This window comes from Theropithecus gelada, chromosome 5, assembly GCF_003255815.1.
Source record: "Theropithecus gelada isolate Dixy chromosome 5, Tgel_1.0, whole genome shotgun sequence".
NCBI lineage: Eukaryota > Metazoa > Chordata > Mammalia > Primates > Cercopithecidae > Theropithecus > Theropithecus gelada.
In genome coordinates, this window is record NC_037672.1 from 59,356,932 (window position 1) to 59,501,110 (window position 144,179).

General features: G+C 42.3%; 2 protein-coding genes and 3 pseudogenes across 4 annotated transcripts in view; 4 read left to right on the forward strand and 1 right to left on the reverse strand.

Moving 5' to 3' along the window:
• The window catches only part of LOC112625245, a 1,454-nt pseudogene extending 1,126 nt beyond the window's left edge, over nucleotides 1-328 (forward strand).
• Nucleotides 329-17,813: 17,485 nt separating this feature from the next.
• TMEM150C (transmembrane protein 150C) lies at nucleotides 17,814-107,032 on the forward strand. Of its 2 annotated transcripts, none has more exons than XM_025385195.1 (8): nucleotides 17,814-18,228; nucleotides 84,322-84,411; nucleotides 85,558-85,611; nucleotides 85,746-85,778; nucleotides 85,879-85,946; nucleotides 93,423-93,550; nucleotides 99,662-99,839; nucleotides 104,480-107,032. In XM_025385195.1, exons 1-8 carry the CDS (start codon nucleotides 18,149-18,151, stop codon nucleotides 104,686-104,688), a joined length of 840 nt encoding a protein of 279 aa, XP_025240980.1. In that variant the 5' UTR covers nucleotides 17,814-18,148; the 3' UTR covers nucleotides 104,689-107,032. The 2 variants fall into 2 exon arrangements, with proteins under 2 accessions (XP_025240980.1, XP_025240981.1); XM_025385196.1 differs by having other exon boundaries at nucleotides 18,177-18,496.
• Nucleotides 93,727-95,120, forward strand: LOC112625148 (annotated as a pseudogene).
• On the forward strand, nucleotides 98,225-99,065 carry LOC112625149 (annotated as a pseudogene).
• A 22,688-nt stretch (nucleotides 107,033-129,720) lies between the features above and the next one.
• ENOPH1 (enolase-phosphatase 1) overlaps nucleotides 129,721-144,179 on the reverse strand; it is a 35,984-nt gene continuing 21,525 nt past the window's right edge. Inside the window, exons 3-6 of one of the 2 annotated variants that reach the window (XM_025385194.1) lie at nucleotides 143,157-143,359; nucleotides 139,299-139,431; nucleotides 136,725-136,848; nucleotides 129,721-130,815 (exon numbers count right to left, since the gene is read on the reverse strand). In XM_025385194.1, the coding sequence (XP_025240979.1) occupies nucleotides 130,676-130,815; nucleotides 136,725-136,848; nucleotides 139,299-139,431; nucleotides 143,157-143,281 (522 nt within the window). In that variant the 5' untranslated portion in view covers nucleotides 143,282-143,359 and the 3' untranslated portion in view covers nucleotides 129,721-130,675. The remainder of the gene's footprint in view (nucleotides 130,816-136,724; nucleotides 136,849-139,298; nucleotides 139,432-143,156; nucleotides 143,360-144,179) is intronic. The other variant, XM_025385193.1, reaches the window with a different exon arrangement.

Sequence of the window (144,179 nt, forward strand, 5' to 3'; positions counted from 1 at the left end):
AAGTATTCTCTAGCAGACCAGACGAGTGGAGACCAGAACCCCCTCCTGTCTTGTACTCCAATGCCACCCTGTGCAGAAATGAGAGAAGACAGGGCTAGAATCTATGAAAACGTGGGCCTGATGCAACAGCAGAAAAGTTTCAGATGAGAAAACCTACCAAAACTTCAGCACAGAAATAGATGTGGACTTTCACCCTCTCCCTAGAAAGATCAAGAACAGACAGAAGAAAGTTGATGTGAAGACAGAATTTGGATTTGGAAGGCTTGCATTGTGGTTGACTACTTTTTGATAAGCAAAATTTGAAACCATTTAAAGACCACTGTATTTTAACTCAACAATACCTGCTTCCCAATTACTCATTTCCTCAGATAAGAAGAAATCATCTCCACAATGTAGACAACATTGTATTTTATAGAATTTCATTTTAAATTGAGGAAGCAGTTAAATTGTGCACTATATTTTGCAGATTATGGGGATTCAAATTCTAGTTATAGGCTTTTTTTTCTTTTTATAACCTTAACCAGTTTAATTTTTTTTCCTCATTGTGGGGGATGATAAGAGGAAGAAAAGATTTGGGAAAATTAAGTATCAACATCCTAGAAAAGTGAGAACAATCTCATTTACCATCATGTATCCAGCAGTTGATAATTCATTTTGATGGCTTCTCTTTTTGGCCAAATGAGAATTAGGCCAGTGCCTGAGATTGTCAGAAGCTGACTGTTCTACCTTTGCATTGGCATTAAATAGTCATAGAAAAAGAATCACAGATATTTATGAATTAAGAGGTGTAGCTTTTTTTTTTCCCCAGCCGATAGTTTAGCTGTTGACTGAGAAGGTTGTGGTGGGAAAACGTTTGCCATATTTTCTTTGCATTTGAGTAATTGTCTTGTACTTAGAAAAAAGGCATCTATGAATGACCAGTGTTTTTGGTTGTCAAATGTTGCCAACAAGCTTACCCCAAAACTTTATTGGCTTAAAAAAATGCCCCACCCCCAACTGTTCTTCAGGCTGAGCTAGGCTCAGCTGGGCTGTTCTTCTACCAACCTGCAGGTGGCCACTCATGTGGTCAGCAGGTCGGTGGAGAGACTGGGGTGGCTGGGCTTCTCTCTCTGCCTGCACTCCTGCATCTGTCCTTCTCTGTGTAATCTCTCTCAGTGGCCTTGCTGGCAGGGTAGCTAGACCTCTCACATGCAGCTCAGAGCTCCCAAGAGCTTGAAAGAAGTGGCCAGGCCTTCTGAAGGCTTAAGTCCAGAATTGTCACAGCATCCTTTCTACTGCCCTCTATTGATGATGATGATGATGATGATGATGATGATGATGATGATTTTTTCTAATCAGAAGAGAGCTGGAGTATTACCTCTACTTACTAAACAAGTTATAAGCCCAGCCCAGATTCAAGAAAAGGGCGTGAAGTGGAGGTGCAGTTAATGGGGGGGCCACTAGTCTAACAGACGGTCACAACCCCTGCCATGGAAAACCAAGGATATTAGCAAAAGTAGAAGTTGCTAGTGACCTTGGGAAGCTGAAGCTGTTTACAGTAGCTGGGACAAGTTGAAAGTCAGACTGAGAAATAAAGAGAGGGCCTTCAAGAAGCTTCCTGAATGATTTCTGCCAGCCCTGAGCCTATTTTTAGAACCAGCATTTGGGGAAACTGATCTTGTGAGGATGGATATGTTTAGGGACACGGATTTTGAAAGCAGCACCACCCGACTGGGGCACCCCCAGACTTGGGAAATGTGACTCTTTTAATGCCACTGGCTTTTAGTCAGGCCACAGTGAGAAGGAACAGCCCTAACAGGCCTCCAGTTGGGTTGAATGAACTCATTTTTGTTTTAGCCAACCGGTAAGATTTACTAATGTTCTACCTTAAGAGCCTTCTCCAAAAACATCCCTCTTTGTCTCATGTGTTGAAACATCATTCAGTGTGGATATTTCAATGAAAATATCATTGGTTGACTTTTGTAATGGTAACAGTAATAAAATCTTTGCCGTGAAGTTAGGGTCTCTTTGGATTCTTCTGACTTTGGCTGCTGAAAGGAAGGCCGAGATCCAGCCCTGATAGTATTTCCTTTCTGAGGTCTCTCAGTCCCTTGAGACCCTGAGGTAGTTTGGCTGCCATTCTCACAGAAAAAATGTATATTAGACCCCACCCCCACCCCCAATATTCATTGAACATTGAATTGCTTCAGAACACAGATTGACCTGAAGGTATTGCCTTATTAGGGAAGTGTCATGACTGCTGTCTTCTAGTCAAATTTGTAAAGAAAAAGATTCCAGTTCAGTATTTGTAGCAAGAAGCTTGAATCCTGTTCTTTTTATTGCATTGTGACATTGACTCATTCTCCATTTTGCTTTGGTTTTGTCTTGACTTGACTTTGCGGGTAAAGTCTTTCACCAGCACACAAGAGTTTGATTGTACAAATATATCTCCTGCATTAACATCTCTGCCTGTTGCTTAAGATCAATTGTTTTTATACTCAGAATGGAAATACCTGATCTTGGCTAGCTTTGTTTGTTACATTGATTTCATTTAGATTTCCCTCCACAAGGTCAGCAAACTATCACGTTCTTGTGTAAACTCAGGCCAAGGCCAGAGTTATCATAGTCCCTAGGCTGCTAAGGCTTATCGTGTGTTTGGTAAAAGGTGATTGCAGGTTCTCAGATGAGGTTACTTTAAATGGGATAGAATCAGGCAGAGTGACTGGGATGATGGAGAAAGCTCAAGCTGCAGGTTTTAAAAAAAGTTGTAGAAATGAAAAGTTCCAAAGACGTGGTTTCTGAGGAAGTCAGAGAACCGAGGGCCAGAGCAGTCCTTAATGGGTGAATCAGGTTATTTGGAAAGTCGGTGTGACAGACACATGGATGCCATCTACTTCTAGGTTGCTAGTAGGTATTAAATATGCACAATATTCCACAGCTCACTGAGAATTTTAAAATTATAAGCAAAGGATTTTATATTTTGGGGTGAAAGAGTTATCTGGCACGTGGTATTGGGGTTTTTTTAAAAAGCTACATTTCACAGTGGTAATAACTTTTTTAAAAAAATAACTAAAAGGCACTTCATGTCTAGTGTGTGGCCTTTCTGAAACTTATGGTCATCTCTCCCACTGAAATCAAGGTCTTTTCAAATGTGGCTAAATGGGGATGAGAAAACATGGGTAGGACTTTCTTGGTGTGTGTGCATTCTTTAAAGAGCCCAGTTGCTTCAGGGAAACAGCTAAGAAAATGGTCAAGATTATTTTTAGAGGTTATTTTATTGGGGATTTTAAGAACTAATGACATCTTGAGTTATTTTTAGTTCAGGGGGATGTGGAAAGGCTTGCAATTATGAAGCGTTTTGTTGTAACCTAGTATCCATAAGGGAAACTTAAGACTGTAGACATAACTACAAAGCCAGTGCAGCTTTTGGTTTCTGTATGTGGTTGGGGGAATCAAGTTTTACATTTGGCAAGCACATGGCCTCCCTGATGTCACGATGCCTTGGTTAGGATCTGTATTTGCTCTCAATTTTGTTGAAATCTTTTTTCCTTCTTCCTCTTGAAAAGTTCCAAAATACAGTTTATTGGATCATTCATCACTAAAAATGTGTTCCTTTTTCACTACAGGCAGTTCACACAAGGCAAAAACTATTAAACAGTTGGTTTTAGTGTGTCGTATAACTTTGCTGTATATTAAACTAATTTTGACAGGTTTTCATCCTAAGCCTCAAATCGTGTAATTAATAATTTGCCTGTTTACTTATGACCTAATTGTGATTCTTTTATTAATAAAAGCTAATGGGAAAAGGATCCCTGATTAATAAATAAATAAATAATAAATAAATAAACCACACATACGTAAGAGTGTGTGTGTGTATATATATGTATATACTATACATTGTTACATTGTTAATAGTGGCAAAAAACGGAAACAGGTATTTACCAGTAGGGCTATGGCTAAATAAATTGTGACACAACCAAATTATGGAATATTATTCAGCTGGTAGAAATGACTGCTCAGCTCATTTTTTGAGGCCCCGATACCAAAACCAGACAGAAACATCAGAAAAAAAGAAAACTACAGACTGGTATGTCTTAGGAATATAGATAAAAAAATCTTCAACAACATGTTAGCAATCCAAGTCCAACAGTGTATTGAAAAGATTATACATCATGACCAACCAGAATTTATTCCAGGAATGCAAAATTGATTTAACATCTGAAAATCAATCCATGTAACACATGAAATTAACCCATTTATGCCTGAAGTTGCAATTTTTTAAATTTTTGCAATCAGACCTTGGCAATGACCTTAAGCAGTAGGATATAAATAACTCCCACATGCTTAGGGTTCCAATAATGGAACACTAGGCATCAGTAGGCTAATAGAATTAAGGACAAAAGTATGATCATCTCAATAAACACAGAAGAAAGAATTGACAAAATCCAACACTGCTTCATGAAAAAAGCACTCAACAACTAGACTAGAAGAGTATTTGTGAAACTTGATAAAGGCCACCTACAAAAATCCCCACGGCTAACATAATATTCAATGATGAAAGGCTGAATGCTTTCCCCCAAGATCAGGAACAAAATAAAGATGTCCATTCTTGTCACTTCTATTCAACATTGTGCTGGAGGTTCTAGCCAGGGCAGTTAGGCAAGAAAAAGAAGTATCAGCATCCAAATAGAAAAAGGAAGGTGTAAAACTATCTCTATTTGCAGATGACATAATCCTGAATATAGGAAATCTTAGGGAATGCACGCGCACACACACAATACCAGAACTAACGAATAAGTTTAGCAAAATTGCAGGTTGCAAGATCAACATACAAAATCAATTGTGTTTCTGGCCAGGCACAGTGCCTCACGCCTGCAATCCCAGCACTTTGAGAGGCTGAGGTAGGCGGATCACTTGAGGTCAGGAGTTCGAGACCAGCCTGGCCAACATGGCAGAACCCTGTCTCTACTAAAAATACAAAAATTAGCCAGGCGTGGTGGTACACACCTGTAGTCCCAACTACTGAGGCAGGAGAATCTCTTGAACCTGAGAGGTGGAGGTTGCAGTGAGCCGAGATTGTGCCACTGCACTCTACCTTGGGTGACAGAGTGAATAAGACTCTGTCTCAAAGAAAAAAAAAATTCAATTGTGTTTCTATACACTAGCAACAAACAATCTGAAAACAAAATTATAAAAAACGATGTACTTATAATAGCATCAAAAATAATAAAATACTTAGGAATAAATTTAACAAAACAAATGCAAAACTTATATCTGAAAACTTCAAAACATTGTTGAAAGAAATTAAAGAAGACTTAGATAAACGGAAAAAAATTTCATGTTCATGAATTGGAAGACAAATATTGTTAAGATGGCAATATTCAATACAATCCCTTGCAAAACAACAGCTAGCTCCTTTGCCAAAACTGACAAGTTGATTTAATAATTCATATGTAAATGGGAGGGACACAGAATAATCAAAGTAATTTTGAAAGAGAATAAAGTCAGAGAATGTCTTAGTCTGTTTTGTGCTGCTATAACAGGATAGCACATGCTGGGTATTCTGTGAACAGAAATTTATTGGCTCACTGTTCAGGAGGCTAGGAAGCCCAAGATCAAGGAGCCAGCATCTGACAAGGGCCTTCTTGCTGCATCATCCCATGGCAGAAGGGCAAAGAGAGGGCAAGAGGGGCAAAAAGATGAGACAGAAAAAGAGTACAAAAGCGAGCAAGAGAGAAAGAGTGCATGTGAGCAGGAGAGCAAGAGGGGCAGAGCCCTCTTAGCCTAATCACCTACCATTAGGCCCTACCTCCCAACAATGCTGGGTTGGGGATTGAGTTTCTAATACATGCTCTTTCAGGGACACATTCAAACCATGGTGGAGGACTCAGACCTCCGAATTTTAAAACTTACCACATTAATCAAGGCAGTGTGGTGCTGGCATAAGGTAAACAGATAAATCACAGAATCGAATTGAGAGTCCAGACACAAACCCTCACATTTATGGTCAATTGATTGTCAACAAGGGTGCCAAGACAGTCCAATGGGGAAAGGAAAATCTTTTCAACAAATGGTGCTGAGCCAAGTGGATAACTTCATGCAAAAGAATAAAGTTGGACCCTTTCCTCATGTCCTACACAAAAAATAACTCAAAATGGATCAAAGGCCTAAACGTAAGAGTTAAAACTATAAAACTCTTGGAAGAAAGTATAGGAGTAAATCTGGCGGCCTTGGGTTAGGCAAAGTCTTCTTAGATATGACACCAAAGACATTAGCAACAAAAGAAAAAATGTAGCTAATTTGGACTTCATCAAAATAAAAAACTTCTGTACTTCAAAGGATATCATTACAAAAGTGAAAAGACAACCAGAATAATAGGTTGTCATACATACATACATACTTATTTATTTATTTATTTATTTATTTATTTATTTTGAGTCAGCGTCTCACTCTGTCACCCAGGCTGGAGTGCAGTGGCGCAATCTCGGCTCACTGCAATCTCCGCCTCCCGGGTTCAAGTGATTCTCCTGCCTCAGCCTCCCGAGTAGCTGGGACTACAGGCGCCCGCCACCATGCCCGGCTAATTTTTTTGTATTTTGAGTAGAGACGGGGTTTCACCTTGTGAGCCAGGATGGTCTCGATCTCCTGATCTCGTGATCCGCCTACCTCGGCCTCCTAAAGTGCCGGGATTACAGGCGTGAGCCACCTCGCCTAGACAGGTTGTCATATATTTAGTAAGAGACTTGTATGAAGAACCATCACAACTCAATAGTCAAAAGATAACTCAATTAAAAATGGGCAAAAAATCTGAGTAAATATTTCTTCAAAGAAGATATATGAATGGCCAGTAAGCGCATGAAAAGGTGTTGAATATCATAGCCCTCAGGAAAATGCAAATCAAAACCACAATGAGACACCACTTCACTCATTAGTATGGCTATAATTTAAAAAAGACTTAATGGACAATCACAATTGTTGGCAACTATACGGAGAAATAGAAATTCTCATACACTGCTGATGTTAATGTAAAATGGAGCCTCCAGGACAGTGAGCCAATACATTTCTGTTCACAGAATACTCAGTCTGTGCTATTCTGTTAGAGCAGCACAAAACGGACTAAGACATTCTCTGACTTTGGCAATTCTTCAAAAGGTTAAACATAGGGTTATTGAATGACCCAAAAATTTCACTACTATATATATAACCAAAAGAAATGAAAATGTATATCCACATGAAAACATGTACATGAATGTTCACAGCAGCATTATTTCTAATAGTCAAATGAAGGAAACAAGTCACATGTCTACCAACAGATGAATGGATAAACAAAATGTGGTCCATTCTTTCAATAGACTCTACTATTTGGCAAGAAAGCAATTAAGTACTGATGCATGCTGCAATGTGCATGAATAAGTTAAAGAATCCAGAAACAAAAGATCATATATCATACAATTCTATTTATATGAAATATTAAGAATGGGAAAAATCCATGGATACAAAAATTAGTTTAGTGGTTGTCCCTTGCAACCTTAATCTACTTTGGGGGGAAGTGGGAAATAATGGGTATAGAATAATAGGACTGATAATAGGTATAGAATTTCTTTTTGAGGCAATGAAAATGTTCTAAAATTGATAGGGGTCATAATTGCCCAGTTGTGTACATATACTAAATATCATTGACTATACCATTAAATGGTATATTGTATGGTATATGAATTATATCTTAATAAAGCTGTGATTTTTAAAAAATAAATGAGTTAAATTTCTATGTATTGACTTGGAGGGATGTCCATGGTATACTTTTAAGTCAGAAAAGAGAGTTCTATAGTAATATACATACAGTAATCCCACTTTTTGTTTTAAAATGTGAATACATATATGTACATGAACAAATTTTCAAAGGATGCATACCAGACTGTTTGTTCACACTGGAAGTAGGAAGGAAGGGGGTGGCAGCAAGGGGAGATTATTAACTTTTTATTAGACATATTTGGATTTTTTTCACTTTTTTTTTTGAGACAGAGTCTTACTCTGTCACCCGAGTCATCTTGGCTTGCTGCAAACTCCACTTCCTGGGTTCAAGTGAATCTCATGCCTCAGCCTCCTGGGTAGCTGGGATTACAGGCACGTGCCACCACGCCCAGCTTATTTTTGTAGTTTTTAGTAAAGAAGGTGTTTCACCATGTTGGTCAGGCTGGTCTCGAACTCCTGACCTCAAGTGATCCACCTGCCTCGGCCTTCCAAAGTGCTGGGATTACAGGTGTAAGCCACCGCACCTGGCCTTTTCACTTTTTTTTTTAGAAAAAAACTTTAGGGAGTTGATTAATTTATAAAAGTTTTGGTATACTTGTTGAAAATAAATGCCTTTGACCAAAGATATTTAAAACCCAAGAAAGGATCCACCAGCATTCATGTAAGATTGTAACAACCGGATTTCTCCCTGTGAATGGCATTCATACAAGGTAACTCTGTTGCTTCCTACAGTTGCAAACACTAATGGATCTCCTTTTTTACTGTGCCAGTTAAACTGAACTCCAAACAATGGTTGGTTATGATGTTCCTCGAGATTGTTTATACATTTGAAAGAATATTTGCATTTCTTTGACTTCCATTTTCCCTTTCCCCAGCTTTTCCTTTCAGTTGCCTTTGGTGTGTTTGTAGGTGGATCAGGGCATTTAGTGTTTGTTAACACTTTCTATACTGACGGCGTCATCATTCTCATCTCCAAAGAGGTCCAGGTTGCTGCTCCCATCACTGCTTAGCTTCTCAGTTTCACTTTTTAATTGGGCATGTAGGATATGTATTTTTTTAAAGTGAAATAAAGAAAGAAAATCAAATCATTGAAAAAGAGAGTGGGGACAGAAAGAAAGGGAGATTGGAGCAGGGGAGAGAGTGGAGGCTGAGGGAAGGAAGTAGGGCAATTAAGCATACTAAAGGTGACCAGGACTTGCCCTAAAAGAGTAGAAATAAAAAGCAGACAGACTCCCAGGATGCTGTAAAAGTACGATTAAGAAATAGGACTTAATTCCTGAGTGAAGATGAGATGGTTTGAAGAGAAAAGGAGTTGTTGCTAACTCCCAGATTTCAGGCTGGTCTATGAATAAGGAGGCTTCCTAGAGTGTGGTTTTGAATTGGAGGTACTGGCTGGCTGATCACATAAAGACACAGGATGGATGAGTGGTTTGCAAAGAGATACCATTAGACAGAGGGAGAGACCAATGGTAGAAGAGACAGGACCACGCGTAGGATGTTGAGGACCACGTCTGCACAAGAGGAGCTTCCTGTGAAGGAATATGTGAGAAGCAGTCAGAGAGGAAGAAGGAAATCCAGGAGATTGCAATGACATCCCAGGAACAAAATGATGGGTGAGTTTCGAGGAGGACAACCAGGAGTCTGCAGCAGTTAGTGGAACTTGTGACCAAAGGGTCATTCACTGTAAAGCTACAAGGAGCATTTTTGACAGAGGAGGTGTGGAATTGAAAGACTAGTGGGGGCTGAAAGTAAAGCAAGGACTGAAAGTAAAGGGGAGGTAGCAAGTGAAAACTATACTTTTGAGAATGTTCTCATTGAAGGGAAGGGAAGTGATGAAATTGGAGCTTGATTAAAAAGGCAGAATCTACGGAAGGTGTTTTTAGGATGGAGGAAATACCCATATGTTTGTAGGCTAAGTGGAATGACCACTTGAGAGGGAGGGATCAGGTACCAAAAGAGAGAGTATTAGGAGAGGACAGAATGAAGAATAACAGCTGATAGAGTTTGGCTTGGGAATAAACGCTTCTTCTTTATTCTTCTAAGAGGGTGGAGAGAGAAAGATGAAAAAAAGATACTTTTTGGTGGAGAGAAGTTGAGAATATTTTCCAAGAGCCCCCAATCAGGGATGATATTTAAAATATGTAACAACCAGTGCAGAAAAGACACCAGCCTGTCAGACACTGGCTGCCCACCTCAGCAGATCCAGGAGGCCTCCTTCTCCATTTGCCGTTAACTCTTTAGTTGCCGGATCATAGCAAGGTCTCAGGGTAAAGACTGGGCAGTTGAGTGGCAGACAGCAGAGTGGGACAATAAAACAATCAGGCTGAAGCAAGAGCACTTGCTTAGAACTTTAAAAAACTGAATAAGAATTACTAGAAGTCCTCCAAAAAGGATATCATACTGCAAAATAATTAGTAATCAGCTCTCTAATTTAGGAGGTTTTTTTAAATCAATAGAGAATGGATGACTTCCATAAGCTTAATGCATGTTGGCAAAAAGTCCAAAGAGGGGACTGATTAAAATCAAAATTGCTTGCTCTTTTGGCTTATTCTCTTGTAGCAGACAAGAATCTCCTAGCTAAAATAGGGAAAATGGAGTAAAATAGGGAAAATTTCAGAACACAGGGTCTGGTTTTCATTTGCAGCTCTCCCTCTGAACACCAGTCGCAGATGGCTTTGCAACTCTGTTTCTCACCGAAGGAGGATGGCAGGAGTGATACAGGAATTCAGAGAATAAAGGAAAATGCTCCGGAATTCCCAGATCACAATTGCCAAGTGCATAATATGGAAACTGCCACCAAGGTAACATGTCACCTCCAAAGGAAGGCATCACTGTGCTTGTCAGTACCTCATTTTGGAAATACTTCTTCCTTATCATTCCAAACCACTGCAGCGATCTCACGCCAGATATGCTGGTCTGACGGCTGCTCACCTGTGGAACAGTCTGAAAACTTTGTCCTTGATCTGTGGTGTGCTGTAGCCTTTCCAGATAGAATTTTCTTACGGAAAGAGGCCTTGACAATCATCTTATCCAGGCCCTTTAGAGATGAGGAAACTACAGCAGATGCTTATTTAATAGAAGGTTAAGCAACATTTAGATTCCTGACTCTTTTAATCCAGTATCCTTATTTCTAACTTAGTTGTTGGAAAGCTTAAACTATAATTTATATACATACAAAGGGAATTTCTTGACATATATGACATGCTAATAATTCAGGTAAGATGCCAGAATGAGACATCCTCAGAGGTTTTAAGATATAATATGGAGTGCATTGTATTTGAATGAATAGCTGATATGCTGACCCAGCTGGGCTCGTGGGTACAGTCAGAATGCAGCTGTATTCTCTTCCATTACATCTGCTCTATGGGGCCTGTTTTCCTGTCCCTCAGATGACTGAATACACAGGCCCTGTGACATTTTAGGCTACTCTCAAATAATTAAAAGACCTCTGATTACTTTTAGCCAAAAATATACTCTCATTTCAGTAATTAATATGCATAGTACAGGTCGAGCGTGGTGGCTCATGCCTGTAATCCCAACACTTTGGGAGGTCAAAGTATGCGGATCACTTGAAGTCAGGAGTTTGAGACCAGCCTGGCCAACATGGTGAAACCTCATCTCTACCAAAAATATTAAAAATTCACTGGGCATGATGGCACACACCTGTGATCCCAGCTATTTGGGAGGCTGAGGTGGGAGGATCACTTGAACCGGGAGGCAGAGGTTGTGGTCAACAGAGATTGCGCCACTGCACTCCAGCCTGGGTGATAGAGTGAGACTCCGTCTCAAAAACAAGAAAAAAAAAAGGTTGTTAAAAGAGATAAGATACAGGCATACCTTGGAGATATTATAGGTTCGATTCCAAACTACTGTAATAAGGAGAATATTTCAATAAAGCAAGTGTCTCTCTCTCTCTCTCACACACGCACAAATATATATGCATAGTACAATTTTAGCCAGAAATTCATTTTTAGGTATGTACCCAAAGGAATATAAATCATTCTACCATAAAAACACATGGACCTGTATGTTCATTGCAGCACTATTCACAATAGCAAAGTCAGGGAATCAACCTAAATGCCCATCAACAGTAGACTGGGATGGGCATGGCAGCTCAAGCCTATAATCCCGGCATTTTGGGAGGCCGAGGCAAGTGGATCACTTGAGCTCAGGAGTTTGAGACCAGCCCGGCCAACGTGGCGAAACCCTGTCTCTACTAACAGCACAGAAAATTAGCTGGGCATGGTGGTGCATGCCTGTAATCCCAGCAACACAACAGGCTGAGGCAGTGCTTGAACCCAGGAGGCGGAGGTAGCGGTGAGCCAAGATTGTGCCACTGCACTCCAGCCTGGGCGACAGAGTGAAACTGTCTCAAAAAAAAAAAAAAAAAAAAAAGAAAAGAGAAGAAAAAGAAAAAAAAATAGACTGGATAAAGAAAATACAGTACATATACACCATGGAATATTATGCAGCCATAAAAAAGAATAAGATCATGTCCTTTGCAGCAACATAGGTGGAGCTGGAGGCCATAATCCTAAACAAATTAACGCAAGAACAGAAAACCAGACACCGCATATTCTCGCTTAGAAGTGTAAGCTAGCCGGGCGCGGTGGCTCAAGCCTGTAATCCCAGCACTTTGGGAGGCCGAGGCGGGCGGATCACGAGGTCAGGAGATCGAGACCATCCTGGCTAACATGGTGAAACCCCGTCTCTACTAAAAATACAAAAAACTAGCCGGGCGTGGTGGCGGGCGCCTGTAGTCCCAGCTACTCGGAGGCTGAGGCAGGAGAATGGCCTGAACCTGGGAGGCGGAGCTTGCAGTGAGCCGAGATCGCGCCACTGCACTCCAGCCTGGGTGACACAGCGCGAGACTCCGTCTCAAAAAAAAAAAAAAAAATTTTAGGAAAAATATTGATTGATGACAGGACATTTCATGTTTGAAATGATACATTTTTTAGCTCTTGAATGAGTATGTGGTATATTGGCATAGGTAACCTGTACTCTTTGCACCAGAGTCACAGCCTCTTTATTCAACGTTGTCTTCATCCAAGATCAGGCCCTTTTTGTAGAAATCTGGCTAGTTAGTTCTGTTTTTTATATTGTTGTTTTCTTTCATTTTTGTCTAGTAGGCCAGAAAAAGAAGTAACAACGTTACTTGGAATAAGCATTAGACTTGCAGATGTAATATCAGCATTCAAGTCCTGGCCTAATCACCTGCTATATTGGCTGTGTGTTTGGATAAGTTATTTATTTAAGCTTAGATTTCCATTTTTCAGCAGTAAAATGTGGATATACTTGTCTTTCTGGCTCTCTAAACTGTATGTGGTTGAAAGTAGGGATCANAAAAAAAAAAAAAAAAAAAAAAAAAAAAAAAAAAAAAAAAAAAGAAGTGTAAGCTAAACATTGAATACACATAGACAGAAAGAAGTGAACAACAGACATGGAGCCTACTTGAGTGTGGCAGGTGCGAGGAGGGACAGGATTGAAAAACTCCCTATTGAATACTATGCTTTTACCTGGGTGACAAAATAATCTGTACATCAAACCCCTGTGACACGCCGTTTACCTATATAACAAACCTGCACATGTACCCCTGAACCTAGAAGTGTTTTTAAAAATGTGTGGTACAGTAAAATAATCTTAAAAATTCCACACTTCAGTGGGAAAAGGTGAGTAATGGTAGGCTTCCTGTGTTTTCCTTCCAGCCTAGTGCTTCCACCTCTTTCTACTCTCACTGGCTACCCCGTTCCTCCAGGATGGAAGAGGGGAAGAAAGAGCTGAGGAGTTGGAAAGGTGTTGGATGGCTCTGGCTACCATGGCTACCTCTGGCCATGGCAGATGTTTCCAGCTGATGCTTTCTCTTATGAGCCCTGTGGTGGGTTTGTTGGACATCACTTACCACAGCCACCCTGCTGGGGAGCTTCTTACCACCCATTCATCCCCTTGGCATGAGCAGGTTCATTTTGCCTTTGCTTCGTTGCTTTAGAGTTTTACCCTGGACCCTGAACATTTGGAGGCAAACCTCTGGCCTCTTTCTGCAGAGACCCCTGCCTTTCCAAGCAATCCTCTTGGGTACAATCAAGGCCAATCCTGCCCTGTGTCACTCTCTTAGACTTGTCTTCTGTGAGAGTAAATTACTTCCCCAACCACAGTCTCTACCTGATATTCAGGCCACTTTTGCTAACTCTGGTCCTTTAGGTTTCTCAGGCATGAGCCAGGCACCAGTCCGTGGTACTCCCCAAACTGCAGGGGACATCCACGGAGCTCTCCAAGAGGTCTTCCTGAAGTCTTTCTCACCAGACTTAAGGTGAGAGAAAAACCCCATTCCCCTCCTTGTGGTAAGTGCAGAGAAAGGGCCTCTTAGAACGCCTATGACAGGGTAAACGAGAAATTCAGGAACACTCCTTTGGAAATCCTACATAGTAGTCCAGAACTTTGTTTGGAATGTGAGTGTGGTTGACAACTATTATCTGAGCCCTCTCTCAAAATGGGACTAAAATAAAAGCTTCCATTTAACATCCTGTGACCAGATGTATTCTCACGATCATTCCAATTGCTCTTACAAGGTTTTGTGTAATAGACAGTTTTGATAACAATAAAATGCCATTCCAATGAGACGGAGTCTCACTCTGTCCCCAGGTTGGAGTACAGTGGTGTGATCTCGGCCCACTGCAACCTCCCACTCCCTGGTTCAAGCGATTCTCCTGCCTCAGCCTCCTGAGTAGCTGGGATTACAGGCATGCACCATCGCACCCAGCTAATTTTTTGTATTTTTAGTGGAGACAGGGTTTCACCATGTTGGCCATGATGGTCTCGATCTTCTGACCTCGTGATCCGCCTGCCTCAGCCTCCCAAAGTGCTGGGATTACAGGCGTGAGCCACTGCACCCGGCTGACTTTATTGTTTATCAGAGACTACTTGGATTACCAGTTATTGGATAAGGTTTGACAATAACTTTGTTATACAGAGATTTTTATTATAATGAGAGTCATTGCAATTGGACCAGCAGCAGGGATTTACAGAATCCCTGAGAGCGTTATTTATGAGCTGTGCTTCTCAATTCTGTTTTTTCAAATGAATTAGGGAAGTGATTTGAATCATAAAACAACAAAAACAAATTGACTGCCCAAGACAAAGAAAATGAGCAAGAATATAAAATTTCTTTGTAATTCTAAATGTTGTGTAGTGGTTTCAGTTAGATGATAAATTCATTTATACCAGGAAAAACTACTCCCCTCCCCCCAACTCAGATAGATGGATGTTTGTGGTGTTCACCACAGTTAGGACATCAACCTTGTAGAACAACACGGTGTCGAAATCAGGATGCCTCATTGTGGTTCTGTAGAATGTTGATGTCTCTGAGTGTGAATCTCCATTTGACACAAAATTTTACAAAGTTTGTGGCTGGCAACTCTTTCTGGGCCTTATACTCTATTTCTTTCATGCCCCAGTCTCTAACTCTGTGCTTGGCTCTTTCCTCACAGCCTGAATCATTTTGGAACATATCAACAGATTATTTAAAGGTACAAAATGAACATTTGTATGTATTTTTTAAAAAGACAGCCAGTTGTGATCAAACTCCTTACCATCGGTAGGACACACACGAGAGTTCTGAGATCAGAGGAAGAGAGTTCACATATGAGAAGGCAGAACCAAGCTCAGTGGTGTAGGGGTTCTTGGGAACAGGGGGAGTGCTGCAGGTGTTAGACAGAGAACCTAAATCCTTCACCACCAATAGCTATTCCAGAGACGGTCTTTGAATTGGAGGCAGAAGTGGACAGAACCTTTATTCAATGTCACATTTTACAATGGATCAATGTGACAACCTCCCAAGTGATGCCAAGGAACAGCACATCCTCCGAGAGCTAGCTTCCTATAAAAAGGAGTAAGAAGAGGATGTAGGAAGATCCTCACAAATATGTGCTTACCTCATCAACACAACAATTCCTAACTCTCACTCCCCAAATACTCAGGACCAAGCTGCCTTGGGGCCTTTACTGGTCTTTGTGAGGTAGAAGCAAGTGCTGGCTGGAAGCCTTCAGAGATTCATTTAAAATTCATCCCCCCCAAAAAATACTCAAAAGAAAAAAGAGATAACCAGTTCTGGAAAAGTATTTCAGTCTTACACCCATATGTGATTTAAAATATCCAAGGTCATATTGAGTACATGGTGGACAACAAATTTTAACAGATGGAATACCAAGAAAAAGGCACAGAGAAACCCGTGTTTTGCTTGTACTCTCGAAGCTTCACTCGAACTCTCATGACATTCACAGAATCTGCTTATAGCAACCAACTCTCCTTCATGGCCAGCATTTTAACATACAATTTCAGCTGGTAATATCACTGTCAGGAATGTAATTCATTCCTGACTTTTTGGGTTTATTTGGAGATGAAGGCGGCGGTGATTTAGTGGTGCTGAGGAATGGCACTGAGCCTGCGATCCTCACAAACTCAAGTTGGTTTTTTTTAGGAAACACAGGCCTGGCTCTAAATGAAAATGAAAATGTTGAAATAAATTAAACCTGGTGCAAAGGCTCTCAATCCTTCCACAAAAAAATGAGGGAGGGGAAAGTAAGGGCATTTTACAAATTGGGAGCCCTATTCCCAAGAAAGGCAGTGACATGGCATGGCCATGTCAGAATCACCTACAGTTCTTTGTCAGAATACCTATGTTCTGGTTTCCCCCACTATCACCTCCAATCAGGTTTTGACTCTGGGTCTGAGGTGAACCCAGGCATCTCTATTTTTTCTAAAGCCTCCACTGGTGATTCTGATGTAAAAACAGAATACCGCTTCTGTGTTTGAGGGACAGCTAATTATTTGGCTGGATCTAGTTCCGAAAGAATGAATTGGAAGGTCTAGCTAGAGGACTCTTTCCATTATTGCAGAGAGAAATGAATGGCATGGGGACAGGGAGTAGACATATTATCAGAGGTGGGGTTCATGGATGGGCCTCAAGCAATTCTTAACTTTGGGGGAGTCAGACCACTTTGAGGGTCTGATTCATGTGTAGTTACTCTCCTCAGAAAAATACTCATAAGCTAATCCCCCAAAAATAATAAATTCATTTATATCAGGAAAAACCACCCCCCACCCTCCAACTCAAATAGATGGATGTTTGTGCTGTTCACACAAACTGTTCCCACAAAATTGAGCATATACTTTCAAGAGAGTCTAGACTCTCTTGAAGTTTTTGCTTTTGTTGTTTTAATTGAATGGATAACTGTCTCACTCATTAAAATAAGGAAAACAAGAGAAGGCAAGATCCCTGGTCTCAGGAAGCTTACAGTCTAGTAACCAGGAGAAAACAAGAAATCAATATACAGAAAAAACAACAACAACAAAAATCAATATACACATAGTAGACGATAATCACAAGAATTGTGGGAAAGGGAGAGTTCTGGAACCGAACATTAATTGCAGAATTTGAACATGCCGAATTGGAGAAGATTCTTAGAAACACCTGGTTGGGCCTGGCGCGGTGGCTCACTCCTGTAATCCCAGCACTTTGGGAGGCTGAGGCGGGCAGAGCACTTGAGGCCAGGAGTTTTGAGACCAGCCTGGCCAACGTGGCGAAACCCCGCCTCTACTGAAAATACAAAAATTAATCGGGCATGGTGGCGGTCGCCTGTAATCCCAACTACTCAGGAGGCTGAGGCGACAGAATCGCTTGAACCCGAGAGGCAGAGGTTACAGTGAGCCGACATTGCGCCACTACTCCAGCCTGGGCGACAGAGCAAGACTCCGTCAAAAAAAAAAAAAAAAAAAAAAAAAAGGAAAAAGGAAAAAAAAGGAATGCCTGCTTGGAGAGACAGCAGTTTAAAGGAGACAGGTGTGGTACGGAAGCCGCCAGAAGAATGGAGGGCAGACTGACAAAGGCGGGTTGATAAAGGAGAGCCCCCTGTGGGAGGCCAGAGAGGCTGTGTTTGGAACCTAGGCTCATCATGAGCCTGAGATAAAAGTGGCATTGATCCATGCTGCTGCAAGAGATCACTGACATGGTGCCATGGGGTCCCATGGTAGGTTGGGGGTCTGGGGTGGGGGAAGCTGTCAAAACGCTGATGAACATAGTTTATGACGGACTCAGACGAGACCCGGGGAGGAAAGCTGCAAGCTGGCGCTGGGAGGGCGGCCTTGGTGTCTGCTGTTCATTGCCAGGGTCAGAAGTTGGCTCTGTGTTTGTTCAACAGGATGGTAAAACAAAAACAAAACAAACAAACAAACAAACAAACGCGGGACAGCGCTGAGTGGAGGAGAACTACATTCAGCCAATGGGCATGAAAACGAATTTTAGCTGCTTTGTGCAAAAACCCTAGGTGTGCGGACGAAAGGGAGCCAGGCAGAAGGTTACAACAGGTCAGGAATAAATAACCACCAGGCGGAGGATCCCAGATTCCGTCCTTCCTTTTGTTGGATGAGGAGTGCCAGGCAAACGCGTCCACAAAGGCTTCGGAAGGAAGCGGCTCGCCTGTCCACACCCGGCTCCTGCCCCGGGTGACTATTAGGGGCCCCCGGGGGTGGCATAAGCCCGAGACCCAGGGGATCAACTCTCCCCGAAGGCCTAGCAGCGGGGACCCCAGAATAAGTCGGGGGCGGGCCCCGGCGCGGCAGGAGGGGGCCGGGCGGGCGGGCGAGCAGATCCCACCCCTTCCTGAAGGAAGCGCCCTCCCCGCCGCGACTGCTGCCGCCGCCGCCACCGCCACCGCCACCGCCGCAGGTCACAGCCCCTCGAGGCGATAGCGGCCCCGCCGCACCAGAGCAGGTAGGCGCGGCGCCCCCTCCCCTGCCCGGGCCAGTCGCGCAGCCAGGGGGCGTCCGGCCCGGCCCAGCGCGCAGCCGGCAGGCGGAGACCGGGGACGGCGGGGGCTGCAGCGCGGCTGGGGCGGCTGGGTCTGCCCGACTGCGGGGCCCTGCTCGGCTGCGGCCCCCTCCCATAGCGTCCTGGGCGCGGGGCCTCGCGCTCCAGCCCTCCGCGGGCGCACGCTTCCCGGCGAGTCCCGGAGTCTGTGCCGGCTCTGCCCCGCGCGCTGCGAACGCCCGAGCCGGCGCGCCTTGGTCCCAGCAGCCGCAGTGCCGCCAGCCCGCTCGCCCGCTCGCCCGCTCGCCCGCTGCGGCCCCGGCCCCGGCCCCGTCCTTTGACAGGTGTCCCCACCCCATCATCTCGTTATTGGGTGGAGTCGGGTGAGAAGCGACCCCAAGTTTGACCTCCCAGTCCCTGCACTTTGCCGTTAGCCAGGTCAGGCTGGCTCGGAAAGCAGGGGATCCGGGAAGGAGGCACTAACTTGCTTTGCCCTGTGTACCGCCCTCCACTCTAAATGCACAGTCTTCTTTCCTTTCCTGGGTGCACACTTGGGAAGAAATGGGAGTTTTGATTTTTCGGCGGGAGGCCGTGGTAGGTGGGTTACCTAGGCTCTTTGGTAATCCGCTGCAATGAAAAGTGATTAGCTTTGGGTTCTGGAGAGAGTCCTTGAGTGGTTTTCCCCTCCTTAAATGAATCAAATGGAGAATGAGAGGGTTTTCCCATTTTAAATTCATACTCCTTTTCTCTCTACTCATTCCTTTCCTCCACCCCTACCCCTGCAGCACTTTATGATGTCCCAAACATTTCACTGATCCTTTTGGTCAGATTTATTCCGGCCACACTGCCTTTCACGGTCGGGCCAGGATTGTGACTGCATGTGGGAACATAGGTAGAATGGAAGTCCATCTTCCCGAGTGAACCCATTCCGATGTCCTACATGCGAGGTCCTATTGGGGAACCAGATATACTAATGCCATGTTGAAAAATAAAACCAAACAGTTATTGGATCTAAAACAATAACAAAGCCTAAATGGCAGGATCAGTTTCTGCTTCTTTCTCTGCTTGAACCAAAGACATTTTAATAGTGCAGGGCTTTACCTCCATTCTGGGCAGCAGTTCATCGAAAGGATAGTTGAGTGTGGATGTATAAACTCCATCGTAGCAGTCATTAAACTGACCTGCTTAAAGTTTTCTATCAAGGAAGAATTGTTAGGCTCATATATGTGACCTATCAAAGAATTTTAGTCTCAGCTCTCATGTATCAAATCCCAAACTTTTTCTTGTATGTGTTCTAGAGACTCCATATTTCCAGGATTAACTATAGTTGTCATCTATTAATGAGCTAGAAATGTGAGTTTAATCTTCAAGGCATAAGCATAGGAATTTTAATGGTGCGTTCTTTATACATTATTTAATAAATGTTGCAAGTCCTCCAAGTTGGAAGCTTACAAACTGGACATGGTAAATAAAAAGGTAAAGAAGTTTTGCTAACAATAATGACTAGTTGATAGATGTTATGACATTCGCAAATATATTAACGTATTTGAAAAACACTTTAATGCATGTTTATTATAATCTGCCATTAGCTGAATGCAATCTGTTTGGATTATTTAAATCGGCATTTAAGTCTTCAGAGCAATTGCTTAATTCATGCATTTCTCACAAATGCCTTTTCCCTGTTGCTTTGTGGGGGAATAATTTGCTCTATGGAGTAATTTTTTGTTGTTGTTGCATGAACACAATAATGCGTTATATTTAGCCTTTGTTGTAGATCTACCACAATCATGTTCACAATGACCTTGCAGGGGTTTTTGTGCTCACCTTACCTGCTTTGCAGTTGTCAAGAGGGAAGGCCCTTTGCTTTACACTATCTTCCTGCGTTGTCTCCCTTGTGACCCACACCTCTTTAGTACAGTGGGTCAGATTAGCAAGGCAGCCTGGAGTCATGAGAGAGGAAAAACTAGCTGGCCCCTGCAATCTCAGCCATTTGGTTTCACTGTAATCTGGCCATTTGGGATCAGTTCAGTAACCAATTAAGCAAAACAAACACTGACAAGATAATGTATTACTTCTCAGTCATCCGCTTTCACAGAAGAATCGGTAGCGCTCAGAATCAGCACTACAGTGTGATTAGGTTCTGGTTAGGGTCAAATGATATGTATGCTGAAGTTCCCAAAACATTGTACAAAGTCCAAGTGTTATTGAATCTGGATCTAAGTTCATGAAAAGAGTAGGACTAGACACAGGTGTGTAATAAGTGTGTCCCTACTTTTTTGTTTGTTTTTGAGACAGAGTCTCACTCTCTCACCCAGGCTGGAGTGCAGTGGCACAATCTCAGCTCACTGCAACTTCTGCCTCCCGGGTTCAAGTGATTCTCCTGCCTCAGTCTCCCAAGTAGCTGGGATTACAGGCGTCCGCCACCATGCCTGACTTTTTTTGTTTGTTTGTTCTTCTTTTTTTTTGTTTGTTTGTTTGTTCTTCTTTTTTTTTTTTTTTTGTATTTTTAGTAGAGATGGAGTTTCACCATGTTGGTCAGGCTGGTCTTGAATTCCTGACCTCAATGGAACCACCCACCCTGGCCCCCCAAAGTGCTGGGAATACAGCCATGAGCCACCGTGCCCAGCCCCTGTCACACACGTCCCTGTGAAGAGAGTCCACCAACAGGCTTTGTGTGAGCAACAAGGCTGTTTATTTCACCTGGGTGCAGATGGGCTGAGTCCGAAAAAGGAGTCAGCAAAGGGTGGTGGGATTGTCATTAGTTCTTACAGGTTTTGGGATAGGTGGTGGAGTTAGGAGCAATGTTTTGTGGGCAGGGGGTGTATCTCACAAAGTACATTCTCAAGGGTGGGGAGAATTACAAAGAACCTTCTTAAGAGTGGGGGAGTGCAAAGAACCTTCTTAAGGGTGGGGGAGATTGCAAAGTACATTGATCAGTTAGGGTGGGGCAAAAATAAATCACAATGGTGGAATGTCATCAGTTAAGGCTATTTTCACTTCTTTTGTGGATCTTCAGTTGCTTCAGGCCATCTGGATGTATACGTGCAGGTCACAGGGGATAAGATGGCTTAGCTTGGACTCAGAGGCCTGACAGCCCTTACTTATTTTAACTATAAATTTTTACTCCTGGAGCTGATGGTGCCATGTATCCTTATATTTTTTCATAGTTGTTTAACTATTTTCGAACTTATTCATAAATTATTGGAACTTTAAGTTATTGTTATCACCAAATATCATTTCCTGGTATGTTTAAATTTTTTTTTTTTTCTGGTGTGTTTAGATTTTGAAAGACAACTTGTGGCAATGGAAAATCAATCATCATGCAAAGAGATTTTAGATCAGCTATTTGGAATATTTTGAGATAATTGTGAAATCTTTGGCAGTAGCCTTCAAATTCAGCCCCAAACTGTTCTGAGTCAACCCAGCTCTGGTAGGTAGGGCTTGAAGCTCTTTTACCAAGTGAGAAATGAATATTTTCCTTTTTGGCATCTATAAACAGCCTGTTCCAGATCAGTGCTGTCCAAAAGAACTTTCTGCACTGATGGATGTGTTCTATAATCTGTCCAGTATGATAGCCATGAGCCACATGTGGCTATTGAACACCTGAAACGTGGGCTAGTGTAATTGAGGAACTGAATTTTAAATTTTATTTAGCTTTAATTAATTTAAATAGCCACATGGGGCTAGTGGCTACCATATTGGACAGTATCGTTCTAAATTTTCTCCCCACATTTCCTAGAGAGATAGCACTTAAGGGCAATTATCTTTTAATTAGAAAAAAATAGTGGCAGTTGGCATTGATAATACCAGAATTGAGATTTGACTTCATAATCCTATTGCTATGAAAAACCACTTGTGAGGCCACATGCAGTGTCTCACGCTTGTAATCCCAGCACTTCGGGAGGCTGAGGCGGGTGGATCATGAGGTCAGGAGTTCGAGACCAGCCTGTCCAATACAGTAAAACCCGTCTCTACCAAAGATACAAAAAAAATTAGCTGGGCATGATGGCAGGCACCTGTAATCCAAGCTACTTGGGAGGGTGAGACAGGAGAATGCTTGGACCCGGGAGGCGGAGGTTGCAGTGAGCCAAGATCATGCCACTGCACTCCAGCCTGGGTGACAGAGCTAGACTCCATATCAAAAAAAAAAAAAAAAAAAAAAAAGAAGAGGAAGAAGAAAAGAAAAACCACTTGCACTTGCTCTGAAGAAGATATTTTGTGGTGAAGTTCAACTCTACTCTAAAAACAGTTTCTCTTTTTAATTTCTATATGTCTGCTAGCCCCAATAATAAGCATCACCCAGAGTTGTTTAGATGCTTGGCCCCTCATGTTAATGTTCATGAACTGGAGCTTATTTGCTCTTTTGCACATTATAGATCATGTATTCTTAGAGTCAGTTTCTTTACGTTTCAATTTTTCAAGGGAGAGGAGATTCAGGGAAAGGTAGGAAGTAGGTAGTGATGCACATCTCTCGCGTTCTTCCCTTGATTACAATCACAGAGACCCTGTGAAAAGTCTGACAAATGGGTACTCCTGGCTCCAGGAGCAGCTGAAGTCTCTGCCTCTGTTGGGCCCTTCTTGTCTGGTTTTTTCCTCTTGGGTTTCAAACCCAGATCCTCTTGCTCAAGTCCAGCCTGTGGAGATTACCAAATCCACTTAAGGTATAACCTACCATTATTTTTATGGGATTTGATTTAGCATCAACCATGTTGTTTCCATTTTTAAACTAATTTGCTCTGATTAAAGCCATTATTTTGATCATGGAGAGGGACATGTTGTTAATTAGACTGTTTTACAAGACGCTGCCTCTCATGTTTCTTGGGTGAGTGATGCCCCTCACCCAGCATAGGTATCTAGGGTACTTCTCTCCAGGCCAGAGCTCAGGGTCCTGGGGGTTCCCCTCCTCTGGAAGGGACTCTCCCTCAATCAACTATTTAAACATTTATTGACTGTGTTTGTGTCAACTAAAGTATAGATTGAAATAACCCCCAGATTTTCCCTGTCTTGAAGGTATTAACACCCCGTGATAACATTTCCCAGATTAGTGTCCATCCCATAGGGTGATGGGGATGCTTGAATAAATGCTCCATGTATTCTTTTTTATTTATTTATTTTGGAGATTTACAATGCACAATAGCATGGTAAAGCCTCTGAGATGAGATACATATACTTATTTAACTTTTTATTGTTAGTGTTTTCTGTTCTTTTCTTTCCTCTTTTAGTAGAGACAGAGCCAGGCCAGGTGCGGTGGCTCACGCCTATAATCCCAGCACTTTGGGAGGCCGAGGCGGGTGGATCACAAGGTCAGGAGATTGAGACCATCCTGGTGAACATGGTGAAACCCCGTCTCTACTAAAAGTACAAAAAAATTAGCCATGCGTGGTGGTGGGTGCCTGTAGTCCGAGCTACTCGGGAGACTGAGGCAGGAGAATGGCATGAACCCGGGGGGCGGAGCTTGCAGTGAGCGGAGATCGCGCCACTGCACTCCAGCCTGGGCGACAGAGTGAGACTCTGTCTCAAAAAAAAACAAATAGAGACAGAGTCTCACTCTGTCACCCAGGCTACAGTGCTGTGATATGATCATATCTCACTGCATTCTTGAACTCCTGGCCTCAAGGGATCCTCCCACCTCAGTCCCCCAACAGCCCCCCAAGTAGCTGGGATCACAGGCGTGTGCCACCATGCCTGGCTGTTAGTGTTTTCAAAACAATTTTTCTTACAACACTTACTGTAGTATTTTTCAAATTACGTTTCTTGGGTCATAAAATCAATTGAACAGGTTAGGATCAGCATTTTTCTTGATGAAATAAAATGTGTAATAGAAGTGGTCACTGTGCATCCTTCTTAGTGAGGGTTACTAGTGTTTGATGAAACTTTGGCTCCTCCATGTATAACAAGTACCAGGCCACAAGGCAGTGGAGAGTAGTGGTTAAGAGCACTAGAGAGGCCAGGCACATTGGCTCACGCCTTAATCCCAACACTTTGGGAGGCTGAGGCAGGTGGATCACTTGAGGTCAGGAGTTCAAGACCAGCCTGGCCAACATGGCAAAATCCCATCTCTACTAAAAATACAATATTTGCCAGGCGTGGTGATGTGTGCCTGTTATCCCTCCTCCAAGGAAAAAAACAAAAAAAACAAAAAAACAAAACACTAGAAAAACAGGGCCCCGAACCCTTAGGTTCAAATCCTAACTCTGCGTCACTCAGTCCATGTGTAATAAGCAGCATATATGCATATTTATTATTTGCATTATTATTACTTAAGTGTATATGTGTATACTGGTTCATGATGTAAAATATTGCCTATGAAACTAGGCTTGGGATCCACTTCAGGAAACACTGACCTAAGACAAAAATAATAGCTAACAGTGAGTAACATTATTGCGTGCTTACCAAGTCCTCCATGCTGAATGCTTTGCGTCTGTTATCTTGTCTCTCACAACAGTCCTTTGATGTAGGTATTGCCATTATCCTGCAGTACCTACATCCCAGTAAGTAGTGAAGGCAAAATAGGAACCCAGGCAGTCTGGTGACGGCCCAAGCGTTCAACCACCTCACCTCCCATCTTACCATGTGATAGTGATACATAGATGGACATCTACAAAACTGTGAGGTTCAAAAATTGTAGAGCATTGTACAAGTACAGAAATAAGCTGATGCCAGTTATTTTCTGTATAAGAGGAGGCCTGATGGGTGACAGGGGAGTCACTTGCACATTTAGGCAGGAAGAGACCTCACTGCTGCCTGCCTGTGGTCTCTGAAGGTTAATGTCCTTGAAAAAGCAGCCGTATGCCCAAAGAAATGTGCTTGTCCCAGAGACTGACTACAGATTGTGTCTCCAGAGCTGTCTTCCTTCCCTCCTAACCACTTCCTAACTTCTGCACACATTTGTTTGTACAAATAGGACAAATGGTCTAAATAGATACGTCCATCTTATAAATCTACTACTATTTACTATATCCTAAGTTGTCTTTTCAAAATCACCTCCTGCCCACAAGTGCCTCGTGACATAGTGTTCATAAAATAAATAGAAAACAATGTTGTTTTAAGAATTTCACATGACAAGAGAAGTCTTGAAAGTGAGGCTGGAAATATTTTTTCTCCAGTGCAATCTAGAAAGTAAAACTGATTTCATTTTGGAAGTAGATTTCAGTTTTCCTTAAAGGTCAAACTTAATGTAATTGGATCACTTGAAGTCCATAAACTTTGTCAGGTAGACTAGAAGAGGCAACAGCTTGCCATTATGCTTACTTTCCTTTAAAAAGCACAGAAGCTGTGTCTAACATGTGAAAAATTCTAAAGCTATTCAGATTTTGTTCAAGGCTGTAGAATCGTCCATCTCTGAGGACAGTGATCCAGACTCTATCTGTGGAATACAAAGGAGCAAGATGAACTGCCTTTGAGAAAACATTGAGAGTTAGGTAATACTTTTAGACAAGTGTAGACAAAGCTTAAGAAGTAACTGTGCTTAACTATGGCAGTATAGGAAATTAGCCCATTGTTTAAATGATGTTATTTAACTCTGAAGCAATTATAATGAATTATAATGACAATCAACTGAATATAAACATAAAAATCTCCAAAAATAGCATAGCTTTACTATTCATCAAACATTTCATTTATTAACAAAGTAGATTTCTTACTCTTTTTTTACACTTATGATGACTTGAATGCCAAAGAAATATTTAAATGGCAATAAGTGGAAGTTTTAAAGCATAAATTAAAACTATGTAGCTAAAATTAACATTATGTATTTTTTAAACTGTGCTGGTTGATAAAATAGTCTTTCAAGTTATTTTCATTCTGTTGATTCATGAGTGAATAGTGTTAATTAAGAAATGTTGATACCATTGTAATGCAATCCAAATAGAAATAGTATTTTTTTTTTACTGAACTTGGAGTATTTGCAAGTTAAAATTAGAATTCTGTAATATAATCATCCTGGAATTTCTAATGGAAATATATCTCCTGGAATTTCTCCTGGAATTTCTAAACTCTAGTTTGCACTAAAACTTAAAGTATATTTATATAGAAACACTGATAACTAAAATATACCTATATGTAGTAGCAGGAATATTAACTTGTGGGTGACATTTTTTTCTGCCTTTGTGGTAGTATGTTCCCACATACCATAGACTTCAAATGTATGGCATTTTGAAACATTTTCCAGTCTTGTCATTGACAGCACAGTGTTCACAAAAACCATATTTATCTCCTGTATTTTTAGCAGCTAATAGAATTGTTCTTGAGAAAGCTGATTATCTTTTCTATGACATTTTGATTGGTGTTTCCCCATTTTAATTTCAGCTTACATGTGGCATAAAATTGATTTATATGAAAAGGAGTGGCTTGCCATTTTATAACAAAATTTTCATTGTATATGTATGCACATAAAAATAAAGACGAAAATTCTCCATTAACTGATTCGCAGAACGATATAGTTATGATCAAATAGTGGCACATCGTGATCTTTTAAGATCAAGCCACTGACCCAAATCACTTACAGAGCCATAAATGTAGCAATTCAGAAATGTTGCTTTTTATTAGCTATCGGACAATATTTGTGAATTCCCTAGCACAGACTCTGGCTCAAAGTAACTTTTTTTTTCACTCTTCTTTCTTGTTCATAACACAGGTTCTAACTTATTTTATCACATGGGAAATTAAAGAGGATTGTTCTGGATGATAACTGCTCCCCTGTTCAGTGTCTCAGAGCTAGAAAATGCCTTTGGAAGGCACGCAATTTATTTCTTAGAGTCTTGGCTTGACCACAGCCATCACGGAAGGATGAGACTCCATTCCACTTTGGCCTATGAATGTTTTATATTAGTTCTCGACATAATGTTTGCCCAGGCCAACTTAACATGACTCTGATGTTGTACCTTAAGGCTTACTTTAGTTTCATCTGGCTTCTAGTTTGCTTGCTTGTTGCAATATTTACCTTGCCTTTCCAAATAAATCATTATCTCTTTGTGTTTAGAAATTTTATTAAGTAAATGTTTTTGTCTTAGGGCATTTGATGGTTTTTCGATAGGAGTCAGCTATTTTGTAAATAAAGTCCAATTGGAACACAGCCATACCCATTGTTTACATGTTACCTGTGATTGCCACTACATGGACACTGAAGAGTTGAGTAACTGGAACAGAGATCATGTGACCCATAAAGGTGACAATACACTGGCTAGCCTGTTATTGACTGAATTTTTAATTTTGATTTATTCAAATTTTAATAGCCTCTGTGGCTACTGGACAGCAGTTTCAGATGGAACACAAAGGTGTGCTTTCCTCCAGGCCAGTTAACTATGTGATTTGGCTTCTTGTGCTGCCCTAAGATGCAGCACGCTTCCACTGGGTTCTTCAGACAGACCATTGACCTTTGCCCATGGCTGGCCTGGGCAGACCCTGGAGTGAAGAAGTTCTTGATGAGGTGCTGCCTTGGACAGCACCACAAACCCGGAAGAGATGGCAAGCGAGGCAGGGGGCAGAGGTTCTCAACCATGGCTACACAGTAAAATCATCTGAAGAACTCTACAATTCCAGCTGCGCCCCAAATCTATTAAACCAGAATCTCTGGGTGGGTCAGGGAGCTCAGACACCAAATTTTTTTTTTAAAGCTTCCCAAGTGGTTTCATTGTGCTCTACTGGCTGGGCAACATCACAGGTGAGCAAGGTAGCCCGTGTACGTCAGAATTCCACCATATCATCACAGGCATGCGTATGGGCAGATGGGCAGGGAAATGGACACATGAAGGCCAGTGGACCCCTAGCTTAGCTTAACAGGAAGGCTGTGGTGGGGACTGAGCTGTTTTCCCACCTGGTTTCTCTAGCACCAGGGCCTATTTGCTCAGTAGGGCCAAAGTGTAGATTTGTGTGTGACAGGGGTGAGCTTCAAAGAAGGAAAAATGTAGGATCTTCCAACTCACACATCCAGTGCTTTCCACTTATATATTCAAAAACATTTATAGAACATGTTTTAATCCATTTTTGTGTTGCTATAAAGGAATACCCGAGGCTGGGTAATTTATAAAGAAAAGAGGTTTATTTGGCTCCTAGTTCTGCAGGCTGTACGAGAAGCATGGCGCCAGTATCTGGTTCTGGTGCGGGCTTCAGGCTGTTTCCACTCATGGTGGAAGGTGTGGGGGAGCCAGTATGTGCAGAAATCACATACCGAGAGAGGAGGCAACCAGAGAGAAGGAAAGGAGGGGCCAGGCTCTTTTTAACAGCCAGCTTTCTTGGGAACTCGTAGAGTGAAAACTTACTACTGTGAGGATGCTACCAAGACATTTATGAAGGATCAGCCCCCATTACCTAAACCCCTCCCATTAGTCCCCACCACTAACATTGGGTATCAAATTTCAACATGAGGTTTGGAGGGATCAAATATCCAAACTATACCAGAGTGCCTACTGCATGTTTAAGATATGCCACACTTATTCAGTCTAGTGGGGTGACCGCTATGTAAACATTTACCATACAGTGGAGTAAGCATGCTAATTGAGAGGCATCCTAGGGTACCATGAGAACACGAGGGGCAGCCGCCCTGGATAAAGGGAGAGACATCATGTCATGCTTTCCAGAGGTGGTGACACCCAAGCTGAGTCTTTTAGGATCAAAAAGAGTGGTCACGTGAAAAGGGGAAAATAAAAAGCAGATGCACACTGAGATGAGGCCGTGGCTGACTTTTCTGTCCCTCTAAGTCTGAACACTATAAGATAGCTCCTTCCTAAGGAAGACTCTCCCTGCTATTTTAGCAAACCTCATGGAGTGTCCTTATTTTAACTGGCCTTTACGATTTACTCATTCATTCATTCATTCAAATATGATTTACTGAAGCATTGATATGTGTAGACATAATCTAGGTATTGGTGGTAGAGCGCTGAACAAAATGGACATTTCTGTCCTCGGGGAGCTTTATATTATAGTGGAGAAGACAGACCGTAGAAAAATAAATAGTATAGTGTATGCTGTATGTGCTATGGAGAAAATAAGTCATGGTAAAGAATTTAGGGTTGCTGGAGAATGTACTCTAAGTCTCATTGCTGAATGAGGCAACCCCCTTCCACCCTTTCTCATCCCAACTCTTCATTCAGCTCCCAGTCACTCCTGTTTATTTCTTAAAGAACTGACGATCTGGCTCCATGTCTTCCTGTACCTCCCTTTCTCCCCCAACTCTTGCAGTAACCTATGGCAATGACATCATCCTAGAGGGTCTGACCGATGAATTCAGCCTCAAACTCCATTGGACCTTCTTAGCATCTTCACCCCCACTAAACCATACCTACTCACTCTCAACCCTCCACCCAAACTCTTGTCTGGCTGCTATTTTTTTCACCTCAGAAATCTTAACCCCACTATCCCATTCTCTGAACATAACTGTGCATCCTTCCAGCTCTTTCATACCCTACTTCCTCAATCTCTTTTTTCATTGAGACGTCTAGTCTCTTGACTTCCCTCAGCTGCCCAAACTCTTTCTTATATATTCATCTGTATCTCTGTTTTCACAGGCTATAAAGAACTGCCCAACAGTGGGTAATTTATCAAGGAAAGAGATTTCTTTGACTCATAGTTCTGCTTGGCTGGGGAGGCCTCAGTAAACTTAAAATCATGGCAGAAGGGGAAGCAGGCACGTCTTACATGGTGGCAGGTGAGAGAGCGAGAGAGTTTATGAGAGAGAGCATGTGAAGGTGGAACTGTTAAACACATATAAAACCATCAGATATTGTGAGAACTCACTCACTACCATGAGAACAGCATGGGGGAACTGCGCTCTTGATCTAATCACCTCCCACCAGGCCCCTCCCCCAACACATGGGGATTATGGGGATTACAACTCTAGATGAGATTTGGGTGGGGACACAGAGCTAAACCATATCAGCCTCCTTTCCTCAGAGGATATGATATCCATTTTTCTTTGTGTTGAAGACCAGTGCATCACCTGAACCTCTAATACCATATCCTCTCACCTCCTTTGGGTCCGGGGCTTTTGCTCTATTATTATATTCCTCTCTTCTGTGGTCCTGTACCTCTCTCTGCTCTTTGCTAGCTCCTTCCCATCAGACAAGCATTTGCAAGTTTCTTGCATTCTAAAAAATAATTCTCCTGGGTTAAATAAATTAAGGTAGATCTCTACAATAGAATACTATACAGTCATCTGAAGTATTGACGGAGTTGTATGTATCTACAATAAAGAGACGATTACAAAAAGAAGTGAAAAAGTTTAAAGAGCTTTGTTAAGTGATTTCCTTTTTAAATTTTATTTACTTACATGTTTAATCCTTACTTGTAGTAAAATCCACATAACAGAATTGACCACCTTCACTATTTTCAAGTGTACAGTTCAGTAGTCCTAAGTATATTAACATTGCTATACATCCAATCTCCAAAACTTCTTTCGTCTTATAGAACTGAAACTCTATACCCATTAAACAACTCCCTATATCCTTCTACCCCTAGCCCCTGGCAACCATTGTTCTACTTTTCTCTATGAATTTAATTTCTCTAGATACCTCATGTAAGTGGAATCATAAGGTATAGTATTTGTCTTTTTGTGGCTGGCTTATTTCACCTAGCATAATGTCCTCATGATTCATCCATGTTATAGTATGTGTCATAATTTCTTTCATTTTTTAAGGCTGAATAATATTCCATAGTATATATACCACATTTTAAATCATTTTATTTTTGAAGAAAAATATGTTTGTTAGTATATGTAAATGTATATATTCATATGAATATATTACATGCAAACATGCACACATATATATTTGTGCAAAGGATTGCACATCAAATGTAACAGTGGTTATCTCTAAATTGGGGATTGTTTTTTAGTACTTCCCATCTTCTTCTTTATCACCATCTCTACCTTGTGAAGTATTTCCAATGAACACATTTTCCTGTAGTGAAAGCCAAATGAGACTACCCCTCCATGGGTCTTCATTGGCTGCAACGCCATTACCCCCGGGATGGGTCACTTGCCCACCTCTCTAGCTCACCTGTCACCACTCTCTGCCTTACTCATGATTCCCTGAGCGTCACAAACTCTGTTTCCTGCACACACAAGTGGTTGGGTGCCTTGTAGCCCTGCCCATGCCCTGGTATCTGCATGCAGTGCTTCCTTACCAGCTTAAAGCCTTCACATCCCTGAAGATCCAGCCCAGGGCCATTGCCTCCTCGCTTGCCCACCACCTGCCCCAGTGCTGGGTTAGTTTCCTCTCTTTGGAGCTCCCTGGTTTCCTGTACCAATTTCCAGCTGCTGCACTTGTTTCCTAATTAATTATCTATGAGTTGCATGGGAGTGGGACTGTGTCTTCGTATTCACACCATCTAGCACAGAGCCCAGCCAACAAGCTCAGCAATTTGGGGAGCCACTTTTGGTTGAGAGGGACTGAATTGCAGCATGCTCAGAAAGGCAGCTGGGAAAGGAGACGGAAGACTTGCTCTGGGGCCCTTCATTCCACAACACCCTGCTGCCCCTTGCATGAACAATGTAAATATTTTAAAATGTATTACATTTTATTAAAAATAAATGAGATGTTATTGAAAATAAATTTGATATTTAAATGATTGAAAAACTACGTTTTAATTTTTTAAGTAATTTCAGCTGTTTAGGAGGTACATGTCCAAGTTTGTTACCTAAATATATTGCATGATACTGAAGTTTGGGATACAATTGTTCTCATCATCCAGTTAGTAAGCATAGTACCCAATAGTTAGTTTTTCAGTCCTTGCTATCCTCCCTCCCCTCTCTGGCAGTCCTCATGTTTATGTCCATGAGTACCCATTGTTTAGCTCCCACTTATGAGAATATATGGTATTTGTTTTTCTGTTTCTTCATTAATTCACTGAGGATAATGGCCTCCAGCTGCATCCATGTTGTTGCAAAGGACATGATTTCATTCTTTTTTATGACTGTATAGTATTCCATGGGGTATATGTACCACATTTTCTTTAACCAGTTCCCCACTGATGGGTACCTAGGTTGATTCCATGTCTTTGCTATTGTGAATAGTGCTGTGATGAACATGAGTGCATGTGTCTTTTTGGTAGAAAGATATATTTTCTTTTGGCTATATATCCAATAAGAGGACTGCTGGGTTGAATGGCAGTTCTGTTTCAAGTTCTTTGAGAAATCTCCAAACTGCTTTCCACTGTGACTGGACTAATTTATATTCCCACCAACAGTTCCTAAGCATTCCCTTTTTTCTGCAGCCTTGCCAACATTTGTTGTTTTTGGACATTTTGGTAATAGCCATTCTGACTGGTGGGAGATGGTATCACATCGTGGTTTTGATTTGCATTTCTCTGATAATTAAACCTTTTTTTTTTTTTAATTTATTTTTTGAGACAGAGTCTCGCTGCAACGCCCAGGCTGGAGTGAAATGGCACAATCTCAGCTCCCTGTAACCTCTGCCTCCCTGGTTCAAGCTATTCTCCTGCCCCAGTCTCCCAAGTAGCTGGGACTACAGGCACGTGCCACCATGTCCAGCTGATTTTAGTATTTTTAGTAGAGATGGGGTTTCACCATATTGGCCAGACTGGTCTTGAACTCCTGACCTCAAGTGATCCACCCACCTTGGCCTCCCAAAGTGCTGGTATTACAGGCATGAGCCACTGCACACAACTGATTAAACCTTTTTTCTTTTTCTCATGTTTGTTGGCTGCTTGTATGTCTTTTTTTGAGAAGTGTCTGTTCCTGTCGTTTGCTCATTTTTTATTTGGGTTATTGTTTTTTGCTTGCTTGTTTCTTATAAATTCTGGATATTAGACCTTAGTTGCATGCATAGTTTACCAACATTTTCTTCTTCCATTCTGTAGGTTGTCTGTTTACTTTGTTGATAGTTCCTTTGCTGTGCAGAAACTCTTTAGCTTAATTAGGTCCCACTTGTCAATTTTTGTTTTTGTTGCAATTGCTTTTGAGAACTAAGTCATAAATTCTTTTCCAAGGTGTTCCTGAATGGTGTTTCCTAGGTTTTCTTCTAGGATTCTTGTAGTTTGAAATCTTACATTTAAATATTTAATCCATCTTGGTTAATTTTTGTATATGGTAAAAGGTAGAAGTCCATTTTTATTTTATTTTATTTATTTATTTATTTATTTTTGAGACGGAGTCTTACTCTGTTGCCCAGGCTGGAGTGCAGTGATGCAATCTTGGCTCACTGCAACCTCCACCTCCCGGGTTCACACTTGGGAGGCTTCCAAGTAGCTGGGACAACAGGCACCCGCCAGCACGCCTGGCTAATTTTTTGTATTTTTAGTATAGACGAGATTTCATTGTGTTAGCCAGGATGATCTCGATCTCCTGACCTCATAATCTGCCCGCCTCAGCCTCCCAAAGTGCTGAGATTACAGACTTGAGCCACTGCACCTGGCCCCAGTTTTATAGTTTTATTTTTCTGCATATGGCTAGCCAGCCATCCCAACACCATTTACTGAGTAGGGAGTCCTTTCCCCATTGCTTATTTTTTGTCAATTTTGTCAAAGATCAGATGGCTGCTGGTGTGTGGCATTAATTCTGGGTTTATTCTGTTCCACTAGTCTGTCTGTTTTTTTACTAGTATTATGCTGTTTTGGTTACTGTAATCTTATAGTATAGTCCGAAGTTGGGTAATGTGATACCTCTGGTTTTGTTCTTTATGCTTAGGATTGCTTTGACTATTCCAGCTCTTGTTTGGCTCCATGTGAATTTTAGAATAGGTTTTTTTCTAGTTCTGTGGGAAATGACATTGGTAGTTTAATAGGAATAGTGTTGAATTTGTAGATTGTTTTAGGAAGAACAGCCATTTTAATAATATTGATTCTTCCAATCTGTGAGCATAGAATGTTTCCATTCGGTTGTGTCATTTGTAATTTCTTTCAGCAGTATTTTGTAGTTCTCCTTGCAGAGATCTTTCACTTCCTTGGTTAGATATATTCCTAGATTTTTTTGTTTTGTTTTGTTTTTTTGCAGCTGTTGCAAATGGGATTGTGTTCTTGATTTGGCTCTTAGCTTTTTTTTTCTTTTTTTCTTTTTTTGAGACAGAGTCTTGCTCTGTCATCCAGGCTGGAGTGCAATGGCACAATCTCAGCTCACTGCAACCTCCGCCTCCTGGGTTCAAGCAATTCCCATGCCTCAACCCCCCAAGTAGCTGGGAGGTGTGTACCACCATGCCCAGCTAATTTTTGTACTTTTAGTAGAGATAGGGTTTTGCCATGTTGGCCAGGCCGTTCTCAAACTCCTGGCCTTAAGTGATCTGCCAGCCTCAGCCTCCCAATGTACTGGGATTACAGGCATTAGCCACTGTACCTGGCCAAGTTTATAGGATTTTCTAAGTATAGATTCATACCATCCACAAAGAGAGATAGTTTGACTTTTTCTTTTCCTATTTATTATTTTCTTTCCCTTGCCTGATTACTGTGGCAAAGATTTCCAGTACTGTGTCAAATGGGAGTGGTGAGAGTGGGCATCCTTGTCTTGCTGCAGTTCTCAAGGGGAACGCTCCCAGGTTTTGCCCATTCAGTATAATGTTGGCTGTAGGTTTATCCTAGATGGCTCTTATTATTTTGAGGTATGTTCCTTCAATGCCTAGCTTCTTGATTTTTATCATGAAAGAATGTTGGATTGTATTGAAAGCTTTTTCCACATCTGTTGAGATGATCATATGGTTTTTGTTTTTAATTCTGTTTATGTTGTGAATCACATTTACTGATTTGCATATGTTGAACCAGCCTTGCATTCCAGAAGTGAAGCCTACGCGATCATGGGGAGTTAACTTTTTGATGTGCTGCTGGATTCGATTTGCTGGTATTTTGTTGAGGACTTTTGTGTCTGTGTTCATCAGGGATATTGGCCTGTAGTTTTCTTTTTTTGTGGCATCTTTACCAGATTTTGTTATCAAGGTGATGCTGGCTTCATAGAATGAGTGAGGGAGGAGTCCCTCCTCCTTGATTTTTTGACTAGTTCCAGTAGAATTGGTACCAGCTCTTTCTTGTACATCTGGTAGAATTTGGCTGTGAATACATCTGGTCTGGGGCTTTTTTGATCGGTAGATTTTTTTTTTTAATTACTGCTTCAATTTCAGAACTTGATATTGGTCTCTCCAGAGTTTCACTTCCTGATTCAATCTTGGAAGCCTGAAAAAAAACACTACATTTCAATCTTTTTTTTTTTTTTTTTTTGAGGCATAGTCTTACTCTGTCACCCAGACTGGAGTACAGTGGTACAAACATGGCTCACTGCAGCCTCGACCTGCCTTGCTCAAGCCATCATCCCACCTCAGTCTCCCAAGTAGCTGGGACCACAGGTGTTCACCTTCACACTTGGCTAATTTTTGTATATTTTTGTAGAGTTGAGGTTTTGCCATGTTGCCCAGGCTGGTCTCAAACCCCTGGGCTCAAGGAATCCACCTGCCTGGGCCTCCCAAAGTGCTGGGATTACAGGCATAAGCCACTGTGCTCGGCCCTACATTTCAATCTTAATGATACTGGTCAATTCTGGTGCTTATGCTGGGTCGGGTGGGCAGGGCCTTCTATTGTGTTGGGCCCATCAGGTGTGTTCAATAAATATCTGTTAACTTCCTTAATAACCCTGCTAGTTCCCTATGATCAAACTTCTCTTCCTTAAATTCATCCACTTTGACAGGCTGGGACAAGAAGTATTTAAGGGCAAAGGAGGCCTCTATTATCATCCTCCAAGTCATGCGATAGTGACTAGCTGCTCACACTTACATGTATGTTTGACCTCGAACAGGACCTTTATGGGAAATAAAAAGAAATCAAAAGATCTGCTACTGACATGGCACCTACAGTGTTTAAGCACCTTAGTAAGTGAAAACTTAATGAATATTTGCTGCACTTGATGTTGCCAGCTACGTCTGGTGAGGGGCAGTTAATATCCAATCGTTCGTAATAGTGGTTCACACTGACAAACTCAGAAAGGCCATCAAAATTTGATAAAACAAATCTTGCAAGATGGTGTAGTTAGGTAGTTTGAGAACATTTTCTGATGTATCAAAGGAAGATCTGTAGGCCTCCCTTAAGGGGCATTGAAGGGATAGAAGGAAAAATAGAAAACAGTTTTAATTACTGTAGAAGTGAACTGACTGGAGTGGTCTTCAGCTTCTCAGCCCACAAGGGTTTCTCTTGATTTTCCTTGAAAGAAGTGGCCCTATGTGAATGATTTACCTAGAGCATCTGAAATAATTTTAGGAAAAAGGCCGGGCGCGGTGGCTCAAGCCTGTAATCCCAGCACTTTGGGAGGCCGAGGCGGGCGGATCACGAGGTCAGGAGATCGAGACCATCCTGGCTAACATGGTGAAACCCCGTCTCTACTAAAAATACAAAAAACTAGCCGGGCGTGGTGGCGGGCGCCTGTAGTCCCAGCTACTCGGAGGCTGAGGCAGGAGAATGGCCTGAACCTGGGAGGCGGAGCTTGCAGTGAGCCGAGATCGCGCCACTGCACTCCAGCCTGGGTGACACAGCGCGAGACTCCGTCTCAAAAAAAAAAAAAAAAATTTTAGGAAAAATATTGATTGATGACAGGACATTTCATGTTTGAAATGATACATTTTTTAGCTCTTGAATGAGTATGTGGTATATTGGCATAGGTAACCTGTACTCTTTGCACCAGAGTCACAGCCTCTTTATTCAACGTTGTCTTCATCCAAGATCAGGCCCTTTTTGTAGAAATCTGGCTAGTTAGTTCTGTTTTTTATATTGTTGTTTTCTTTCATTTTTGTCTAGTAGGCCAGAAAAAGAAGTAACAACGTTACTTGGAATAAGCATTAGACTTGCAGATGTAATATCAGCATTCAAGTCCTGGCCTAATCACCTGCTATATTGGCTGTGTGTTTGGATAAGTTATTTATTTAAGCTTAGATTTCCATTTTTCAGCAGTAAAATGTGGATATACTTGTCTTTCTGGCTCTCTAAACTGTATGTGGTTGAAAGTAGGGATCATGGCTCATCCACCATTGGAAACTCAATATATGGGATAGATCCTTGCAAGTAAGAACTCTGTAAATATTTGTTGAACAAGTAAGATTGATCTTAACTACTTTACCGGTTGTTTTGAAGAGGAAGTAGAATGAGAAATAGCAGAGTGTAGTGTTAAGAGCACAGGTCCTGGAGTTAGACCCCCTGGGCCCAATTCTGGTTCCAGCATTGCCAGCAATGTGATGTTGGACAGGTTATTACTTTTGTGCATCTGTAAAAGTGGATCCTAGTACCTACCTCCTAGGGTTGTTGTATTAGTTGTGCCTGGCACATAGTAAGTGATATATATATAACAGTCATTAATATAGTGCATGAAACGTTTTGCAAAGTGCTATTCACATAAAGGTAATATTTATTCCATGTGGTCTTGCCACTACTGGACACACCGTGAAGTACTTTCAGTACTGTGTCTTTCCCAGTCTTAACTAGTGGTAATTCCTTTCAGTTTCACATTTTCTTCAGTCCAGCTAGTGTGTCTTTCACCTGGATCCATTTAATGACACTGATGATCACCTTGATGCAAAGTATGAGGTTCCAAGAAGGACTGAGCTTGAACTGACCTGCCTGAAACTTCTACCTACTCTCTTCTTCCACCACTTGCTATTTAGAAATAAGTCTGATAATGCCATGCATTACAAATGTTTAAGACAATGTTAAATAACCATGGTTTGATGTGTGAAAACCCTGCAGTAGTTTCCACACTGGTTTCCCTACCGCCTGTCTTTTGGCCACTGGAGCCTCGTGCGTAGGTCCTGCTTACCTCATCTTCCCTAAACTTCACTTTCACAAGGTCTCCCTGCATCCGGGAGCCCTCTTGAGTGACTACTTGTTTACAGGACCAAATCCAAGCTACAGGGATTGGCATTCAGGGCCACGTATAATCTGAACCCATTTTATTTGACCACATTTTTCTTCCAGTTCCTCGCTTATATAGACTTTTACTGCCCACTGATGTGAACCATGTCCTGTCTTCTTCTGTTTTCATGGTTCCCACATTGAAATGCCCTCCCTGGCCCATTCTATTTATTTACATTTGTCCACAGCTTTAAGGCCCACTTATTCCATAAACCTTACCTTTTCCTAAACATTGACTGGCTTCCTCCTATATTTTTGCATTTGGTTATATTTAAGAGCTTTATTAGATGCCATTTTGTATTAATATCTTCTTGTTAAAGACTCAAACCAAGTTGATAATATTAAAATTATTATAAGCTTTCCAGTTAGGCATTTAGGAAAACTGTCCTTGTTTTGTATGTGTAAGTAAAAAAATAAATGAATAACATTTTTCTCTTGGCAGCTGTATTTCCACCTCACTGCGTGTTAAGTATAGCCCTAGAGTCCAGACCATATGCGGTAAAACAAAATAATATTATAGAGCAAGGCAGGGCTGTTACTATTATGGGAACCATAAGTATATATTTCTTGACTTTTTATGGGACCCATAAGTATATATTTCTTGACTTTTTAGAATACATGAGACTTGGGCTGTTTTAATATATCAACATTTCATCACTATTAAACCATGGATAGACTGTTGAATTAAGAGCCAGAACCCCACCGTCATTTAAGTACATAGTGGGAATTCAGTATTTAAATACATAGTGGGAATTCAGTAAATGTGTACAGATTGAGTTGTGGCTTGTTTTGGGCTCCTCCCTGATTTAGTCCGATTTGTACATTTCAAGTCATTTCTTTGTACTAATTTAGAATATCATCTAATACTGAGGTTTTATTAAATTTAAGAAATAATGAAATAAAATGTTGTTGCTAGAGTACAAACATATACATCCATCATTATAATCAACATCCTTTTCCTTTTCTTTCCCCCTCTCTGTTCCTTCTTTTTCTTCAGTTTTTTCACATCGATGGTTATTTGAAATGAGGACAGCAATGAACTAGGAGCTGTGTAGATATGTAGATGAATGAAACATTGCCTCCTCTCTCTAAGAAATTACAGCTGAGCATAGCAGACATACATGTGAACAACTATGATCTACCCATATTATAAGATTGAATCAAATCAGGGTTAAATATTTACATAAGAAAACTTTGGGGAAATACAGAGAAAGGAATAGAAGGTTAGAAAGTATATAACTTATAATAAATCATCCTTACTAAGCTTCTAGTATGTGCCAAACCCTGCACTAGATAATAATTATGTGACTGCATCCCCATAGCAAATATTTGAGGTAGGTACATTAATCTGCTTTTCAAAAATAAATAAATTGGAATGCACTGTGATTAAATAAATTGCTTAAATTCAAACAGCTAGTAGAGACAGAGCTGGGATTCAAATCAACCTGTCTTAGAAGAATAAGTTCACAAGATCTATTGTACATCACGGTGACTAGAGCTAATGACAATATATCGTATACTTGAGCATTGCTAAGAGAGTAGATTTTAAGTGTTCTCACCACAGAAAAATAAGTATGTGAGATAATGCATATATTAATTAGTTTGATTTATCCATTCCACAGTGCATACATATATCAAAACATCATGTTGTACACCATAAATATACGTAACTTTTATTTGTCAATTAAAAAACAGCACACAACAATAAATCAACCTGTCTTTATGTCAGGATAAAAATATAGTAATTATGTAAATAAAAATGTTTCAATGGGTGCTTCTTTTAAATAACCACAGAGCTTTGCAAGGGTTTGCATTTCCCTAGAAGGACTTAGGATAAAAAGGAATAAGATGCAAAATATTAATATAAATAATAATAATGCTTAGAGGGAAAAAAGCAAAACCTTTTTAAGAAAACACCCTTCAGTTCTGAAGCTTCCCAGGTAGTGAAACACTAATTAAAAGAATAGGTAATAGCCAGGCGTGGTTGTTCACACTGTATTCCTAGCACGTTAGGAGGCTGAGGTGTGGGGAGGATTGCTTGAACTCAGGAGTTTGAGACCAATCTGGGCCACATAGTGAGACCCCATCTCAACAAAAACATCAATAAATTAGCCAGGCAAGGTGGCATGCACCTGTAGTTCCAGCTACTCAGGAGACTGAAATGGGAGGATTACTTGAGCCCAGAAGGTTAAGGCTGCAGTGAGCCATGATCACATCACCACACTTCAGCCTGGGCAACAGAGCAAGACCTTGTTTCCCCAAAAAAAAAAAAAAAAAAAAAAAAAGAGGTAGAAACATTGAATGACTATGACTTATTTGGGCTTAGACACCAATTTTATGTGCAGGTGTTTGCCTCAACAATTCCTTCTTCCAGATGAACATTAGAAACATTGTCAAATTCCAAATTAATCTCCTTAAGTTTTTCTGTTGGATTCTCTGATATCTCTAAATTTGGCAAGAGAGTTTTCTTCACAGTATTCTATTAATAATTTACCTTCCGGCCGGGCGCAGTGGCTCAAGCCTGTAATCCCAGCACTTTGGGAGGCCGAGACGGGCGGATCACGAGGTCAGGAGATTGAGACCATCCTGGCTAACCCGGTGAAACCCCGTCTCTACAAAAAAATACAAAAAATTAGCCAGGCGAGGTGGCGGGCGCCTGTAGTCCCAGCTACTGGGGAGGCTGAGACAGGAGAATGGCGTGAACCCGGGAGGCGGAGCTTGCAGTGAGCTGAGATCCGGCCACTGCACTCCAGCCGGGGCGACAGAGCGAGACTCCGTCTCAAAAAAAAATAATAATAATAATAATAAAAATAATAATAATAATTACCTTCCAGGAACATTTATTCAAGTTTTTGTGTCTCTTAGTAGTTTTGTGGGGTTTGTTCATGTACATTTCTTATAGGTAGTCCTCAATATTTTGTGGGTTTTGTTGATACTGTAAATCTGTTTCCATTTTTTTCTGTATATTTAAAAGTTGTTTGAATTTTTATCCTTTATCCAATTCATTATATGAACAGTCATTAATTCCAATAATATTTTAATCAATTCTCTGGTCTTGCTATTGCAGATAATAATTCTATGTTATTGTAATTAGACCCCTTATTTTTGTTTCTCATCTTACTGAATTGGTAAAAATTGCCAGAATAGTGTTAATGATCATGGTAATAGTATTCATTCATCCTAATTTTGTTTAATAGGAAAGCTCCCCTTTCACCCCAAAGAATGATACTGGATGATAGTTTGAAAAAGAGAGATACTCGGCCGGCTGCAGTGGCTCACGCCTGTAATCCCAGCACTTTGGGAGGCCAAGGAGGGTGGATCACGAGGTCAGGAGATGGAGACCAGCCTGGCTAACACGGTGAAACCCCATCTCTACTAAAAATACAAAAAAAATATTAGCCGGGCATGGTGGCAGGCGCCTGTAGTCCCAGCTACTGGGGAGGCTGAGGCAGGAGAATGGCGTGAACCCAGGAGGCAGAGCTTGCAGTGAGCCGAGATCGCACCACTGCACTCCAGCCTGGGCGACAGATCGAGACTCCGTCTCAAAAAAGGAAAAAAAAGAAAAAGAGAGATACTCATTATAGAATCTTTCTATTCCTCGTTTTCTTAGCTATTTTGTAAGGAATGATCACTGAATTTTATCAAATGTCTTTTGTGTTTGTTTGTTTGAGATAGGGTCTAGCTCTGTTCCCCAGGCTGGAGTGCAGTGGCGTGATCTCAGCTCATTGCAGCTTTGACCTCCCAGGCTCAAGTGATCCTCCCACCTTAGCCTTCTGAGTAGCTAGGACTACAGGTGTGCAACACCACACCTGGCTAATTTTTGTATAATATTTTTTGTAAGGTTGAGGTTTCACCATGTTGCCCAGGGTGGTCTCAAATTCCTGAGCTCAAGTAATCTGCCCATCTCAGCCTCCCAAAGTGCTGGGATTGCAGGCGTGAGCCACTGCACCTGGCCCCTCAAATGTCTTTTTAACATCCTTTGAGTTGATTCTAAGGCTTTGACTCATTAATATATTATATGTTCATAATAACAACTATAAATTTTCTGGGATAAACTCTCCTGGGTCATGGTTTGTTTTTCTTCTAGTATATTGTTGACATATGCTATTTTCTATTTCAGATTTTTTTTTTTACACATCTTATTTATCAGGGCAATAAGAATATATCATATGTAATTACATTTGAGGATCACATTGTACATCCACTTTTATATCCTGAATTTTCTGCACATATAAACATTTTCCTATGGCATTAGAAATTCTTCAAAAACATATTTGAATGGCTGCGAATTAATTATAGGTACATTATAACTTACTCCTTCCTCTGTTTTTCATTGCTTCAAGTTTTTTTCTAACTTTCTGCTGTTATAAAATAATGCATAGGCCAGGTGCGGTGGCTCATGCCTGTAATCCCAGTGCTTTGGGAGGCTGAGGTGGGTGGATCATTTGACGTCAGGAGTTTGAGATCAGCCTGGCCAACATGGTGAAACCCTGCCTCTATTAAAAACACAAAAATTAGCCAGGTGTGGTGGTGGGTGCCTGTAGTGCCAGCTACTCAGGAGGCTGAAGCAGGAGAATCGCTTGAACATGGGAGGCAGAGGTTTCAGTGAGCCAAGATTACGCTACTGCACACCAACCTGGGTGACAGAGTGAGACTCTGTCTCAAATAAAATAAAATAAAATAAAAATAATGCAGAGATGAACATCTTTATATATAAACCTTTGTTCACATCTTGGATTGTTTCCTTAGTGTATTAGTTTCCAAGGGCTGCCACAACAAATTACCACAGACTTTGTGGCTTAAAACAACAGAAATTTACTCTCTCACAGTCCTGGAGGCCAGAAATCCAAAACCAAGTTGTCAGCAGCGCCTTGCTCCTATTGAAGGTTCTAGGGGAGGATCCTTCCTTGCCTCTTCCGGCTTCTGATGGCTCCTGGCCTTCCCTGGCAGCATTATTCCAATCTCTGCCTCTGTCTTCATGTGTGCTCCTTCCCTGTGTGTGTCTGTTTCCTCTCCTCTTTTGTATAAGGACATCAGTCATTGGACTTAGGACCCACCCTAAATCCAGGAAGCTCGCTTCTGAAGATCCTTAACTAATTGCACCTGCAAAGCCTCTATTTCCAAAGAAGGTGACGCTCATGGGTAATGGGGATTAGGCTTGGACACATCTTGTGGAGGGACATGATTCAGTCCAGTACACTTACTGTGAATTTGTGTGAGCAGAAATACGAAGTCAAGGATGGGAGCATTTTTAAGCCTCCTGATACTTATTACCCAGTTGTTTTCCAAAGTGTGTAAAAGCACCTGCTCATTTATCATCAATAGTATGGAGAATACCCATTTGTCTACCTCTTTACCTGCATTAAGTATTACCATTTAAAAACAATATCTTTTCTTCTTGGTTAGAGTTAAAAATGGAAATTCATTATTTTAAAATGTCTTTAATAATTGGTGAAGTTGAACAAAATTTTTGTGTACTATGAACATTTGTAGTTCTTCTGTAAAATCTTTGTTTACATCTCTTGCCCATTTTTCTTTTGATGCATTAGTGCTCTTCTTACGGATACTACCATTATATATGAAGAATATTAGCCAGTTCTTTGTCATATTGCTTATAAGTATTTTTCTGGTTTGTCATTTACTGTTTAATTTTGCAGAATTTTAGCCTTCTGTGGTCAAACATATCAATATTTCATTGTTTTTTTTAATGGGGTCTTGCTATGTTGCTCAGGCTGGTCTCCAGCTCCTGGGCTTAAGCGATCCTCCCACCTCTGCCTCCTGAGGAGCTGGGACTACAGGCATGCATCATCATGCTTAGCTATTCTTTCTTTGTTTTTTAACCTAGAAAATGCTTCCCTGTCCAGACATTAGCTAAATATTTACCTAAGTTTTCTAGCCATGTTATAGTTTTACACTTTGACTCTTTATTTCACCTATAATGTGAAATCATAATTTCACATGAGGTGAAATAATTTCACCTGTAATGTGTGTGATATGAGTATCTAAATAGGTGGGTCATTTTTTCCCCCATTTAAAAATTGATTTTCCCAGTACATTTATTAAATAATTCTTTTTTTTTTTTTTTTTTAAGATGGAGTCTCGCTCTGTTGCCAGGCTGGAGTGCAGTGGCGCTATTTCAGCTCACTGCAACCTCTGCCTACCAGGTTCAAGCGATTCTCCTGCCTCAGCCTCCTGAGTAGCTGGGATTATAGACGCATGCCACCACACCCAGCTAATTTTTGTATTTTTAGTAGAGATGGGGTTTCACCATGTTGGCCAGATGGTCTCGATCTCTTGACCTCGTGATCTGCCTGCCTCGGCCTCCCAGAATGCTGGGATTACAGGCGTGAGCCACCACGCCCAGCCTAAATAATTCCTACATTCCTCACTGATTCCTTTAAAGCAGTTGTTTTCAACCAGAGGTGATTTTTGCCCCTCCCCACAACACTCCCAACCCTGCCCGGAACATTTGACAATGTCAGGAGATATTTTTGGTTGTTGCAGCAGGGATGGGGGTGCTACAAACATCTAATGTGTAGAGGCAGGTATGGTGCTAAACACCTTAGGGTAAACAAGTCAGCCCCCACAATGAGGGATTATTCAGCTAAAAATGTTAATAGCTCCTCCTCTGAGAAACCTTATTTTAAAGATTAACTTACACTAGCAACCTTCCCCATATTAGATGTTCTTTAATACTCAAACCACTGTTGCTACCCTACTACAAAGAGTTGCTCATGTGAGAAACAACACAATCGCAGGTTAATGCCTACCTTTCCTTGAGTGTTCCCTTTTTTCTTCCAACTTAAAGGCCCTGTTAGATGTTTTATTACATATTTATACATATGGACCACACATCCTGACTGCAAATTGCACGGTTTCTCCTTGTCACTGTACCTCTGAGGTGTACCTGTGGCCTCCCCACCTGAATTGCTTCTATACCATTGCTACAGTTTGAATCTCCCCTCCAAATCTCATGCCAAAACTTAATTGCCATTGTGATTGTTTTGAAAGGTAGGACCTTTAAGAATGATTAGGTCATGAGAGCTTCACCCTAATAAATGGATTAATGCTGTTATTGAGAGAGTGGGTTAGTTGTCACGGGAGTTCAGCCCTGTTTTTTTCCATCTTGTGCTTGCCCTTCCCCACCATTTGACGCCTTCTGCTGTATTCCGTCCCAGCAAGAAAGCCCTCACAAGATGCAGCCCCTTGATCATGGACTTCTCAGCCTCCAGGACTATGAGCCAAATCAACTCCTATTCTTTATAAATTACCCAGTTTGTGGTATGCTGTTATAGCAACAGAAAATGGACTAAAACAACCATGTAGCATCAGATTCATCCAAACAAACCCTCCAAACTGAGTGAAAAAGATGCAGCAGTTCTCTGGTGGATGCAGGAATTGACACAAAAACAATTTTACTTCTGTAACTTAATGTAGGAGTCTGTCTTGGTGCTGTTTATTCAGTTCTGTTGATTTGTTTGCTGGTTTTTTTTACAAAACCACATTATCTTTATTACTAAAGTTTATGATATACTTCCTTTAAATGCTTTGTGTTTAAGTGTATTATACACTTTAACATATGTTAGGCCAGCCCCCTTCATGGCTCTCATTCTAGACGAAGTTGGAATGTTCGTGGAATTTTATGAAACCTACATAAAGCTGTGGTTTCTAAATTTTAATGTGTATTACAATCACTTGGGGAGCATGTTACGAAGACAAGTTTCTTGAAAGCTTACCCTCCCTCTGCTCCAATTCTGTAAGCTGGGCATCTGTAAACCAGAAATCTGCATTCTAATCAGCATCTGAGGTGATTTTTGAGGCAGTAATCCTTGGACCCCATTTAGAGGTACACTGCTGTAAAGTAATCTGCACCAGAATTGGTAACTTTTTACTGTCTCTCCATTTATTTGGGATGTCTTTTTATCTTTTAGCAAAGTTTTCCCTTTATAGGTTACATCTTGCACATTGTACAGGCTTTTGTCTATTATATCTTGTAATTATTTTTGCGAGTACACAGAAAAACTTGATTTTTAGATGTTTATGTTGTATTCAGTCACTTTGCTAAGCTCTATTGTTAAATGTAATAGTTTTTCAGTTAAATCTTTTGCAGGGGTGAGGTGAGGGGCTTGGTCGGTAAATAAGCCTATCACGTGGAAACAAATTATTTTTGCCTCCTCCTTTAGAGAATTATACCTAGTATTTCTAGCTGTTCACATTGTCCAAGCTTCCAGAACATTGCAAAATAAACGCTAATAAAATCCACCCATAATTTGTTCCCAATTTTTTTTTTTTTTTTTTTTTTTGAGACGGAGTCTCGCTCTGTCGCCCGGGCTGGAGTGCAGTGGCCGGATCTCAGCTGACTGCAAGCTCCGCCTCCCGGGTTCACGCCATTCTCCGGCCTCAGCCTCCTGAGTAGCTGGGACTACAGGCGCCCGCCACCTCGCCCGGCTAGTTTTTTGTATTTCTTAATAGAGACGGGGTTTCACCATGTTAGCCAGGATGGTCTCGATCTCCTGACCTCGTGATCCGCCCGTCTCGGCCTCCCAAAGTGCTGGGATTACAGGCTTGAGCCACCGCGCCTGGCCTTGTTCCCAATTTTAAAGGGAATGCCTCTATTATGGTTTCATAGTTAAGAATGGTGCTATTTTAGATAGGACTTTTAAAAAATTACATCAAGGAAGTAGCCTTCTAGACCCAATCTTCTTAAAGCTGCTTTTAAAAAAAGAGTATGTATATACTCTTACTCAATGCCCTCAATGCCTTTTTAGTATATGTGACATTTTCCTTTTTTTTGTTGTTGTTGAGATGGAGTCTCGCCCTGTCCCCCAGGCTGGAGTGCAGTGGCACAATCTCGGCTCACTGCAACCTCCGCCTCCTGGGTTCAAGTGATTCTCCTGTCTCAGCCTCCTGGGTAGCTGGGACGCCCAGCCAATTTTTGTATTTTTAGTAGAGATGGGATTTCACTATGTTGGCCAGGATGGTCTCCATCTCCTGACCTCGTGATCTGCCTGCCTTGGCCTCCCAAAGTGCTGAGATTACAGGCGTGAGCCACCGTACCCAGCCTGACATTTTTCTTTCTTTAAAAAATGCATGTATTAATAAAATTCCTAACCCATCCTCACCCTTATGAAATAACTTATAGTAAGTTGTGGTGGCTTACTCTTGTTGTATATTCTTTTTTTTTTTTTTTTTGAGACGGAGTCTTGCTCTGCCGCCCAGGCTGGAGTGCAGTGGCGCTATCTTGGCTCACTGCAAGCTCTGCCTCCCGTGTTCACGCCATTCTCCTGCCTCAGACTCCTGAGGAGCTGGGACTACAGGCGACCGCCACCACGCCCAGCTGATTTTTTGTAGTTTTTAGTGAGACGGGGTTTCACCGTGTTAACCAGGATGGTCTCGATCTCCTGACCTCGTGATCCACCCGCCTCAGCCTCCCAAAGTGCTGGGATTAGTTGCATGAGCCACCGCGCCCGGCCTACTCTTTTTATATATTCTAAGTTTTATTTTCTAGAATAGCAATTTCTCACCAACTGTGAGAGGTTTTGTTCTAAAATGTAGCTTGCCTGGCAGAACTCCAGTTACCAAACCAAGATTTCAAAGGGGATTAGGGATAAAGCATCAACTTTGGTTTTGAATATGCAACTAAATTCAGTAATGTGAAAGTTCTAGATGGTAACCTCTTCTAAAACAAACCAAATTTGTTAGTATTGAAACCTGGGCTGATAGGTAACTTTTTTCCTGATTTACACTCTTTCATTGTGCAGATAACATTTCTGTGGCTTTATATTTTATTGAGAGGCTGATGCTTTGGACTTAGTCTTCCTTATTTGTTTCTACAAATCTAACTAACTACTCTTTGAACTATGGTCATTTAAAAAATTATCAAAGTACTTACTGGCATGTTTGGGAAAGCTGCCTGACAATCCATGTATTGGAAAGATGGAGTTAAAAGAGATCTTTCTGAAGTACCAATTGATAAAACTGCTTACAAGATCTAAGGACAGTAATAATTGATGTCTTTTTTGTCTGTTTAAGACATAAACAGTGGATATGTAAAAAAATTGATAAGTAATTGTAAAACTGCATCAGCTCAAAACTGTGAGAGTTGATATATTTTACTCAGAAATAAAATTGGCCTGTAGTTTTCTTTTGTTGGAGATATGCTTATCAGTTTTTTGGCATTGGAAATAGTCTATAAAAAAGTTTGAGTAGCTTTCCATAATTTTCCATATTCGAGCATAATTGATTTAGCATTAAAATTAGCTTTTCCCTAAAAGTTTGCAACTGTTAAAGGATAGCTGTCAGAAAAAGATAAATTCATGGCTCTCATACAAATATATAAATGAACGCATTACTTTATGGTGAACGTTAATCAGTGAGGGAATCAGGCAGATGTTATAACCAGTTCAAAAGAGAATTCAGAAAGTGGACACATCTATGGACCACCAACATTGATTCATAAACAAATATTGAAATAAATGTGCAAATGGAAGCAAAAGTGGTTGTTTTGTGGGAGGGTGGGAGAAAGAAGAGTCAATTAAATGTTTACTTGACAGAACAGAATTTGCATGTCTATAGACAAGAATTATTTTGCATTGCTGTTACCTATAACTTAAAGTTCTATGTATATACAATTATAGATGTATGTATATACATACATATATACACACACATACCCCTATCAGTAGAAATATATATTATAGATACTTTATAACACTACTTTGGATATCTTGCTTTTTAAGACACTTGATGTGTCAATTTTCTGTGGTGGAGATAGTGGTTTTAGAAGCAGCTCTAGGATTTCTTCATGTTAATTTTGCTGTCTGAAAAATCTCATTGATTATTGCTTTTACTTTGTTATTGTCACCCTCGTGGTTTCCTTATGTGTTTCTTTCTAAATTCATGAAGAGGGTGCATCTTTTTCTCTTCCTTCCCTCCTTTCTTTCTCTACTATAATGAAAATATCTAAGACTACAAATTTATCCCTGAATATAACCTGGGCTGTATCTTCCTACATATTTGACAAATCTAGAAATATTTGCATATCAATTTTTATTCTCACCAGCATTGTCCTTTTAATTAAAAGTTTGCTAACTTGATAAGCAAACATGTTATCTTGTCTTCTTCCTACTCTCTTTTCAGTTCTCCACTGGCTTCCTTTTATCAGCCTGTACAAATTCTCAGTACTAATGTGCTGTTTTACTGTAGCTCCCTCAAAAAAAAAAAAAAAAAAAAAAATCTTTCTTTGATCCTGACTGATCTTTGAACTATTGCTCCATCTGTTTGTTTACAGCCAAAGTTCCTCCCATCCCTTTCTCAACTTAATTATAACCTGGTTTCTGACCCAGTGCCCTACTAAAACCTTTCATGCCAATGTCACCAGTGACCTCTGAATCCAGCAGACTCCTCTCAGTGCTAGTCCCGATTGAACTCTAAGGACATTTGACATTGTTGACCACCTCTTTGTCTTGCACCTTTCTTTCCTTGGCTTTCATGACAACATTCTTTCCTCATTTTCTTCTATTTCCATGACTTTTTTTTTTTTTTTTTTTGAGACAGAGTCTCGGCTCACTGCAACCTCCACCTCCCGGGTTTAAGCAATTCTCCTGCCTCAGCCTCCCACATAGCTGGGATTGCAGATGCATGACACCACACCCAGCTAATTTTTTGTATTTTAATAGAGATGGGGTTTCACCATATTGGCCAGGCTGGTCTCGAACTCCTGACCTCAGGTGATCCACCATGCCTGCCCCTTCCATGACCATTTTTTCAGCCTCCAGTCTTCCATTGCCCCCTAAACATGAGTGTTCTTGGCTCCATCATTTCTTCTCATTCTACATAGTCCACCTGGGTTATTGCAACAGTGACCTTTACTTGAATCAGCACCTCTGTGCAGCTGACTTCCAAACCTCTGTCTTTAACCTCTTCTGAACTACAGGTTCTATTTCTATCCTTGTACTTCTCTCCTAAATGTCTCGAAGGCATCTCAGTGCAGCTCAACCAGACTCGGGTTTCCTCGGGCATCTTATTTTTCTTCTTGTTATTCCCATCTTAGTTATAGAGCTTTACTCTTTACTAAGTCTCCATCTCTGCTTCGTTTTATTTTGCTTTATCTGCCCTGCCTTGGCTCCATTAGCCATTGATATGGTTTGGATCTGTGTCCCCACCCAAATCTCATGTCAAAATGTATCCCCAGTGTTGGAGATGAGGCCTGGTGGGAGGTGATTGGATGATAGGCGTTGTTTCTAATGGTTTAGCACCATCTCCCTAGTGCTGTCTCATGATAGAGTTATCATGAGATCTGGTTATTTAAAAGTGTGCGTTACCTCCCCCTTCACTCTCTCTTGCTCTGGCCGTGTAAGATGTGCTTGCTTCCCCTTCACCTTCCACCATGATGGTAAGTTTCCCGAGGCCTCCCCAGAAGCTACTATGCTTCCTGTACAGCCTGCAGAACTGTGAGCCAGTAAAACCTCTTTTCTTTATAAATTACCCAGCCTCTGGTATTTCTTTATAGCAGTGTGAGAATGGATTCGTACAACCATCTACCTTTTATGCCATTGTGTATTGGCTGCCGAGCACTGCTGGAGAAAAATTCTGTGGAGACAAACTTAGAAACTCCAGGCAAATTTAGGCCTTCAGTGTGGAATAGGATTTTTTTTTTTTTTTGAGATGGAGTCTCACTCTGTCGCCCAGGCTAGAGTGCAGTGGTGTGATCTCGGCTCACTGCAAGCTCTGCCTTCCAGGTTCATGCCATTCTCCTGCCTCAGCCTCCCGAGTAGCTAGGACTACAGGTGCCCGCCACCACATCTGGCTATTTTTTTTGTATTTTTAGTAGAGACGGGTTTCACCATGTTAGCCAGGCTAGTCTCAATCTCCTGACTCCGTGATCTGCCTGCCTCGGTCTCCCAAAGTGCTGGGATTACAGGCGTGAGCCACCGCTCCTGGCCCCTGTACAGGATGTTTTTTATAAGTCTGTTCACCCTCCTCACACCTCAGTGATTACTCCAAACTCATATCTCTTCACTCCCCAGTATCTCTCACTACCTGCTGTCTCCCTTGCTTCCTCCATCCCTCCTTTGCCCTCCCTCTGACTCCTCCTCTCTCTCAAGAGAGAGAGTTATCTTTGCGTTTTACTTTCATGGAGGAAATGGAGATTATCAGGCATGATCCAAGCCTTTCACTTTCCTGTGTCTCAGCCCTCCCCTCCTGGGCTGAGAGCCACTCTTCTGAATTCTCCTGCAGCACATGGAGCCCTGAGCATTCCCTCCCTCTCTCCATACTTTCAACCTCTACTTCTTTCCTATTGACCATAAAATATGCTCAAATCTCTATTTTTTGAAAAGCAGATTTCTCTCTTAATTTTTAGGTAGGTCTCCCTTTACTCATGCCTGCACATCTTTCCTTTCTTTCACAGCCAAGCTTCTCTTGAAAGTAACCCACTTTCACTTTCTCTACTTCCCCACCTCCCTTTCATGTTAAATCATTGCAGTGGGACGTCTGTCTCCACAGTCCTGCTGAAACTGCTCTGATAAAGGCCATCAGTGATCTACTCACTAGCCAATCCCTTGGCCTCTCTTCAGCCCTCACCTGTGGCATTTGAGACATTTGACCTCCATAACAAAACTCTCATAGGTGGGCATGGTGGCTCATACCTATAATCCCAGCACTTGGGGAGGGCAAGGCAGGAAAATCGCTTGAGCCCAGGAATTTGAGACAGCCTGGGCAACATAGTGAGACCCCATCTCTAGAAAATGTCAAAAAAATTAGCCAAGCATGGTGGCATGTGCCTGTGGTCCCAGCTATGTGGGAGGCTGAGATTGTAGGATCTCTTGAGCCCAGGAAGTTGAGGCTGGAGTGAGCTGTGATTGTGTCACTGCACTCCAGCCTGGCCAACTGAGCAAGACTCTGTATCAAAAAAAAGAAGAAGGAAGGAAGGAAGGGTGGGAGAGAGGTGGGGAGGGAGACAAAAACAACTCTCTCTTGTGCTTCTGCTGTCTTTCTGATCGTTCCCACTCCCCTTCCTCGGCAGCATCGCCTTTGTCCTCCCACTGCTGGTGCTTCTCTGTCTTTGGCTCTCCTGTGCTCTGTGCTCCTCTCCCCTGCCCTCCTCCTGGCTCCTCTCTCCCTTCACACACACTCTGTGTGTGCTGACTGCCCTCTGCTTTCATGCTCCCTCTATTACCACTCTGTGTAGACTCCCAAATCAACATGTCCAGCCTGACCACTTACCTGAACTCGAGACCCCGGTTATCTCCTGCCTTCTGTACATCTCCACTTTTGTGCCCCAAAGACACCATAAAACTTGATCCATCCAAGACGGTAGGTAAAGAGGACAAGGACACTTTGGGAGGCCAAGGCGGGCAGGTCACGAGATCAGGAGTTCAAGACCAGCCTGGCCAATATGGTGAAACCTCATCTCTACTAAAAATACAAAAATTAACCAGGCTTGGTGGCACACGCCTGTGGGCCCAGCTACTCAGGAGGCTGAGGTAGGAGAATCACTTGAACCCAGGAGGCAGAGGTTGCGGTGAGCCAAGATCACACCACTGCACTCCAGCCTGGGTGATAGAGTGAGACAATGTCTTAAAAAAAAAAAAAAGGACAAGGAAAAGTAACTAGAAATAGTAAGAGAGAAAGGAGAACGAGAGAGGGGGCTGTGGGCAGGGGAAATACATTTCCAATGAATTTTTATGGCTGTCTCCATTTGCCCCTGCTCTGTTTGGAACACGTGCCATCTTCATCCCCACGTTTCTTTACTAGAGCTGTGGTTCTCAAAGTGTGGTCCCCAGGCCAGGAGCACATCTGCATCATCTGGGAGCTACAAATTCTCAGGTCCCACCTGGGGCCTACTGAGCCAGAACTTCAGAGGTGGGGCCCAGCAATTTCTGTTGAAACAGCCCATGCAGGTGATTTTGATGCCTGCTAAAGTTTGAGAGCCGCTGCACTGGTGAATGGCTCATTCTTCATGGCCCAGCATCAGTGCTGCTTCACCTGCAGAGCCTTCCCTGGTCCTGTCAGAACTGACGTTCTCCTCCATGTTCCTTTAGTACTTTATTCATACCAATTATATAGCACTTATTCTATTATAGTTAGCTCTTTAAGAGTCCTCCTCCCCTATAGATTATGAGGTCTAAGGTTAATATTAATCTTTGTATTTCTAGCACCAGGCCTGGTGCCTGTGAAGTGAACATATATTACATTATCACAAATTACTTTTGTTTTTCCTGCTCCTATGACCTCTTTTCACTCTCTCCTTGCCTTTTCTTCCTTTCTTCTTTCCTTGAACCTGACTTCTGGATACAAATAAATTACCAGAATGAGACCTTACCATGCAAAGGCAATGTTTTTATTGGATTCAAGCTTTCAACCCCTTTATATCTATCTGTGTCAGGGTTCAAAGAGAAGCCAAACCATGATGGATACACACATAGTTTACAGAGATTTGAGCTTACTTAATTGTAGAGCTGGTTAAACTGTGTGAAGCTGTTTTCTTCACTTCTGCTGCTGGAGCTAGAAGTCCACTGGGCAGAGTTGGGAAGGGAAAGATGGATGGGAAGGAGGCATGGCGGGAGAGCACAGGGAAGCCACCTGCCACAAGCTCAGCTAGAACTCATGAGCATCAACCCAGACCCACAAGGACACTGGAACCCGGTCAGCCCTCATCAACCTTGATGGTGTGAGTGTCCTGCAGAAAAAGGGTACCTTTTGTCATGGAGCTAAACACAGTCCTGACCCAGCAGAGAAGCCCAAGAAGCATCTAGAGGAAGGGGGAGCAGTGGCAGGCCCAGCAGATGCCCCACACCAAGTGGGGGAGCCGCAGAAAACAAGTTCGTGTTTGAGCCACAAAAGCACCTGGCCTGATCCTCAGAGCATAAGAACAGAATGGCACTGAACATCTAAAATTATTCCACAATAAAATGGGAGCATTTTTTAAAAATGGCTGCTGCTTCACTTTCACCTCCAAATTACGTGTGAAAATGTCTCTCGTGCTCATTCTAACCAGAAACACACAGGTTAGGTGAGCCAAGGTGACACAGTACAAAGCCACCACAATATCTCATGACTGAAGCTGAAATACCTGAGGTTTACTCTCTGAAGTAAAATAGGAGATATGGGCAATTATTTGCAAAAAAAAAAAAAAAAAAAAAAAAAAGACCCAGTATGGTCTAGGTGATGAGGGAAACCTTTCCTAGATTGGCTGACAGTGGAATCAGTTCTGGAAAGATGGGTAAGAATTACATGGGGAAGACATCCCGGGAGACAAAATCATGATTCTTCACTGAAGACCCTCGGTCACCAGTGAAAGGCATAATTATGCTCAGTATGTAGTCTTTACTGAGGTAGGATAGACTTTAGAAAGACTATCAGTAAGGATCGAAAGCAAGGCCATCGAGTTTTAATTAATTAGAAGACCATCTAAGCATTATAATTAATGGAGAGGTTTTTGTAAGTGGCGAGTGTCATAAGGGATAATAAAGTTTAGTTGTAGTGATAGTAGCCGAGGAGCTTGGATTCAACTGCTTACTAGCTGTGTCACCCTGAGCAAGATATTAAACCTCTGTAGGCCTTTATACATTTGTATACAATTATACATTTGTAAGTTGGCAGTAAAAATAGTCTCCACCTTACAGAGTTGCTGTAAGGGATTAATAAGAGAATCCATGTAAAGTACTTGGCAGAATGTTAGGCACAGGGCATATGAACTGCTGCCAATATCCTGTCATCATCATTGTCATCATCATTATTATTGTCATTATTATTATTTCCCAAGGAAATACTTGTTTAGGCAGGGTGATTCCAAAGGCCAAATGATATGTTTGACCATTCAAAGTACCTGGCCAATTGAGCAGATAGGATCTAGCGCTGATTGCCAGAAGAAATGTGTTCTACTTGTTCTTATTGCTTACTTGGATTCAAATATAGTTGTCCTCGTCTCCTCATCCACAACCCCAAAATGTTTTTCTGTACTTTCCTATCAAAGTTTTTTATCTTGGGCGGGCACAGTGGCTCACACCTGTGATCCCAGCACTTTGGGAGGCCACGGTGGGAGAATTGCCTGAGCCCAGGAGTTCGAGACCAGCCTGGGCTAAATGGTAAAACCCCATCTCTACTAAAAATACAAAAATTAGCCAGGTGTGGTGGAGTACACCTGTAGTCCCAGCTACTATGGAGGCTGAGGTGGGAGGATTACATGAGCCCAGGAAGTGGAGGCTGCTGTGAGCCATGATCATGCCACCGCAGTCCAGCCTGCATGACAGAGCAAAACACTGCCTGAAAAGCAAAAAACAAAAGAAAAGGTTCTTTTTCTTTTGCCTAAGAAATAGGCTTTGCAGCCTTTTTCCACTACCTGCTTTTATCAGGCCCTGGGCAAGGACAGTTTTACAATCCAGGGAGCAAACCACAGCCACCCTGCCGATTCAGGAGGCTGTGTGCATGTGATCATATGGTCTCCCTGTGGCAGAATTTAGGGACTTGTCTTGTGGGGGCTTGGAAAAACGGACTAATGTCCATCCACAGTCGTGGGTGTCATTTTGTAACCATATTCAGAAGCTGTGAAGCATTTTTCTGTCAGAGAGAAAGGGCTGGATATCTTTTCATCTTTGTTAAACAATGAAAAACAAAGAATGGAATGTTATCTTTTAATTAAAGAGCTATTCTACCCCCCTTTCTTTATCCTGATTATCGAGTTTTCATAAATCTTTATCTCCTGTAAATCTTCAGCCTCAGCCCTCCCACCTCCCATCGTTAATTAGACTTTCTGGTTTGTAGCCACTTGAAGTGGAGAAAAATCACTGAACTAGACTGGAAAGAATACAGTTCTGGTTTTATTACTCGATTTCAGCATTGATCGGATCCTCAGAAAGTACTTTCATTTACATGTCTACCTTTTAAAACAAAATCTACAGATCCTATCAATGCAACAATTTTTTTTCTCCTTTACCAAGCCCCAACTGACTTTATTCCAAACACATAAATTCACTAGCAGAGTACATTTTAAAGTTTCTATTCATTGAAAGTTGCGTACTGCCGGTCCTGTCTCAGCTGGGTTTGCAAGAATGAAATGCCTCAAGCATTCTTTCTGTTGTTGCCTCCTACTTCCAAAATATTTCTTGAATTCATTGATTTCGCAACGTGTGATTCAGTATACAATGTTCTCTCTCTGAGAACATTGCGATAGGTTCCTCCTCCCCCAGTACTATAGCCATGCTGTAATCCTCCTCATCAGTAAAAATCCTTCTCATTTGGTTTGTAATCACACCACGTTTCTGTGGCTTTGTTTGAGCGGTATCTAGCTTTATCTACTTGGTGAATTCCTTCCAGACCATCTTAATGTCACCTCCTCTAATTCATCTGTCCCAGTTTCCTCTGGTGGGATTATGCTTGCCTTACTCTGGGCTTTGTAGAACTGGTTTGCATTATCAAAGTTGCTACATTTGCATTCATGATTATGTAATTGTGTCTGTCTCCTCCTCTAGATGCTTTCAGGTCAGAGTCTGCCTTTTTCATAATTGTACCTTCCCACTGTAGCAGGACGAGCCACAGACAAAACTCCTCAGACAACGAGTTAACGAAGGACGGGGTTTATTCAGCTGGGGGCATAGACAAGACTCCTGTCTCAAGAGCCGAGCTCCCGGAGTGGGCAATTCCTGTCCCTTTTAAGGGCTCACAACTCTAAGGGGGTGCGCGTGAGAGGGTTGTGATCGATTGAGCAAGCAGGGGGTACGTGACTGAGGGCTTAGGCACCGGTAATTAGGTTGGAACAAAACAGGACAGGGATTTTCACAGTGCTTTTCTATACAATGTCTGTAATCTATAGATAATATAACCAATTAGGTCAGGGGTCGATCTTTAACTACCAGGCCCAGGGTGTGGCACCGGGCTGTCTGCTTGTGGATTTCATTTCTGCCTTTTAGTTTTTACTTTTTCTTTCTTTGGAGGCAGAAATTGGGCATCAGACAATGTGAGGGGTGGTCTCCTCCCTTACCACTACCCAACACAATACCTGACCCAGGGAAGGCAATGGGTAAATACTTGTCAAGTGAATGAAAATCTCCTTCTTCAGTGGTTATATAAATAAGAAGGAAAGACATAATAAAGACAATTACTTGAGTAATTTTCTGCCGAGACTAAAGAAAGCTGCAAGTAATTTGTTTGTGATTTAAAAGAATTGGGTTGTCATTCACAGCTAAATAATGAAGCGTGGGGGTCCCAAGACACATGTCTCTCTTTTTAGAAACGTCTACCTAAATGTACAATGAATGTTTTTGGAAAAAGAAAAAACAGATTTTGTTTTCAACACAAAAATCAAAAACTAAAATACTTCTGAAATAAACTTAGATTCTGTAACCTAATTTTGAATTACGGTCACGTTTTAGTTGTTGTGTTTTTTTGTTTTGTTTTGTTTTTTGCATGATCTTGGCTCACAGAAAGCGCCACCTCCTGGGTTCACGCCATTCTCCTGCCTTAGCCTCCTGAGTAGCTGGAACCACAGGCATTCACCACCATGCCCAGCTAACCTTTTTTTTTTTTTTTTTTTGTATTTTTAGTAGAGACAGGGTTTCACCGTGTTTGCCAGGATGGTCTCGATCTCCTGACCTCTCGTGATCTGCCCGCCTCAGCCTCCCAAAGTTGTTGTGTTTTAATAAAGTAGGTTATTTGAGGCCAGGTGTGGTGGCTCACGCCTATAATCCCAACACTTTGGGAGACCGGAGTGGGCGGATTACCTGAGGTCAGGAATTCGAGACCAGCCTGGCCAACATAGTGAAACTCCCATCTCCACTAAAAGTACAAAAATTAGCCAGGTGTGGTGGCAGGAGCCTGTAATTCCAACTACTCAGTAGACTCAGGCAGGAGAATCACTTGAACCCAGGAGGTGAAGGTTGCAGTGAGCTGAGATCACATCACTGTATTCCAGCCTGAGTTATTTTTTTAAAAAAGGTTATTTGTGTTGTAGGAGTTATTAAGAAATTATTTTAGGCAAATAGAGAGGAAAAGGGGTCTATGGGAAGTTTTCATTTTTTAAAGCATTTCCGTAAAAGTTTCTTGTAAGGCCCCGGCTCTTAGAGCCAGGCTGGCAACCTTTGATATACAAATTCTGGCCATTAGTAACTGGATCCACCCAAAATGGTGATTCCTGCAGCCTTCTGGCCCTTGCCTTACATGTTCCTGGCAACATGGCCGCTCCCACATATCTCCACGTGTGTAGAGCATCATGGCACAATGTATTTGCATATTAAAAGTGAGAGGGCCAGCTTTTTCCGCAGGGCTATGTAAATGACATGCCTCGTCAAACCAATCCTCTGAGCCCTATGCAAATCAAACACGGCCTCCTCCAGCCTCTGTATATATACCTGACTAGTATCTGAGACAGGTGGGGACTTTCTTTTTTGGTTTTGGAGCACCGACCCCCATCCCTCTGGCTCTGTACTGGGGAGCCTCTTCCTTCTGCCTTTCTCTTTTCTTTCTTGCCTATTAAACTCCTTAAAACCACTCCAAGTATGTCCGTGTCGTTTTATCTAAACTAGCATGAGGACCAAGAACCCTGGTGTTCCTCCACTCATCAAAGCCGTATCATTTGGACCCTACGCTCTGACAAAGATTCTTCGTGTGACTAAACTTTAGTCAGGGCTCCTGAACCTTCTACTGGGCCCACCTGTGAATGCCTTGTAAAATCCAGTTTTAGCAAAAAAATCCCAGCCTTCGATACCTGATCATTCTCCATGTCAGGTTTCTATTCTCCACCATCCCCTAGGTGCCATCTGATCACCCTGGTGTCTTCGGCAAGAATCCCGTTAGGTTGGTTTAGCCAGAATCCCCTCTTACCCCTGATATTTCCTCTTAGTAATTTTCTGTCCACTGCCCGCCCCCCCCCGCCCCAGCTTCTTGCCTATAGATTCCCACTTGTCCGTGCTGTATTTGGAGTTGAGCTCAGTCTCTCTTCCTAACTGCAAATCTCATTGCAGATGTCCCTGTACCTGTCTCCATGGTCCTGAAGAAAGTCAACCTTACTGAGCTTTAACAAGTCTTATTAAATGTTTTTTTCTGTAATATCTGTCTTTCCTTTCATTCTTTTATCATTATGCAGAACCTAAAGACCATACACCATGCTATCTGATGCCTCTCAGGGAAGTATACATTTTGATTTCATGCATTAAGCTGCTGAACTTCCTTTGTACCCAAATAAACCTACAAGCATCTCTTTGCCTTTGTAATTTTAGCATTTAACTCAGCAGGAAATAAAATTGCCAGGGCTATTGCCGGCTAACTGATTGCCAGAATGTGTTCTGCAGCGTCTTATTGGAGCTTACTCCCATCTTGTCGAAGCCATTTCAAAAGTGTCCAGTGTTTTTGTCTCTCCACATTGTTTCACTTTCGTTGCTTGTGGATTTTGGCGAGATAACCAGGATTGGCCACACTCAGTCTTACCATTTCAGACCAGAGGACTCCCAAGGCAGGGAGCTGTGGTTAGAATATGGGGGTGGTAGTTCTTCCTGTAGCCTCCTAACCTGTTTCTACTTCCCATGTTTTTATGGTTTTGAAGAATACCATAAACAAAGAGCAAACAAAGAGCAATTTTTTTTTTTTTAAATAAAGGTCTCGCTGTGTTGTCCAGGCCTGGAGTACAGTGGTGCAATCATGGCTCACTGCAGCCTCGACCTTCCAGACTCAAGCAATTCTCCCACCTCAGCCTCCCAAAATGCTGGTATTACAGGCGTGAGCCACTGCACCCAGCCCAAAGAGCAAATTTAATCCTCCAAGCATCACCTTCACCTTATCACTAACAAGTCAGTGCTGCCCATTGCCCAAGCATGGCCCCCTTCAGTCCCCCTCCTGAGCATTCTGTCCTGGCCCCACACCGTCTGATTGGGGATGCCTCACTAACCTCACCTCCCATGTACATCTCCTGAACCAGTTACCTGTGTGTCATCCCCTCTGCATCACCGAGTCTCCTCCACAAACATTTTGCATTTCCTGTTCACCAAGATACTCTTGCTGATAGCCTTCCATTCCCTTTCAGTATCTTACAATTCTGTTTATCATGCAAGCGCCAGCTTGAAAGCTACCCTCTCCGTGGACCCTGTTCTAATCCCATGGGCAGAATTAATCACGCGTACTGTGTAGACGTAAGAATTCATCTTCTATGTGTGTATGGCAATTTTCAGGCTGTCCCACATGCTATAGTTACTTGTTTACGTTTCTGTTCCCTTAGCCAAGGCTTCTGCTTTTGTTTTGCTTTTTTCAATCTTGTATTTCCCATTTTGTAGCACGGTGCCTTTCATTTATTCTTCACCAGATACTTATTGAGCACTGCTATGGGTGAGATCTTGTTTTAGAGACTGGGGAAAAACAAAGAGCAAAAGGTAAAAATCCCTACCCTCGTGGAACTTGCAATTAGTGAAAGAAGAAAGTCTGGGATTAAAGTAGATAAAATGTAATATTAGGTGCTATGGAGAAAAATATAGCAGGGTGACACAGGGAATTCTAGGGGTGAGGGGATTTTCAATGGGATGCTCAGGGAAGGCCTCGCCAAGAAGGTACCATTTTGGCCAAGACTTGTGGTGAGGGAGCAGCCATGTGCCTTTCTGGCGAGACAAGGGACAGTACACCATATGTGTGGCCTGTACAGGGAGGTGTCTGATGTGTTCAAGTAATGCAAGGAGACCGGAATGGCTGGAGCCAGGGGTGAGTAGTGGGTAAAGTCAGAGAGGAAGGGACAGGTGCTCTGATGTAGGGGCTTAGCCAGTTTTTGTGTGTGTTTTGTTTGTTTATTTTTAGAGACAGGGTCTCACTTTGTCACCCAGGCTGGAGTGCAGTGGTATGATCATAGTGCTTATTGTATCCTCAGTTTCCTGGACTCAGGGCTCTGCCTTCTGAGTAGCTAAGACTGCAGGCACCTGCCACCACACCTGGGTAATTTTTAAATTTTTTCGTACAAACGGAGTCTCGCTATGTTGCCTAGGCTGGTGTTGAACTCTTACCTCAAACAATCCACCCACCTCTGTGCTGGTATGACAGGTGTGAACCACTGCGCCCAGCCTTAGCAGGGTATTGAGCTAAAGGATGACATGATCTGATCAGTGCTGTCATAGTATCTTCCTGGCTGCTGTACCAAGGAGTGGTTCAGTTCAAACTCTTATTTTGGCTCAGGATTTTGGACGCATTGAATGTGGGTTGTGGGAGAAATTGAGGTGTCTAAGATTATCTCAAGGCTTTTGGCCTGAGAAAGAGGAAGGATGGAGCCACCATTCATGGAGCAAGACAGACTGCGGACAAAGCAGGTTTGGGGAGCAAGATCGGGAGGATACCTGTGGGTGCTGACATAGAAAGGTATCCACATTGAGGTGTCCACATTGCATGGTTAAGTAAAAAATTTCACACTTGCACATATGTGGGGGAGAACCTGGGAGGATGTATATTGAACCATTAACAGTTAACTGTTTCGGGCATGGCACTACTGGGTGTTTTTACTTTCCAATTATGAATTGCATGTCTATATAATTCACCAGTCCAGATAATATAAAGGTAACAAAAATGCCTAAGACCAGTCTGCCCAGGTCCACTGGCAGGTTAGCCCTCAGAGTGACAGGTTTCTTTCATCATTCACTAGAAGGTGCACAAACTGCAGACCACCTCACAATGACAAATTTATAAGACTTTTCTAAACCAGAATAGAAATGTACAGTAGACCCCTTTATCAGCAGTTTCACTTTCCACAGTTTCAGTTACTCATAGTCAACTGAGGTCCAAAAATATGAAGATATTTTGAAATAGATGGGGAGGAGTACATTCACATAGCTTTTATTACAGCATATTATTATAGTTGTTCTATTTTATTATTGTTGTTACTCTCTTACTCTGCCTAATTTATAAATTAAACTTTATCATATGCATGTATGTATAGAAAAAACATCGTGGCCAGACTCGGTGGCTCATGCCTGTAATCCCAGCACTTTGGGAGGCTGAGGGGGGTGGATCACTTGAGGTCAGGAGGTCAAGACCAACCTGGCCAACATGGTAAAACCCCATCTCTACTAAAATTACAAAAATTAGCTGGGCATAGTGGTGCGTGCCTGTAATCCCAGCTACTTGGGGAGGCTGAGGCAGGAGAATAGCTTGATCCTGGGAAGCAGGGGTTGCAGTGAGCCAATTTTTGGCCACTGCACTGTATCCTGGGCAACAGAGTGAGACCCCATCTCGAAAGGAAAAGAAAAGAAAAGAAAGAAAAAACATCGTATATATAGAGTTTGTTACTATCCAAGATTTCAGGCATCTCTTGGGGGTCATGGCATGTGTGTGTCCCTTGTGGATAAGGGGCTACTACAGCATTCACCATGGGGCTAAAGCAACAGTAGTCATTTGCTTAGGAAAATCCTTTCTGGTGAGTAACTCTGTTCGGAAAACCATATTGTAGGCCAAAAGGTGATGTGATAAATATAGATTTACAACAAAAGAAGTGAGGCTATTTCTGTCGAGCAGGTTTGGCAGATTACTGTTCTTTACCGTCAGGTTGTTTCTTTCCAGAAGACTAACACTCGTCCTCTGAATCAAAGCAACTTTCTCCCCCATACGGCACTGTTCAGACACACTGAGAATGCTAATGGTTCAACTTCTTCAGTCAATGAATCTGCCCTTAATTCATCCCAGGCGACGAACAATTCAAGATATTGGGGGGAGTATAACTGATTTGAGAATCCAAATAATATGCTTTAAATAGTTTTCTAAGGAAGAGAACAGATTATCTAATAACTGATGAGCTACTTCTAAAAGAAGAATATTCTCTCAGTCCATTCTTTGTACTCTACCAAGTACCGTAGAGCTGCTTTAAAGGTGAATTAGTCAGGTTCCATTGCTGGGAAGGAAGTGGTGCAGGCAGGTGGCAAGTCCGGAAAGGTACAGCAGTGCCCATTGTCTAGAAACTGGGCAGCCAAACCCCAGTAGGGAGGAGCCTGCTGGTCTAGGAATGGTAAAGGGAACAAAAGGAGAAACCCCTTGTATGTCACAAAGGATGATTCCCCCAACCTCCGCCCTGCCCTACCCTCCCACCTAGGAGAGGAAAATGGTGTCAACATATGATCCGCTTCATAGGGAAGTAGAGGCGGCTGAAGAAGGCAGCTGGCATAAAAAGCTGTAAAGGGACAGCCAGGAGAGGACTGCCCTGTAGAGGTAACCCAGGACCAAAGCCCAGTGCATCCTGGGTCTGGTAAGCAACACTGGAGCCTTTGGAGAGCCGCTGAGGGGCACGGTGGCCAGGGGCCAGGGCATGGAGCAGCTCATGCTGGTCACTACTTTCTTTTTGTTTTTTGAGATGGAGTCTCACTCTGTCATCCAGGCAGGAGTGCAGTTGCGTGATCTCAGTCCACTGCAAGCTCCACCTCCCGGGTTCAAGCAATTCTCCTGCCTCAGTCTCCCCAGGAGCTGGGATTACAGGTGCCCACCAATACACCTGCCTAAGTTTTGTAGTTTTAGTAGAGATAGAGTTTCACCATGTTGGCCAGGTTGGTCTCCAACTCCTGACCTCAGATGATTCACCCGCCTCGGCCTCCCAAAGTGCTGGGATTATGGACATGAGCTACCACGCCCAGCCCAGTCACTACTTTCTGAGAATATTTGCTAGTCTCTGTAAGGAGAGTTGGGAAACATGTCAGTCCTCTTAGCAGTGCACTTGCAAGTTGTTGTTAGAATGTTATTGCTGTACATGCTTCATTTTCTTGGTTGCTTCATTTTCTTGGTTAACTATGGAGCCACTTTTGCTGATGACTGTATAGTCAGAGTTTTCCAGAGAAACAGAACCAATAGGATATATGGAGATATTTAAAAGGAGATTTATTATGAGAATTGGCTTAGGCAATTATGGAGGTCAGAAGTCCTATGATGTGCCATCTGCAAGCTGGAGACCCCATAAAGCTGGTGTTACAATCCAGTCCAAGTCTGAAGGCCTGAGAGCAAGGGGAGCCGATGATGTAACTGTCAGTCCGACGCTGAAGGCCTCAGAGCCTGGGAGATGTGCAGGTATGTGTCTGCGGTCCCAAGGCAGAGACTGGAGTTCTGATGTCCAAAGGCAGTAGAAGATGGGTGTTCCAGCGCAAGAAAAGAGAGAATTCATCCCTCCTCTGCCTGTTTGTTCTATTGGGGCCCTCAATGGATTGGGTGATGCCTTCCCACGTTGATAAGGGTGAGTTTTCTTTACTCAATCTACTGATTCAAATGCTGATTTCTTCCAGAAACGTCCTGACAAGCACGCGCAGGAATAATGTTTTACCAGATACCTGGGCATTCTTTAGCCCAATCAAGCTGACACTTAAAATTAACCATCACAATGATCTTCCTGATTTTGCTCCTGTTTCTGAGGATACACTCTTATTCATATCCTGTAACCTTTTAAGTGCTTAAAATAAACATGAAATGTTATCATTGGTGGGAAATGAGAGAGGATTTGAGGAAGATAGGGAAGGTTGATCATTTACAAGGTCTGTTCCAGGTCGGTTTTTGTACAGAGTACTGTATGAAGTGAGAAACTTCATTGAGTCACCTTTCACGAGGTGTGTGGAACACCAACAGGCTTTGGAAGGACAGGCATCAGGCAGTTAACTGCATTTTACAAGTCCCTGGTCTCACTGTTTTTCATTCTGGTGATGTAGTGGTCCTAAGTGTTCTGGGGAGTTCGGGTTCTGAGTTGTTGATTAGTTCTTCTGGCCATAGGAAGAATGCAGGATGATGTACAACCTTCCCCATCATCGGTGTGAACTCCAACAAGAAACCTATGATCTGGTATATTTCACGTGTGTTTTGTCCTTCCAAAGAAGTCATCGGTGTAAAGTAATTTCTAAGAGACTGTTTGAAGGATTTGTTCCTTCTGCTTCACCTAGAGGACATTAAAAGCATATTCTACATGCTCTGTCAGGTTTCTCACTGAGTTCCTAACCAGTCATTTTTCAGCTGGACTAGATCTGCAGTTTTACCTTCTTTTCCTGGACCACAAGTGGGATGGGCATCAGTGGTACTGAGACAACCATTTATAACAATAATAGCTTCCAATTATTGAATGCTTGCCATGTGCTTATCAAATAGCCTCATGTATGTTCACTCCCTTAATCTTCACCGCGGCCCTAGGAAATAGGTACTTTTATGATCCCCATTTTATAGATGAAAAAATTGAGGCTTAAAGAAGTTTAAGCAGTTTGTGCAGCATCATCCAGCTACTAAGTGGCAGAGCCTGGATTTGAAACCAGAGATTTTGGATCCAGGCTGTGTGCTCATGGTTCCTGCTCTGTTCTGAATTCCCATTAGAATGGAGCATGGAAGAATTATCATTTTGACTATCACCCTGGTGTAACACATCCACTGAGCAGCTGCCAGTTTGTTTGAGGAGGAGGTCCGAGTTTAGTGTTTGGGGCTTGATGGTCAAATGCATTCGCCTGGCATTTCTCAGTCTTTGTGTTCTACCATTAGCCACATAAGATTCAACCTGAATTTGCCTCTCAGGTTCCCATCTCTTGAGCTTTCTGGGCCTGTCTGTCCTCTGGGGATCTGGGTGGTGCATTTCTTGTTGTGCTCTGGTTTGCTTCATGTTTGGTTGTTTCTCTTCACTGAACCAGGCCTGAGGTGTTGATGTCAGAGCCTAGCAAGGAGAGCCAGCATTGTGAAGGCTCACTGTTTGTTTTGGCACTTGGAGCTGTGACTATGGGCCAGAAAGAGGGTTGCTGTGATGCTATTTCAAAGCTGTAGACCAGGGGCTTCCAGGCACAAGGATCTCATTTTCAGTTAGCTTGTGGTCAGGCTGCCTTACAGATTTGGTTTTTTGGTTTGTTTGTTTTTGCCTTAGGGATAGGAAAGCACATGAAATCACTGCATATGGCTGAAGGACTAGAAGAGATTCTTTTTTTTTTCTTTTGAGACAGAGTCTCGCTCTGTTTCCCAGGCTGGAGTGCAGTGGCACGATCTCAGCTCACTGCATCCTCCGCCTCCTGGGTTCAAGCGATTCTTCCGCCTCAGCCTCCCAAGTAGCTGGGATTACAGGTACCTGCCACCACACCCAGCTACTTTTTTATATTTTTAGTAGAGACGGGGTTTCACCATGTTAGCCAGGCTGGTCTCCATCTCCTGACCTTGTGATCTGCCCACCTCGGCCTCCCAAAGTACTGGGATTACAAGCGTGAGCCACTGCACCCGGCCAAGAGATTTCTTTAGAACTGCTGAGTCAGTCATACTGGGAGTAATCACCTCACTGTCATCTATAAAATGAAATTAGTCATGTTACCTATACATTCCTATACTTCTCAGGGGACTGTGCTGAGTAAAATACAGTGAAATATTTAAGGAAAATGTATGTGTGCATATTTATAAAACCTTTCTAAAAATTGTATATGTCAAAGATGGGCTACTGCTAAGTGAGGAACCCATTCCCTGGCCTTACTTCCTCCCTGTGGTGAGGGGAACCACCCAGTCACTTGGAACTCCTGGGAATCAGTGGATTCACCAGAGTAGGGTTCTGTTAAGTTAGTGTCACCTCAGAATCAATATACCTCTCAAGTAGCTGATGAACAGAGTGACTTTGTCCTTTTTATAGAGAATAGGGTGAAACATCACGTAAGGTGTTTGGGCTTCAATTAACAGAGTATCTGAATATATTAGCTAGAGTGAAAGATTCAGCTGCTATAACAACAATAAGGCAACAATAATGTGGCTTAAAAATGAATTTTTTTTTTCACATAACAGTCCATGGTGGCTATTTCATATCACTGAGGGGAGAAGGGGCTCATGATAGCCAGGCTATCTGCAGCATAGCTCCTGTCTTTTGGTCATTATGTCCCAGTTCATAGGAAATGAGTATGTGCCAGGCAGGCTGACATTCCATTGGCAAGAATTAATTCAGTGGCTACTTCACAGTGCAGAGGAAAATGGGGAGAGTCATGTAGCCAGGCAGCCATGTGCCTAGCTATTCTTCTGACACAGTGGAAGAAGCGAAGAATGGGTGTTCATAGTCAGCTGGCCCTCTTTGCTGGAATCAGTGCCTCTGACCACCAAGAATTAGTGAACGCCCCAATTTCTACACACAGAACACACTTGCTTCATCCCAAGGGAGACAAACCAAAGCCCCATCCAGTGAATGCACTGCCTGAAAGTCCATGGTCACTGGGTAACATATGAATCATTTCTATTACGTTCCAGCATGGTTCCTGATGGTCTTGCAACCTGGGAACTAAAAAGCAAGTTATCGGCCAGGCACGGTGGCTCAAGCCTGTAATCCCAGCACTTTGGGAAGCCAAGACGGGCGGATCACGAGGTCAGGAGATCGAGACCATCCTGGCTAACACAGTGAAACCCCGTCTCTACTAAAAAATACAAAAAACTACCCGGGCGAGGTGGCGGGTGCCTGTAGTTCCAGCTACTCCGGAGGCTGAGGCAGGAGAATGGCGTAAACCCGGGAGGCGGAGCTTGCAGTGAGCCGAGATCGAGCCACTGCACTTCAGCCTGGGCGACAGAGCAAGACTCCGTCTCAAAATAAATAAATACATAAATAAAATAAAAAGCAAGTTATCTCCCCACTTCTGCACTCATACTCACACTCAATAAACCACGGTAGAACAGGGAGCAGAGAAAACACAATTAAAACTCCCGCTGGAAAAAGAGGAGGAGGAAATGCACACAGCAGCCCCTGGTCCATAGCAGGGCTGGGATCCTGCGGCAGGCAATGGGAAGGCCCCTGCCCCGGCGGAAGAGGAGATGCCCTGACTAGATTCTGGTACTGCTCTTCAGGAGAGCCCTTGCTCATGCTCTTGGTGTCCCTTGGCCTTGCCCTTGGGGAAGGGGCTTCTCTGTGTTCAGTTTCCTCCTTCACCAAATCTAAAGTGGGTGCTGGGGTTATCCCCTCTTGGTGGCTGTTCAGCTTTTGCAGCCCACTGCCTGCTGGTGCCAATTTGGAAGTTTGAGAGTGCAACAGTCGTTTTAGTGGCTTGGCTATGGTCCCTTTGCTAATGCAGTTCAGGTACTCAGAACTTCCAGCCAGTTCACATGCCAGCCTTCTCTCCCAACCTTCTTTCCAAGACTTGGGCTCTCTGCCTGCTTTTTTCTTTGCTTCCTTGCCCTCCATGTTTTCCTCTCACAATGTAGCGGCAGCTATATGGAGCGCTCTGAGACAGCAGACTTGGGAGGGAAGGCAGAACCCTTATTTTCATCTCCAATCTCTTGCTGTTTGAGGTATAGAAGTTATTGGCTTTTCCAACCCTTCAAGACACCAAATTTCTAAACTCTTCCTCTTCTTTTGTATCTCTCTTTGCAAATCAGTCTGGGTAGAGGCTCAATAGAAATGTAGCCTGCTTTCCAAGTTAGGTCAGGTGACAGGTTTTTTTTTTTTAAGGTCAACAGATTTTGTTGGTACACACCAGATTTTAGTCACACATTTTCCTTATGACTGTCTTTTTTTTAAACTGTGGTAAATTATCATGACATTAAATTTATGATGTTTAAGCGTGCAGTTCAGTGCAAAACTGAAACTCCATACCCATTAAACAGTAACTCCTCATTCCCACTTTTCCCCCATCCCCTGACAGCCAACATTCCGCTTTTGCTTCTGTGAATTTCACTGCTAATTCTGTGAATTTCACTACTTTTGTGTCTGGCTTATTTCACTTGACACAATGACTTCAAAGTTAATCCATAATTCAGCATGTATCGGAATTTCCTTCCTTTGTAAGTCTGAATAATATTCCATTGTATGTCTAGACCACATTTTATTCACCCCTTCATCAGTTGATGAACACTTGTTTTCCACCTTTTAGCTATTGTGAATAATGGTGCTATAAACATGGGTATGCAAATATCTGTTCAAGTCCCTGCTTCCAATTTGTATGGTTATATACACAGAAGTAAAATTTATGGATCACTTGGTCATTCCATTTTTAATTTTTTGAGGAACTGCCATACCATTTTCCAGCAGCTGTAACATTTTGCATTCCCAGCCACAATGCACAAGGGTTCTAATCTCTCCACATCCTTGCCAACACTTGTTACTTTTTTTTCCTTTCTTTTTTTTAATTATACTTTAAGTTCTGGGGTACATGTGCAGAACGTTCAGGTTTGTTACATAGGTATACACGTGTTATGGTGGTTTGCTGCACCCATCAACCCGTCATCTACATTAGGTATTTCTCCTAATGCTTCCTCCTAGCCCCCCACCCCTTGAAAGGCCCCAGTGTGTGATGTTCCCCTCGAGGTGTCCATGTGTTCTCATTGTTCAAATCCCACTTATAAGTGAGAACATGTGGTGTTTGGTTTTCTGTTCCTGTGTTAGTTTGCTGAGAATAACGGTTTCCAGCTTCATCCATGTCCCTGCAAAGGACTTGAACTCATCCTTTTTTATAGCTGCATAGTATTCCATGGTGTATATGTGCCACATTTTCTTTATCCAGTCTATCATTGATGGGCATTTGGGTTGGTTCCAAGATTTTGCTATTGTGAATAGTGCTACAACAAACATATGTGTGCATTTGTCTTTCTAGTAGAATGATTTATAATCCTCTGGGTATATACCCAGTGATAAGACTGCTGGGTCAAATGGTATTTCTGGTTCTAGATCCTTGAGGAATCATCACACTGTCTTCCACAATGGTTGAACTAATTTACACTCCCACCAGCAGTGTAAAAGCATTCCTATTTCTCCACATCCTCTCCAGCATCTGTTGTTTCCTGACTTCTTAATGATTGCCATTGTAACTGGCATGAGATGGTATCTCATTGTGGCTTTGATTTGCATGTCTTTAATGACCAGTGATACTGAGCTTTTTTCATGTTTGTTGGCTCCATAAATGTCTTCTTTTGAGAAGTGTCTGTTCATGTCCTTCGCCCACTTTTTGATGGGGTTATTTGCTTTTTTCTTGTAGATTTGTTTAAGTTCCTTGTAGATTCTGGATATTAGCCCTTTGTCAGATGGAGAGATTGCAAAAATTTTCTCCCATTGTATAGGTTGCTTGTTCACTCTGATGATAGTTTCTTTTACTGTGCAGAAACTCTTTAGTTTAATTAGATCCTATTTGTCAGTTTTGACTTTGGTTGCCATTGTTTTTGGTGTTTTAGTCATGGAGTCTTTGCCCATGCCTATGTCCTGAATGGTATTGCCTAGGTTTTCTTCTAGAGTTTTTATGGTTTTAGGTCTTATATTTAAGTCTTTAATCCATCTTCAGTTAATTTTTGTATAAGGTGTAAGGAAGGGGTACAGTTTCAGTTTTTTGCATATAGCTAGCCAGTTTTGCTAACACAGCTAATTAAATAATAATTTAATTTTTTAAATAATAAAATTAAATAGGGAATCCTTTCCCCATTTCTTGCTTTTGTCAGGTTTGTCAAAGATCAGATGGTTGTAGATGTGTGGCATTATTTCTGAGACCTCTGTTCTGTTCCATTAGTCTGTATATCTGTTTTGGTACTAGTACCATGATGTTTTGGTTACTGTAGCCTTGTAGCATAGTTTGAAGTCACATCCGTGTGATACCTCCAGCTTTGTTCTTTTTGCTTAGGATTGTCTTGGCTATATGGGCTCTTTTTGGGTTCCATATGAAATTTAAACTAGTTTTTTCTAATTCTGTGAAGAAAGTCAATGGTAGCTTGATGGGGATAGTATTGAATCTGTAAATTATTTTGGGCAGTATGGCCATTTTCATGATACTGATTCTTCCTATCCATGAGCATGGAATGGTTTTCCATTTGTGTCCTGTCTTATTTCCTTGAGCAGTGGGTTGTAGTTCTCCTTGAAGAGGTCCTTTACATCCCTTGTAAGTTGTATTCCTAGGTATTTTATTCTCTTTGTAGTAGTTGTGAATGGGAGTTCACTCATTATTTGGCTCTCTGTTTGTCTATTATTGGTGTATAGGAAAGCTTGTGATTTTTGCACATTTATTTTGTGTCCTGAGACTTTGCTGAAGTTGTTTATCAGCTTAAGGAGATTTTGGGCTAAGACGATGGGGTTTTCTAAATATACAATCATGTCATCTGCAAACAGAGACAATTTGACTTCCTCTCTTCCTATTTGAATACCCTTTATTTCTTTCTCTTGCCTGATTGCCCTGGCAAGAACTTCCAATACTATGTTAAATAGGAGTGGTGAGAGTGGGCATCCTTGTCTTATGCAGGTTTTCAAAGGGAATGCTTCCAGCTTTTGCCCATTCAGTATGATATTGGCTGTGGGTCTGTCATAAATAGCTCTTATTACTTTGAGATATGTTTCATCAATACCTAGTTTATTGAGAGTTTTTTGCATGGGCCAGGCGCAGTGGCTCACGCCTGTAATCCCAGCACTTTGGGAGGCTGAGGCAGGCGAATCACAAGGTCAGGAGATTGAGACTATCCTGACTAACACGGTGAAACCCTATCTCTACTAAAAACACAAAAAATTAGCCAGGTGTGGTGGCGGGCGCCTGTAGTCCCAGCTACTCGGGAGGCTGAGGCAGGAGAATGGTGTGAACCCAGGAGGCGGAGCTTGCAGTGAGCCAAGATCACGCTACTGCACTCCAGCCTGGGCAACAGAGCGAGATTCCGTCTCAAAAAAAAAAAAAAAAGAAAGAAAGAAAGAAAAGAGTTTTTTGCATGAAGAGGTGTTGAATTTTACTGAAGCCTTTTTCTGCATCTATTGAGAAAATCATGTGGTTTTTGCCATTGGTCCTGTTTATGTGATGGATAATGCTTGTTGATTTGCGTAAGTTGAACCAGCCTTGCATCCTAGGGATGAAGCTGACTTGATCATGGTGGATAAGCTTTTTGATGTGCTGCTGGATTTGGTTTCCCAGTATTTTATTGAGGATTTTTGCATTGATGTTCATCAGGGATATTGGCCTGAAATTTTCTTTTTTTTGTTGTGTCTCTGCCAGGTTTTGGTATCAGGATGATGCTGGCCTCATTAAATGAGTTAGGAAAGAGTCCATCTTTTTATATTGTTTGGAATAGTTTCAGAAGGAAGGGTACCAGCTCCTCTTTGTACCTCTGGTAGAATTCGGCTGTGAATCTCTCTGGTCCTGGGCTTTTTTTGGTTGGTAGGCTATTAATTACTGCCTCAATTTTAGAACTTGTTATTGGTCTATTTAGGGATTTGACTTCTTCCTGATGTAGTCTTGGGAGGGTGCATGTGTTCAGGAATTTATCCGTTTCTTCTAGGTTTTCTAGTTTGTGTAGAGGTATTTATAGTATTCTCTGATGGTAGTTTGTATTTCTGCGGGATCGGTGGTGATATCCCCTTTATCATTTTTTATTGTGTCTATTTGATTCTTCTCTCTTTTCTTCTTTATTAGTCTGGCTAGCGGTCTATCTATTTTGTTAATCTTTTCAAAATGCCAGCTCTTGGATTCATTGATTTTTTTGAAGGGTTTTTCGTATCTCTGTCTCCTTCAGTTCTGCTCTGATCTTAGTTATTTCTTGTCTTCTGCTAACTTTTGAATTTGTTTGCTCTTGCTTCTCTAGTTTTTTTAACTGTGATGTTAGGGTGTTGATTTTAGATCTCTCCTGCTTTCTCCTGTGGGAATTTAGTGCTATAAATTTCCCTCTAAACACTGCTTTAGCTGTGTCCCAAAGATTCTGGTACATTGTGTCTTTGTTCTCATTGGTTTCAAAGAACTTACTGATTTCTGCCTTAATTTCGTTATTTACCCAGTTGTCATTCAGGAGCAGGTTGTTCAGTTTCTGCGTAGTTGTGCAGTTTTTAGTGAGTTTTTTTTTATTTTTTATTTTTTTTGATACGGAGTCTCGCTCTGTCGCCCAAGCTGGAGTGCAGTGGTGTGATCTTGGCTCACACTCCCAGATTCATGCCATTCTCTTGCCTCAGCCTCCTGAGCAGCTGGGACCACAGGTGCACGCCACCACGCCCGGCTAATTTTTTGTATTTTTAGGAGAGATGGGGTTTCACCGTGTCAGCCAGGATGGTCTCGATCTCGTGACCTCGTGATCTGCCCACCTCGACCTCCCAAAGTGCTGGGATTACAGGCATGAACCACCACGCCCAGCCTTTAGTGAGTTTCTTAATCCTGAATTCTAATGTGATTGCACTGTGGTCTGAGAGACTGTTTGTTATGGTTTCTGTTCTTTACATTTGCTGAGGAGTGTTTTTTATTTGGTCAATTTTAGAATAAATGTGATGTGGTGCTGAGAAGAATGTATATTCTGTTGATTTGGGATGGTGAGTTCTGTAGATGTCTATTAGGTCTGCTTGGTCCAGAGCTGAGTTCAAGTCTTGAATATCCTTGTTAATTTTCTGTCTTGTTGATCTGTCTAATATTGACAGTGGGGTGTTAAAGTCTCCCACTGTTATTGTGTGGGAGTCTCTCTTTGTAGGTCTCTAAGAACTTGCTTTATGAATATGGGTGCTCCTGTATTGGCTGCATATATATTTAGGATAGTTAGCTCTTCTTGTTGCATTGATCCCTTTACCATTATGTAATGCCCTTCTTTGTCTTTTTTGATCTTTGTAGGTTTAAAGTCTGTTTATCTGAGACTGGGATTGCAACCCCTGCTTTTTTTTTTTTTTTGCTTTCTGTTTGCTTGGTAGATCTTCGTCCATCCCTTTATTTTGAGCCTATGTGTGTCTTTGCATGTGAGATCAGTCGCCTGAATACAGCACACTGATGGGTCTTGGCTCTTTATCCAGTTCGCCAGTCTGTGTCTTTTAATTGGGGCATTTGGACCATTTACACTTACGGTTAATATTGCTATGTGTGAATTTGATACTGTCATGATGCGAGCTGGTTATTTTGACCATTAGTTGATGCAATTTCTTCATAGTGTTGATGGTGTTCACAATTTGATATGTTTTTGCAGTGGCTGGTACTGGTTGTTCCTTCCTGTGTTTAGTGCTTCCTTCAGGAGCACTTGTACGGCAGGCCTGGTGGTGACAAAATCTCTCAGCATTTGCTTGTCTGTAAAGGATTTTATTTCTACTTCACTTATGAAGCTTAGTTTGGCTGGATATGAAATTCTGGGCTGTAAATTCTTTTCTTTAAGAATGTTGAATGTTGGCCCCCACTCTCTTCTGGCTTGTAGGGTTTCTGCAGAGAGATCTGCTGTTAGTCTGATGGGCTTCCCTTTGTGGATAACCCAACCTTTCTCTATGGCTGCCCTTAATATTTTTTCCTTCATTTCAACCTTGGTGAATCTGACAATTATGTATCTTGGGGTTGCTCCTCTTGAGGAGTATCTTTGTGGTGTTCTCTGTATTTCTTGAGTTTGATTGTTGGCCTGTCTTGCTAGGTTGGGGAAGTTCTCCTGGATAACATCCTGCAGAGTGTTTTCCAACTTGGTTCCATTCTCCCTGTCACTTTTAGTTACACCAATCAAGGTTTGATCTTTTCACATAGTCCCATATTTCTTGGAGGCTTTGTTTGTTTGTTTTCATTCTTTTTTCTCTAATCTTGTCTTCATGCTTTATTTCATTAAGTTGATCTTCAGTCTCTGATATCCTTTCTTCCACATGATTGATTCAGCTATTGATACTTGTGTATGCTTCATGAAGTTCTCATACTGTGTTTTTCAGCTCCATCAGGTCATTTATGTTCTTCTCTAAACTGGTTATTCTAGTTAGCAGTTCCTCTAACCTTTTTTCAAGGTCCTTAGCTTCCTTATGTTGGGTTTGAACATGTTCCTTTAGCTCAGAGGAGTTTATTTTTACCCACCTTCTGAAGCCTACTTATGTCAATTCATCAGACTTATTCTCCATCCAGTTTTGTTCCCTTGCTAGCAAGGAGTTGTGATCCCTTGGAGGAAAAGAGACGTTCTGATTTTTGGAATTTTCAGCCTTTTTGCACTGGTTTTTCCTCATCTTTGTGGATTTATCTACCTTTGGCCTTTGACGTTGGTGACCTCCAGATAGGGTTTTTGTGTGGACGTCCTTTTTGTTGATGTTGTTGCTATTCCTTTTTGTTTGTTAGTTTTCCTTCTAACAGTCAGGCCCCTCTGCTGTAGGTCTGTTGGAGTTTGCTGGAGGTTCACTCCAGACCCTGTTTGCCTGGGTATTACCAGTAGAGGCTGCAGAACAGCAAAGATTGCTGCCTGTTCCTTCCTCTGGAAGCTTTGTCCCAGAGGGGCACCCACCAGATGTCAACCAGAGCTCTCCTGTATGAGGTGTCTGTCGACCCCTGCTGGGAAGTGTCTCCCCATCAGGAGGCACGGGGGTCAAGGACCCACTTAAGGAGGCAGTCAGTCCCTTAGCAGAGCTTGAGCACTGTGCCGGGAGATCTGCTTCTCTCTTCAGAGCTGGCAGGCAGGAACATTTAAGTGTGCTGAAGCTGCACCCACAGCTGCCCTTTTCTCAAGGTGCCCTTCCCAGGGAGATGGGAGTTTTATCCATAAGCCCCTAACTGGGGCTGCTGCCTTTCTTTCAAAGATGCCCTGCCCAGAGAGCACTTTTTGTTTTTTGATAATAGCTATCCTAATGGGTGAGGTGGTACTTCATCTTTTTTGAAATGGCTTTTTAAACTTCTAAAAATTTTGGTGAAATATATATAACAAAAACTGCCATTGTGACCGTTGCTAAGTGTATAATTCAGTGGCATTAATTATATTCACAGTGTTGTACAACCATCACCACTGTGTCTCTAAAACTTTTTAATTACCCCGTTGATGAAAATATGAAGTGAATTTTAGACATTATGACAATTGGCTGCTAAATACTTCAGTATACTTCTCTAGAAAATGGACATTTTCCTGTATAATACAATTCTGTTATCATATGAGCCTTCAGTCATTTTCCATTGGAGAGAACTTACAGGGCCACACTTGTTGCAAAGGAGGCTGCGAAGTATAATGTAGGTGAGCAGCTGCTTACCAAATTATAATGGAAGGAGAGAGAGTGGATTTTGGTGCTCTACCACCCTAAAGTAATAAAGCAATAATGACTTTTTTTCACTAGTTTGGAGGTAGGTGATATTGAGCATTTGGTAGTGTCTTAATGATGTTATCAAGGACTCAGTTCTTCCTACCATCTAATCTGCCATTCTCCATGTGTTGACTTTGGGTCTTCATGTTTTTTTGTCTCGTGGTTTCATTATGGCTGCCATAGCACTAGGTGCCATGTTTTCACTATAGCATCCCAAGTGGGAGAGAAGTAGGGTGGGCAGAAAAGAAACAATCCACTATCAGGGATGCAAACCCTTCCCATTTGCTACTCAGTAGGCTTTCTTTTGCATCTCATGGGCCAGGTTAAAAGGAGTCTGGAAAGGTACTTGTTAAAGGAAAATGAGATCACTATGATTGGCTTAACAACTCATGACCTTGGGCTGAGCACATTTCTGTCCCTAATAAAATTAGACTTCTATTAGCTAAGAAAAAGAGGAGAAATGACTGTTGGGTTGGCAGTTACATCTGCCACATGTGGGCAATATTTTTATTATTATTAAAGATATAAACGGACTCTGAAGAGGATCTTGGCATAGAAACTCTAAGACAGCATTATTGAATTAAAGTGCTGGTAGAAGGGAATTCCTTCTGGGATTATTCTGTCAATAGTGTAGGGACAGGCCAGGTTCAGTGGCTCATGCCTGTAATCCTAACACTTTGGGAGTCCGAGGCAGGTGGATCGCTTGAGCTCAGAAATTCAAGACCAGCCTGGCCAATATGACGAGACCCTGTGTCTACAAAAATTAACTGGGCATAGTGGCACGTGCCTGTTGTCCCAGCTACTTAGGAAGCTGAAGTGGGAGGATCACCTGAGCCTGGGGAGATTGAGGCTGCAGTGAGCCATGATCATGCCACTGCATTCCAGCCTGAGTGACAGAGAGAGACCCTATCTCAAAAAAAAAAAAAAAAAAATAGTGTTGGGACAATGTGCTCCATTGATTTCTGAGAAAAAGAATCCTTAGGTCGCTGGCATGAAAGGATCCCTATAGTCATCTGTCAGTTGAATGAAGGTGATTGCTTTTAGAAATCAAGACAGCATTGGAGAAAAACTAGTTGCCATTGGTTCTACTTAGGAATCATTATATTCTTTTGGGAATGGTAATGTTTAATAGAAATCCTTTACTACATGTTGTTTCTTGCCAGCACTTATGAAAAATGTTGTGGGAACAGGGGGATTGACCTCATTAATTGAATAATATTGTTTATATCTGTGGATGGAGGGAAGTCATATACTCTTAAGGTGACACCAGGTCACCTGACTATTATGCCTTCCCAAACTTAGGATTCAGTGAAAACAAAATTTTAATTGTTAGCAGAACAAGTGTGACATTCGTTGGTTGTATTGCATATCTCCCCAGGCTGATTTATATCTGAGAGCCTGCAAACATTTTAGGGGAAAAACAAAAGAAACAGTCCTCATCATTACCCCTTATAATTACAAATGAATGATAAGATAATACAAGCCCTTCACACTTGCCCATGACACAAAAGAAAAATAAGATTTACAGGTGATTAAAAAACAAACCAAGGATGCTCTTGGTTCATGGACACTGTGACAGTCGTGGTCATGATGGGCGACTCGTTCATCATTTCTGCTTCATTCCAGTTGGCCCTGGGAGCAGAATGAAAAATTACTGTAGCAGGGAGCTCATTTCCTGATAAATTACAAGACAAAAAAAGAGAACCAAAGACCCCCAACAGCACTTTCAGCATCATACAGTTAACATTTATTGAAATGCTGGCTAACATTTATTGTATGCCAGCCACAGTTCTGAGTGCTTTAAACATATTTTTGATCCTCATAAAAACCCTATAAGGTAGATACCATTATTATTTCCACTTTGCTGATGAAGAAACTGAGGCACAGAGAAGACTTAACCAAGGACACAAAACTAGTAAGAGGCAGAGCTGGATTCCAAGCCCTGGTAGCCTGGCTCCAGAGTCTGTGAACTATAGCTGCCTCTCTCCATTGCCCCAGTCCTTCTGTTTATAATAAGCAAGTCCTTTCCAGCCCTTGGAAATATAAACTACAATGACACTTCACAGTCATTGTTGTAACTGGTTCTCACTAATCAAGTTGTTTTTTTGTTTTTTGTTTTTTGTTGTCGAGATAGAGTCTTGCTTTGTCCCCCAGACTGGAGTGCAGTGGTGTGATCTCGGCTCACTGCAACCTCCACCTCCCAGGTTCAAGCGATTCTTCTGCCTCAGCCTCCCAAGTAGCTGGGACTACAGGCGTGCGCCACCACGCCCGGCTAATTTTTTTGTATTGTTAGTAGAGATGGGGTTTCACCATGTTAGCCAGGATGGTCTCGACCTCCTGACCCCATGATCCGCTGGCCTTGGCCTCCCAAAGTGTTGGGTTTGCAAGCATGAGCCACTGCGCCCGGCCCTAATAAAGTTTTTAAAGCTGTAAATGAAGATTGGGCTTTACTTTTCCATTTGTAGCTTCCATTTCCATTTGCGGCTTGAAAAAATAGAAAGTTTGTCTTCAAGGATTAGCATGGGTGACAGTATGCTATGTTCTTTCACTCCGTAGCTTCAGTAGCTAATAATGTACAAACTCTCTGTTTTGAATTTGATGATAAAAGTATGAATAATCATATGACTTTGACTTTTTATTTATTTATTTGTTTATTTTTTGAGGAAGAGTCTCACTCTGTCACCCAGGCTGGAGTGCAGTAGAGCAATCTCAGCTCACTGCAACCTCTGCCTCCTGGGCTCAAGCGATTCTCTTGCCTTAGCCTCCCGCATAGTTGGGACTACAGGTACATGCCACCACACCCCGCTAATTTTTGTATTTTTACTAGAGATGGGTTTCATCATGTTGGCCAGGTTGGTCTCGAATTCCTGACCTCAGATGATTTGCCCACCTCAGCCTCTCAAAGCGCTGGGATTTCAGGCATGAGCCACCCCACCTGGCCATGACTTTGACTTTATAAACACCCCCTTTTCAAACCAACGAAAGGAGTTAGAGTCTTAAATAATAAATTAATATGGGCTTGTAGTAACACTCTGTTCAATTCCACAAAATCGTACACTTTCAAGTGGCCAGGTGTTCTCTCGGATATTTGCAGCTTGAAGACTTCCAGAGCAACAAAAATGTCCACAGTGGGAGCCTCTGAAGACCTCATGCTACAGGTCATTTTCTCTCAGAGGAACAAAGAGAACTGCAGGGATGTCAGGTCACAAAACGAGCATAGAAGGTGGGAATTTTCATCATCTGACTCATAGTGTTCAGGAGCCCCACTGTGCAGTCTCACTCACACCACAGATTGAGTAAAAGAGAGTGAAGAGAACTCAGACTTAGGGAATGACATTTATGGGAAGAAAAGAACATGCGACAGAAATATACAGAGAGTTTGCAGTATTGGCTCTCTAGGAAGATTTGGCCATCTGGATGACAGCTTTGCAAATCATTTGGATAAATGATACCATTCGGAGGAGAGTCTTCCAAAGCAAATCTAAATGCCAGAACCCTTTCAAGAAAGTTTATGCAATTCTGGCTTTTTTCCTCCACTTTTTAGAAGCTCATGAGGTGACGTTGTCCTAGATATAATTAACCATTTAGGACATAGGAAGAATTATCTTTAATTTTTTTACTGTGAAGTATTATTAGAAGATTAATATAAATAGAGTAAATATTATGTAGAATATAAAAGAAGTATGGGCCAGGCGCATTGGCTTACATCTATAATCCCAGCACTTTGGGAGGCCAAGGAGGGCTGATCACCTGAAGTCAGGAGTTCGAGACCAGCCTGGCCAACGTGGTGAAACCCCATCTCTACTAAAAATATAAAAATTAGCTGGGTGTGGTGGCGGGTGCCTGTAATCCCAGCTACTTAGGGGGCTGAGGTGGGAGAACCACTTGAACCCAGGAGACGGAGGTTGCAGTGAGCCGAGATTGAACCCCTGCATTCCAGCCTGGGCAACAGAGTGAGACCCCATCTCAAAAAAAAAAAAAAAAAGTATAATTCAGAATGTAAAGATACAATAAACCAGGTGTGGTGGTGCATGCCTGTAGTCCCAGCTACTAGGGAGGCTGAAGTGGGAGGATCTCTTGAGCCCAAGAGTTTGAGTTCAGCCTGGACAACATAGTGAGATGCCATCTCTTTAAAAAAAAAAAAAAAATGCTGGCCAGGTGCGGTGGCTCACACCTGTAATCCCAGCACTTTGGGAGCCTGAGGTGGGCGGATCACGAAGTCAGGAGTTCGAGACCAGCTTGATCAATATGGTGAGGCCTTGTCTCTACTAAAAATACAAAAATTAGCAGGGGCGTGGTGACGGGGTGCCTGTGGTCCCAGCTACTCAGGAGGCTGAAGCAGGAGAAGCGCTTGAACCTGGGAGGTGGAGGTTGCAGTGAGCCAAGATTGTGCCACCACGCTCCAGCTTGGGCAACAGAGTGAGACTCCTTCTCAAAAAAATAAAATAAAATAAAATAAAATAAAGAAAATTTAAAAAATAAAAATAAAAATGAATGCAAAGATAAAACTATTTTAGGAGTATGGAATATTCCATTCTTCTCCCCCTCTTTCCTTTAAGAGGCGAGGGGAAAATGTACTCTTCTAGCTGGAAGGAAACTGGTTGATTTAGCTCAGGGAAAGAGTGGAACTTATTCTTGCTAGGAAATATAAGTAAAGTTTGGGTGACACATTCTAATGTGACTAGAAGCAATGGATCAGTTTATTTTCATGGTGTCTGGAAGGATGCAAGAAAGAGATCCATCTCCTACTTTTAACTTTAATTCTCAGGCAGCAGTAAGGCAAAGTTAACAGAGTTAAGTTGGCCATGGGCAGTGGCTCACATGGGTGGATCACTTGAGCTCAGGAGTTCCAGACTAGCTTGGGCAACATAGTGAAACCTTGTCTCTACAAAAAATACAAAAAATTAGCCAGGTGTGGTGGCATGCAGCTGTAGTCCCAGCTACTTGGGGGCTGAGGTGGGAGGATCGCTTGAGCCCAGGAGGTTGAGGCAGCAGTGAGCTGTGATCGCGTCACTGCACCCCATCCAACCTGGGTGACAAAGCGAGATCGTGTCTCAAAAAAAATAAAAAGAGAGAGAGAGTTAATTTAATAGATTGTTTATCCTTTGCAAAAAGGTACTTTCAGTCAAGTATCTGAACTTGTCAAGCCAAGGCAGCTCAGAGAGCTGTGAAACTAAACCAAATTAAACATTCATCTCCAGGAACCTCCTGGAATCCTTCCCCAGTACCTGGAGCAGAGAGCACATCAGAGTCATTTCTCTAGTGCAAATTCTTTAGTCACAATATCAGCTGACAAGTGCAGGTAAATGAGAATCAGTGGCTAAATGGGACATCCCAGTACCTCGGGCCAGGAAATTAGTATATAAAGCTATTGTAGCTTGATGCCATGGTCTTAGAATTATCTTGTTAACCCTCTTCACTCTACCTCCCTGGTTGAAAGTTTCAATTTCCCACACAGACATTCCTAAAAGGGGAGCCAGCATGAGTATTTGTCCATTTGACAGTTGTGCCTCTCATTGTACATTAATAAGTGTCATTCTGATTTATTCACCAATCTGTTGTAACGATAGTTAACATTTTCTCCGGGGCTGATAATTTTGAGTACATTGGATCATTCTGTTTTTGCAAAGGTATAAAATACCAGACTTGGCTTAACCTCCAAGGTACTGCCACTCTGTCCTTGATGTCCTTCTCCCTCTCTTTGCATTCAATAGTGTTCATTTAGTTGAATCTCACAATCTAGGAGCTGAAAGACATTTCAGCTCCTAGATTCTGTAAAACCATAAGAAAATGGTGTTACAGATTTAAGTAACGACCCAGACCCGATTAGTCAGTTATTGGGAAAGCCGAGGTTGGGAACCAGATCTCCTAAGCATCTCGGCTGTACTTATCCTATTAGAGGGCCCTATTTCAGTGGCAGACCTAGAATAATTGGTTTACATACTCAACCATCACTCTTATTTTCTGTGCTCCCTCTACATTTGACTACTTATGGAATTATTTTTGTTAGCATAATGGAGAGCTTTATTATGAGCCCACAACTTTTTGGACATAAACAAATGAATAGAGACTGACTAGCAATGTTGTGTATGCTTAAAATGTTCATTCTTCTTCCATATTATATAAACTAGACAGCCATGGACCACTAATTCATACAATAGTTTTTATATATTGCATAGAATGTTACGTATAAATAGTCATATTCATTAGACCTCGCCTCAGTATTTCCACCACCTGGTATAGTACCTGGCACAGGTAGGGTGTCAATAATTTTGAGTTGGATTGTATTGGATTAGATTCGTTGCAAATTAAATTATTGAAAGTGGCTCTAATGTCTTTCAACTCCTAGATTCTGTAATTTATTTAACACCACTGCCCAGATATGTGTTTAGACTAAGGCACAACTGTTGAAAGACACTTTAGTAGGCCCAGTGTCTATCTCCTAGTCCGAAAGATCTACGTAATCAGGTAGACCAGTTCAGGGAACTAAGACCTCCTGAGATGTTGCAGAAGGGATTGTTTTGCCATCCTGAAGTGACCATCATGTTCCCTCTCTTGTCTCAACACTTGGAGGGTCCAGGGAGTCCCAGCATATGAAAGCAGTTGTCTCGGAGGTATTCACAAATTGGGCAGTGCTGGTTCAAACCCAGTAAACAAACTTGCTTTAACTGCAAAAACTTGTAAAAAAAATTGTAAAAAATTGTAAAAAACTTGTTTTAATTGTAAAACTCAAAATAAAGAGCATTGATATCTCCCTAGAGGTGCCATTTAATCACATTATTCTTCTGATTGTCAGGTCCCCAGTGTAAGTTACTAGGGCACTTAATTTTCTTAGAACAGGTGTTTTTGCCATAAGGATTATGTTGGCATCCAGTGTCTGAGATAGATTTTGTCTGGCAGTTAAGACATAAAGTGATAGTTATTTCTTTATGTTTAATACTGATAATTTTTCATAGACACTTCTGGAGCTTCTAGTTTTCACTTCATTTGTGTGGGGGGGATTTTTTATTTATATATTTTTGTAACATCCAAAACGCCAGACATATGTATTTTTTCATTGTGTTTATTAGCACTAATTTAAAGTTATACACAATGCATTGTTTTACAGAGCATTCATCTTTAGTCTCCTGAGATTGCTGCTCAATAACATGTCATGAGAAAAGTTCAGATTTGCAAAGCATTTGTCATTTCCTCCTGATAAGTGCTGATTTATTTAGTAACCATTTGTTTTTAACACCTTCGTCTGCCAGCCTATAGATTTATATACATGTCAGATCCATAAATACATAAATGTTAATATTAGCACTGAAAGTAGGTTGAAGTATACCTTTGGTACTTAGCTCTTCTAGTGAAAGTCCTAACCTAACCCAAACTCTTTTGTCTTTTCTTAAATGTGTCAATACTTATACAAGGATAAATGTTTTTATGAAAAATTTTCTGGCCAGGCACTGAGGCTCATGCCTGTGAGGCTTTGGAAGGCCGAGGTAGGAGGATCACTTGGGGCCAGGAGTTCAAGACCAGCTTGGGCAACATAGCTAGACCCCATCTATACAAAAAAAAAAAAAAAATTTTAAATAAATTTTCTATGGCCGGGCGCGGTGGCTCAAGCCTGTAATCCCAGCACTTTGGGAGGCCGAGGCGGGTGGATCACGAGGTCAGGAGATCGAGACTATCCTGGCTAACATGGTGAAACCCCGTCTCTACTAAAAATACAAAAAACTAGCCGGGCGTGGTGGCGGGCACCTGTAGTCTCAGCTACTTGGGAGGCTGAGGCGGGAGAATGGCGTGAACCCGGGAGGCGGAGCTTGCAGTGAGCCGAGATCACACCACTGCACTCCAGCCTGGGAGCACAGCGAGACTCCGTCTCAAAAAAAAAAAAATAAATAAATAAATTTTCTATTAGTTCTCAACTAAAACTCTGGAATATTTAAGCTAGATAACAATCATCCATGGTAACTGTTTCAGGGATTTCCCACGTGAGTAGGTGGGAATGATGATACCAATTTGAATCATGGTTTCATAAAATACACTTTTTTTTCGGTTAGACTAAACTTTCTATCTTGAAAGAGTGAAGTAAATGTTTTGCCTTAATTATTAATACAGGTCTATTTTATTTCAGTGGTACAGGCATGGATGGGAAGAAATGCAGCGTGTGGATGTTCCTACCTCTTGTATTTACTTTGTTTACTTCAGCTGGATTGTGGATAGTGTGAGTATTCGCTCATTTCATTATTTAAGGATTCAGGTGCAATGTAGATAAAAATGTAAATCTTAATAGTATATGGCGGCCAGGCACAATGGCTCATGTCTGTAATCCCAGCACTTTGGGAGGCCAAGGAGGGCAGATCACTTGAGGTCAGGAGTTTGAGACCAGCTTGGCCAACACGGCGAAACCCTGTGTCTACTGAAAATACAGAAATTAGTCAGGCGTGCTGGCGCATGCCTGTAATCCCAGCTACTCAGGAGACTGAGGCATGAGAATCACTTGAACCCTGGAGGCAGAGGTTGCAGTGAGCTGAGATCGTGCCACTGCACTCCAGACTGGGCAACAGAGCAAGACTCTGTCCCTGCCCTGAAAAAAATAGTAGATGGCATATCTATATGACTGTATTTATAAATACTTCAAAATAATATATTTTACTAATTCAACCTTGCTGAAGTCCTCATTTCTTTCCCATTTTCTGTTAACCAAAGTAAGTAACAAGAGTGAGTAATAATTATGCAAAGCAGGTGGTGAAGAATACGAGTTTATTTTGTGTTCATGTGTTCTTGTTGTGATGAACATTTTGTAAACTGGTTATTTGAATTAAATATTTACAAGATTTTCGAACTTGGTGCTAATATGCCGTGGATTCCATCTGCAGTCCAGTTCATAGTCAAGTTATTCACAACTGGGTCTGATATGTTTATAAAATGAATATCATTACATCAGAAGTCCTGGCTTACCACAAAATGTTCCCACGCTTGCTTATTTTAGGTAATATTCACCTTAAGAAAATTATTTTAGTTCCTTAAAGTTTGTTAGGAAAGGTAGGACACATATTCCTGAGAAGTTAGAAACTGAACCCTAATTTTAGTTTGCTCAAAGTTATAAGGTCTATTTCCTTGTTTTCTAGTTTCCAGTTTATAAGCATGGCCATCAATTTGGGGGATGTTTTGAAAATTAAGGAAATATTACTAATAATGACATTTGAGCTTCAAAGAACTAGATGAGCTATGGGTAAAGAATTGTAAAAGAGCATTTCTCAGTTAGAAAAAGTGAATATGAATTAGTGCAGTTAGTTTAATAAAACTGGGAAACAAATGATTCTTTTTTTCAATTTCTTTGTTCTATAAACTTATTCTTTTTTGATAGATACTTCATAGCTGTGGAAGATGACAAAATTTTACCATTAAATTCAGCTGAAAGGTAAAGTTTATCTGTGGGTATTTCATTGTTCATCAATAGATTTAGCAAAAACTTTCCCACTGGGAAGGTTAAACTGCACAAATGACAGTGCTTTAACCTGAGCTTCTGTGGTTTTTTTTTTTGTTGTTATCCAGGAAACCTGGTGTGAAGCATGCACCATATATAAGGTAACCCAGCAATTCTCTTCTGTTCTGTGGGACCATAGGAAAAGTTAGGAGGATCATAGATTTTGATATAGTAACTATAAAACATTTCATCTTTTTCAAGCATTGCAGGTGATGATCCTCCTGCAAGCTGTGTGTTTAGTCAAGTTATGAACATGGCAGCCTTCCTAGGTAAGAAGAGTATAAAGAATGCTTTATGTGCTTTGGTACATTTCTTTTTTATTTTAAATTCTCCCAAACCCTTATCGAAACAATAGGGGGCTTAGTTGATCATTTAGTATCACATCAGGTCAGTATGCTGAAGCCAGCTCTTTGTCTTAAAGGTCTTTTTCTCTCGTACATCCATTTATATTCACCCTGCTGTCCTTACATTTTCTCTTCCCTTTACCATCTTTATCATTCAGATACTCTTGACTTGATTTATTTTGCTGCATAAAATAATATATTTCATGGTATAAAATCCTGCATGAGAATGTAATATTGTATAATACGTTTGCTTTGAAAAGAATGCTTTATTTATTCCGTCGCTAGCAAAGATGAAAAAAATGCATGGGCTTTGTGATATTTGTTGATGTATGTAGATACTGTCTTTGAACCTAAAGGTCAACATTAGCATTAGGATTACACTCTCTCCTGTGCCTATAGACATAGTAAGCTGGCAAATGGAGAAGTAGGCTTAAAAAGAAGAAGAAGGGCCGGGCGCGGTGGCTCAAGCCTGTAATCCCAGCACTTTGGGAGGCCGAGACGGGCGGATCACGAGGTCAGGAGATCGAGACCATCCTGGCTAACACGGTGAAACCCCGTCTCTACTAAAAATACAAAAACTTAGCCGGGCGTGGCGGCGGGCGCCTGTAGTCCCAGCTACTCGGGAGGCTGAGGCAGGAGAATGGCGTGAACCCGGGAGGCGGAGCTTGCAGTGAGCTGAGATCCGGCCACTGCACTCCAGCCTGGGTGACAGAGCGAGACTCCGTCTCAAAAAAAAAAAAAAAAAAAAAGAAGAAGAAGAAGAAACCTTTGGTACTCATATCTAGTCCCACTTCCTCACTTTTTCTTTGGGGTCCAAGACCCTCATGTAATATTCTGTCCCTCTGTGAGTGCATCCACGACCCTGCATAGTCCTCCGGAGATGGTGGGAACCAGCCATGCACTCTATCCTTTTTCAAATCTACCTTGTGTACCATCTCCTCAATGCCAGGCTTTCCCAGGGTCTCTCCAAGAGTCAACTAGCTGTCACTGTCAGCATGCTGTTAGGAAGGACCAGAGACAGCCCACCCTTCCCACAATGGTGTTCTGGAAGTAGTTCTTTTGATGGTGAGACTTTCACTCCAAGTAAAAGGTAGTAGTGTTACTGAGGGAATATTCGACCTTTGTGGGACATGTCCCCCAAAGAAGTAACCTGTTATTTCACCTCCCCCACAAAATTCCTACTCATTCTTAATGTGTTCTTTTTTAATGTTTGCTATAAGAATGGTAAGACCTTTAGAAGTCAGTGGAAAATCAAGGGAGATGGGTGGTCCAACATGCAACACAGGCAGAAACTAGTTGGTTCAGAAAGCCCAGAACATGAGAAACACGGAGAATGTTTCCCATCAGGCCCATCAGGCCTCTCTTGAATCTGTAAGCTTCAAAAAGAAGTACACTGGGGAGCTTCTGTACAGTTAACAAGATTCTTCCCTAGAGCTAACCACCTTTCCATCAAAGCCCTCCCCAGCCTTCCCCAAAGCATATCCCATTTGCCAAAGCAGGAAGCATCTGGAAGGCATGGGCTGCTATACTACCACTGAGGAGAAAGTTAAATATACCCTGATGCTGGAGTTGCTGAGTCTTTAAAAAAGCTCTCCTCTTTATGCCCCTAGCAGTCAAGACTTTCACATCCTAGATATTTACAAGTATCAAGATGGATGGCACCTGCAGCATCTGGTGCACCCGTGGGCACCAGGGCCAGTCCTGGGCAGTCAGGTTTGGTTGTCACTGCTTTCAGCCTCAGAGCTGCCAGGACCTTTATATGTACTCCTTTTTTCTACTCTTGACACCATTCTTCTGAAAAGACCTAATAAACTTATTCATCCCAAGACATAAATAGCTGCTAAAGAACATTCACATTTAACAGAGCACAAAGCCCCAAGAGTGAACCTTGAATGGCAGGGTCAGGGACCTTTCCTGGCCCCTCTGCCATCATAGCACGTAGGCTTGCAGGCTGCCATCTATTCATATGATCATCCCACAGGGGGCAGCAACAATAATTAATAGCCATCATTTCTATTCCAGGAACAATGCAAAGCGCTTTGCAAATACTACCTCATTTAAGCATGATACTCAAGTCTGGAATATAAAAAAGCTATCACCAGCTGTCTATCCTCCACTGGGCTTTAAACAAACCAGTGAGCACATTGGAAGCCATATATTATTTCCTTTGTATGCTTAAGACAAATTGATATTTCCCAGTAGTCTTTAAGTGTATAATTTTTTAAAACCCAGTTTGTATCACTCACAAGTTTATCCAGTTATAAGGCTTATAATTGACTAATTACAAAAGCATTTCCAAAAACAAAGCAATGAAAGCAAGATCCCCTCTTCCAGATGACATTTGTCATCATCTTATTCTCCAGTCCTTCCTGCTCCACCAAGAAGCAGTTAAGCTTTTGCTAACTCTTGCTCTAAGGTATTACAACATCCAGTGTTTATTCTGTATTATCATTCATCATTTTTAGTACCATCTGGTAGACATAAAATTGATTAAGATTAGTGTTCAATGGGAGCAAACCAACAAGTATTTATTTATCAACTCTGAGAGTGAAAAAGAATCAGTTTACTAATGATTCCTTCTCTAAACTGTGGATACCTTCATCTCCCCAGGCCTGCCCTTGTTAGACTTCAGACTATTATTTTAATCTACATAACTGACTTTAAGAAATAACCCACACCGCGTATCAGTCACTGCTTTTCAGCAGCCGTATAGATTACAATTTACAATCTAAAACTGAGTCAATGTAGCATGTATTAAAATTAGCAAAGATATTTTATCTTTTTTGGCAGACTAATCAAAGATTGAATGCTCAATTATTTTCTTTAGAGAATTAGTTATGCTCTTTGTCTTGAAACTGCATTTCTTTCCACGGGGTGGGAGAGAAAAAGACCTAAGACAAATGTCTTCAAAGGAATATAATTTCCTGCCCTGGGGAGGTTGTGAGGATAAAGCTAATAACTGAATGATTTCAGTCACCTAATAGCAGCCACTCTCCCTTCAGGCAAAACATATTGATGGTTGTGTTCTACTGCAGTCATAAATAGGAATTATTGATGCATAAAGAGTAAAACAAAACAAAACAAAACAAAACAAAAATTTGGCTAGGTACCAGTTTAGAACTGCAAGGAAGAGATGTTATTTTGAGTTTTGAATTTTAAAAACTCAGTCAGACTCAGAATTTAAAATGTAGTTAGAAAAATCAGCCATTATTTGATTTGCACTCTTTTGAAAATAGACAGGAAAATTAAGTAGGGGACACCTCTCTATAGCAAAGGACCATTCTAAATACCAAAAACCACAGAAGGATGAGTTTTTAAAATCTTTTCTGAGGCCGGGCACGGTGGCTCAAGCCTGTAATCCCAGCACTTTGGGAGGCCGAGACGGGCGGGTCACAAGGTCAGGAGATCGAGACCATCCTGGCTAACATGGTGAAACCCCGTCTCTACTAAAAAAATACAAAACCTAGCCGGGCGAGGTGGCGGGCGCCCGTAGTCCCAGCTACTTGGGAGGCTGAGCAGGAGAATGGCGTGAACCTGGGAGGCGGAGCTTGCAGTGAGCTGAGATCTGGCCACTGCACTCCAGTCTGGGCGACAAAGCGAGACTCTGTCTCAACAAAAAAAACAAAACAAAACAAAAAAAATCTTTTCTGAAACTGTTAGTGAAATCTAAAACTTTTAATGAAACAAAAAAATACATCTATTGATCAGAACATGAATGTGGTAAAAGCTAGCATATATAAAGATGGCTTTGAAATGGCCCATAAGTCTTTTTAAAGAAGGTATAATTAAATCACTACTTGGTTGAAAATGGACTTCATAACAGTCCAAATCTGCCTCCATTCATACCTAAGTGTTAGTAAAACTGTTATGGGGCAAAATCTTTATTAGATCAATCGTTCTAAAAATTCAGCTAGAATCTATTTTAAAAGGAAAGCTTGCCTCCCCTCATCTGATTAATAATGGAGTTAAGAGGTAAAAAAGGGCAAAGTGTGGTGTTTAGAATGCAATTCTGGAAGTTAGGAGTGTTGGATTAAATCCCTGTCTTCAAATTGGTTTCTGTTTCCTGCTGAATTTCATCATTTGTTCATGATAAGATGACTTACCATTCATATTACAAATAGGACAGCTAGCAAAGCAGGGACCGGGAGATGTTGCATGTCCTGTGTTTACTGGACAGAAATAGATAATGAAGACAGCGGCCATCAACTCTGTTCCCCTGGGCATAAAGGAACAAACTGTTTGGGTGGGTGGGTCAACATGAAGAGCCATTTCAGGAACTAGGTTTAGGACTTAGGTCAAGTTCCAGCACCATCCTATCCCACAAAATGACCAGAGAGAGTTTTCAGTGGTCATTAAAAAAAAAAAAAAAATTAACCAGCCAGGCGCGGTGGCTCACACCTGTAATCCCAGCATTTTGGGAGGCCGAAGCAGGCGGATCCCAAGGTCAGTAGATAGAGACCATCCTGGCCAACATGGTGAAACCCCATCTCTACTAAAAATACAAAAACATTATCTGGGCATGGTGGCGTGCACCTGTAGTCCCAGCTGCTCAGGAGGCTGAGGCAGGAGAATCGCTTGAACCCAGGAGGAGGGGGTTGCAGTGAGCCAAGATTGCGCCACTGCACTCCAGCCTGGCGACAGAGATGGACTTCGTCTATATTATAGGCTCATGCCTGTAATCCCAGCAACTTGGGAGGCCGAGGCGGTCAGATCACCTGAGGTCAGGAGTTCAAGACCAACCTGACCAATATGGTGAAACCCTGTCTTTACTAAAAATACAAAAATTAACTGGGCGTGGTGGCATGGGCCTGTAGTCCCAGCTACTTGGAAGGCTGAGGCAGGAGAATTGCTTGAACCCAGGAGGCAGAGGTTGCAGTGAGCTGAGATCATGCCACTGCATTCCAGCCTGGGTGACAGAGTGAGACTCTGTCTCAAAAAAAAGAAAACAGGCCGGGCACGGTGGCTCAAGCCTGTAATCCCAGCACTTTGGGAGGCCGAGACGGGCGGATCACGAGGTCAGCAGATCGAGACCATCCTGGCTAACACGGTGAAACCCCGTCTCTACTAAAAAATACAAAAAAATAGCCGGGCGAGGTGGCGGGCGCCTGTAGTCCCAGCTACACGGGAGGCTGAGGCAGGAGAATGGCGTAAACCCGGGAGGCGGAGCTTGCTGTGAGCTGAGATTCGGCCACTGCACTCCAGCCTGGGCGACAGAGCGAGACTCCGTCTCAAAAAAAAAAAAAAAAAAAAAGAAAACAAAAATGAAGTGTGCTGTCTTAGTGTCTTGTTATTATGTCCTAATAGCCATACACAACTCATTAGAAGGATATCCTATGGTGCCTGTGTTGAGCTCTCTAGGCTTAATCTAATGACTTCTTTAGCTGATGACCACTTTGTGATGGAGTGCTGTGTGTTGAATTACTCCTCTCCCCTGCTTCCTCCTCCTATTCTTATCCTAAAATTAATAAGACATTGTGCCTATTTTTCATCCTCTTGGATAGTTATTGTCATTGTTAAAGACTTCAGATATAATTCCTACCTAGGTCCCTCAAACCAATAGTTTGAGAAACTGTTGTTAACCCAGGTATAGTGTATTAATTTTCTGATCAACAGTGGATACTAGCTGAAGCATATACTAAAATACATATCAGGGCTGAACAATTTGAGATTTTTATAAATCATGATTTATCTCTATTTTGTTTCTAAAATCAAAATATTAATCAAGTTTTATACCACTCTTTGATCAGAAGTACTTAGAACTAAAAGTCAACTTATCGAGCTTAAAGCCGTAGGGTTACACTATGAAATTTAACATACTTGGGAAATGTAAATTTATGGATAGATTTTCTTTATTAATGACTACTAATAATGGCCTGTAATCAAAGAAAAACCTTTAGCAAATAATTACCAACTTAATTGCTGTATAAATAAGGTAATTCTTGAATTTCTAATTGTCTTTCCTGCTGAACCTTAATGTCAAAATAAATTATCTTAGTAGTAAGTTTGTTTCCTTATATGTAGATATAATTTACATTAATTGAAGGTGATTTTTCATCATTTATTGACTAACCTCTGCCAACTCTTTGTATAAATATGAAAATATCTCTGCACTAGGCAAAAGAAAAGGATTAGATTAGGGCCTTGAGTATGGACTATCCCAAGGTTACTATTAGAAGTCAGATTTGAAATCTAAGTAACTTCCCTCATTCTCTCTTCAAATTCTCTGATACCAATTTGCTTCAAAAGATAGAGTGGACTTTTAAAATGAGTAATTAATATTATTTTCAGGAATTGAGTTTTCTTGATATACTAGGTACCATTTTCAGTACATACCAAATCTCCCAATCTGCTGTGTTCAAATACAGGTTTCATATGTGTGAATATTGTAACTTCTCTAATTTAGATTAACTATCTTTGTTGTTTGACAGTGAACACCTCTAAGTAGAATCAAAGGGAAGTGAGAGTAAAACCAGTAATAAAGGAACTTGTACACTTTCCATTATCTTTCTTCCTCTCCCCAGGAATGGTTTATGGCACTAGCACCAGTAGTTTTGTCTAGATGTGGTAACCTTGTCTTCTTCCCATTATGTTCCTACCCTATCATTATTTTCCACACTGTTCTAAGCTAAAGAATGACTGAGTTGGCCGGGCGCGGTGGCTCAAGCCTGTAATCCCAGCACTTTGGGAGGCCGAGACAGGCGGATCATGAGGTCAGGAGATCGAGACCATCCTGGCTAACATGGTGAAACCCCGTCTCTACTAAAAAATGCAAAAAAACTAGCCGAGCGAGGTGGCGGGCGCCTGTAGTCCCAGCTACTCGGGAGGCTGAGGCAGGAGAATGGCATAAATCCGGAAGTGGAGCTTGCAGTGAGCTGAGATCCAGCCACTGCACTCCAGCCTGGGCAACAGAGTGAGACTCCGTCTCAAAAAAGAAAAAGAATGACTGAGTCCGTCTGTCTTTATCCCATCTTATATGTTGTGTGCCAAGCCTCTGCAGTGCTCTCCTAAGCCAGTCTGTCCTGTGGGGACCTTGTTTTTGAAAACTCTGAGAACAACACCATTCATAGTCCTATCATCCTTGCCTCACCTAAGTAACATACAGCCCTGCTGCCTGGAGTCCTCTCTGCCTCTCTGCCTCTCTGCTTTCCCCAGATTGGGTGTAATAAAACATCTAAATAATCGTAAGCATTGCATGGAAAGTTTCTCTGAAAAGTTGTGGATCATTCCAGAGATGTAAAATGTACTGTGGTGAAAAGTTTAATTTTGCACATTGTGGCTTTAGAATTCTCCCTCTTACCTAAGAAAATAGTGCAGCAGCAAAATAATAATAATAGAATTCTGCCTCACAGTCTAGGTGTGTGATTTAATTTCTTTCATTTTAAGACTTTGCTTTATTCCTAGCCCTTGTGGTAGCTGTTCTGCGCTTCATACAACTGAAACCGAAGGTTTTAAACCCATGGCTGAATATTAGTGGATTGGTGGCGCTGTGTCTGGCTTCCTTCGGAATGACCTTACTTGGTAATTTTCAGGTACTTGATTTGGCCTTTTTCACCTCCCTCTGACACTGGTAAGACCTTCACTTGTGAGATTATCAAAGCTATTGAGGTATAATCACCATATGGCCCATATAATTCTGCACGAACCTTTTTTTTAAAAAATTAGGACTCTTTTCCATGGCGCCTGGGAGGCGTTCAGCTATTTCAAGATGAAGCTGAACATCTCCTTCCCAGCCATTGGCTGCCAGAAACTCATTAAAGTGGAAGATGAACACAAACTTCGTACCTTTTTTTTTTTTTTTTTTTTTTTTTTTGAGACGGAGTCTCGCTCTGTCGCCCAGACTGGAGTGCAGTGGCGAGATCTCGGCTCACTGCAAGCTCTGCCCCCCAGGTTCATGCCGTTCTCCTGCCTCAGCCTCTGGTGTAGCTGGGACCACAGGCACCCGCCACCACGCCCGGCTAATTTTTTTTTTTGTATTTTTAGTAGAGACGGGGTTTCACCATGTTAGCCAGGATGGTCTCCATCTCCTGACCTCGTGATCCGCCCGTCTCGGCCTCCCAGAGTGCTGGGATTACAGGCGTGAGCCACCGCGCCCAGCCAAACTTCCTACTTTTTATGAGAAGCCTATGGCCACAGAAGTTGCTGCTTAAGCTCTGGGTGACGAATGGAAGGGTTATGTGGTCCGAATCAGTGGTGGGAATGACAAACAAGGTTTCCCCATGAAGCAGGGTATCTTGACCCAGAGCTATGCCCACCTGCTACTAAGGGGCATTCCTGTTACAGACCAAGGAAAGCTGGAGAAAGAAAGAGAAAATCAGTTCGTGGTTGCATTGTGGATGCCAATCTGAGCATTCTCAACTTTGTTATTGTAAAAAAAAAGAGAGAAGGCTCTTCCTGGACTGATACTAGGATGCCTCGTCGCCTGGGCCCTAAAAGAGCTAGCAGAATCGGCAAACTTTTCTTTTTTTTTTTTTTTGAGACAGAGTCTCGCTCTGTCGCCCACGCTGGAGTGCAGTGGGGCCATCTCGGCTCACTGCAACCTCCGCCTCCCGGGTTCACGCCATTCTCCTGCCTCAGCCTCCCGAGTAGCTGGGACCACAGGTGCCCGCCACCACGCCCAGCTAATTTTTTGTATTTTTAGTAGAGACGGGGTTTCACCATGTTAACCAGGATGGTCTTGATCTCCTGACCTCGCCATCTGCCCGCCTCGGCCTCCCAAGTTGCTGGGATTATAGGCGTGAGCCACCGCACCGGGTCAAACTTTTCAGTCTCTCTAAAGAAAATGATGTCTGCCAGTATGTTGTAAGAAAGCCCTTAAACAAAGAAGGTAAGAAACCTGGGACCAAAGCACCCAAGATTCAGCGTCTTGTTACTCCATGTGTCCTGCAGCACAAACGGCAGCGTATTGCTCTGAAGAAGCAGTGTGCTAAGAAAAATAGGGAAGAGGCTGCAGAATATGCTAAACTTTTGGCCAAGAGAATGAAGGAGGCTAAAGAGAAGCGCAAGGAACAAATTGTGAAGAGACGCAGACTTTCTTCTCTGCGGGCTTCTACTTCTAAGTCTGAATCCAGGCAGGGAAAAGATTTTTTGAGTGACAAATAAGATCAGATTCAAAAAATTAAAAAAAAAAATTAGGAACATTGGTTCCTAATATGCACAGGTTCTCCAGAATTCAGCCCTTCTAATCTCTCAGGCTGGTCTTCCTGAGTTCTCTTAAACGTGCGAGGGTGTTAAATATGCCTATGAAATACAGTGTGGCTACTGAGAAAAGCAGCTACTAGAACAGCTGTATATTTTCTACAGAGGATTTCCAAGTGGTTTATACTTTTTTCGCAACAAATTGGATCCTAATGTACCCTTCTAGAAAACCAATAGGATCATTGCCTTTCTATAACTAAACACCAAACATCCTTTTTGGATAAAGCATGCTTTCAGATTAGCAAGTTTATGCGGAAGTCAAGTTTGAAAGCCCAGAATTTCTCTAGGACACTTATGGCTTGTATAAAGATATACTACTCCTAACTCTTCTTCCTAGAAATTCAGAAGCCCAAGGTCACAACCTTTAAGCATAATTTTCTTTGCCAATACCATTACCCAACTCTTGACAAGAATGATTTTATTTGTAAAAGAGACAAGGAAACCTCTGTACTATGATAGTGGCTGACTGATTTCCCTCCCTCCCCACCAACCTCCAACCTATGCTATTGATACTACTGCTAGAAACTTCCTCCTTGTGGGCAAACACTGATCCTGACACTCTTCCCCTTGTCTGTTGAATGAAACCCCAAAAGGCATAGGCATTAAAGACCCTCAGCATTCTAGTGTTAATTTAGTAACGTTCCTAATGAAAATAGTAGTGGATTTTCTAAGGCCATTTCTTGTCCTACCCTCAGCACTGCTGATTCATTCCCAAATGAATGGATCAGTCATTCCCAAAGACTTCCCCTGGCACATAGTAGCAACCCAATAAGTATTTTTTGCTTGGCGAGTTGTAAATGGGCAATCCCACCAATTCCTCTAACTGTTCTATCTCCCATCTATATCCAGCTAAGCAACTAGAAAGCTGCATTCTTAGAATATATTGGCTGAGGCAGTGATTACCAGGAGAATATTTGAGAGTTTATCCTGTTACGATCCAAAATGTAAGGCAAGGCATGGGGCATTTTAACTGAAATTTTGGTGGGAGTCTTTCCTCCACTTGCCGGCCTGTGCTGAGGGTACAGGCATGTTGTAAAGTGCTCAATCACTATTGTTTCTCTCAATCAGGGCTTTGATGAGTTACTAAGAACTCATTTTGTTCTTTAGGAAAGTCCTAGAAAAATCCCCAAGATTGGGTGGCTTTGGTGAACCACAAATACTCAAGACCATGAATGTTGACACCGCTTATGAAGAACGTTGGCTGAAATGTAACAGAATACATGAGAAATGACGAATTAGTTTCCCATGGAGAAACCAGGTGGCTAGTATATGGGATGGGAGACAGACTTTTCAATCAATCCCTCATTATAATTTTTTTAAGTTTAAACTATGTAACTATATTATCTTGTTTTAAAGATTAAAAATAATAAATGAATAGATTTATATAGCTTGGAAAACCAGTTTTCTAGAAGCAAAATTTGATTTCAGGTATCATTATTTTAAATAATTTTGAAAATATATCTTTTGAACTGTGAGAGAAAACATGGCTTCTTCCAAAAAAGAGGTAAAAATCCTACAGCCAAAAACAATAGAAAAAAGTGTAAAAGGAAAGTAATATTGATTTCATGCAACCATTATGAACAACAATGTCAAACAACAAAACATCTGAAGGCAATAGCAATTCAAAAAAATAATACTTTCACAATGGGTTTAAAAGCCATATCTTCGACAATCGATTTTACTTTCCTATATGTGCAATTAAAAAATATATGTTGAAGAAAAGGAAAAGGAAGAAAATTTTTAAAAAATATGTAAATATATAATAATGAACTTTTATCATACCACTGTGCTGTAGCCTGGGCAACAGAGCAAGACCCCATCTCAAATACATATATATGTATACAAACATACACTCTAGGTTTGATGAAGACGTGGATAGACTTTGTTTTTTCTTTTTTTGAAGAAGTGGATAGTCTTGGTGAAGTATGATTCACTAAAAAAAATTATGATCTAATGGTGATAATCTGAAAAATATGTATATTTACATATGTATACACATGAAAATACAAAAAGAGTTTTAAGTGATGGATATATTTTTAAAATATCAGTGGGTAATGATTTGGGGAGTTTACATCTATAACCCCCAACAGCAATAACCTAAATGGGAGTCCTCTATAAAAGCCTTGAGTATGAATCTTCAAATACTGTTGTCCTACTGTGGGTCTCTATATGTGGCAAAAGCTCATAGGTGACAGTTTTTCTTATTACTATGGGAAAATAAAACTAAAAAAAAAATTCTTATTAACAATGAATTAGGGCCGGGTGTGGTGTCTCACGCCTGTAATCCCAGCACTTTGGGAGGCCAAGGCAGGTGGATCATCTGAGGTTGGGAGTTTGAGATCAACATGGTAAAACCCCATTTCTACTAAAATACAAAAATTAACTGGGCGTGGTGGCATATGTCTGTAATCCCAGCTACTTGGGAGGCTGAGACATGAGAATCGCTTGAATCCAGGAGTCTGAGGTTGCAGTGAGTGGAGATCGCACTACTGCACTCCAGCCTGGGTGACAGAGTGAGACTGTGTGTCAAACAAACAAACAATAACAACAACAAAAACAATTACTTAGGCCAGGCACCATGGTGGTTCATGCCTGTAATCCCAGCACTTTGGGAGGCTGAGGCAGGAGAATCACTTGAATCCGGGAGTCAGAGATTGCAGTGAACCAAAATCATGCTGCTGCACTCCAGTCTGGGCGACAGAACACTCCATCTCAAAAAACAAACAAACAAACAAACAATGAATTAGTCACATTACATAGACGGGCCAGTTTTGTAAGAGTGAAGAACAGAGCTTAAAGGGTTTTAGTTATCTGTGCCAATTAAATATTGACTTGCCTAGAATTGGCTGTCCTCCATCAGTAAATATATATTGGCCAGGATTGATGGCTCACGCTTGTAATCTCAGCACTTTGGGAGGCTGAGGCGGGATTACTTGAGCTCAGAAGTTCATGACCAGTCTAGGCAACGTAGGGAGACACCATCTCTATAAAAAAAAATAAGATAAAAAATGAGCACTCTCCTCCTGCTGCCAAAGGTGCTGAAAGGAAAGAAGGCCAAAGTGAAGAAGGTGGCTCTGGCCCCTGCTGTCGTGAAGAAGCAGGAGGCCAAGAAAGTGGTGAATCCCTGGTTTGAGAAAAGGCCTAAGAATTTTGGCATTGGATGGGACATCCAGCCCAAAAGTGACCTCACTCGCTTTGTGAAATTGCCCCGCTATATCAGGCTGCAACGGCAGACAGCCATCCTCTATAAGCAGCTGTGATTAACCTCTGTAAGTGTTTCCTGCAATTAACCAGTTCACCTAGGCCCTGGACCGCCAACCAGCTACTCAGCTGCGCTCGCTAGCCCACAGGTACAGACCAGAGACAAAGCAAGAGAAGAAGCAGAGGCTGTTGGCCTGGGCTGAGAAGAAAGCTGCTGGCAAAGAGGACGTCCCCACTAAGAGATCACCTGCCCTTCAAGCAGGAGTTAACACTGTCACCACCTTGGAGGAGAACAAAAAGGCTCAGCTGGTGGTGATTGCACACGATGTGGATCCCATCGAGCTAGTTGTCTTCCTGCCTGCCCTGTGTCGTAAAATGGGGGTCTTTTACTGCATTATCAAGGGGAAGGCAAGACTGGGACGTCTAGTCCACAGGAAGACCTGCTCCACTCTCGCCTTCACACGGGTTAACTTGGAAGACAAAGGAGCTTTGGCTAAGCTGGTGGAAGCTATCAGGACCATTTACAACAACAGATCCGATGAGATCCTCCGTCGCTGGGGAGGCAATTTCCTGGGTCCCAAGTTTGTAGCTCACATTGCCAAGCTCAAAAAGGCAAAGGCTAAAGAACTTACCACCAAGCTGGGTTAAATGTACACTGTTGAGTTTTCTGTACATAAAATTTTCCTTCAAAACAAAAAAATTAGCCAGGCATGGTGGCGTGCACCTGTGGTCCCAGCTACTCCAGAGGCTAAGGTGGGAGGATCGCTTTGAGCCAGGGAGCCGTGATCACGCCACTGTATTTCAGCCTGGGAGACAGAGTAAAGACCCTGTCTCAAAAACAAAAAAAACCCAAAAAACGAAACACACACACACACACACACACACACACACACACACACACACACAAAGCAAAAACCATGTCCGAATCCCTGGTCGCATTTTCTTAGCCTGGAAAAGTTTGGGGTGTATGCTTGTAGAAACATTTCTTTTTCTGTAACTCTCCTGTTGTTTTCTTTTACTTTTTCTAAACAAATGTTTTTAAGGGTTGGGGCTATTGTTTATTTCCTTCATCCCCTCAGAGTTCAAACCATTTGAGAATAGAACAAAGAACTAATCTTTGTACAATCTATTATCCCATTGTTGGGATATTTCTTTTCCTATCTTTTCCCCTCATATATTCATTCAACTTGCCTGTCTTCTTTGCTGAATGGGCTTTCATGTGTCATTATCCATTCATCCCTAAGCTCACGAATGATGAAGAAATCCATAACGTCGGAACCTCTTTGACTTTTGGATTTGGCACGTTGACCTGCTGGATCCAGGCTGCGCTGACACTCAAGGTCAACATCAAGAATGAAGGACGGAAAGTTGGAATTCCACGAGTTATTCTGTCGGCGTCTATCACTCTCTGTGTGGTCCTCTGTATCCTTCGAATGTGAAAAGGTTCTTTTGCCAGTAAGATGAAAACAAGGAAGTTGTCTCTGTAGCAGAACCCAGTGGGTTAGGATATTCTGCCAGATTATCTCAGAATCTTAAGGCAAAACAAAGGTAAATGGGTATAAAAACAAAAACTCTCAGACCGATTTTTCATGCCAAAGGGGAGATGGAGAAATAAAAATAAAACAAGGTCTGCCCTCTCCAGATTGTTTCAGTCTTCAGGAATGGTGTCATACACTCTCCTTTCACTAATGATGTAAAACTTCTTATTTGTGAAAATCAGAGAATGCATAGCCAAAAAAGAATTGTCATTTTTCTCTCCAGCTTAAAAAAATTCATTTGTGATTTTATTAATGGCCCTGTTATTTCATTTCATTTGTAGCTCTGAAATGAATTTCAGAGGACCAGTACATTTATATCTTTCCGGAAAACAATGAAGCTTTTCTGGAAGACAAATTCAAGCTCTAGATTAATGCTGCATGTGTAGTTTTCCTCAAATATTTGAGGCTTTGGGGTGCTATCCGTTTCCCTTCCTCCCCTCAGAGTTTGAACTAATTGAGAGTGGATGCTAGAAGCCAGATGGGGATGAAGAAATCAGCCTTTATCCTAGTAAACCTGGAAAGGAAAATGCCGCAGGTCTCCTCTCTCACACCTTGGAATTCAACTTAACCCTCCAGTAACAAGCAGAGAAGCCAGGGAAAGGCAGAGGAGAGCACCTCACTCCGCTTAGCCCCACACAGATCCCAGAGACAGTCTAGCTTAGGATGGAGTGCAGTGACCTCACCTACTGGTAGTCTGGCCCAATAGAAGCCTGCCAATTCCCATCCCACCAATCAAATCAGTCACTCATTCCATGGCATGGAGTAATCAGAAGTGTTCAACACTTTGGGAGGTGGAGGCAGTAGGATCACTTGAAGCCAGGAGCTCAAGATCCACCTGGACAACAAAGGGAGACCCTGTCTCTACAAAAAAATATATATATAAAATTCAGCTGGGTGTTTTGGCAAGCACCTGTAATCCCAGCTACTGGGGAGGCTGAGGTGGGCTCGCTTGAGCCCAGGAGTTTGAGGCTGCAGTGAGCTAAGATTGACTCTGTCTCTAACCATCAATCAATCAATCAATCAATAAAAAAGGCCTGGTGCTGTGGCTCATGCTGTAATCCTAGTGCTTTGGGAGGCTGAGGCAGGAGGGTTGCTTAAGTCCAGGAGTTCAAGACCAGCCTGGGCAAGATAGCAAAACCTGGTCTCTATAAAAATTTATTTTAGAAAAATTAGCAGGGTGTGGTGGTGTGCACCTGTAGTCCAAGCTACTTGGGAGGCTGGGTGGGGAGGATTGCTTGATCCCAGGAATTTGAGGCTGCAGTGAGCTGTGATCATGCCACTGCAATCCAGCCTGGGTGACAGAGTGAGACCCTGGCTCAAAAAATAAAAGGCAAAAATAAAAGAAATGTTCCCTCCAATAAGGCCCTCCTCAGGAAACCAGAGAAAGGAATCAAGGTTCCTAAAGGGTGTATTGTACAGAAAACACAATTACACATCTTCAGTCATCATAATCACCAATATTTAGACACTGTGCTAGGCATTATTCTAAGTACTTTAAATGTATCAACTCTTTTTATCCTCACTTAACATGTAAGAACAGTGAATCACAGAGAAGTTTAATTTGCCTAAGATCACACAGATGATGTGTGGTGGATCAAGATTCAAACTCAGGCTCAGCTCTTGCACTCTTAACCACTACAGGACCCCAAGTTAGAGAAAGTAGCTTCAGAATGAAACAATGGCATTTGCAGCAACCTGGTTGGAATTGGAGACCATTATTCTAAGTGAAGTAACTCAAGAATGAAAAAGCAAATGTCCTACGTTTTTACTCATAAGTGGGAGCTAGGCTGTGAGGACACAAAGGCATAAGAATGACACAGTGGACTTTGGGGACTCAGGGGAAAGGATGGGAGGGGGATGAAGGATAAAAGACTACAAATTGGGTACACTATACACTGCTTGGGTGGGGGGTGCACCAAAATCCCAGAAATCATCAACTAAATAACTTATTCATGCAACCAAACACCACGTTCCCCAAAATCCTATTGAAATATAAATAAATATAAATAAGTTCAAAAATAGCTAGAAAAAAATTAAGTATATCAATTCAAAAAAAGAGAGAGAGAAAGTAGCTTTAAAATATGAATAGAAGCAGACCCTAAGATGAGGGGGGAAAAGAATAAAATATGAAAACATACATAGTTCAGAGCCCATTCTCTAGTTAGTGGAGTATTTGAACTATTTATTTCTTCATTCACAAATTCCCATTTCACCATTTTGCTGATTTTTCAAAGCTCTACAGTCACATTAGATAGAGAACATTTAAGGACTTAAGTTCAAGCCAAAAAACTTGGTTCTTGCTAGCAACCTAATAAATACTCTATGAACAAAAAGATCAAAACTCTGCCAATATAAGATATAAGGAGATATGCTTTCTCCATTAATTTAAGTAATAAGTTAATATTGCTTTGGCAATAGTTTGCACCCTTGTTCAGAAGAATGTGCAGGCTTTAAATTATTCCAAGATGTTTTTTGTGATTTAAGACAGGGTCTCATTGTGTTGCCTAGGCTGGAGTGCAGGGGCATGATATTGGCTCACTGCAACCTCTGCCTCCCGAGTTCAAGCCATCCTCCCATCTCAGCCTCGAGAGTAGCTGGGATTACAGGCACACACCACAACACCCGGCTAATTTTTGCAGTTTTAGTAGAGACGTGGTTTCTCCATGTTGTCCAGGCTGGTCTCGAACTACTGGGCTCAAGTGATACACACTGCTCAGCCTTCCAAAGTGTTGGGATTACAGGCATGAGCCACCTTGCCCGGCCTATCCCAGGTTTTGAGCTTTCACCAAATGCTTCTGTTTCATGCTCTTTCTGAACACATGGAATCTTTTTTTTTTCCCCCTTCGGTTCTCAGGTGAATGGATTAAGGCCCAGTCAGAGCAAAGTTTGGCTGAAGTAATTTCACACTCTTGCTCTCTGAAAATTTCCCGATTTCAGGTCTTGAGGATAAAACTAATTCTAAGGAGACATTTCTGATCTTTCTAAGTAAATGTATTTAGTTCCTCAGACACTTGGCCTTTCACTAAAGCATGCTATGAACTTTTTACCCTTCTTCCCAGCTCCTCCCTCCATTTATTCGGTTGTGTATATACAGATACAGATACACACACACACACACACACACACACACACACATTCCATATATATCCAAGCATAAAAGTCTCATCTGTTTTTCCTTTTTTAAAGATGGAGCCTTGCTGTCGCCCTAGCTAGAGAGCAGTGGTGCAGTCATAGTTCACTGCAGCCTCAAACTCCTGGGCTCAAGTGATCTTCCCACCTCAGCATTCCAAAGCACTGGGATTACAGGCGTGAGTTACCCCACCCGGCCTCATCTGTTTATACAAGTTTAAATGTGATATGAGGAATGAAACTAGTCTATACAGTATTGTCTGAAAGACAATAGTAAAAATTAGAAGAGACAGACGGGCCAGCCACTCAGACACTGTTAGTAGCACTGCAGAGCCACACACAGCTTACATGTCAGTAGTTAGTAATTTCATATGTTCGAAATTATTTCTGCAGATATAATGATAACTACGAATTCATAGTCATTTGCAATTTGCAGTGCTTTCTTCTTTTTTTTTTTTTTTTTTTTGAGATGGAGTCTCCCTCTGTCACCCAGCCTGAAGTGCAGTGGCTGGTCTCGGCTCACCATTTGCAGTGATATTTTTAAAATTAGCTTTATTTTGGCTGGGTGCGGTGGCTCACGCCTGTAATCCCAGCACTTTGGGAGGCCGAGGCGGATGGATCACCTGAGGTTGGGAGTTCAAGACCAGCCTAACCAACATGGAGAAACTCCATCTCTACTAAAAATGCAAAATTAGCCAGGTGTGGTGGCGCATGTCTGTAATCCCAGCTACTCGGGAGGCTGAGGCAGGAGAATCGCTTGAACCCGGGAGGCGGAGGTTGCGGTGACCCGAGATCACGCCATTGCACTCCAGCCTGGGCAACAAGAGTGAAACTCTGCCTCAAAGAAAAAAAAAAAAAATTGCTTTATTTTTCTGGCCAATTAATTACTTTGGAATTGTAATCCTTTTTCTAATCTCCCAGTTTTGTAAGCAGCTACAGAGTACAGCTGTTGAATACATGGCTCAGGAGTTAGAGTGCTTGTTTGAGTCCAGCTCAGCCAATTAATACCTGTGTGACCTCAGGTAAGTTACTTACCCATTTGGTCTCAGTTTCCCTATTTTTAAACAAACTGACAATTATTTGGATAAGAGAGTATTTAAGGGCAAATAGAACATGTAAAAAAGAGAAACAAAAACAATGATAATAGGATTGTTGTGAGGATTAAGTGATACTATCCATGAAAGCACCTAAAAGCATGTCTACCACCAAATAGAAGCTCAATAATGTTAACTGTTATTATTCATATAGATTTTCCTGTTCAAGAAACTCTAGCAGGCCACCAGTTTTGCTAGTGAGGAGGAGAGCCAGACTTTTCCTATAATCTGTCTCTGCCCTGAAAAGATTCCAGTTTTAATGTGGCTGATGAGGGTATTCTCCTTGACTGCTTCTCCCCAGACTTCATCCTCATGGCCCAAAGCATCCACATGTATGCAGCCAGGGTCCAGTGGGGCCTGGTCATGTGCTTCCTGTCTTATTTTGGCACCTTTGCCGTGGAGTTCCGGCATTACCGCTATGAGATTGTTTGCTCTGAGTACCAGGAGAATTTCCTAAGCTTCTCAGAAAGCCTGTCAGAAGCTTCTGAGTATCAGACTGACCAGGTGTAACCCATCAGTTTTTCCTTGCTGGTGAGGTGGGTGTGATGGGGGAGGGGCCAGTAGGACACACTCACGGGACTTGACACAGAACCTCATTTCACACACACACACACACACACACACACACACACACGTTCATGGCCACCTTTGCCAAATGAGCTTTTCAGGGCGAGTTATTTCTTTAATGAAAAAGCACAAGCCCTTATGTGTCGAAATACACGCTGTTACACTGAAAATATATGCACGACAGAGCAAGAAGCTTGTGCATGATCACTTCTTATCCTTCCCCTTCCCAGCACTCCCTCCTCTTCCCATTCTCTCCACATGTCTCAAGCACCCTACCGAGTAGGGCAGGCCAAATGTTCCTTGGGAGTAATGCCAACTCCCGAAGTTGCCTTCAGGTCCAAAGGGCTTGGAACCAGCTCGTGAGGAAGTTCTGAATCTGGCACTAATATTCTTGAATGGATAATAGTGTATCATCGAATAGGACAGAAATTGTATTGAGATGTGACCCTGTGTCGCCTGTAGAAAGGTATGGTGAGTAGAACTTTCCCACAAAAGCCCCCTTCGTCGCTGTTCAGTGGTCGGCTGCGTGGATCTCAGGAGAGACATATGCCACAGACTGTGAGAGCAAAGCCTGCCACCGTGATCTGGACTTGATGCACTGTAACTGAGAATGATTTCCAAATGTGAATATGTGTAGGGACGTGGTCTGCCAGGCCTGGAACAAGAAGGGGGCAGTGAAGGTATGGTTTAGTGTTTGCTTTCATAGTATGCCATGTACAATGTTTTATATTTCATAGTTTATTTTTCTTTTAAGTAACTACCATGAGTCTCTCTAAGCCTCATGGACAAAGATGTAGACCAAATGCAAGAGCTGAACTTGCTTTGGGTTCAACCATGATCAAAGAAAAACAGAGGTCACCGGCAGGCTTACATTGGAAGCTATGAAAATATCACAGAAAAATGGAAAGAAAGATGGATGTGCAGAGGTAATAAAAAGAGCTGCTGCTGGACATTTATCAAAGATAGGCACCTTAGAGTATCTTGTTGCAAGTCCAAATCAGGGGAGACTTTGTTAATACATATCTTTTGCTCAAATTTAGTAGGTTTTTTTTTTTTTTTTGATTAAGGGCTTTTCAAATTTGGAATTTATAGAATCCGATTAAAAGAATACCCTTCCTAAAAACCAAATGGACACAGCTGGCTCCCCTGCTAGCCAACCCGCAGTTCCCAGTTCCCACCTGCTGAGAGTTCAGAACTCAGACTGTAGGTGTGGGCTTTTGAGACTGTGCTTCATGAAGAACAGAATTCCAAATTCAAACTATGTTGGAGTGAGCCAAGTGGACAGACCCTCCATGAGTGCACTTTCTTTCAAGAAATCCCCAGATTGACCCCATAGAGGTCTGGGATTACATGGAATATAATATGAAAAACATTTTTCAGGCTGGGTGTGGGGCTTATGCCTGTAATCCCAGCACTTTGGGAGGCCGAGGCAGGCGAATCACCTGAGTCGGGAGCTCGAGACCAGCCTGACCAACGTGAAGAAACCCTATCTCTACTAAAAAAAAATACAAAATTAGCTGGGTGTCATGGCGCATGCCTGTAATCCCAGCTACTCAAGAGGCTGAGGCAGGAGAATCACTTGAACCTGGGAGGCAGAGGTTGCGGTGAGCCAAGATCAAGCCATTGCACTCCAGCCTGGGCAACAAGAGCGAAACTCCATCTCAAAAAAAAAAAAGAAAAACATTTTTTAATTCAACCCAAGATCTGAACTTCTTGAGGAAAAGGTCAATGTCTTTTCATCTCTGTATTTTTCCCCACCTCTTAGCACAGTGCCTGGCACGTATTAGGTGCTCAATAAATGTCTGTTGAATAGAATTATTGATCATTTAAGAGTGGGAAAAAGGAGTGTCAGAGAGACTCAAAGATGCGTGAGGGAGCATGGAAGATGGCTGTTTCATGTGAGACAGGAATGGAAGAAGTCATGAATAGGGATAAGATGGGGGAGTGAGAATCCCTGTAAGTAAAATGTGAGGAAAGGAACAAGCTGAGAACAAGGTTGTCCTGTCAAAAAGGCGTCTTACTGTAAATAGTCCAAGGTGACATTTGTTAGTTTTGAATACTGCTTTTGGGTTTCTTTTTTTCCTTTTTATATTTTAAAATTTTTATCAAAGAACAAAGACTTATGTAGTTTTCTTTTATTCTACACAATCCAAATTAAACAGCTTTTGGTGATGCAACTGTACACTTTCTTAAGAATATATCTAATACATTTTAGCAGAACCAAGCAATGACTGACATGATTCATTGGGATCTGGCCACTAAATAAAATTCTTTTATGCATAATTGTGATTTCTTTGTCTCTTGCACCACTATTTCTTCTCTAATATTAAAACATGTGAAAACCCTGTCAGATATTATGTTAAAAATTAACTTACGTGTTATATTGGTAGAGTGTTTTCCAGCACCATCAACCAATTCTGTGATTTTCCCGGACACCAATTGAGTATCTCCAATTCAATTCTGACACTAACTACCCGGGGTTTGTGTCAGATTCCACAGGTTTAAGGGCTGAGTCCCACAAGACTGCCTCACTTCCACTGCCAGTCACAAATACTGGGCCCACAGGTGACCCTCACTTCTGTCCAGATTGGCTACAAAGTCGAAGGGGCTCCCACACACCACCCGCTTAAGGTTCAAATAATTTGCTAGAACAGCTCACAGAACTCAGGAAAATCCTTACACTTGAGGGTTTATGATGAAGGCTACAACTTAGGACGAGCCAAACTGAAAAGAAGCAGAGAGGGCAAGGCATGGGGAGGTGCCTGGAGCTCTACGCCCGCTCAGAGCGCATCATCCTCCCAGCACCTTGCTGTGTTCATCTACCTGGGAGCTCTCCAAATGTTACCATTCAAGAGTTTATTTTATGGAGCTGGATCTCCAGATGCCCTCTCTCCCCAAAGCTCAAAGGTCAGGAGGTGTTCCTGCTGACCAGCCTGAGCCTGAGGTTATCCAGGGGCCCCACCCTAAGTGACCTCATTAGCATAAACTCAAGTGTGATCAAAAGGGGCTCATTATGTAGAACAAAAGATACCTCTCTCAGTAAACTTCAAAGGTTTTAGAAGTTCTGTGCAGGAACTGGGGACAAAGACCAAATATAGCCATGCACCCATAGCAATGTTTCAGTCAAAAACGCACTGAATATAAGACAGTGGTCCCATAAGATTATAATACCGGCTAGACGTGGTGGCTCACGCCTGTAATACCAGCACTTTGAGAAGCCGAGGCAAGCGGATCACCTGAGGTCACAAGTTCGAGACCAGCCTGGTCAACATGGTGAAACCCTGTCTACTAAAACATACAAAATCAGCCAGGTGTGATAGTGCGTGCCTGGGATCCCAGCTACTTGGGAGGCTGAGGCAGGAGAATTGCTTGAACCCAGGAGGTGGAGGTTGCAGTGAACCGGGATCACACTATTGGCAGCACTCCAGCCTGGGAGAGAGAGCGAGACTCCATCTCAAAAAAAAAAAAAAAAGCAAACTTACAATGAGGCCACGTTTTATCATCTATGTTATTTGCTGGATTTTCTCTACCCCTGGTGTGGAAAAGTAAAATTTTTGTATCCTGAAATGTATAATCTACTGGTTATCAATGGACACTGGATACCACTGTTTATATTATTTTTGTATTCAGGCATTGCTTCCTCGGGATAGGTTAAGTTTTGCTGTCCCAACATAAAACTAATAAAACTAAAGTTTATTTCTCATACTGGATGTCTATCCAAGTTCAGCAGGGGGTTCTGCTCATTGTAACAACTCCGACCTTGGCTGATAGACGTTTCCTCTTGGCACATGCTCCCACAGTTGCTCACAGCCAAGGAAATGTGGCAGACTGCTCCCTGGCTCTCAGAGCTCCTGCCAGGAATGGCAAACGTTACTTAGCTTACATTTCACTGGCTAAGGAAACCGAGTGGCCTTCTCTATGCATGGCACTCCTACCATGTGCCCACAATGGGAGATGCATTTGTGAACAGCCCAGCGACCACAGGATCCTCAACTTCTTTAGTCATTGTCATTCCTTTGAGGTGCAAATTCCAAAGAATCATTAGAGAAGCCATCATAATTCAGAAATAGAGGAAAGGGACCATCTGTGGGGTTGGCACTATTCAATTCTCAGTGCTTTTCTTACAGTACCTAGATCCATAAGCAACACTTCACAATTTGATCACCCCCTCGCCACCTCGCTGCTTAAAACTTTTTTACTTGGCTCTCAGAATATTGTGCCTTTTTAATTTGCCTCCTGCTTCCCTCTCCACCCAGCGTCCTCTGCTGGGCCACATTCTCCCTGCCATCCCAACACTGGAGTACCCCATGGCTCCGTCCTGGCAACTCGTCTTTCCTACCCACACTCAGTCTGAGTGACCTCACCCAGTATTCCAGTTTTAAATATTGCCATGGGCTAACATTTCCCAAGTTCTCCAGGCCAGATCTCTATCCTCAGTACCATAGACCTGTGTCTTCAACTACCCTTACAGCATCCTCACTTGAAAGGCATCCCAAGTTTAACACATTCTGATCTAATCTCTTTAAAAGCATTCCTCCCACCCAAGTTAGAGACAACCCATCTTTCAGTTGCTTACACTGAAACTTTGGAGCAATCCTCATGTCTTCTCTCTTGCACACCCCAAATCCTCTCTGCTCTACCTTCAAAGTATACTAGAATTCATCCACTGCCACTATCTAGTCCAAACCACTGCTATGTCTCCTGGATTTTTATAATAACGTATAAAAATTAGTCTCTCTTCTTCTATCATTTGCTAAGGTGTGTCCTCAATACAGAAGTCAAAATGATCTCTCTCAAAGCTAAATTAGGCCTGACGTGGCTCATGCCTGTAATCCCAGCACTTTGGGAGGCTTAGGAGGGAGGATCACTTGAGCCCAGAAGTTCAAGACCAGCCTGGGCAACATGGTGATACCCTGTCTCTACAAAAAAATTAGCCAGGCATGGTGGCACACCACACCTGTAGTCCCAGCTACCCAGGAGGCTGAGGAGGTAAGATCAGCTGAGCCTGGAAGGTCAAGGCTGCAGTGAGCCAAGATTGTGCCACTGCACTGTAGCCTGGGCAACAGAGTGAGACCCTGTCTCAAAAAAAAAAAAAAAAGCTTAGATCATCATCTCTCCTCTGCTTAAAACCCTCCAGCACTCATCACTCGGCACTCAGAACTCATTGTACTCAGAGTAAAAACCCCAATCATTAAAATGCTCTACAAGGCCTAACAAGGTCTGCCTTTACACCTTTCCTTCTCTCTGTTTCAGTCCCTCTGCCTCCTTGTGTTCTTCCAACAGTCAGGCATGCTGTGGCCACAGGGCCTGATGTGGTCTGGCTGTGTTCCCACCCAAATCTCATCTTGAACTGTAGTTCCCATAACCCCCATGTGTCATGGGAGGGACCCAGTGGGAGGTAATTGAATCATGGTATTACTGAGGGTCCTCGTTCTTAAAGTTCCAAAGATGGTGGCGGGCAGCTTCCAAAATGACAGCAAGCCTCTTGTTCTCTGACCTGGGGTTCTTGGCTTCACGGATTCCAAGGAATGGAATCTTGGACCTTACGGTGAGTGTTACAGCTCTATTCAGCTCGATTAGGACGAACCCCAGGCACTTAGCCCACACAGGAACAATGGTGAGCCTCCAGCCCAATTGGGAGCAGCAATGGGCACCGCCTCACAGGATCAGAAGTGCAGCGGACACCCTGCGGGATCCGGAGGGGTGGAATTTAGTGGTGGTGTCTGCAAGGACAGCAATCAGCAGTGGTGGACGGCGAGCAAAAGCTCAGTTCGAATGGGAACAAACACGGACCAGAGTGTGCAGTTGCAAGATGTAATACAGTGAAAACAGAGCCCCCATACAATGGGAGGGGACCCACAGAGGGTAGCCGTTGAGGGCTCAAATGCTTGGGTTTATATCCCGATCATTGTCCCTCCCCCTGTGCTCTCAGGCGATAGATGATTGGCTATTTCTTTACCTCCTGTTTTTGTCTAATTAGTATTTTAGTGAGCTCTCTTTACTACCTGATTGGTTGGGTGTGAGCTAAGTTGCAATCCCTGTGTTTAAAGGTGGATGCTGTCACCTTCCCAGTTAGGCTTAGGGATTCTTAAGTCGGCCTAGAAAATCCAACTAGTCCTGTCTCTCAGTCCCTCCTCTCAACAGGAAAACCCAAGTGCTGTTGGGGAGGTTGGCTGACCACCACTGTAACTGCTTCCTGCTGAATTGGGGTGTAGTAGGGGTCGCGCAGTTGAGATTTCCTCAGGAGGGGTGCCTTCAATGTCATCAACATTGGAGCATGGGCTAGCAGGCTGGTCCAAGGGTCTGCAGTAGATTTTAGTCATGGACTGCATCTGGGGCTCCATTTGAAGAAACATTTGTAGCTTTACAGCTTCGATTCTGGAAGAGACAAACTTAACAAGGAGGTTAAAGATGCAGGGTCCAAAGAGAAGTAACAATATTATAGCTGCTAACGGTCCGAAGAAGGTGAAAATCCAGGACATCCATTGACTGAGGAGGTCCCAGGGTCCGGTGTTTTGAAGCTCCTCTGCTCTACGTTGTGTTCAATCTCCAATTTCTTTAACTTTCTTCCTGAGGATTCCGGATTGATTAACATAATAACAGCATTCTTCCCCTAAAAATAAACAGGTTCTCCCTCTTTTGGCGGTTAGCAAGTCTAAAGCGCTTCGATTTTGAAGGACTACTGCTGCTGGGAAGTTAGGTTGTTCTTGCAAGGTGACAAGTGAGTCGGCAACCCGTTCCATGTCACCATTTAGTTCTTGAGACGGTTTATAGTAGAACTGAGTAGAGGCTGTGATACCGCCAATGCCAGTACCTACTCCGCCTAGCACTCCCACTCCGGTAACAAAAATCCGGTAACAAAAGGAAGAATGGGTACTCTTTTGTTGTGGGGCTTAGGTAGGACATGATTGTATAAATCTTGTTCAGTGTAGATGGTCATGGGGGCACTAAGAATGAGAGGAAGCACATAGATTCTGAAGAGTCATTTAAACAACAATAGGCTGAGGTACCACAGACAAAAAATATTCCTGGGGGTAGGCAGACTCTTCGTGTGGGAGGAGTTGCCCACCTGATGCATTGGGGGTTGTGTCTGTAGTAGTGCTAACATTTACACAGGTGAGGTTTGAGGTATGGGTTATCTCCAGATTGGAAACAAGAGGTCCTTAACAATCTTTTGGAGTCCTTGTTGGGCTTCGGGTCTAAGGGAGTACTGCCTTTGGTAGGGAAAGGAGGCGGAATCCTTTAGTTTAACTTGAACAGGACAGGCATTCTTTGCTCATCCATATTGTCCTTCTGTTGCCCAGACTTCAGGATTAATTCCTTCCTCAAGCAGGGGACATCAAACGGATGTTCCTTCTCCTACATTCAGGTATATAATGGTCCCTGCTTTTGCTTGAATGTCTCTCCCTAACAAGGGAGTGGGGCTTTCAGGCATAATTAGAAAAGCATGTGAAAAGAGGCGGGTGCGGTGGCTCAAGCCTCTAATCCCAGCACTTTGAGAGGCTGAGGTGGGTGGATCACGAGGTCAGGAGATTGAGACCATCCTGGCCAACATGGTGAAACCGCGTCTCTACTAGAAATACAAAAAATTAGCCTGGCGTGGTGGCAGGCATCTGTAGTCCCAGCTACTCGGAGGCTGAGGCAGGAGAATGGCGTGAACCTGGGAGGCGGAGGTTGCAGTGAGCTGAGATCGCAGCACTGCACTCCAGCCTGGGCGACAGAACGAGACTCTGTCTCAAAAAAAAAAAAAAAAGAGAAAAAGCATGTGAAAAGAGTAAAGTTCCTCAGTCACAACTTAGTGGCTGGGAGAAGTATCTAGTGACTGGCGGTCCTAGGACCCCTCGGATAGTTACAGATCTGGAGGACAGTTGTCCAGCACAGGAGAGTAAGACTGAGAAGGCCACACCAGTGTCCAGGAGACAGGTAACTTCTTGGCATTCAATGGTCAGGCATACCCGGGGCTCTGTGAGGGTGATGGCATGGGCTGGTACTTGTCCCGGGCAACCTCAGTCCTGCTGCTGTATCATCTGGTTAGTGGTTTCTGATTCAGAGGACCTTCATCCCCTCGGGCAGTGGGCCTTCCAGTGATTCCCCTGACATAAGGGGCATGGACGAGGGGGCGGCTTATTTCTATTTGGACTGTCTTTTTTAAAGTGTCCTTGTAGACTGCACTGGAAGCAAGCCTTCTTAGGCATTCCATTTGCCCAGCTTTTCCTTTTTCCGAGCCTCCAAAGTCCAATTGCCTGAGGGTCATGACTAAAGCGGTGGCCTATTTTTTTTTTTTTTTTAATCTGGTTTGTCCCGTTCCACCTGCTCCTCCTTATTCTATTATAAAAACCCAAGGTTGCCAAGTTCAATAGGGTTTCTAAGTTTTGCTCCGGGCCTAAGGTGCACTTTTGAAGTTTTTTTCTAATGTCTGCAGATGACTGAGTGATAAACTTATCCTTTAAGATTAGTTGGTCTTCAGTAGAGTCAGGTGACGGAGAGGTATACTTTCTTTTCTTTTTTTTTTTTGACAGAATCGCGCTGGTCGCCCAGGCTGGAGTGCAGTGGCGCGATCTTGGCTCACTGCAAGCTCCGCCTCCCGGGTACACGCCATTCTCCTGCCTCAGCCTCCGAGTAGCTGGGACTACAGGCACCCGCCACCACGCCTGGCTAATTTTTTGTATTTTTAGTAGAGACAGGGTTTCACTGTGTTAGCCAGGATGATCTCAATCTTCTGACCTCGTGATCCGCCTGCCTCAGCCTCCCAAAGTGCTGGGATTACAGGCGTGAGCCACCGCGCCCCGCCCAGAGAGGTATACTTTTTCAATGCCTCCCTTAGTCTCTCCAGAAAGGCAGTAGGATTTTCTTCCTTTCCCTGTGCTATAGTGGACATCATTGAATAATTCACAGGCTTCTTCCTAGTTTTCCTTAATCCTTCTAGCATGGAAGTTAACAAATGTCTGCAGCACCAATCTCCGTGTTCTGAGTCTGTGTCCCAGCAAACTGCCTGCTGGCCTGTGGGGAATCAGTCTCTTTCCTCTGTTGTCATCCTATCATTGACCTGACTGAGATACCAGAGATCACCAAACTCTCAGGCTGCAGTTATGATGCACTTCTCTCATTTGGGGTTAGTGTCTGATCTAGCAGTAACATTATATCTCTCCATGTCAGATCAAAGGATAGTCCTAACCCTTGTAAAACATCAATAAAGCCATCAGGGTTATCTGAGAATTTACCTAGGTGTGTTTTAATTTGCTTCAAGTCAGAGAAATAAAAAGGTACATGCATTCTGGCTGGGCCAAATTCTCCTCCTCCCACCGCTTGGAGGGGGCATAATCAGGGAATATTGGCATTCTTTGGTTCATTGTTTACCCCTTTGTCTATCTCCTTTGGGACCGTTTGTGTTGAAGGGGGTTCTTATTAGTTGGGGAAGGAGTGGGGGGAGCGGAGGGGGATGCTGGGGTAGGGAGGTAGACTCTGAGGGCTTCCTGTAGGGCATAAATCACACTTTTTACATAATTGCCAGTTGTCTCTTAATGAAAAGAAAGTTTCTACATATGGCACTTCACTCCATTTGCCTTCTTTTCTACAAAAGAGGTCTAGCTGTAAGATGGTGTTATAATTTATACTTCCTTCAGGAGGCCAGGTTTCTCCCCCTTGAAGAGGATATCGTGGCCAGGCAGTACTGCAGAAAAATTTAAGTTGCTTCTTTCTTAGCATCTGAGGGTCAAATTGGTCCCAATTCTCCAGAATACATCTTAGGGGCATTTTTGCCTTGGGGGGAATGTTTCCCATCTGAAAAAAGAACATAGGGATGCCAGCACCCCTAGCCATTTTCTGATGAGCATTAGTCCTAGAGTGTCCTCTATGGTCCTGATGCTTATTCCTTTCCAGGGTGCGTCACCACCCATGGACTTCTGCTTATTGGATTAGTTATGCTCACTGATGTAGCAGTCCTGCACCCCTTTTCCCATCTTTCTTGACCACAAAGAAAGGGGTCCGGACTGCTGGATTCTAGTGGTCCTTCATGAGTGAGCCCAACATTGCCTTTGCACTCAGGGGTGAGTTCTAGAGCTGGGCTGGGTTCCTGAGTATTTCCTAACAACCCAGTTGCCCCATCAAGATGCATTCCCACAAACAACAGTTCTTACGCAAATTCATTTCAGAGTGGGTGTGGGTAACCTTTTGAGTCAGGATTGAGATAGAGTTTTTTGATTCGGTAAGTACTTTAAGGCTTGGCTGAGTGCAAACAGCTCCCACGTTTGAGCAGACCAATTATTAGGCAATTTTCCTAACTCTGCTTCTACAAGAGTTTCCCTCAATTACTGAATACCCACTGTGTTTTTTTCCTCAATCACCTGGGAGGAACCATCTATCACCCCGTCCTGAAGTGGGTTCCTCCTAGGTCTGGTCGGACCTTTGTACGGTAATTAAGATTTAAATCCACTGTTAGGAAATCTGCTGGGTTAAGAGAATTTTCAGTGGTTAATGTTAAATTATCTTTTTTTATTAACAGAATAGTCCTAAACTTTAAGATTTTAGAGTTAGTAAGCTACCCTTTTTGCTTTTTTTTTTTTTTTGACTTAGTATAGTTTTGAATTGTGAGGTGTACTCACAATGAGGTTTCCTCTAAAGGCTAATTTTCTACTTTCTTTTGTTAGCAAAGAAGTTGCTACTACTGGGATCTCTTTCTTTCTCTCTTTGACTTTCTGTCTCTCTCCCTCTTTGAATCCCTCTTTTTCTCTCTCTCTCCTCTCTGTCTCTCTCTCTCTCCTTCCCTTTTCTTTGTAGATAGATTTTGGGAACACAGCGGAAGGACGTTCACTCGTTGCCCCCATTTGCCACTATAAGAATATGCACCTCCCTTTTAATTTACTCTATTCACTTTCATCCTGATCTATTATGTTGTTGTAGACCTAGTTCCAGTTGTTAAAGTACTGGGCCATCAGTTCTAAGGCCCTGGCCAAGGAGCCAAGGCTTGGAGATTGTATTGCAGAGGGGTAAGCTGGGTAGAAATTGGGGGAGGAGAGCATCCTACACAATGGGAGAGCAATCCTCCTAGCCATTTACAAACTTGAGGACCTGTCAAGGGTGGTGGGGGAAGGGGTCTCACATAACTGCCCATGTCGAGAGCTGTATACCTAAATTGGGAGGGGCACCAGGGACAAGACTCCCTGGGTTCATAGCCTAGATGCCTAAGGACACAGGGTAGAGCTTCACTAGATCCTTTTGGAGACACAACTTGCTCTAATGCTTGGGAGAGGAAGTGAAAGTCTGAAGTATTAGTACCTAGGAGGCAGGGATTGGAGGAAGTAGATTCAGAGGTAAGCAGAATTTTGGGGCTACACTTTCAAGAAAGTCGTGGTCGGGACCCTGGAGGTATGGGTCAGAAGGAAAGGTAGGGGCACATGCATGGGCGACTGTTGAGTAGAGACTTCTGGTGCAGCTGGGGGATTTGGGGATGACAGCTTTCTGCCTCTAGTCAGCCCTCAGCTTCCCCAGGAAAATTGAAAGCAGAAGCTGGTTCCAGGCAGACCAATGCTCTCAACCCCAAAGGGTTGGGGGTTGTTAGAAAGCCCTTTCCCAGACAGCCTCACACCTGCGTCTTAAGTCCAGCAGCCACGCTAATCGTTTTTTTAACTGGCCGACAGGTGCCTGGTATTTTCCTCCGATTCTAAGGAAGGATAGAACAGAATAGCAAGTGAAAGTGGCCCAATATTATTCACCACTTTGGAGAGTACCATCTGGGTCGCCAAATGTTATGGGGCACGTCCTTGGTCCTTGTTCTTAGAGCTCCCAAGATGGTGGTGGGCTGCTTACAAGATGGCGGCAAGCCTCTTGTTCTCTGACCTGGGGTTCTTGGCCTCACAGATCCCAAGGAATGGAATCTCAGGCCATGCAGTGAGTGTTATAGCTCTATTCAGCTCGATTAGGATAAACTCCGGGCACTTAGCCCATGCAGGAACAATGGTGAGCCTCTAGCCCGACTGGGAGCAGCAATGGGCACCACCTCGCTGGATCAGAAGTGCAGCAGACACCCTGCCAGATCCGGAGGGGTGGAAGTCAGCAACAGCATCTGCGAAGACAGCAATCCGCAGCTGTGGATGGCGAGCAAACGCTCAGTTCGAACCGGAACAAACACGGACCAGAGAGAGTGCAGTTGCAAGATTTAATAGAGTGAAAACAGAACTCCCATACAACAGGAGGGGACCCAAAGAGGGTAGCCCTTGCTGGCTCAAATGCCTGGGTTTATATCCCAATCATGGTCCCTCCCCCTGTGCTCTCAGGCGATAGATGATTGGCTATTTCTTTACCTCCTGTTTTTGACCAATTAGCATTTCAGTGAGCTCTCTTTACTACCTGATTGGTCAGGTGTGAGCTAAGTTGCAAGCTCTATGTTTAAAGGTGGATGCTGTCACCTTTCCCAGCTAGGCTTAGGGATTCTTTGTCAGCCTAGGAAATCCAGCTAGTCGTGTCTCTCAATGGGGGTGGTTACTCTCATGCTATTCTCATGACAGTGAGTTCTCACGAGATCTGATGGTTTTATAAAGGGCTTTTCCCCACCTTCACTCTGCATTTCTCCTTGCTGCCACCATGTGAAGAAGGACGTGTTTGCTTCCCCTTCTACCATGACTGAAAGTTTCCTGAGGCCTCCCCTGCCATGTGGAACTGTGAGTCAATTAAACCTCTTTCCTTTATAAATTAGCCAGTCTCAGGCAATTCTTTATAGCAGTGTGAGAAGGAACTAATACAGTGCCTTTGCTGTGACCTCTGCCTTGGGCAATCTTCCCCTAGACATTTAAATCTCTCACCTTGTTTACCTACTCAAATGTTACATTCTCACTGAGGCCCCTGACCTCTCTAAAATTCAACCCCTGTACAATCTATCCCTCTTTCCAGTTTTATTTTGCTCTATAGCACTTTTTTTTTTTTTTTTTAAACAGGGTCTTGCTCACCCAGGCTGCAGTGCAGTGGCACTGTCTTAGCTAACTATGGCCTTGATCTCCTGGGTATAGCATTTTTTAAACATGGTCCTGTAATCAGTTAAAATTCTAACATCTACAATACTGAGACATTTTATTATTTTTGTTATTATCTGACTCTCTCTACCCCTAAAATATAAACTCCAGGAGGACAGAGATTTGTGTCTGCCATATACCCAGCCAGTACTTAGAACCAGTGGTTGGCACATAGGTAAGTACTTACTATTTCTAAAATAAATGACTGTTAGCTGCCAACCCCCAACCCCAGATGTTTTTAAAATATTTGGTCTATTAGATATGAGCTGCTCAGTCATTCAAGGCATTTAAGAAACAGTGCTCACGCCTGTAATCCCAGCACTTTGGGAGACTGAGGCGGGCAGATCACGAGATCCGGAGATTGAGACCATCCTGGCTAACACGGTGAAACCCCGTCTCTACTAAAAATACAAAAAAATTAGCCAGGCGTGGTGGCGGGTGCCTGTAGTCCCAGCTGCCCAGGAGGCTGAGGCAGGAGAATGGCGTGAACCCGGGAGGTGGAGCTTGCAGTGAGCCAAGATCGCACCACTGCACTCCAGCCTGGGCGACAGAGCAAGACTCTGTCTCAAAAAAAAAAAAAAAGAGAAACAGTACTATTGTAATCAATTTTGGAGGATACAGTTGTCCTTGTGCTAGTCCCATCAAACAGCTTTCTAGGTCTCGAGGAAGTTCTAGATTATAGTTTGTTTTTGTTTTTTTTTTGAGACAGGGTCTCGCTCTGTTAGCCAGGATGGTCTCGATCTCCTGACCTTGTGGTCCCCCGCCTTGGCCTCCCAAAGTGCTGGGATTACAGGCATGAGCCACTGCACCCAGCTAATTATAGTTATTTTTTATGATGTCTGCAGCAACTAGTACATGTTAAATACCCAAATTCTAAATCAGACTTGAAATATCCTTATGCAAACTCTGTGTTAGTACCTGATTGCCTCTCATGTCGCTTCAAAATAAAATATTAAGGATAACTAAGTCCTTACTCGAGAAAATTAAATGTGTTTCATGTTTTTAAGACAAGAAACTACTGGGCACAGTAGCTTATGCCTGTAATACCAGCACTTTGGGAGGCCGAGGCAGGAGGATCATTTGAGCCCAGGAATTTGAGACCAGCCTGGGTAACATGGCAAAACCCCCTCTCTATCAAAATACACAAAAATTAGCTGGGTATGGTGGTGTGCACCTGTAGTCCCAGCTACTTGGGAAGCTGAGGCAGGAGGATGGCTTGAGCCTGGGAGGTCAAGGTTGCAGGGAGTCAAGATTGTGCCACTGCACTCCAGCCTGGGTGAAAAAGTGAGACCCTGTCTCAAAAAAAAAAAAAAGAAGCTGAGCTGCCTCTGTAGGTCATACTCAGATTTTAAAATTTAACTCATCAAAAACTCTCCCCACAGGTCAGGTGCAGTGGCTCATGCCTGTAATCCCAGCACTTTGAAAGGCTGAAGTGGGTGGATCACTTGAGGTCAGCAATTCAAGAGCAGCCTGGCCAACGTGGTGAAACCTCATCTCTACTGAAAATACAAAAATTAGCCGGGCGTGGTGGTGCATGCCTATAATCCCAGCTACTCGGGAGGCTGAGGCAGGAGAATGGCTTGAACTCAGGAGATGGAGGTTGTGGTGAGCCGAGATCGTGCCACTGTGCTCCAGCCTGGGTGACAGAGGGAGACTCCATCTCAACAACAACAACTACTCCACCCACAAATGCTATCTGGGTCAGAACAAAGAAAAGATGTGAGGTATTCAATGAATATTTCTGTATAAAGCAGAACTAAGGGATTTATTTACCAGTCAATATTAGAATAACATCTAAGATGACTAGATTTTTGTAAACCATATTTAGATTTGTAGCCAGGGATAATTAAGAGCACTGGGGGGAAAGGGCTTTGACTAGACACAGGAACAAGTGGGTTCAGTGACTAGAAGTACTCCAGATAGAGACTAGCTGGTGATTTGCTTTTTGCATTGTCCTAGGAGACAGCTTTCTCAAAGTACATTTGATTTCCTTATCATATCCATAAACATTATCATTACTTGCCCTTGGAAGGCTTTAAGCAGTACCCTTTTCTAGCATAAAGCTGAAAGCACTGTGTCTATTATTGGCAGTCTTTTTCTATTGTGGCATTTTATTGTGTAGGAATAACTACTGGAGCTTCAAGCACAGGCTGCTGGGAATGGGAAGAAAACGCATTTGAGAGACACTGTGCAAAAGACAGCAGGTGTGACTTGCTGCCTGTGGAGGAGGGTGAAGGGGAAGAAAGCGTCAGAGACATTCTGAAGGTTCAAGCCTGCATGACTGGGAAGATGGGGACACTTGCAAAATGTAGGAAGATAAGAGATGCCACCATTTGGAAGGAGAGAGAGAGAGAATGATGAGACAATCTTGATGTTCCTAACTGCATACCCCAGCACAGGCCTTTTAAAAGCCTCGCTGTGCTGAAAGGGATGAAAAAGCCTGTCCGCTGCTTACTACTATTCGATTCATGTTGGCTGCCAAACAGATTATCACAAAATGTAGTGGCATAAAGCCACCATTTATTACACTCATAGATTCTGTGGGTCAGGAATTCAGACAGGGCACAGCAGGGACAGCTTTTCTCTGAAGTCTGGGGTCTTTACCCCAGAGCCTGAAGGCTGGATGCTGGAAGCATCTGAAGGTCAGCCTATTCTTGTGTCTGCAGGTCAAGGCTGGCTGTCAGGTAGAGGCCTTAGTTCTTCTCCATATGGGTGAATCTGGGCTTCTCACAGCATAGTAGCTGACTTCCCCAGAGCAATTGTCTAACTCCAGCTCTTGAAAAAAGTGAGTCAGCTAGAAGCTGTATCATAACCTAGCTTAGAAAGTTACAAAGCATGGCCTCTGTTGTCCTTTTTTGGTTGGAGCAGTCATAAGTCCTACTCAGACTCATGGAATAGAACATAGGCCCCACCTCTTGGTGAGAGGAGTGTCAAAGTCACATTGTAAGAAGAGCATGTGGTGTGACATGTGTGAAAATGGAAGAATAAGGAACATCAAAAGTCCTTCCAAAAAAGCAACAAATAAACTGATAAAAACTGCCAGAATCAACTTTTTCAGAATTCTAGAACCTAAGCAAAAGCTTACAGCAACCAGGACTTAATCAAGAAAGTCTGAAACTACTTTTGCAAAAATTATGACAGTGAGGGAAATCTAACATAACTGACCCCATCTTCCTTCTAACCTCACAAGCTGTCTTTGGTCATTCCAGGCTAACGATAGGAGGAATTTAGTATTTACTTTTATTTTTATTTTTTGAGACAGGGTTTCACTCCGTCACCCAGGCTGGAGTGCAGTGACACACTCATGGCTCACTGCAGCTTTGACCTCCCAACCTCAAACAATCCTACTGTCTCAGCCTCCTGCATAGCCGGGACTACAGGCACATAACCACCATGCCCGGCTAATTTTTGTTTTGTTTTGGTAGACGGGGTTTCATCATGTTGCCCAGGCTGGTCCTGAACTCCTGGTCTTGAGTGATCCTCCCACCTCCGCCTCCCAAAGTGCTGGGATTACAGGTGTGAACCACCATGCCTGGCCTACGAATTTATAGTTTAATTTTAAAACAAAGATGAAAATAGTTCCATCTCATAACTAACCCCCTCCTTGCTCAGGACCAAAACTGCCTTTGTAAAACTAATCAAAGGTCACAAGCTTAGAAGTGTGATAGGGCCCTGAATTCTGCTAAGATGTAGGCACAAACTCTAATCAGCCATTGTGTCTTCTGCTAAGATGTAGGCATAAACTCTAACCAGTTGTTTTATTACTTGCCTTTTTAAAACTCTGTACTACTCAGAAGTCACATAGCCACTGGTCACAAGATTTGTAACTTCTCCAAATGCCCCTGTGGATAACATCACTGTTGTAAAACCTAAGACTGATGTTTGAGATATTTTTCAGATTTGAATTCTGTATGGACCAACTGGCACCACCCAATCAAAAAAGTTGCACCCAGATATCAGCTCAGCAAGACAATATCGACCCCCTATGATTTCATCCTTGACCCAACCCATCAGCGTTACTCATTCCCTAGCCTCCTGCCCACCACACTGTCCTTGAAAAACCTTAGTCCCCGAATTCTCAGGGAGGTGGATTTGAGATTTCCTGTCCATCGGCTTGGTGGGTCCTGTCATAATGAAATTATTTGCTGCAACACTCCTGCTGCTCTTAGTGCATTAGCTTTTCTGGGCAGTGGGCAAGAAGAACTCAGCTGGGTAATTACAAAACTACCTGAATCTCAGCAAAAGCTCAGGAAGCTCTGTGGTGTTTTAAGTTACCCTCCTTCTACCTCCCCACTCCTGTGCTCAGTGATGATGGCCTTGAAGGTAAAAGCCCAGGTTTCTAGTACAGGTAAGAATGCCAGAAGGAGCAGAATAATGCATCTCATTCACAAAGAACTGTGGTCATTCGTTTTGAGCTGTGCGTTTGTCTGCTTGGGCTGCTGTAACAAAATGCTACAGACTGGGTGGCTTAAACGACAGAAGTGTTATTCTCTCACAGTTCTGGAAGCTAAAAGTCCATGATCAAGGTTCTGGCAGATTTGGCTTTTAGTGAAAGCTCTTTCTGGCTTGTAGATGTCACCTTCTCAGTGTGTCCTCACATGGTGGAGAGTTCTCTGGTGTCTCCTCCTCCTTTTATAAGGCCACCAATCCATTGGATTAGGGCCCATCCTTATGACCTCATTTAATCTTAATTGCCTCCCAAAGGCCTTATCTCTGAATAGAGTCACATTGGGGCTTAGCTAGGGCCTCAATATATGAATTTGTGGGAACACAATTAAGTCCACAGCAACTTATCTGGTGGCTCCCTAGCTGAATGGGCTTACCATTATCTTGCCTAACTTGGAACTCTGCCAGTTCTGAGGCAGCTACCAGGGTCCTTTGATAAAAACAGTTAAAGGCAAATGTATTAAGCACAACCCTGGAACAATGGATAACAGGTGGAGCAAACAGCAGTCTCACCAAAACACTTGACAGAAAAGGCTAGTGATGCTTTGGTGAACAAGGGCTTTGAAAAGCTCTGACATTCTTGGTGTTATGGGTTGAAATATGCCCCCTCCACCACAAAGATATGCTGCATCCTAATTCCCAGTATGTCAGAATGCAACCTTATTTGGAAATAGAATCCTTGCAGATTTAGTTAGTTGAGATCACACTGGATTAGGGTAGGCCCTTCCTCTAATATGATTGGTGTGCTCATAAGATAGCTTTGTGAAGACATAGACACACAGGAAAAAATGCCATGTGAAGACAGAAGTAGAAATTGGAGTCATGCATTTATGACCCAAGCAATGGCATGGATTGTCAGCTGTCACCAGAAGCTAGGTGGAATGCAACAGATTCTCGCTTAGTCCCTCCATAGGACACTAACTCTGCCAACACCTTGATTTCAGACTTCTAGCATCTAGAACTTAGGGAGTATAAGTTTCTGTTGCTTTAAGCCAATTTGTAGTACTTTGCAGCCCTAGGAAACTAATACAATAGTTAAATATTAAAAGACAGTATAAATGTATTTGTTGTTTGCTACTCCTTTTTCTCCTATCTGATTTAAAATACAACTGTATAAAGCAATAGTAATAAATCTATGTTATGGGTACACAATATATACATGTGTAATTTGTGACAATAACAACATAAATTGTTGGGAATGGAGTTATGTGGCAGCAAAGTTTTGTATACTATTCAAACTAAAGTGGTACTGGCCAGGCACGGTGGCTCTTGCCTGTAATCCCAGCTACTAGGGAGATTGAGGCACAAGAATCGCCCGAACCCGGGAGGCAGAGGCTGCAGTGAGCTGAGATCATGCCACTGTGCTCCAGCCTGGGGGACAGAGTGAGACTCCGTCTCAAAACAAACAAACAAACAAACACAAAAACTAGGGTGGTATTAATCAGAACTAGAATGTTATAAATATATGTTAATTGTACCCTCAGGGGAAATCACTTAAGAAATAACTCAAAAATATATATTAAAAAAGATGACAGTGCTGCACATGGTAGCTCACGCCTGTAATCCCAGCACTCTGAGGCTGAGGCAGGCAGACCACCTGAGGTCAGGAGTTCAAGACCAGCCTGGCCAAGATGGCAAAACCCTGTCTCTACTAAAATTATACAAAAATTAGTCAGGTGTGGTGGTGCACACCTGTAGCCGCAGCTACTTGGGAGGCTGAAGCACGAGACTTGCCTGAACCTGGGAAGTGGAGGTTGCGGTAAGCCGAGATTGTGCCTCTCCTCCAGCCTGGGTGACAGAGCGAGACTCCATCTCAAAAAAGAAATGACAAGGAAATTAAAGCAGTATGCTAGAAAATATCTAGTTAACACAGAAAATGGCAGCAATGGAAGAAGTGAGGAACCAAAAAGATACACAAAATATAGAAATCAAATAGCAAAATGACAGAATTAAGTGCTTGTCAGTAATTATATGTCAATGCTTTAACCTCTTCAATTCAAAGGCGGAAGCTGGCATCATGAATTAAAACATAATCCACTACATACTATCTACAAAAGACACATTTTGGATTCAGGACAGAAATAAATAGAGGATGGTAAAAGAAATTCGGCTGGGCTGTAATCCCAACACTTTGGGAGACCAAGGCAGGCAGATAGCTTGAACCCAGGAGTTCGAGACCAGCCGGGGCAATAGAGTGAGACCTCATCTCTACAAAAACAAAAATTGGCTAGGTGCGAGGTCACACACTGTGGTCCCAGCTACTCAGGAGGCTAAGGTGGGAGGCTCGCTTGAGCCTGGGAGATTAAAGCAGTAAGCTATGATCTTGCCACCACACTCCAGCCTGGGGCCACGGAGTGAGACCCTGTCTCCAAAAAAAAAAAAAGATATTCCATGTAAACAGAGGGTGAAGTGGCTACAGTAATACCAGACAAAATAGACTTTAAGACAAAAACCATTACAAGAGACAAAGGACATTATAATATTAAAGAAGATAGCAAGAAGCTATAACAATTATAAACATATATACACCTTACAATAGGGCAGCAAAATAGATGAAGCTAAAGAGAATTGAAGAAAAGAATAGACAATTTAACAATAAGAGAGGGCGCATTCAATACTTCACATTCAATAATAGAGTAACTGGACAGAATATAAACAAGGAAACAGAAGATTCAAACACTATAAACCAACTAGACCTAATAGATATACACACAGAACACTCCACCCAACAACAGCAGAATTTAAATTCTTCTCCAGTGCACAAAGAATATTCTCCAGAATAAACTATGTGTTAGGCCACGAAAAGTCTTGTTAAATTTTAAAAGATCAAAATCATACAAAGTATGTTCTCCAAGTATAGGGGAATGATATTAGAAATCAGTAACAGAAGGAAATTTGGAAAATTCACAAATACGTGGAAATTAAACACTTAAACCACCAACGGGTGAAGGAAGAAATCACAAGGGAAATTAGAAAATATACTGAGACACATGAAAACAAAAACACAACATACCTCAACCTATGGGATACAGTGAAAATAATGCTCAGAGGGAAATGTAGAGCGTAAATGCCTACATTAAAAAAAAAAAGAAAATGGCTGGGCACAGTGGCTCACGCCTGTAATCCCAGCACTTTGGGAGGCCGAGGCAAGCTGATCACTTGAGGTCGGGAGTTCAAGACCAGCCTGGCCAACATGGCAAAACCCTGTCTCTACTAAAAATACAAAAATTAGCCAGGCCTGGTGACAGGTGCCTGTAGTTCCAGCTACTTGGGAGGCTGAGGCAGGAGAATCGCTTGAACCTAGGAGGCGGAGGTTGCAGTGAGCTGAGATTGAGCTACTGCAATCCAGCCTGGGCAACAGAGCAAGATTCCGTCTCAAAAAAAGAAAAAAAAAAAAAAACTCGCAAAACAATTACGTCAGTTTCCACATTAAGGAACTAGAAAAAGAAATGCAAACTAAACCCAAAGCAAGCAGAAGGAAATACAATTCCAGTGGAAATAAACAAAACAGAGAATCAACAAAACCAAATGTTCTTCTTTAAAAAGATCAACAAAATGGATAAATTTTTAGCTAGAACTTATAGGCCCTCCTCACCTCCTCAACTTAATCTTACTTCTGTTCCCACCACTCCACTTAGACTGCACTTGAATAACTCAAGGGCCACTGCTATTCTCAACTGAATTCTTAGCAGCAATTGATAAATTTGAGGAGTTCCTCCTTCAATGGACTCCCCTGCCACTCTCCTGGTTCTCCTTCCTCAATGCTCAGTACTTTCCCATCTCCTTTGCTGGCTTCTTTGCTTGGCTTGACCTCTAGAGTTGGAGCCTATGGACTGTTTAGGCTCTCTTCTCTATCAACAGACGCTTCCTAAGCAACCCCATCCCATGGCTTTTAATAGCATCTCTATGCCAGTGAACTCTCAAATCTGATCTCCAGCCAGGCCAGCATTCTGAACTCTAGATTATATCCAACTGCTCTTCGGTCATGTTGACATCAGTATCTACATCGGCTTTACGTTGTATCTGCAGCACCGCTATTTTTCCTGTAGTATCATCTAACCAGTTGCTTAAGCTAAAAATGTAAGAGTTACCCTTTTAAATCCAATCAATCAATAAGTGGTCACTGTCATGTCTAAACCCTATTTTGAATGTTTCCACTTCTATTTCTGCTATTACCACCCTAAGGCAAGCCACCACCATCCCTTACCTTCATTACAACAGCCTTCTTAGACCCAGCAGATTGACTCTCTCAAGTGCCAACTTTACCCCCTAATTGGAAAAGTTGGAAAATTATTATTATTATTATTTTTTGAGGCAGGGTCTCACTCTGTCACCCAGGCTGGAGTGCAGTGGCACAATCTCAGCTCATTGCAACCTATACCTCCTGTGTACAAGCAATTCTCCCACCTCAGTCTCCTGAGTAGCTGGGATTGCAGGCGCCCACCACCATGCCCAGCTAATTTTTTGTGTTTTTGGTAGAGATGGGGTTTTGCCATGTTGGCCAGGCTGGTCTTGAACTCCTGATCTCAAGTGATCTGCCCACCTCAGCCTCTCAAAGTGCTGGGATTACAGGCATGAGCCACCGCACTCACCCAGAAGTTGGAAAATTAAAAGCACTTCCCAGACACCCTTACATGTAGTTTGGGGTCAGAATTAGACATTGTCAATTAAATGCACTAGCACAAAGTTTGTCAAGAGAAGCAAGACAGAGGCAATCCTCCTATTGCTATTGCTGCTGGTAAGCAAGGTCAGAGATGGAAGTGTTCTGTGTGGAGAGGTTGCAACAATGGGACCTGGCATTCCAGAGTCTGGCCAGCGTCGTGGGCATGAGCTGCAGTGGCAATGGTAGCAGGCTTCCTAAGCTAACCACTTGAGGTGTCCTCTAACTCCACAGACCAGTGGTAGTTGCCCTGACTCTTCTGCCAGTTCTTCCACTGATGTTGTATACACCTAACTCCTTGTGATTTTTGCCTGCAACACTCAACTCTGATATACCTAACTCATTCTTCCTGCATCCACTCATGCTCACCTATAAACCATTCTCCATTCCATACAGAATTCCTTAAATATGTAAATCGCTCAGGTTATCTTCTGCTCAAAATCCTCCAGTAGCTTCTTACCATACTTAGAATACAATTCAAACTTCTTACTGGAGTACAAAGCCCTATCATCGGGCTTCAGCCCACTTCTCTGATGATATCCAGCCAGTGGGCTCTCAATTCCTGAAGCAGACCAAGCTTTGCCCTAGATCTGTGCTGTGGTGTTCCATCTGCACGGGACATCAGTTCTCCCAGTTTCTTACATGTCTTCTATGTCATTTAGATTAGATGTCACCTTCTCATCATCCCCCACCCCCGTGAAGTTATTCTACCCTATATTCTCTGCAGAGCACTTACTAGTATCTAATCTTTTCTTGTCATTAGTCACCATTGTCTCTCTTTTCCAAGAATCTATGCACAATGGGAGAAGGGAGGAACTCTGTCCCCTCATAGCAGATCTGGGATGCAAGGTAAATGCTTAATAAATATTTAAGGAATAAATTTGGGTTAAATTTGTAAGGTAGAAATTTTACTTCTGTTAGTTACTCCAAGTGTCTTAGTAAAAACTCCACATTCTTAAATATTAGGTTGAGGATAATATCACTTTGCCATCTGTGCACAGGTGGTAGGATAACAAACTTTTTGAATATATTATACCCAACTTTGTACTCAGGGGAATAAAAAAAACCCTGAAAACGATCCCTTTTTAACACTGCCACTGGAAAAAGGGACTATCTAAAAATCACTAATTTTTTATTGAGGAAGAGGAATATTAGATAGTTGGATTTCATTCAGGAATACTGCCATTTTTCCCAAATTACTCCAACTCTTGCAACATCATACTTTTGGCTTGTAAGGATAAACAAAATATACAGTTTTCTCTCTCTCAGCTCCATCTGCTGTACTTGGCGAGCAGCTGGGAGGGGGTGGGTGGAGCCTCATACTTGATATCAAGTCTGGAGAAACAGCACCACCTGCTGGGGAAAGGCTGCCGTGCATCTGCCCTGGCAAGAAGCCTTGTGCAACTACACCTTTCCTTGTGCAACTATACATTTGATGTTCTGCGTAGCAACGAAAACCAGCTTTCCAGAAGACCAAAAGGAAGTCCTGCTACTCCAGAATATGTTGACAAGATTAGAGAATCTTCTGTCAAAGGCTTCTCTTCTAAAAAACCAACCTGGGCTTTGATCCAAGATTGGAAATCAGTGCCACTGTAGGAAAGAGAACAACAGAAGCACATCTGGATTAATAAACAGGAATAAAAAGAGTCACAACTTTAAGAGGCCTTTGTCCCCCGTATTCTCTGCAAATGAGAGGCTGAGAAAATTTAGTGCCTTTGTCCTCTTTTTGGAAATTCCAGAAGTTTTTTCCCTTCCTTTCCCTCATAAGGACTATGAATTCATCTGAATTCACCTTCTAGCTTACTATCCACATTAAAAAAAAAAAAAGTTTTTTAATGACACATAACAACTGTGCATATTTATGGGGTACACGGTGGTGTTTCAGTACATGTGTACATTGTGTATCACTACTTACATTCTTAAATAGCTATTTTCCTCTCTTGCCAATCTACTTTATCTTTCAAATTCTTCCTAAGACCTTTCTCCATCATTTGTGAATGGGTTTCTCAGGATCTAAAAACGATTCCACTCAACTAGTTTTCCATTACTTTGCAAAATAAATCTGGTATTTCAACTTTCTCTTCATTCCTGAAATCTATTTATTTTGTCCTCCTTACTCAGTGTACATGGGTGGTTAAATGCCTCTCCACCTCAATCCTCTGCTGGCTAGATGCTGTGTGCCTTCCGTGTTATTCAATTCCTTTCTAATCTAGATCCCAGTGCCTAATCTTCTCTCATTTCTTCCTTTTCCAACTACTCCTTAAGTATCAAGATATACCCCTTTCTGCCATCTGCCTATGAGCTTTCCAAAAAAGGTATCAAGTTCATCCTTTTATTACCATTTGTGGTTTTATCATCATTTACAAATTATTCCCATTTCTAAGATTTACCTAAACTCATTTCCTTTCTTTTTTACTCATATATTTTCATAATCCCTAGATTTCTTAATTGGCTACTAGATCAAAATTATTAACATAAAATATTTTATATCCCCTGTCCTCTCATAGTTCTAAGACTTCTTTTTCCTTATTCAAAGCATTTTTAAAATTACTCCTCCAGGATTCATGAGTTTTTCTTGATTAGTTAGGAAAGTTAACTCCCTCCTTCAAGCATTACCTTATAGACCTCAAAGTTAAGATTCTCAAAAATGTAAGGAACTCCACTCATATCCTGAATGCTTACTATCCAAATGGAATAGTAACCTTATATGTATACATAACTCAAATAATAACCAATGAATTGCCACTGGCACTCCATTAAAACACACACATCATACACAATTAAGGTAAGAGCTAAATATTCTTGTTTTTCAGTTTCTCTTTTGCTATGGCAGCATGTGGATAGAGTTCAGGAACCTATATATAACTGAGTGAAGAAGAAAATGCTTTTATTAATCACAACATGAAATTAACAGACATCCTATTAGAATTAAACCAGGATAAATACTGCTGTTAGAAAATTTACATTTCTCACATCCATTCCAGAGGAAAATCTTACGTATTAGGGCTCATCTTAATCTTATGGACTGATTTCAGTAAAACTTTTTAAATAGTAAATAGCAATTAACATATTCTCAAACTGTGCTAAGTAGTTAGAAAGGTAACTATAAAATATATAATGATAACACCCGGCAGGATTAGAACTGTTCTATTAAGAACACACCTCTGTTTTAGCTGTTACATCAGTGCACCTTTTTCACTGGTAAGGCAACAGCTTGTTGTGGGTGCCACAATGATTACCAAGTTTCTTCTTAAAAGACACTTGTTTGATCAAGACTCAAGTGAGTTTTCTTTCCCAATTTTCATCTTTTGGAGCAGAAGGAAATACCTTGGTCTTTGATATATATAAGGATGCAAATATGAAATACAGCTGTTATAATCTTCTAAATCACAAACAGGGGCAATGAATTATTATTAGAAATAAGTCTTTGAAATATTTCATTTTTAAAATAACAAGGCTTCTGAATAATCTCTCAAAACTAGCTTTCCATTTTAGTATATGACTTGATAAACATAGCACATTAGATTGGTTTTTAGCAATTTCTTCTATCAACTACACTTTGCCCTCACTAAGGGTTAGAGTATGATTTCAAACAATTTCTACATATAAAACATCTTTAAATAAGTTTTGTGTTCACTGAACTGAGACTTCTTTCACTTATGTACCTGTGGAAGTTAATTTGAGCATACACATATATACATACTTGCATACATATGTGTACATGTATGTTTTTTAAGTAAGTTACTTTTACCATTAGAATAAACCTAGACACTACAGGGACAACTCTGGGAACAGTGCGGTCTGCCTTAGCAACCCTTCTCTAGGTTGAGGAAGGCAGGTATAGTTCGCTGAAGGATGTGATGAGGCTGTAGTAAGTCTTCTCGTCATCTGTTAATCCTGCGTTGCCTGGTCTCACCACCACAGCTACGTGCACATCTGCTTCCTCAGCAGCACTGGCCTCTGTGAAAATCAAAGGATGTGTGTGTGTGTCAGAAACAGCAAAAAATGATGTCTGAGATTTGCATCAAAGCCAGCAGGGGGATGTGGGGATGGAAGAAATGAATTTGGCCCTGATTTGATAACTGTTGAAGTTAAAAGGTGGGAACCCTGGGGTTGACTATATTATTATCTCTTTTATATATGTTTTAATTTTTCCATAATAAAAATTTAAAAAATACGTAACTGTACTTGACAGAAGAGAATGGCAGTGTATCCTACACTTCTGAGCTTTATTAAGTACTTATGAATGCAGAAGGATGGAGCCATGTTCTGTCCTACACCTTTCCTCCACTTCCTCCCATCAGCCCATACTGAGAACTGAGCTGTTTCCCAAAGGACAGGCTGTTGGTAATACCAATTAAAATGATATGGGGCTGGGCACAGTGGCTCACACCTATAATCCCAGTACTTTGGGAGGCCTAGGCAGGTGGACCCAGGAGTTCACTTGAATGCCAGACTTGAGTCCAGGAGTTCGAGACCAGCCTGGGCAACATGGCGAAACTCTCTCTCTACAAAAACAGAAAAATAGAAAAATTAGCTGGGCGTGGTGGTGTGTGCCTGTAGTTCCAGCTACTCAGGAGTGCTGAGGTGGGAGGATTGCTTGAGACCAGGAGGTCAAGGCTGCAGCGAGCCGAGATCGTAATACTGCACTCCAGCCCAGGTGTCAGAGACCCTGTATCAAAAAAATAAAAACACAAAGAAGATAATGGGACAAATGGAATCCTATGGTCTAATCAGCCCAAGATATCTGCTCTTACCTCCAGACCCTAAATATGTCATGCTCCCAGCCTAGAACGGAGCAAGTTAGAGTGGGAAACAGGATACTGGACTGTGATAAGAGAGATGGCGCTTACTAGGACAGACAGAACAAAACTGGTGAGAAATCTGGAATACATCCTGTGGAGTTTAGATTTGGTATAAGAGTAATCCCCAATAGTTTCTCAGCCTTTGGAGAAGAGTCACAGCACCTGAATAGATTAACTGCAGGGCAGTCATGCTGAGAGAGTTAAGAAGTTCCCAGGAGACACACTGGGGCTGAGCTGTCTCTTCCACCCACCCACCCACCTCAAGTGCCTATTTTCTGTTCTGCCTATGAAAGGGCCTGTCACCTTCCCAGAGCCAACAGTATTCAAGACTCCCCTCTCTGAGTGGGAATGCCTTCTTCAGCCCACCTTTGCAGATGCCACTGGAGAAAGGCAGCTAGCTTCCACTCACCCCTACTTCCTAGCCTGACTGCCCTGAGCAAAGTTTTCATCATAACTGGCAACCCGAGAATTTGACCAAGTTGAGCCATCACAATCCACGTGGGACTTGACACTACAAGTGGCTGTTCCATATTCAGGCTTCTTATCTAATTCACCACAGGGCAAGTTTTATCCCTAAGCATCTATTTGCTCACTATTATAATACTGAGATACATTTTCATACTTGGGTATTATTTGGGATTTTATTTTTATTTTATTTTTTCAGACAGGGTCTCTCTCTGTCGCCCAGGCTGGAGTGCAGTGGCATGGTCTCCGCTCATCCCAACCTCTGCCTCCCAGGCTCAAGTAAGTCTCCTGCCTCAGCCCCCAACCGAGTAGCTTGGATTACAGGCGTGTATCACTACCCCCTGGCTAATTTTTGTATTTTAGTAGACACAAGGTTTCACCATGTTGGCCAGGCTGTTCTTGAACTCATGACCTCAAATGATCCATTCGCCTTGGCCTCCCAAAGTACCAGGATTACAGGCGTGAGCCACCGCGCCCAGCCATTATTTGGGATATTAACTTAGTTTTTCATTCTGCCTCAACAGTGGAAGGCATGTGGTACCAAAACAGGATCAGAGAGAGAGAAAAGAGCGGGCAGGCAGACAGCTCCCTGCCTCATCCCATCTGCCAATGACCCAAGTTCTGGCCCCACTGCCTAAGCATGTATGGGGCCAGCAGAAGACAAAGGGCGGAATAAAACTGCCTTACAGAGAATCAAAGGGAGCCAATTTCATTTTGAAGCCAATTTAGGGATTATTTCTATTCTCCAAAATTAGGAATAATTTCTACAACTACAACTGAGGAAAAGGCTTAAGTGAGAAGATCTGAAATTACAGACGTACTATGTGATCCCAAATACAAAAACTAAGTGGCTACAAGAATATGAAGAAACTGTAAGTGGTCTAAGGACAGGGGTTGTAATTCTTAATATGGAGATAGAGCAAAGGTCCGGGGATCACAAATTGAACACATTTAATCCCAGAATTGGCTGGCTCTGAGCAGAGCACTCGCCACAAAGCAGACCCTTAATTCTAAGCCTGCAGAAATTTACCATCCAAAGTGCTAGGGAAATTAAATATAAACAAAACTACAGACTTTTATCTCCAACAGCCTGAATGGTTAAAGAAAAACAATTCACAGATTAAATCAGCTAAACTCACCAGAACAAGGCCTATTTCCTTTTCATAAGAAGCAAAACGTAGTAAAAGGTTTTCAAATTATCATTCTTCACAGGAACTGATAACACATACCTACCCTTCATTGATAGTAATGACCCCCGACCCTACCACTCTAAGCCCCTCAAAATCACAAGGGTATAGTGAAGTTTCAAATCAGGAAAAGGTTTCTATACAGAAAAATGATACGCAAACATTTACAGAGAGTTCAAAGTAGAGGCCAGGTGAAATGGTTGTTGCTAAGGCTAATGCTCATTGACAGTACATTTCACATGGCCTGGCTACCTAGTCATTATACAGTGACCCTTGAAGCATTGTGTCTGTGCATCTGTCAGTCTCTCCTCCAGTGCAATCAGATATGTAAATATAAAGTTTTCCAGAAAGTAGAAAAAAATGAGCTGAGAGTTTGTAGAAATGCTTGGACACACAGGACATGGGCTGATCCCTGCCAAATCTTTCGAGTTTTCAAATCTCGTCAATTAACATCCAGATTTAAAATTCCAGGCCAAGTGTGGTGGCTCACGCCTGTAATCCCAGCACTTTGGGAGACTGAGGTGGGTAGATCACCTGAGGTCAGGAGTTTGAGACCAGCCTGGCCAACATGGCAAAACCTCGTCTCTACTAAAAATACAAAAATTAGCAGGGCGTGGTGGTATGTGCCTGTAATCCCAGCTACTCAGGAGGCTGAGGCAGGAGAATGGCTTGAACCTGGGAAGCAGAGGTTGCAGTGAGCCGAGATTGTGCCACTGCACGCCAGCCTGGGTAACAGAGCAAGACTCTGTCTCAAAAAATAAATAAAAATAAAAATAAATAAGGCCGGGCGCGGTGGCTCAAGCCTGTAATCCCAGCACTTTGGGAGGCCAAGACGGGCGAATCACAAGGTCAGGAAATCGAGACCATCCTGGCTAACACGGTGAAACCCCGTCTCCACTAAAAAATACAAAAAACTAGCCAGGCGAGGTGGCGGGCGCCTGTAGTCCCAGCTACTCGGGAGGCTGAGGCAGAAGAATGGCGTAAACCCGGGAGGCGGAGCTTGCAGTGAGCTGAGATTTGGCCACTGCACTCCAGCCTGGATGACAGAGCCAGACTCCATCTCAAAATAAATAAATAAATAAATAAATAAATAAATAAATAAATAAATTAAATAAAATTCCAGTCTAGATTAACCAAGGACTGAAATTTAACAAAGACATTAATAATGACTGAATGTCTATTGTATGTCAGGTAAAATTAAGCCTGCTCTGCCTCTATTTCTCTAGAAAAAGTTATTAAAACTTTTTTAGATATTAGATGACCTATGCTGATTAATTTTTTTTAAAACCGCTTAGCAAATTAGTATCTGCATATATACCTACAACTCTTGCCTATCTCAATAAACCAAAAGCTCGAGGGTCAGCAGAAGAGAAAGAACAGTTCAAACACACGACCTCAGGTAAGGCACCTTTACCAGAGCCTGGATTTTCCTTTGGGTCCTAGCTCTGAAAACCTCAGGAGTGACATTAGTTCTATAGTAACAGATAGGGAGGGCTGGAGAGAGGACTCTTGCTTACAGACTGCTGAAGCTGCTACCAGGAGGCCCCAGGAGTCATGTGGAGTTGACTAAGCAAAAGAGCATCCTCCTCCTCTCCTCTGCTCCTTTTCCCTAATCCCCTTCCCCAGCCTCCTGTCACAGACACAGTTTGCCAAGAGCAGCTGCACAGTACACAAAGCCCTGCTTTGGGGGTAAACAGAAGGTATGATTTCAGGCCCGGAGAAACTTGCAACCCATCGCAGAATGGAAGAAACACAAGTATGTGGAGCTGCCCTCAAATGCAAGGGAAATTATAAACCCACCAAAAGTAGGCTCAGTAGGTAATGCACTAACACTCTAAGGAGAATAAATGCGCAATCACAAGTTGGAGCCAGGGGAAAGCCTCACCAACCAGGGGCTTTTCAGTAAAAATTGCAGAGGCCACCTTCCTCCAGCACTCTTTACCTTTCACCTGCTTGTTTCCTCATTCGCTACTTTCTCCTTCTGTAATTCTCTAGAGGACTCACATTCTTAGGTAGATGCTCGAGTATGTTTTCCATTTGATCAAAACTACTCTTGAAGGCCAGGCGCGGTGGCTCACACCTGTGATCCTAGCACTTTGGGAGGCGGAGGCAGGAGGATCACTTGAGGTTAGGAGTTCGAGACCAGCCTGGCCAATATGGCAAAACCCCATCTCTACTAAAAATATTTTAAAAATTAGCTGGGGTGGTGGTGTGCACCTATAATCTCAGCTACTCAGGTGACTGAGTCATAAGAATTGCTTGAACCCAGGAGGCAGTGAGCCGAGATTGCACCACTGCACTCCAGCCTGGGCAACAGAGCAAAACCCTGTCTAAAAAAAAAACTACTCTTGAAATAATGTATATTACCAACAAAGTATGGCATACACTGTTTTGTGCATTCAACCCATAATGTAATAATATACATGCTACTGTTACTATAAACAACAAAGAGAGCCATGCTGAGTAAAAAATATATACGTCTCTGAAGTGAATCATGTATAACAAAGCCTGAGATTCACAACCTCAGAGATTCCTGGGGAACGAAGACCATCTGGCAGGGGTGACTCACCTACTCACAATGGGGAAGTGCACCAATTGGAACGATGGGCAAAATTGCTTAAGCTAATTACAGTTCTCTTTCTCTCTCTCTTTATTTTGGCTGGGTGCATATAGCTTATCTTACTATTGTTAACCGCATTTGATGCAGGTCTACAGTGACTTTATTGTCAACTAACCACCCCTTATACTCACACCTCCGCCTGCGTGCTCCTTCCCATGACAATTCCTGTAAGTCTTCCTTTGTTAATTTCCTGTGTCATAATGTGTATGTGTGTGTACATAGCAATAGGTGGGAGATCATGGACAAGAAGTTAAACGAGAAGAGTTAGTCTTTTCAATGCCACTTCCCCACGTGCAACCCCCAGAGTTGGTTCATTCTTTTTTGAGACAGTCTTGCCCTGTCACCCAGGCTGGAGTGCAGTTGTGCAAACACGGCTCACTGCAGCCTCGACCTCCTGGGCTCAGTTGATCCCGCTGCCTCAGCCTCCCATGCAGCTGGGACCACAGGAGTGAGCCACCACACCCAGCTAACTTTCTGAATTTTTTTGTAGAGACAGGGGTCTTACATTGTTTCCCAGGCTAGGGTCGAACTCCTGGGTTCAAGCAATCCTCCTGCCTAAGACCACAAAAGTGCTGGGATTACAGGCATGAGCCACCATGCCTACCTTCACTGCTGTTTTTTTTTTTGTTTGTCTGTTTTTTAAATTCAAACATGAACCAGACACTGTTTCTTTATATAAAACTGTAAAACTGATTTTTCAAGGATCCCCATATAGACTTTCTTTAAAGAGGCAATGTATTTGTAGTGCCAGGCTCAGTTCATATCCTGGAGTATAAGAAGTCTATTACTCACCTCGAGTAACATCTGTCAGAAACAAAATGTTGTTGGTTGAGCACCCAATGCTGTCTGCAATCTTTCGGTAACTTTCACTCTCCACTTTGCGTCCAATCTTGGTATCAAAGTGACCATCGACAAGCTGAACAAATAGAAGGCAAAAGACTGACAATACAAATACACTTGCAGTGCCCCTCATGCCTTTCTCTGAAACACATGATAATCACAGTTACTTCATTCGTTCAGTATTTACTGAAAATCTACTTAATAGGGAACTTTATGGAGGCTACACAAAGTAAAAATAAAGATTTTATGGCAACAGACATTTGGAAGAAGAAAAGTAGCAGCTTAATATACATAAGGTCATTTTATATTCTACCTGGTTTTCACTAGCATTCATTTTACATCTGAAATAGCTTAAAATAAATATGCCCTACATCCTACCCTTAAAGATGATTTGCACTCCAACTACTTACTGGATTGAATTTTACTCCTGATGAAAGATTCTGAACACTGTCCTTTAATCTTATGATGAAAAAATTTCTCTAACCTGCCTTATGAATAAGCTATTATTTTACTTACAAGAAATTCTCATTTTCTAATTAAAACATTTTGAAATTCTACCCAAGGGCTCATCTATGTCTCTGCCCTCTTGGAAACAATTGGAGTCAAATCTGTAACTTGCTAATTTAAGCAACAGTAATTAAAATAAGTCCATATTTAGGGTCAGTTACTAAGATGTGATTTTTTTATTGTTTTCAGAACTTTTCACAAACTAAAAACAAGCATAGTAAGCACTCAAAGACAAACTGGGTTTGGCCTATGGGAAGCTAAAAATAAATAAATAAATAAAAAGTAATTTTAAGGTTTTTTTTTTTAAGTCAAGATTGATTTTGCATATTTTCTTTTTCTCGCAGTTTGCCTCACTTAGTAACTAGAGAATAAAATTCTTATTAGTGAACTTAGTAGGTACTTTTGTCCTGTCATGATTGTCAGAGAGAGCAGAAAATAAGTTGTATCTGTATTAAGAGAACAGTCACCAAGGATTAAAGGGTTTCATTATTGATTTAATATTTGATTTAAAAATAAGACAGAAAGGGCCGGGCGCGGTGGCTCAAGCCTGTAATCCCAGCACTTTGGGAGGCCAAGACGGGCGGATCACGAGGTCAGGAGATCGAGACCATCCTGGCTAACACGGTGAAACCCCGTCTCTACTAAAAAATACAAAAAACTAGCCGGGCGTGGTGGCGGGCGCCTGTAGTTCCAGCTACTCCGGAGGCTGAGGCAGGAGAATGGCGTAAACCCGGGAGGCGGAGCTTGCAGTGAGCCGAGATCGCGCCACTGCACTCCAGCCTGGGCGATAGAGCGAGACTCCGTCTCAAAAAAATAAATAAATAAAAATAAGACAGAAAGTAGGAAAATCCTAAAATTAGAATATGACAACCTCCAAAGCCAAAGTGTTCTTTGCACATGATAGGTGCTCAATAAATATTTATTTTAAAAACTTTCCTGGCCAAGTTACCTACTGTAAGTAACCTATTGTAAGTGTGGTCTACATTAAAGTTACCTATTATAAGTTAAAATTGCAAGTTCAGTCTATATTCCAGTTACCTATTGTAGGTTAAAATAAGTAAAATTTTTGTTGTTGTTGAGACGGGAGTCTCGCTCTATCGCCCAGGCTGGAGTGCAGTGGCGCGATCTCTGCTCACTGCAAGCCCCGCCTCCCGGGTCACGCCATTCTCCTGCATCAGCCTCCCGAGTAGCTGGGACTACAGGCGCCTGCCATCACGCCAGGCTAATTTTTTTTTTTTTTTTTTTTTTTTGTATTTTTAGTAGAGACGCGGTTTCACCATGTTAGCCAGGATGGTTTCAATCTCCTGAGCTCATGATCCACCCACCTTGGCCTCCCAAAGTGCTGGGATTACAGGCCTGAGCCACAGCGCCTGGCCGGTAAATATTTATTTTTAAAAAGTATCTGGCCAAGTTACCTATTGTAAGTAACCTATTTTAAGTTGTCTGTATTTCAAGTTACCTACTGTAAGTTTGGTCTACATTCAGCTAATCAGCACTTCTTTTTAAAACCCTACATGTAGTCACTTCTTTCATTGATCACCCCATCCTCCAGGGGGCGCAGGGATGATGACACAGAGGGGCTAGCAAGAATTTTCTCATGTACACGAAATGCAACAGGTGACAACCTTAACTTATCACTACATTTAAAAATGTGCCTGGTTCTCCTATAATATGCTGTTTCTTCTTAAACAAAATCTATACTTCTTCAAAGAGCCAGAAACAAATGAGTGCACCTTGTCCTCTGCTGTATTCAAAAAGTCTTTATGTATTTCTCAGCACTGCACAATCCTGTTTTGCATCCTAACTGATTTTATTTTTGAAGATACAGAATAAACTTTATGTAACAACCTTATGTAGAAGAAACTGTAAATACAATATAATTAAAAGTGATTATTTTCTTCTTACCTAACTTTAAACAATCAAAAAAAAAAAAGCATTCTATTAGTTCCAATTAGTTTTTCTTTAACATTATTTCATGCTTTGATAGCATCAAAAAACAAAGTAAACTAGGTAACCTACCTCAAGAATATCTCCCTCCGTAGAGTGCCCAAATAACAGTTTCTGTGCCTCCACACTCCCTGAGGAATAGATGTACACCTTCATTCCGGCCTCTCTCCATTTCCTGACTGCTGGAACTACATCTGCAAAGAACCTACAGGGAAGACCACTAAGTTAAAATACAGGAACACCTCATCTAGCCAGATGAAAACCTGTCGAAACAGATGCCATATGTTTCTCTATTTGTGCCCAAATGGTAACCTGAGAAGCAGCTCCCTGAGACTACAAACTCCTGCAGTTCTAATAAACGTATTGTCCGAGTTCCAGGCTTACAGCAGGTTAGAAGCAACAATCTATGTGGAAAGGAGGATAGTTTTGAACAGACAGCCACTAGTGACAGTAAAAAGGGACTACAGATAAAAGGATGAAATGGGAAAGTGTTTTTTAAATTCCCAAAAAACTCAAAAAAGCAAACAACAGCAATAATATAATTTCGGATGTTCTTCATGACAAAGAAAGGTTAAAGCATGGAAATGCTTTTTTAAAAGGATCTGTACCCAAAATAATCAAAACAAAGTTTGAAGGCTCAAAGCTATAAATTTATGATTAGCTAGAAAATGGAATTACTTTTTTTATTTTGAGACAGGGTCTTGCTCTGTCACCTAGGCTGGAGTGCAGTGGTGTGATCTCAGTTCGTTGCAACCTCCACCTCCTGGGCTCAAGTGATCCTCCCACCTCAGCCTCCCAGGTAGCTGGGACTACAAGCAGGTGCTACCACCCCCAACTATATATATATATATTTTTTTTTTTGAGACGGAGTCTCGCTCTGTCGCCCGGGCTGGAGTGCAGTGGCCGGATGTCAGCTCACTGCAAGCTCCGCCTCCCAGGTTTACGCCATTCTCCTGCCTCAGCATCCCAACTAACTGGGACTACAGGCGCCCGCCACCTCGCCCGGCTAGTTTTTTGTATTTTTTAGTAGAGACGGGGTTTCACCGGGTTAGCCAGGATGGTCTCGATCTCCTGACCTTGTGATTCGCCCGTCTCGGCCTCCCAAAGTGCTGGGATTACAGGCTTGAGCCACCGCGCCCGGCCTATTTTTTTAAATTTGTTGTAGAGATGGTGCTTCGCCACGTCACCCAGGCTGGTCTCAAACTCGTCGACTCAAGTGATCCACCCACTTCAGCCTCCCAAAGTGCTGGGATTACAGGCGTGAGCCACTGCACCTGGCCTGCATTTCTTGAGAACTAAGAAAACAACGTTTTATTATATGGGGAAAAAAATTACGTAACAAATTAGTTGAGACTTGTACCATCTCACACCAGTAAGCCAAAGGTGTCTTTTTCTGACTTCTGACACTGTCTCTTTTACCAATTCCACAGTGTCTTCCATATTCATGGAGGAAATTAACGTCACAGGAGAAAGGTGAAAAGAGAAGCACAAAGAACCTGGGTTGTAGAACCAGTCATCTTTAAAAAATTACCTGGAAAATGTCAGTGGAGTCTTCCGCTTTGTATGTATTAACATGCTTAATATGTTGCACTAATTGAAGGAAAGAGATCAACATATTCAAAACCAGTAGACATATAAGTATGTTACTCTGAGTACTAGTTTGCACTCATGGAGACAGGATTTCTCCTGTCTTCAGCAGTTAGTTGTATAATTAAGGAACCAAGACGAAGAGAAGTAAGGGCTAACTACCGGGTGCACAGTCTCCTGTCTCCACTTTTTTGAGTGCTTTACAAAGTGAACCTGGCTGATATTCCCAGATCACTGGCATATCCTGAAATTCCAGTCTATCCTTTAAAAGGTAGAAGCTCCTTGTAAAGTACATAAAGAAACAACATCTCATTTGATAGAAACACAAAATAAATATACGCAGCTGGAAACAATCTTGGATCTTAGGGTTTACAGCAGGCAGTGGCCCAAAATCCTTAGAGGCAAAGTCTTATTAAGAATTTCACGGCTGGGCATGGTGGCTCACGCCTGTAATCCCAGCACTTTGGGAGGCCGAGGTGGGCGGATCATGAGGTCAGGAGATAGAGACCATACTGGCTAACACGGTGAAACCCTGTCTCTACTAAAAATACAAAAAATTAGCTGGGCGTGGTGGCGGGTGCCTGTAGTCCCAGCTACTCGGGAGACTCAGGCAGGAGAATGGTGTGAACCCGGGAGGCAGAGCTTGCAGCGAGTGGAGATCACTGGGCAACAGAACGAGACTCCATCTCAAAAAAAATAAAAAAATTTCTTAGCAGGCCGGGCACAGTGGCTCATGCCTGTAATCCTAGCACTTTATAGGAGGCCAAAGTGGGTAAGCTGCCCTGAGCTCAGGAGCTTAAGACTAGCCTGGACAACAAGGTAATACCCTGTCTCTACTAAAATACAAAAAATTAGCCAGGTGTGGTGGCCTGTAGTCCCTGCTGTTCGGGAGGCTGAGATACAAAGAATTGCTTGAACCCGGGAGGCGGAGGTTGCAGTGAGCTGAGATTATGTCAATGCACTCCATCCTGAACAACAGAGCAAGACTCTGTCTCCAAAAACAAAAATAGGCTGGGAGAGGTGGCTCATACCTATAATCCTAGCAGTTTTGGAGGCTGAGGCGGGGTGGACCACTTGAGGTCAGGAGTTCAAGACCAGCCTGCCAATATGGTGAAACCTCATCTCTACTAAAAATACAAAAATTAGTATGGTAGCAGGCGCCTGTAATCCCAGCTACTCCAGAGGCTGAGGCAGGAGAATCGCTTGAACCCAGGAGGTGGAAGTTGCAGTGAGCTGAGATTGCACCACTGCACTACAGCCTGGGTGAAGAGCAAGAATCGGTCTCAAAGCAAAAGCAAAAACAAACAAATGAAAAGATTTTCTCAGCAATATGGTATGGACAACATAGCAAGACCACACCTCTACAAAAATGTGGCGGTGCATGCCTGCAGTCCCAGCTAATCAGGAGGCTGAGGCGGGAGGATCACTTGAGGCTACAATGAGCTACGAAGGTACCACTGCACTCCAGTGTGGATCACAGAGCAAGACCCCAGCTCTAAAAAAAAAAATAGGCCAGGTATGGTTGCTCATGTGTGTAACCCCCGTATTTTGGGAGGCCAAGGCAGGCAGATCGCTCAAGCCCAGAAGTTTGAGAACAGCCTGAGCAACATGGTAAAACCCCATCTGTACTAAAAATACAAAAACTAGCCGGGCATAGTGGTACATGCCTAGTCCCAGCTCCTTGTGAGGCTGAGGTGGGAGGATAACCTGAACTGGGGGAGGTCAAGGCTGCAGTGAGCCATGATCATGCCACTGCACTCCAGCCAACAGAGTGGGATCCTGTCTGAATCAATCAAGAATTTCTCAGTAGTATAATACTCCAAAGTCTCCTCAGGCTGGAGTGCTTTTAGGAACTCCATAACCAAGATTCAAAGAATCTGTGAAGTTGCTCAAAAGAGCAAAGAAGAATGTGGTAGTGAGGACATCCTCTGAGTAACCTCAACATGATGGGGAAACAATTTCCTATGTCTCATAGAGCAAAAAGCAGGTAATTCACAGTCCAGGGAAGCAGCCCAACAGAGCTGTCACTCATGTGCTAAGAATCAAATATGACTTAGTTCAAGGAAATCACCATTTTCTAGGAAGCTATTTTAAACGGAGACTTTGACAAGTCTTTCAACCAACCCACAAGACCAGACAGGCAGGTCCGGGTAATCTAGTCAGCTGAAATATTTTAGCCCAGTTTTGAAAAAATGAAACAAAGCTCACTTGTTAGACTTAAGAAGAATGTGGATTTTTATCTATTTTACCAATCATGTGACTTACGCTAGAAAGGGAGGACTAGTGAAAAAACATATTTGGATTTGGGACTGGTGAAATGTTTAGGCTGACTCGAGCACATACTCTGCTTTCATGCGCCCAGCTGTGAATGCCGCCCTCCACATGTGGCCCTGAAGCTGTTTGAGTGCAGTGGTCTTTCGATCCAGGGACATCTGCCAGCACACATTATCTACCACGGCCTGGATCATCTGCTGCAGATCATCCACTCCATTCCCAGATGCTGCAGGGATAGGAACAGCCCCATCCAGGTGGGCGTCCTCTTCAGCCTTTAAGTCAGAAACAACATGATGTTTGTTTTTTGCTTATTCAAAAAAGAGTCATTTAAAACGAGACCCAAAAACCCAGCAGAACAACTTTCTCCATCATTAGCCCTAGTATGGCTGCAAATTGAAATAGCATATACTTTGGAGCTGATACAAATGATTCCTAAAAGAATGTGGATTAATAAATTTGCATTACCTTTCCTTTTGCTAAAAGCTGAAATTTAAACTGAGAGGCATGTTGTTTATGAGAAGAGAGAGCACATAAAGATAGAATTAAGACTTGATTTGTTGATTCACTACTGGGATCAACAAACCAGGACTTTAACTCAATCTGATCATTTTCTCTGCACTATAACTAATTGAGAAAGAAACAAAGAAAATCTCATAAATTAGTTTATGACTGGAATTCAGTGAAAAGAAGCTAGTGAAGTAATGAGGTTGGTTCACATTCAGTCTCCTATGATCTCCCACATCTTGCAAAAATCCTAATAGCCACTTAGAACAATGACCTTGTGACAAAGCAGTCCAATTTCTAAAGATACATATATACATATTTATATACAATAATGGGGGACTATGTATGTATGTTTCAACAAGGTTTTGACAACAAAAAAAGGTAAGGGAGGAAAGTAAAGTAAGTCCTCATTTAACATCATCAAAAGCATCCTCAAAAGGTGCTTGGAAACTGTGACTTCAAGTGACATGACCTTCTCAAATAATGTCATTTCCTTCAACATCATTTTGTTGTAACATTTATGTGGGGAAAAAAATTAGTTTTGTTATAGTTGGTTTAAAATTGAAAATTGAAATTTAAGTGCCATTT

What these genes read in the sequence shown, in the direction of transcription:
- TMEM150C (XM_025385195.1), top strand. Translation starts at nt 18,149, where the DNA reads ATGAGGAGTGCCAGGCAAACGCGTCCACAAAGGCTTCGGAAGGAAGCG. An exon ending in TCAGCTGGATTGTGGATAGT is followed by an intron (nt 84,412 to 85,557) that starts GTGAGTATTCGC and finishes CTTTTTTGATAG; the next exon opens with ATACTTCATAGCTGTGGAAG. An exon ending in CCATTAAATTCAGCTGAAAG is followed by an intron (nt 85,612 to 85,745) that starts GTAAAGTTTATC and finishes GTTGTTATCCAG; the next exon opens with GAAACCTGGTGTGAAGCATG.